The 144,179-nt window shown below is 44.4% G+C and overlaps 1 protein-coding gene and 1 pseudogene across 1 annotated transcript in view; one reads left to right on the top strand and one right to left on the bottom strand.

Moving 5' to 3' along the window:
- Positions 1 to 2,855, top strand: part of LOC147526238 (E3 ubiquitin-protein ligase KCMF1-like) — a 68,794-nt gene extending 65,939 nt beyond the window's left edge. Inside the window, exons 5-6 of the mRNA XM_086630111.1 lie at positions 196 to 475; positions 1,820 to 2,855. Of these exons, the coding sequence (XP_086486237.1) occupies positions 196 to 475; positions 1,820 to 2,072 (533 nt within the window). The 3' untranslated portion in view covers positions 2,073 to 2,855. The remainder of the gene's footprint in view (positions 1 to 195; positions 476 to 1,819) is intronic.
- A 24,900-nt stretch (positions 2,856 to 27,755) lies between these two features.
- LOC147526237 (protein Hook homolog 3-like) lies at positions 27,756 to 111,542 on the bottom strand (annotated as a pseudogene).
- Positions 111,543 to 144,179: the final 32,637 nt, after the last annotated feature.

The raw sequence follows: 144,179 nt of genomic DNA, 5'->3' as shown, positions 1-144,179 counted from the left end.
CTTTGAGATATGGCATGCTTGTAATGGATAACCCATGAAGCTTTTCAAATCAATATGATTTGTTCATTAATTTCATTGACGAAAGGTTTTGGAAAGCAAAGGAATTGATATACTGATATTCAGGACACATTTATGCTGTTGTGTGATATGTATTTAAGCAGATTTCACTGTAGAAACTTCTCTCTTTTCTGGCAGAGCTTTTATCTCAGTTATCAGGCGTGAGACGTTCTGCAGGGCAGCTCAATTCTTCTGGCCCTTCTGCTTCTCAGTTACAGCAGCTGCAGATGCAACTGCAGTTGGAGCGACAGCATGCACAGGCAGCAAGACAACAACTGGAGACTGCACGCAACGCAACTAGACGCACTAACGCAAGCAGCATCCCTACCACTCTTACACAATCTATAGCAGCAACTAATACATCTAACATAGAAAACAATCAGCAGACTATACAGAATTCCCAGTTTCTTCTTACAAGGTAACTTGTTCTGTGAGTTTACTCTTCTGCCGTTTCTGTTTTCCTTGGTCCTGTTATGGACATAGAGTTCAGTGAAAATACTGCCAGATCCCTAATGAAGTTTGGAGTTCATAGAATCATAGAATCATAGAATCGTTAGGGCTGGAAGGGACCTTCAAAGGTCATCTAGTCCAACCCCCCTGCAAGGAACAGGGATATCTCCAACTAGATCAGGTTGCTCAGGGCCTCGTCCAACCTGGCCTTGAGTTGAGATAGAAATGCAAACAAAAGCATAGTAACATCTCCTTTTCAACCCTGCTTTGTGTTTGTTCCTAGGCAATGAATAAATATTACTTGCTGTTTCTCAATTTGAAGAGAAACATAAGGGATATTACTTTGGTAAACTATATAAAAGTATTTTGGATTAAAAAAGCAAATAAGGAATGTGCTATTAATAAGCAGGATACATATCTGTTTCAGAAAGTATAGTTAAATCCTAGAGTTCTATAGAATAGAAATAATTCAGTTGGAAGGGACCTATAATGATCATTTAGTCCATTCTGCTATAGAAGAGTTGCCCACTTTCATTCCAGTTCTTTTAAGGAGGTTTAGAATATTGATTTTCTGGATTCAAGGGAGGTGTGTTTTTCAATTAGATGTTGAGAAAGAGCACAGGCATTTAAACGGTTTCTGTGTCTAGAAACCTGGGTTGGAACAAGTTATTGCTGTCATGCTGATTTTTGTCAAAACTTGTGATATCATCTCAATACAAGACTTTTTGAAAATAATAACTTTAATCAAAGTATCTGCAAACGTCAGTCACTGATCTTGTGAGCTAGGATAGAACTGGAGCAAGTGATTTCCTCGCTTCTATTAGGTGATGGTGCATGCACTGATAAGTGAAGCGAATGATGTACTGTGCTTTGGGAATCTCTGGGCATTATGTGTGTAGTAATGTATTTCGTGTCATGCTTGCGTTTGGAAGTTGTCCTGGGGACAAAATGAGCATTTAAGGGATGACTAGAGAATTTAAACACCCCTTAAAACAAAACCCCTCTGAAGGGAAAGAAACTTCAGAAATAGCTTTTTTTTTTCCTTCAGCCTTAGAATCTACTTCAATGAAGTTTTTTGAAGCATCTAGAAACAAGTTTGTTAAATGTCTGTATTCTTGCATCAGGAGTGCCAGGTGTTGTCAGATCTGTACATGTCAAAAGTAGTGCAGCAGTACTTAGGTTGTTTCTCAAATGAATGGCTTTCAGATGTTATTCAGCATGCGTCAGTCCAACTGTTTAGGCAATTAGTAAAAGCCCATTTTGTTGATGATACTACTAAGCCTGTCTTCTCTTTTTCTGTGATGCTATGCAGGTTGAATGATCCTAAGATGTCAGAAGCAGAGCGTCAGTCAAAGGAAAGCGAACGGGCAGACCGCAGCTTGTTTGTTCAAGAGCTTCTACTGTCCACTTTGATGCGGGAAGAAAGTTCCTCCTCAGATGAGGATGAACGGGGAGAGATTGCTGATTTTGGTGCTATGGGCTGTGTAGATATTATGCCTCTAGATGTTGCTTTAGAAAACCTAAATTTAAAAGAGAATAATAAAGGAAATGAGCCTCCTCTTTGATGGCATCCCACTTTGCAGACAGTGTCCTCTGTGCTGTATTTGCCAATGAAAGTGGACAACAACTATCTTGGGTTTGTTTTGGTGATTGTAATTTCAGGTCTGTCACTCTTGTTACATTGTGTACATTCAAAGGAAGAGAGAAAATATATATACAATAATCATTTTCACTTAACCAATTTTTACTTTTAGCAGGTAAATATAGGTTGCAGTGTGGAGAAAAAAGCTCTGCATCCTGTAGCTTGATGTGCAAAAAGCTCTCCTAATACTCCACACTCAAACTGAAGAGGAAAAAATGAAAAATCTCTAATGAAGCTGCTGTGTGTATTTATGAATATTAATGAATAAAAATTGCTTGGATGGTTTACCTTAACTACTGCATGATTTTTTTTGCAGCGTGCATGAGTTTTAGTGGCCTCGTCATTTAAAAAATGTAAGGACAAGGAGTAAAACTATAAAACCCCAAAGCTTTCTCATTATTCAAAGATAATGTAACAAAAAAAAAGATTAATGCTCACTAGCAGTTTGTGGCTGTGAAGTAGCCTTTGAGTAACACATGACCAATGACCTTTTTATGTGCTCTCTTTGCATATTAATGCAAACTCCACAGCGGGCTATATTTTTGCTTCCAGAGTGTGATGTTTTGCTATATCGTGACCACTATGTCACCCTGTTAGACATCATATCCATGTGGAATTGAACTTTGTATTCATCTGTAGGATACAAAAAACAAGGACCCCTACTGGAATCTACCACAAAGGGCTTCTGTGTGCCCTAAACCCAAATTTTGTTCACCTTTCTTTAAAGTTTTCCTTTTTGTGTTAAATATACTTTATTTAGGTGTAAATGATTCATATATTTACTGTTGGGGGGTGGACGGGGTGGGTGGAGGGAGTTAACCTGGATTATGTTGTCTTAGTTCTAAGCCTTCACAGTCCTTATCATTTTGAGTTATTTATGTATTTGCTTCATAGTTTGCAGAGACTCCTTAGTATCAGGAGAGCTTGAGGATTTGACTTCCCACATATCTCCATATGTTACAATTGAATTCTTAATGCTAACTTCCTATCAACCTTTATTTATTGGGGTTTTGGGTTATATTTCTGACATAAAAAAATAAAGCCTTTTGAGTCATGCTGCCTATTTGCCTATACTCTTAATCTTGTAAGGGTTTTTTGTATGGGTTATTATAATAGCCTCAAAGCAAGGGACAGCAAGCTTTAGTTATTTGGGATGTAAAGTTAGCTTATAAAGATAAAAATGCACACAACTTCTGAAAATCAGACTTGAAAACCTGATGATGTTCCTAAGAGAATTGTGATATGTATGTTAATCTAAGATAACAGCAACAAAAGGAGCTACCCCATAGGTTGACATTTGAGTTCCATTCTCATTTTCTCAATTCTTAAATTCTGATTGTTTCCATTTAGTAGTGTATTAGCATTGTTTTTCTTTTAGTCTCTGCAACAGAAAATGTTTTAAGGAAACTTTTTACACTAGTCTTCTAGTTATCTCAGGAGTTGCCCTCAATAAAGATTAATTTTTAATTGATTGTTGAGGATGTTAAAAAAAAAAATGAAATCAAACTGCAGTCTTCTGCACATTACAAAAAGACTCAGTTCAATAAAGCACTTTAAGGGCTGCTGTTCAGTTGATTCTTTGGTGATGATGTATTGTCCAGATAGCTGTAGAAGAAATTCTGGAATTAAATTGTCCTTCACAACTGTATGCAAAGGCATTTCATGGCAAAACCCTGGATGATTTACATAAACACTTTTTTAAAAGTGCATGTTCTGTGCAGTGCATGTAGCAGTGATTAAGCATGTAATCTTATAGCTTCATAGGTATGTGCATTGAATTTCTAGAAAAGACTTGTTTAAAAACAGTATCTTAATGAATATTAATATTTTTAAAATATATAGCTGGTCTATTGAGGATGTTTACATTGCAGGGTTTGCAAACTCCATTTTGCTTTTACATAAAGCACTTGGAAAACCTGTGAACTCTTACTGTCCGTGTTTATTATTAGAATCTGAGTATCTGCTGGCTTATATATAAAATGCAATTTATTTACTGCATTAACTCCTCTAAGAATCACAAGTCCGTTAGATTTTGTTAGCTTAGGAATAATGCCAAACAGTGACTGGGAAAGTGTTGTTTTAGCACTCTGCTGATGAGTATTTGCAGGGAAATGTTCTTCATTGAAAGAATGTTTCCCAGAATTATATTTTTGTTGCTCTGTATGTTGACTTATGGAGTACGGAAGTTGTGTTGAATTTTGCAGAGGAAAGTAGGGTGCCCATGTGCCCTTAGACTGTCTTGCAAGATGGCAAATGAGACTCTACCTGTGTGAGAATGTTGACCTTTGTGTGCATATGTTAGCCCTGGAGACCAGTGAGACTGTTAGGTCAGCTTGGTCTTTTACCTACATTTTGTGCTGACTGAAAGCACTGTAGCTGTCCCTAGTGTGATGCTGCATTGAGCTTACAAGCAATGCAAAAATGATCCCTTTTGGGGAGATAAAGGCATATTCATATATAGAATGGGAAGATATTTGGACTACTTTGAAGCTGTTGGGGAACAAGTCCTGCTTTAGGTGCCTGTGGGTATTTATGTTTAGTATGTATGGTGCAATTCAGACTATTTGCAACATTTCTAATCTGATTTAACCAGGTTTTTCATCTGTTTGGTACTGTGCCAGAACAAGACATTTGCATGAGGTGAGTGGAACAGAACGAAATTGCATTTTAACTTAAACATCTCTGGGGACTTGGAGGTAATCAGTCAAATGAGATGGCCAGGAGATGAAGTGGTTAACTACATCTTACTAGTATTATAACTGGTTCTGGAGACTGTCAGACTGTCTTGGTTTTAGCTGGGACAGAGTTAGCTCTTCTTTTTAGCAGCTAGAAGAGCTCCGTGTTTTGGTTTTACTCAGAGGCTCGCTCTGAGAAGAATGCTGATAGCAAGCTGATGTTTGTAGTTGCTGTCATGGTTTGATGTGGGAGTTCTGGTGGCAGGAGAGGGGCTTTGCTCCCTGTGACCTCCCTGGTTTTGGAACTGGGTCAGACCTGGTTCTGGCCACCAGATCGGACTGCCATCCCCCTCGGGGTTGAGCCAATCAGTGCCTCTGCGAATTGCCTTATTTAAGTCCGGACAAAGGAACAGAAAAGGTGCTTTGCCCAGGAGCGAGGAGAGAAGGGAGGAGGGCACTGCCCCCACTCCCTGGCTCCCGGCCGGGCAGCTGCCTGCGTCGGGCCGGCGCCGCCCACTGAGGATGGTGGTGGTGGAGCCGGCTGGGGAACTCGGGGAGCACCCCACTCCCGGGGTGCCCACTGGGCTGAGTTCACCCGGAGAGTGCTGAGATCTGAGAGAAACAGCCGCATCGACAACAGGTCAGTGAGGATGGAGCGGGAGGAGGTGTGCTGGAGCTGAGTTTCCCCTGCAGCTGGTGGTGAGATAGCAGGCGGCCCCCCTGCAACCAGGACGGCCTTGGTGGAGTAGAGACCCACTCGCAGCCCATGGAGGGAAGATGCCTGAGCCTGAGGACGGTCGTGTTGGGATGCACAACAAGGTAGAGAGGCATCTGGAGTGTGCGTGACGACCCACGCTGGAGCGAGTGGCTACAACTCCCAAAGAATCCGAGACTGTGGTAAAGCCCACACTGGGGCAATCCGTGGGGAAGGATTGCTTCCTGTGGGCTGGACTCAGGCTGGAGAAGTTTGTGGATTTTTCCTCGTGAGTAGGGGATCCACTGGACCAGGGGAAAAGGGTGTAAGGACTCCTCCTCCTTTAAGAAAGAAGCAGCAGTAACAGCACGGAATGAACTGACCTGCACTCCCCGGGTCCCTGCCCCCTGCGCCGCTGGGGGGAGAAGGTAGAGCCGGGAGGAAAAGGAAAGGGGGGGGGGGGGGGGCGGGGAGGAAGGTGTCGGTTTTAAGATCTGACTTTGTTTCTTTTTATCCTCTCAAGTAACCGGTTTTGTTTCCCTTTGTCCTTTTAAGTAACCGCCAATAAATTGTTTTGCTTTTAAGAAAGCCAAGTCTGTTTTGCCCAGGATCATGGTCGGTAGGTGCTCCCTCTGTTCTTGTCTCAAACCTCAGTCCCTTTATTATATTTTTCTCCTCTCCACTTTACTGGAGAAGGAGAGACTGTGTGAGTTCTAGTTGCTGGATCAGCCTAAAACCACGACAGTTGGCACTGAGGTCTCAAGGACTTTTCAGCTTGCCGTGTTCTTGCCAGTGTGCAGGAGCACAACAGGATAAGGGGGGAGCATGGCCGGGACAAGGGGTCCACGACTCTCCTTACGATTTGTACTTGGACTTAAGATTGAGGGCCAAACTGGCCAATTAGTATTCCATATCATGCAGCATCATGCCCAGTATAAAACTGAGGGAAAGCCAGGAAGAAGGGCTTTTTGCGCTTTGGCTCTTTCGCCACTTCTGCTCTTTTGCGCTTGCTGCGCTTTTGCTCTATTGCCTTTTTTTTCCCTCTCTCTCCCAGTACTCCCACTCTCAGACTACTATCTCTCTCTGCCCCTCTCTATTTCGGGGCCTCGCATTCGTCTGGGATTGCAGCTTTGGGACAAGACGGGCTGCGGATAAGAGGGGGTGGTGAGCATCTACACCGTGTATTAAATCATCTGTATTAAATTGTTCTTATCTCAACCCACGGGTTTCCCGTTTCTCCTTTAATTCTCTCCCTCATTCCTGGGGCTGGGGGAGGGTGAGTGACCGGCTGTGTGGGGTTCGGTTGCTGGAGCGGCCTAACCCACAACAGTTTTGATTGGCGCCCAACGTGGGGCCCGAAGGGGTTGAGATAAGGAAAGTAAATTGCTGTGATCAAACATTGTTTTTTTCCTGGATGTTACTAGCCGGAATGTTGTTTCTAATGCTTTCGTATATGTTACCAGAAATCTATAATTTACTGCCTTATCTGCCTTACATGATATTAGGTGGAATGTTTATGCGGTTTTCTGGCTCTGGTTGTTGGACCGGCATGAAAAGCATGTTATCGTTTATTTATATATATATTCAAAGTCAATTGGCCATTTTAGGGGTGCATACCAATTTATTTCTCAGGTTATTGTGCTTGCCATCTCGACTCCCATGAGAAGCACTATAAGCTACTCAGACTACAACAGTATCAGTTGCCCCCGTAAGGAAAAGAAAATGTATACAAAAGTTAGAAGACAAAGAAGAGCAACCAGGGCCATCAGAACAACCAGACAAAGAAGAGCAACCAGAGCCATCACAACGATTGGAGGAAGAGCAACCGAGGAAATGTGTACGAAAGTCAGAACGCAGAGGAGAGGATGATGATGATGAAGAGCAACCAGGGCCATCACGATAGATGAAGCGGGAACGTTCTGTTTCGCCCCAGAGAAAATCTCAATGGAGGAGAAGTGACATCATAGATGAGACAATAACCACCCGATCTCTAAAAATGAGCGAGCTGCGAGACATTAGAAAATATTATGGCTGTCTTAGAGGTGAGCCCATTGTCACTTGGTTGCTCAGATGCTGGGACATGGGAGCCAATAGTCTGGAGTTAGATGGTAACAAAGCCAGGCAGCTAGGAGCCCTTGCTATGGATGGAGTCATTGATAAAGCAATTGGAAAACAAACACAAGTTCGCAGCCTCTGGAGACGGCTCCTGGCAGCTATAAAGGAAAGGTATGCCTACAAGGATGAGGTGCCATGTAATGTAAGCAAGTGGACCAACATAGAAAAAGCTATTCAGTATCTGAGAGAACTGGCTGTGCGAGAGTTGATTTATCTTGACTCGAGAAGCGGACCAAGACTCGAAGATCCAGATGACGTCCGGTGCACACGACCAATGTGGCAAAAGATTCTACGGAGTGCGTCACCAGCATATTCCACCTCATTGGCAATAATGGACTTCGGAGACGATGACACACCACTATCCGTAGGTAATCTGGTCACCTACCTCTGACGATATGATGATAATACTTCTATACGAACCTGTGTTGCGGCTGTGGAAAAGCTGTCTGAGGAGGTCCGAGAATTAAGAGAAAAAGTAGATTTCTCACCACCTGAACGTTCTAGAATTTCAGCTGTCAGAACCAGGCGCTACCCTCCTTGAGAGAGACAAGAGAGACGGTACAGATCACGGGGTGAGCTGTGGTTCTACCTCCGTGATCACGGAGAAGACATGAGAAGGTGGGATGGAAAACTCACCTCCACTTTAGAGGCCAGGGTACGCCAGTTGGGAGGAAGAACCAACAGAAATAGAATTTTCTCCAATTCCTCCAGGACAGCTGTTGCCCCAGTCTACAGTGAGCAGTCCACTAGTCAAAATGGGAGGGCTGATCCTCCTAGCCACCCTGACTCTAATCCTGCTGATTCCTCTGATGAATATGATAACAGGCATTAGAGGGGCCCTGCCTCCAGCCAGGTGGAGGAAAGGGATAATCGAGTTTACTGGACTGTGTGGATTCAGTGGCCTGGCACATCATACCCCAAAAAGTATAAGGCTCTAGTGGACACTGGTGCCCAATGCACCTTGATACCGTCGAACTTGAGAGGGGCAGAATCCATCTGTATTTCTGGAGTGACAGGGGGGTCTCAACAACTGACTGTGTTAGAGGCTGAAGTGAGCCTAACTGGAGAGCAGTGGCAAAAACATCCTATTGTAACTGGCCCAGAAGCACCGTGCATCCTTGGCATAGATTATCTTAAGAGAGGGTATTACAAGGACCCAAAAGGGTATCGATGGGCTTTTGGCATAGCTGCAATAGAGACAGAAGAAGGCAGACAGCTGTCTACTTTGCCTGGTCTCTCAACAGACCCTTCTGCTGTGGGATTACTGAGGGTCGAAGAACAACAGGTGCCAATTGCTACTACAACAGTGCACCGACGGCAATATCGTACCAACCGAGACTCTCTAATTCCTATCCATAAGTTGATTCGTCAACTGGAGAGTCAAGGAGTCATCACAAAGACCCGCTCCCCTTTTAACAGCCCTATATGGCCTGTACGTAAGTCCAATGGCGAGTGGAGGCTGACGGTAGACTATCGTGGCTTGAATGAAGTTACACCACCATTGAGTGCTGCCGTGCCAGATATGCTGGAACTTCAGTATGAACTGGAGTCAAAGGCAGCCAGGTGGTACGCTACAATTGATATCGCTAATGCGTTTTTCTCAATTCCTTTGGCACCGGAATGCAGGCCACAGTTTGCTTTCACTTGGAGGGGCATCCAGTATACCTGGAATCGACTGCCCCAGGGGTGGAAACACAGCCCCACTATTTGCCATGGACTGATCCAGACCACACTGGAACAGGGTGAAGCCCCAGAACATTTGCAATACATTGATGACATGATTGTATGGGGCAACACAGCAGAAGAAGTTTTTGAGAAAGGTGAAAAGATAATCCAAATCCTTCTGAAAGCAGGCTTTGCCATAAAACAGAGTAAGGTCAAGGGACCTGCACAGGAGATTCAGTTTTTGGGAATAAAATGGCAAGACTGACGTTGTCAAATTCCGATGGATGTGATTAATAAAATAACAGCTATGTCCCCACCAACCAACAAAAAGGAAGCACAAGCTTTCTTAGGCATTGTGGGTTTCTGGAGAATGCATATTCCAGATTACAGCCAGATCGTAAAAACCCTCTATCAAGTAACCCGAAAGAAGAATAATTTTGAATGGGGCCCAGAGCAAAAACAAGCCTTTGAACAAATTAAACAAGAAATAGTCCATGCGGTAGCCCTGGGACCAGTCCAGACAGGACAAGATGTCAAAAACGTGCTCTACACTGCAGCCAGGGAGAATGGTCCTACCTGGAGTCTCTGGCAAAAAGCGCCAGGGGAGACGCGAGGTCGACCTCTTGGGTTTTGGAGTCGAGGATACAAAGGATCCGAAGCCCGCTATACTCCAACTGAAAAAGAGATACTGGCAGCATATGAAGGAGTCCGAGCTGCTTCTGAAGTGATTGGTACGGAAGCACAGTTGCTCCTGGCACCCCGATTGCCAGTGCTCGGCTGGATGTTCAAAGGGAGCGTCCCGTCTACACACCACGCAACTGATGCCACATGGAGCAAGTGGATCGCACTGATCACACAAAGAGCTCGGATAGGAAACCTCAATCGCCCAGGAATTTTGGAAGTGATCACTAACTGGACTGAAGGTAAAGACTTTGGAATGTCACCAGAGGAGGAGGAGGTGACACGTGCTGAGGAGGCTCCACCTTATAATGAACTATCAGACAATGAGAAGAAATACACTCTGTTTACTGACGGATCCTGTCGCCTTGTAGGAAAACATCAAAAATGGAAAGCTGCTGTATGGAGTCCTACTCGACGGGTCGCAGAACCTACTGAAGGAGAAGGCGAATCAAGTTAGTTTGCAGAGGTAAAAGCCATCCAACTGGCTTTAGACATCACTGAATGAGAAAAGTGGCCAATGCTCTATCTCTATACCGACTCTTGGATGGTAGCAAATGCCCTGTGGGGATGGCTACAGCAGTGGAAGCAGAGCAACTGGCAACGCAGAGGTAAACCCATCTGGGCTGCCCCATTGTGGAAAGACATTGCTGCTCGAGTAGAGAAGCTGGTTGTAAAAGTACGAAATGTAGATGCCCATGTACCCAGGAGTCGGGCCACGGAAGAACATCAAAACAATCAACAGGTGGATCAGGCCACTAAGATTAAAGTGGCTCAGGTGGATCTGGACTGGCAACATAAAGGTGAAAAATTTCTAGCTTGTTGGGCCCATGATGCCTCAGGCCATCAAGGAAGGGATGCAACATACAGATGGGCTCATGATCGAGGGGTGGACCTAACTATGGACACTATTGCAGAGGTTATCCATGAATGTGAAACATGTGCTGCAATCAAGCAAGCCAAGCAGTTGAAACCTCTTTGGTATGGAGGGCGTTGGTTGAAATATAAGTATGGAGAGGCTTGGCAAATTGATTATATCACTCTTCCACAAACTCGTAGTGGCAAGCGTTACGTGCTCACAATGGTGGAAGCGACCACTGGATGGCTGGAAACCTATGCTGTGCCCCATGCCACCGCCCGGAACACTATCTTGGGCCTTGGAAAGCAAGTCTTGTGGCGGCATGGCACCCCAGAAAGAATTGAGTCAGACAAAGGGACTCATTTCCGTAACAATCTTATAGACACCTGGGCCAAAGAGCATGGCATCAAGTGGGTATATCACATCCCCTATCATGCACCAGCTTCTGGGAAGATCGAACGATATAACGGACTGCTAAAAACCACACTGAAAGCAATGGGTGGTGGAACCTTCAAACATTGGGATACACATTTAGCAAAAGCCACCTGGTTAGTCAACACTAGAGGATCTGCCAATCGAGCTGGTCCTGCCCAATCAGGACTTTTACGTACTATAGAAGGAGATAAAGTCCCTGTAGTGCACATGAGGAATATACTCGGGAAGACAGTTTGGGTTATTCCTGCCTCGGGTAAAGGTAAACCCATTCGTGGGATTGCTTTTGCTCAGGGGCCTGGGTGCACTTGGTGGGTGATGCAGAAGGACGGGGAAGTCCGATGTGTACCTCAAGGGGATTTGATGTTGGGTGAAAATAGACGATAAAATGAATTTAATTGTGTGATATTAATTGCTGAATAACCTTCAAACCATAACACCCTGTCCCTGCATACCATCATTGCTATGGTTGTCACATTGTACTAATGCCATTATATTGAGAATCATCCAGGTTAATGAAAAATGAACTTCGACAGAACCAGAACTGATTCCAAACACCCAGCAACTTCTTCGAGATCAACATCTTCAACCTGCAGACGGCAGCCAGATACACCAACTACAAGCTCCAAACGTCACATGCAACAAAGACTACGTCATCTGTTCTACAGACTGAGCGAATTCCACATCATCTTTCCTGCCCTGAGAGACTGCAACAACAGATGAACACATGTTGCTCACCAGCCCAGGCTGCAGCTCCAAGGATGTCATTGCATCTCCCACAGCCAGGAGGAAATGGCCCGCCTTTTGTAGGCAGGATCTAAACCTTAATTAGGAAATTCAATCAATTCAACCCAGCTGGGCAATCTGGGCAATAGTCACAGTTGCAATAGCCATAATTCCCCCTTTTTGTTTTACTAGTTTTTGTTTTTAAAGAAAGGTGAAGGCTTTACAGTGAGCAGAGACCCAGTCCATTCATTCCAACTCCAGCACGCTTTCCTCCCATGAGAGTATCACGTCGGGGCTTGCGGCTTTACCTTCTTTACTGAAGGACTCTCGCTCCGGCCCTGGCTCCAGCTCGTGCTACTCTGGCTCCAGCTCGGGCTACTCTGGCTCCAGCTCGGGCTACTCTGGCTATGGCGAGGGAGTCGCGGTCTTCAGGGTCTCTCAGACGTATCACGTCGGGTTCACCAGTTGTTGCTCACCAGCCCAGGCTGCAGCTCCAAGGATGTTGTTGCATCTCCCACAGCCAGGAGGAAATGGCCCACCTTTTTTAGGCAGGGTCTAAACCTTAATTAGGAAATTCAATCAATTCAATCCAACTGGGCAATCTGGGCAATAGCCACAGTTGCAATAGCCATAAAGACAGATTTTGGAGGGATGACTCATGGATTAAGGGAATAGTATGTATGTAAGGTTTGAGCATGACATGCATGGTATGGAATAAGGGGTGGATACTGTCTTGGTTTTAGCTGGGACAGAGTTAGTTCTTCTTTTCAGCAGCTACAAGAGCTCCGTGCTTTGGTTTTACTCAGAGGCTCGCTCTGAGAAGAATGCTGATAGCAAGTTGATGTTTGTGGTTGAACGTGAGACTCCAAGGACTTTTCAGTGTGCCGGAGTGCAGAAGCACGGCGGGATAAGGGGGGAGCATAGCTGGGACAAGGGGGACACGATTCCCCTTGTGATTTGTGGTGGAACTTAAGATTGAGGGCCAAACTGGCCAATTAGTATTCCATATCATGCAGCGTCATGCCCAGTATAAAAGTGAGGGACAGCTGGAAAGAAGGACTTTTTGCGCTTTTGCTCTTTTGCCGCTTCTGCTCTTTTGCGCTTTCTGCGCTTTTGCTCTATTGCCTTTTTTTTCCCTCTCTCTCCCAGTACTCCCACTCTCGGAGTACTATCTCTCTTTCTCCCCCTCTCTATTTCGGGGCCTCGCGTTCGTCTGGGATTGCAGCTTTGGGACAAGACGGGCTTTGGATAAGAGGGGGTGGTGAGCATCTACACCGTGTATTAAATCATCTGTATTAAATTGTTCTTATCTCAACCCACGGGTTTCCCGTTTCTCCTTTAATTCTCTCCCTCATTCCTGGGGGTGGGGGAGGGTGAGTGACTGGCTGTGTGGGGTTCGGTTGCTGGAGCGGCCTAACTCACAACACAGACCTACTAAACCTCTCAGTAGAAAGCCTTTATGACTGTCACTACTTGCACTGGGTAGTTTCTTTTAGAAATGAGGCTTTGTTCTTCCCATAGGAGCTTCTTCGTTCTCTCTCTTCTATAATGTTTTTAGCCTTTGCTAGCTTCACGTACTGGAAGCTTTTCTGTTTTGTGGGAGTTAAGAGTATTGGCTCTGGTCGGTTCCTGTTTATTGAGAAGGACAAAGTTATTACTGTCGTAGCAGGGAAAGGACAGTCTGTCCCTTAGCAAATACTTTGTCTGGGAAATGAGTGGGGGAAGAAATGTGACATTTGGTCTGGATGAGATTTGGGTCTTGGATGGAAATGTGATGGGCTGCAAACTAAGCATGGGATGTGCTCAGCAGTCTGGGCTCAGCACACAAACGTAATGTTTTCATAGTGATTCTACACAGAAGGGACCAGCATGATTGCTCATCTGACATGCAGTGAGGCTGGAAGTGGAACTGAGCTTTGGCAGTAGCTCTAACTTGTATATCTCCCTTGATACCTGAAAAGGAAACTGAACTTTCCAAGACTCGTTTTGGAGTTTTAGAAAGCAGGTATTCTTTATTGCAGCGCTGGGTGCACGGGGATTTCTCCTCCTAGCGTGCACACCCGGCTTCTGAACAGAAAATTAGTTATACACTACAATCATGCATAATTCATAACATATTTACATATTCTGAAACAATTGGTTAATTTTCTCTCGCTTTACATGTAAATTACTTCGCATGCTCAGTTTTCCTCCTCCGCCTCTTTCTTTTGGGTCTGGGGTGTATTTAGGGTAGGTGGCCCGTGAGTCAGTGGTCGCAATCTCCCCCTGCCGGAATTACCTTTTCCACCAAGTCACTGCATGTTCACAGTTCAGAAAAACATGAGAACAAAGTTTATGCAGTTTCTGGGATGTTCCCTCCAAGGGCAGGCAGTTCTTGATAAAGAGTCTCTGTTTTAATCACTCCTGACAGCTTCAAGGATGCTCATCTTGTTAGTTTCTTTAGGTATGTGTAAATCACCTACTGCCGACTGAACCCTTCATGAAACTTTTACACCAAAACTTTAACCCCTTTATTGTTGGGTAACACCCTCTGTCTTTGAAAGAAATGAGAGCCTTTTTTTAACCTATCTTGGATGTGTTGTTTGGGTGTGTTATTTGGGTGTGGACTCTTACAGATTACTTAAAGACATTGTAGCTTGCCTCAAAAGCCAAGTGTCTACATGTGCATGCATTTCTGTCTTGGGGCCCCTGTCTGTTCATAGAGTCGTGGAATGGTTGAGGTTGTGATACCTGAAAAGGAAACTGAACTTTCCAGATCGCTCCATGAGCATGTACTACACCAAAGGCATACCTTGAATCTGTCCATATATTTACTCGCAGTCCTTCAGCAAGCTCCAGCGCTCTCACCAAGGCAATTATTTCTGCCCTCTGTGCAGACGTACCTTTTGGGAGAGATCTTGCTTCTATTACCTGATCAGTTGTTGTCACCGCATACCCGGCCATTCGGACTCCATTCTTCACAAAGCTGCTCCCGTCTGTGTACCAGGTATGATCGGCCTCTTCCAGTGGTTCTTCTTTCAGGTCCGGTCTGCTCGCACAGGCAGTTTCAATTGTCTCTATGCAGTGATGTACGATGGGTTCAGTTTCCTATTTATCACTCAGGAAAGAGGCAGGGTTAACTATTGTAGATGTAACGATTTCCACATCATCCTGCTCCATCAGGATTGCCTGATATTTTAAGAATCTTGACGGTGATAACCAATGTCCACCTTTCTGTTCTAAGACAGAAATTACTGTGTGGGAAATATAAACAATCATTTTCTGCCCTAGGGTAAACTTGTGAGCCTCTCGAATGATTACGACGACAGCTGCCACTGCCCGGAGGCATCCTGGCCATCCTTTGCTGACTGCATCCAATTGTTTGGAAAAATATGCTACTGCTCGCTTGTAGGGTCCCAGCTTTTGGGCTAAAATTCCCAGGGCCACTCCTCGTTTTTCATATGCAAACAGCCAAAAAAGTTTAGTCACATCTGGCAAGCCCAAAGCAGGGGCTCTCATCAGTTCTAATTTTAATTCTTTGAAGGCTCTTTTGGCCTCGTCAGTCCAGATTAATTGTTTCTGATTGTCTTTCAGTAGTTCATATAAGGATTTCACTAATAGTCCATAATTATGAATCCATAAACGACACCAACCTGTCATTCCCAGAAAAGTTCGAAGTTCCTTTACTGTAGGTGGTTCTGGAGTCTTGCAGATGGCCTCCTTTCTTTCATTTCCGAGTTGTCGTTGTCCCTTGGAAATCAGGTATCCCAAGTAGATCACCTCCCTCTGCAGGATTTGGGCTTTCTGTAATGACACTCGATAACCACTTAATCCAAGGAAGTTCAATAAATTCACAGTCCGTTCTTTACACTCTTCTCTCTTTTCTGTAGCTATCAAAATATCATCCACATATTGTAAAAGAATGCCATTGCCTGGAGGCCTTTCCCAAAGTTCCAATTCCCTTGCTAATTGGTTCCCAAAAATGTAGGGCTGTTTTTAAATCCTTGAGGTAACACTGTCCAAGCGAGTTGAGTTTTACGTCCCGAATTGGGGTTTTCCCATTCAAAAGCAAATAAATTACAGCTTTCAGGGGCCAAGGTGAGGCACAAGAACGCATCCTTTAAATCCAGAACTGTGAACCATTCATATGTTTCTTTCAGGCTGGTTAACAAGGTGTATGGGTTTGCTACTACTGGATACAGATCCTCCACAATTCTGTTTATTGCTCTTAAATCTTGTACTATTCTGTATTTCCCATCTGGTTTCTTTACTGGTAAAATTGAAGTATTATATTCTGATTCACATTCAACCAGTAACCCAAACTTTTCGAATTTTTCATTTTTTTCTTTTATGCCCTTTCGGTCTTCCAACCTTAAAGGATATTTTGTTCTAACCGTACCAGAACCAGGTTTTACTTCCACCTTTATCGGTACAGCGTTCTTTGCTTTACCTGGAATCTCAGAAGCCCATACCCCTGGATACACTTGATCTAGGATTTCTTCAATCTCTGAGGTACTTTCAGTTTGTTTTTCAATTTGGATCATAGCCAAACTTAAGACTTCGATTAATCGATCATCTTTTACTTTGAATTCTACCTTACCCTTTTCAAAAATTATTTGTGCCTCCAATTGCTATAATAGGTCCCGTCCAAGTAAAGGTTTTGGAGATTCTGGTAAATAAAGGAATTGGTGAATCCCTACTTGTTTTCCAATCTGAAATTTAATTGGCTGTAGAAATAAAGTCTTTTTCTTCTGGCCAGTGGCTCCTATTACAGTTACAAAATCATGATCTACAGATATTAGTTCTTGATTCAATACAGAATATGAAGCACCCGTATCTATTAAAAATTCTACTTCCTCATTCTGGTTCCCTAGCTTTAATGTAACCAGTGGATTTGCCAGGGTAGATTCCCCAGGTCCCCGTCATTTAGCTTGAGCAACCACCTCAGGCTTTAATTTAGGGCATTCCTTTCTCCAATGCCCTTGTTTTCCACAGTAGGCACACTGATCTGATCGTAATGTTTTTTGGAAACTCCCTCGAGATCCCCGGGGAGGCCCTCCTCTGCCTCTGCCTCCAGGGGGTCTTTGGGGTCCTGCACTTTGTTGTTGTAATGCTGAGATTGTCGCTGTGGCTAATGCTCTACTTAATTTTCTCCTTTCATTGCTTTCTCTGTTCCTGTACACCCTCCGTGCTTCTTCAATTAATTTTTCTAAATTCCGCACTTCAGGCTCTTTTAGTTTTTGGATTTTTCTTCTAATATCGTCTGATGACTGGCCCAAAAACGACACCAATTGTTGCTGCCCTACATCAGATGAGGGGTCTAAGGTGGTATATTTACGCATTGCCAATCGTAATCTGCCTAAGAATTCTGTGGGGGTTTCGGTTTGCCCTTGCTTTACAGCATAAAGTGCTGACCAATTTACAGCCTTTGGGATCGTGTTTTCTAATCCAAATTTTATCCAATTTTGATATTGCTTTAATGTATGATAGTCTGTATTATCATTCAGATCCCAATGTGGGTCAGTCAGGGGAACATACTGATCGACTCCCCCTGCCAGCGTTCTGGCTGTAATTTGAGTCTGCACTTGAGTTCGGGCTGTTTTTAGAATTAACTGTTTCTCAGTTTCAGTCATTGCATCTAACAGTATATCTATATCTTTCCAGTCTGGGTTTTGATTTTTAACTATGAATTCAAATCTTTTGGTAATTCCTAACGGATCATCTCTATAATTTTTAACCTCTTCCCTCCAGGTGTCCAAATCTCCCATATAAAAAGGGACTTTAATTGTCATCGGTCCTGCCGGCCCCATAGCTTCTCTAAGTGGTGCCTGGAGAATTGGTCCTGTTTTACTACGCGTTTGGGCAGTAATCGGGGTTGATTCCCCCACTTCTGCAGGAGGTGTTGGTGGTGGCGCTGATGCAGGGGGTGATGTTGGTGGTATTGATGCAGGGGGTGACGTTGGTGGTGATCCCCCCACTGCTCCCCCTCCTGAGTTACTGTTCCATTAGGAAACCCCATGGGTAATGCAGGAGGTGGTGATATATAATCTTCAATCCTTTCCTCACCTTCCCGATCTTTTGTTTTCAAACACTACAATACTACACGCTGAACAACATCATTTCAGCTTTCCTTGTTCCTTCTTTTTATCTTTCTCTAGTGCCAAAACAAAGGGGCCTTTAGGGGCTAAATTTATACCACATTCCTTTTGCCACTCAGGATGATCTCTTAAAGTGAAAAACATATCAGCATATAACACCTCATCCCATTTTTCATTTCTTCTGAGAAACAGCATCAATTGCAATAGAGTATTATAATTCAAAGTTCCATTATTTGGCCATTTTTCCCCCTCTTCCAATTTATATAACGGCCACCACTGATTACAGTATTTAACTAAAGTTTTCTTATTTACATTTCCTCCTGGGGGACCCCCAATATCTTTCCAATGTGCTAAGACACATCCTAACGGACTCTTTTTTAAAATTTCCCTGCTCTGTTGGTTACCCATTATTTGCTGGATTATTATTATCCCAATCCTGTTGTTACCAAACAAACAACTAGAATTAAAATTACGCCTCCTAGATATAAGCAATTATCATTAAAATAACACGTTCACTCTTCTTTTCTATCGCTTCGTCTATCTCCGGCTGTTTCCCTCGCGGGAGGACAGAACCGCGGATCATGACTCCGCACTCGCTTCGTACTAAAAGTATGTCTCAGTCACACACACACAGAGAACAAAAACAAGTTTTACAACTACAACCACAAAAAAAAAAAAAATCCAACCATACAAACAATTAATACAACTCTTAAAATCACACAAACAAACACATAGAATTCAATCATTAATATTTCAGCTTCCAGATGGTTTCCGGTGGGACTGGAACCCACAATCGTAGTCACTTAAGTGTTTTTAAGGCGCCTTTGGGGGGACTGGAACCCACAACTGTAACCAAAGCACACCTTTAAGGCACTGGCTGCCCGGTATACGCTGTCCTGCGCAAGTCTCTACGGCTTACGGAGAGCTACCCCGAGTGGGACTGGAACCCACAATTGTAATCGCTCCCATAACCAAAGTATACCTTTGAGGCGCTAGCTGCCCGGTATACGCTATCTTGCGTACGGCTTACAGAGAGCTACCTTAATGGACCGGTCCCCAAACCAAAAGAATCAAAAAGAATACCTTCTCTAAGACGGAAGATGGTCCTTGTCTGTTCCCGCAGTGATCCGACTGAGGCGAGGAGTCCCTCCAGGGAAATCCCTGGGGGCGCCCAAGGGAGTCCTGTTCTCAGCGGGTCCTGCAGCCGAACAGAGAGAGTCCCATCTGGGTCGCCAAATCTGATACCTGAAAAGGAAACTGAACTTTCCAAGACTTGTTTTAAAGTTTTAGAAAGCAGGTATTCTTTATTGCAGCGCTGGGTGCACGGGGGATTTCTCCTCCTAGCGTGCACCCAGCGCTGCAATAAAGAATACCTGCTTTCTAAAACTCTAAAACGAGTCTTGGAAAGTTCAGTTTCCTTTTCAGGTATCAGTTGGAAAGGGACTTCCGGAGGTCATCTGGTCCAACCCCACTGCTCAAGCAAGGCCACCTAGAGCTGGTTACTCAGGACCATTTCCAGACAGCTTTTCAGTATCTCCAAGGAGGGAGACTCTGCAACCTCTCTGGGCAACCTGCTCCAGTGCTCAGTCACCCTCACAGTGAAAAAGTGCTTACTGATTCTCAGATGGAACCTCCTGTGTTTCAGCTTGTGCCCATTGTCTCTTGTCCTATCACTGGGCACCACTGAAAAGAGCCTGGCTCCACTTTGTTTTCACCCTCCTTTCAGGTATTTATATACACTGATAATATCTTCCTCTGAGCCCTCTTCTCTAGGCTAAGCAGTCCCAGCTCTCTCCATCTTTCCTCATAGGAGAGATGCTCCAGTCCCTTAATCATCTTTGTGACCCTTCTTCGGACTCTTCATTATGTCCATGTCTCTCTTGGACTAAGGAGCCCAGAACTAGACACTGTATTCCAGGTGTGACCTCACCAGTGCTGAGTAGAGGGGAAGGATCACCTTCCTCAACCTGCTGGCAGTACTTTGCCTAATTCAGCTCAGGATACCATTAGCCTTCATTGCAGCAAGGGCACTTTGCTGACTCATGTTCAACCTGCTGTCCACCAGGAACCCCAGATCCTTTTCTGCCAAGCGGCTTTCCAGCTGGGTGGCCCCCAGCATGTACTGGTGCCTGGGGTTGTTCCTCCCCGGGTGCAGGACTTTGCCCTTCCTCTTGTTGAACTGCATGAGGTTCCTGTCAGCCCATTTCTCCAGCCTGTCCAGGTCCCTCTGGATGGCAGCATGACCCTCTGGCATATTAGCCACTCCTCCCAGTTTTGTGTCATCAGCAAACTTGCTGAGAGTCAACAGTCTGTATTCATTCATTCACTAATTTAATCAGTTGATACATTTTTAAAAGAACCTTTGTGTTTCATTTTTCAGTGAACCCATGAAAGTAAAGGAGGGGAGGAGAGGAGAGAAAAGAAAAAAAAGGGCAAAACCAGAGAAGTCCACAAGTTTTCAAAACACTGCAGTGAAGCTGGCGGCAAAGACAAGATCTCCAGGTGTGGGAAAACGACTAAAATCGATGGGGAATGGGAGAACATTGTTCCCTAGAATTCAGCTAATATTGGGGCAGCTCTGACATGAAACACAGCTGCTGCTTCCAGGAATGAACAAGGCCTCAATATCCTTGAGATGGGGAGGAGAGTGATACGAAGGTATCATGGCTCATCCCTGTTATCGGGGACAAGAAACAACGGACAAGGCCCACGCAATACCCTTGAAATGGGGAGTAGAGTGATACGAAGGTATCACGGCTCATCCCTGTTATCAGGGATGAGGCGCCTGGTAAAGATAACCATAAAAATACCATCGAGGAAGTGAACCACAACCGCTGTCTCAGCAGTGATGGCGAAATTGTGTCCTTCAGCTACTAAATCACACCCTCACTCGCCTCTGAGCTGCGACCACCCCTCAAACGAGCAATTTACACCAATCCCAATTAGTGAACACCCCTCACGAGAGGAATTTACACCAATCCTAATAAAAGTTATGTATGACTAGAGTCACTCGAGCTCCACCTAAAAGATACGAAAAAGGTATAAAATGGCAGCAAACAAAGGGGATGTTAGGGAGAAGCCCCCCCACCGGAACGTCTGGGATCAGTCGACGGGCTGAACCTCTCTTCTCCCCCCCATAGGGACGCCTATTGGGTAAGAACTCTGGGTTATGTGCACTTACTTAATTACTTACTAACATCTTGCTAGCTATTTAATATTATCACTGATCAGTAATCGTTTTATATTATCACTGCAGTATTTCAATTAAAGTTGTTTTTGTAGTCAGTCACTATCACCGGCTATCCTCGAACCTGTATTCTGTCACAAATAAAATATATATGCATGTTTCCGGAAACTTTTGAATTATTATAAGGAGCTGGCCCATAGTATTACTAGTGACGATCCCTTAATAAGTGGGCGAATCACCCTCCGACCTACTGGGCTGCCAAGAAAGGGCAGGGGGAGTCGGACCCAAGGGTCTCGCCTGACTTGGGAGCTGGTATACTGGCCAAATTACCTCCTGTTTGTCTATTAGTGAGGATCCCACAATAAGTCAGACGAATCACCCTCCGACCTGCTGAGCTGCCATAGAGAGGGCAGGGGGAGTCGGACCCAAGGGTCTTGCCTGACTTGGGAGCTGATAGACTGGTCGTTTTGACCTCAAAACGTGACAGTAAAATTGGCGTCACGGACAGGATAGCCATGGATAAACTGCTACAAAAACATAAATGTGCCCCTTCCCTAGCTGGGAAGGAGTGGGCTCAGAAACATTGGAGAGATGAGGAGAAAATAATAGAACGCATTGAACAATGCCAGGCTGAACAGCGATTTAAAATAGGTAAAGGAAAAAGTCAAAAGGGAGTCATCTGTGCTGTGCTTGGAGCCTGTTTGTCTTGCGCACAACAGGAAGCTAAAGATTCTTTGGCCCCCTCTAAACAGATTGCCAATGTAGAATACGATACCATGAAATCAGAAAACGAGGTACTAAAATCATCATTGGCTTTCGAGAGGGAGACGAAAGGAAAACTGGAAAAACAAATTGGTGAGCTTAAAACTGAATTGGACTATACCAAAACTCTGATGAGAGTAGAAAATGATCACTTTAGATCAGAAGTGGACCACCTTAAATCAGAAGTGGACCACTTTAGATCAGAAGTGGACCACCTTAAATCTCTGCTCGCTGAAGCACAGCACAGAGAGAGAGAGTTGCTGGATAAACAGTCCTCTGTTTCGGTCAGACACATCCGTAAATCAGCACAGTATACAGATGCTGAGAATTGGGACGGGGACATCTGGAGTGATAGCGAGGATGACGAATTCACAGAGACCCCCGATCCCAACTCTCAACCACTTCCTTTAAGACCAATAATTAAGACCGAAACCTACGCTGACGACAATGAAGTTCACACTAAAACACGAACAACACCTTGGTCCCCTGCTGAGTTAACAAAATTACAAGAGAAATATTCTAGACGCCCGGGTGAATCAGAAACTGAATATGTGTGTCGAGTCTCCCTTACCGGGGGAGATCGAATTTTATTAAGTGAGGGGGAGGCAGAAGGATACTGGGGCTCTGGCGTATTTCTAACCACCACACCTGGAGATCATGTCTACTCTTTAACTGCACGAGCGGCACATTGGGCAGGAGGTATAGATCCTCGAGAGAGAGGCGATCCGCTAACAATTACCACTAAAGGGTTCTCAGATTTGGCCTCATCGGTGCAAAAGGCAGCATGTATACAAGCAATATATAACAGAGATCTGGCAATGAAATCCCCAATGTCGGCTCCCATTGATCCAATACGATTGGGACCCCTAATTCGCGGTCTCCCTGATGGTCTAAAAGCATATGTAGTGGCCATACAGGACCGTTTACAAGCCAACATTGATAGAAATGCAAATGCACGGCGCAGACAACAGCCAACTCCTGTAATGACCTGGAATGAAATTGTGCAGGATGTAACTAATTATGGGCGCCGAATAGGCTGGGCCGATACGACCCCAGAGAAACCTGCAGATCGTGTGCGGCGAGTCCACCAACTTACTACCCCAAATCCTAAATTTGAGAAAAAATTCCAAAATAATAGAGACCGATTTCATTTGTGGAGCCAAGCTCGGAAGTTAGGAGTGCCTCACCATTTACTGCGAGGCATGAACATGGAGGATCTCCGCAAATTAGTTCAATCTCTAATTGCGGCAAGAAATAGTGATAGCAGCAAAAGACAACCGCACGATAAGCCTCCACCCCAAAATATACGCGCTCCTTCTGCACCGCAACAAGACCTAATTGATCTGTCAGAATCCCAGCCAAAAAACATGTATCCCCGGGGAGGACAGTGAGCCACCCTCTCCGGCAGATACTAGTTACACAATGGCTCAATAACAATCTCTCTGACCCAATCGTATCTATCCCAATTGGACCGAGAAAAATTTATGCAGATTTCCTCGTTGATACAGGCGCTAAAACATCAGTAATAACTGAAAAAACAGCCGAGGATTTAAACATAAAGCCCAGCCGCCGCAAAGTGAAAGTTGTAGGAATTGGAGGAGTTGTAAACGAGTGGCCGACAGCCAATGTAACTTTATGGCTGCCGGGGGAGGAGAAATTAACCCGTGCTGAGGTACTAGTCGGGGCTGCCAACATTAACATTTTAGGCTTTGATCTCTTATACGGAAGGACATGGAAATTACCTGATGGCTCGTTATGGAGTTTTGCAGGACGAAGTGACAAGAATCAGGCGCAGGTCGGTTCTGACTTTGTAAGCCTGAAACTGTTAGAAGTGTCTATTCCCCTGCCTCCATCCCGAGTCACAAACACAAAACAATATCCTTTGCCAGCTGCAGCGCAGGCAGGGATTGACGGGGTGGTAAAAGATTTAGAGGAGCGAGGTATAATTACACGCACTCACTCACCCTACAACTCTCCAGTTTGGCCAGTTAAAAAGCCAAACGGGCAGTGGAGACTCACTATTGATTACAGGCAGTTAAATGCTAACACCGCACCTCTAACAGCAGCTGTACCAAACATTGCAGAATTAGTAACCCAAATTCAAGGAGCAGCTCATGCCTGGATGGCAGCTTTAGATGTAAAGGACATGTTTTTCATGATCCCTCTGGAAGAAAGAGATAAAGCCCAGTTTGCTTTCACTTGGAAGGGAACACAGTATACTTTTAACAGACTGCCTCAAGGATATAAACATTCTCCTACTATTGCACACAATGCATTAGCAAAAGTTTTAACAAAGATTCCTATCCCTCCAAGTATCACTGTTTATCAGTATATTGATGATATACTGATTGGAGGTGAGGACCCAGAGGCGGTCAAGCGGACAATGGATGTCATAAGAGAAAAGTTAACAGCTTTGGGCCTGGAAACACCCCCATCTAAATGTCAGGGGCCAGCCCAAGAAGCCAAATTCCTGGGAGTCTGGTGGATCAAAGGAGCTGCCTCTGTTCCCTCAGACACCCTGGAAAAAATAGAGCATGGACAAAACCCTTCCAATAAAAAGGAGTTACAACAAGTCCTAGGAACTTTAAGTTACTGGTGCAAGCATATCCCTGGGTTTTCCATTGTTGCTCGTCCCCTGTATAACTTGCTTAAGAAAAACAAATCATGGGACTGGACCAAACAACACGAGGATGCATTAGATGTCCTGATAAAGGAACTGAGATTATTCCAACAACTCAGTCCTATCCACTCTACGGACCCCATCCATGTAGAGTGGGGGTTCAGTGAGCATGGTTCCCATTGTAATCTATGGCAAAAGGGACCAGATGGACCAGAAAGACCGCTGGAGTTCAGCTCTCACTCCTTTAACGACACTGAAACAAGATATTCAGATCTTGAAAAAGGTCTGTTGTCCCTAGTGCGAGCAGTAAAGCGGGTGGAACAGATAAGGAAGGAGCAAAGTGTGATCCTCCGTGGACCTTTTCGCCTTTTAGACATGGTCCACAAAGGCACAGCACCACCTGCCGGCATTGCCCAGAAACCCACTGTTCGCAAATGGTATGCTTACCTGGAAGGGATAAATGAAATTATGCCAATTAAAGAGGGCAACACTAAAGTATCCAAATTACAAAAGGACATTGACAGTAATTCACTATTTCAAACTCTGCCTAGTAAACCATCCCCAATACAGGAAGCACCTCCTCTTAAAGAGGACAGTGACCTAACAGGAGTGTGGTTTACAGATGCATCATCCCATCGACAAAATGATGAATGGCATTATAAAGCAGTGGCACTGGAAGTAGCCACGGGGAAAAGGCTAAGTGAAACAGGAAAAGGAAGTGCACAGGTAGGAGAACTTAGAGCAGTCCTGCTAGCTGCACAGGAAGGTGCTAGCCACATTTACACTGATTCATACGCAGTTTTCAAAGGAGCCACTGAATGGATAGGTCATTGGGCGACAAATGACTGGCAGGTCAACAGGACTCCAGTCTGGCAAACTGAAAGCTGGAAGCAATTACTAAAGATAGGAGAACAGAGAGTTTTGTATGTCGGTTGGGTAAAGGGACATGATCCATCAGCTTCTATTGCTGCTCAATTTAATCAACAAGTTGACAGCCTCACACGACTACATCAGATTGATGTTGTAACAGATAATCATGAATGGGAGCGATTACTTGAATGGTTGCATGTAAAACGAGGTCACACGGGGCGAGCCGATCTATACCGAGAAGGCATAGCCCGAGGATGGCCCATAACCACAAAATTATGTGAGCAAGTAATAACTGCATGCTCACAATGTCGATTTCGACTTAACAAAGACCATCCAAGTAAAGCACCTCCTTTGCACATCCGTGATCGAAAAACACTGTGGCACACCTGGCAAATTGATTACATAAGTCCACTACGACCCTCAGGGGGTAAAAAATACATCCTGGTGGGAGTAGAAGTTATTTCAGGAATCACCATGGCCACAGATGTTACAGCTGCTACTGGAGAAAATACAGTCCACAGTCTAAAGAAATGGTTTAGCACTCTCCCTCTTCCCGAAGAAATCCAGAGTGACAACGGGACGCATTTTACAGCTACGGTGGTGCAAGACTGGGCCAAAGAAGAAGGCATTCGCTGGGTATTCCACATGCCGTATTACCCCCAGGCTAACGGCATTGTTGAAAGAACAAATGGCCTAGTTAAAAAATTTGCCAAAACCCATGAATCAGGATGGCATCTGCGACTACCTAATGCCATCTACCAATTAAACAATAGATGGAGTGGAGACGGGTGTCCAAAAATGAAAGCTTTCTGCTCTTCTGCCAAAACTTTGGTACCAAAGGCAGATGTGCAACCAGGAGAATATCCTACCAGCTTTCATGCAGGGCAACCTGTGATGGTTAAAATGCCTCAAATTGGAACTGTGGCAATGGTATTAACCACTCCCAAAAATCCTTATGCCTGGGAAGCCAGGGACTGTTCAGGCAAAATACACCGATAATACTCGGTGGATAATACCCTCATTTTAACTAATATTGCCGGTTGCATTTTCAACCGAGCGTGTGTTTTTCTTTTCTTTTGTAGGAACTTCGAATGAATTGTACGTGGACAAGTGGACACGCCTACGCAGATCTCGACTGTATACAAGGCCTATTGACATTTATTCTAGCAGTAATACTGTTTCTGCTGGTCATGGTAATCTGGAAACCTAAATTCTAAAATGATTAATCAGCAAATTGGAATTGTGATACTGTTTTGCATTTTGTCCCTGATTCACAGTCAAAATAACCTGGAATGGCCATGGTCTCAAGCTTACATTCGATACTCAGACAGCATGGGGCGATACCCCAACGGCAATCCTTCGAGTCTGGCCACTGTAGTAATGCATGATTCTGAAATATACCACTCAAATGAGTGGAAATGGGATCAATTGACACAACTCAAAGTAATGTCTCCTTGGCTCTCAGCTGTATCCAAGCTCAATTATGGATGCAATCGATAACCGCCTCAATTATAAGGGAGGGTGAAGAAGGCACCTTACCCACTGAAATTAGAAAAGTGATTTGGGACAATGCAATTGACTTTGAAAGAAAATTCCAATCTTGGTGGTACTTAGTAAATTTCACTTATGACTCCACTACCAACATAGCCACAGCTTTCGTACTGACTATATACAATGCTTCAGTATTCACGGTACACCCCATCATTGCATTAGGATTGAATCACAACGGAACCATACTCTATCCTCTAGAGCATAGAGTATGGGCCCGGAAAAATGGAAACAAATGGCAAACAATTGATATTGACGCATGTATTGTGCGAGAACAACAAAGATTCATTTGTGAAGGTAATACCATCCAAGCCCAAGACACCTGTCTTGACACAGAACAAAATATCTGTCATTTTGAAATCCGTCCCAATGAAAGCACCGAGACAATGCTCATATATATCGGCAAGGGCTGTGTGTGCCTTAGAACTTTGTGTAATTCCGTATCAGTTGACAATGTTGTTGTAAATATGAAAAACTACTCAAATCTTTGTGTGTGTAATTTTGTTGAAATTGTAGGATGCGATTTTACCTACTCAGCACCAGTTATATCTTCTCGATTGCTACAAGCAAATCTCGCCCTAATTCGGGAACTGTCACCAGTGCCTATTGGAATGAATCTTACCTTGATGAGAAAGCTACTGCAACACCAGGATCTAAAGGAACTGCTGACACGAGTTCAGGACAATGGTAAAAGAACTCTAATTACCATACATCATGACATCGATGAAATACACCGTGTCCTGGAACGGGTTACAAGAGACGCAGAACACCAATGGTGGGACACCCTCTTTGGATGGTCACCCACTGCTACAGGAGTTCTCGACAGAATCCTTCACCCTGTTGTTGTTCTTTTAGTCCTAATTATGTTTTGTTTTGTTCTACTGGCAGTGGTGTACGTGAGAATTTGGACAATGATGAAGAGCTTAACCTATTTAGAATCCATATCTAGTGCGCATAACACAGTTGATGTCCCACACACTATGGACATCCCCAAACCTATTTAGGCATTGTGAAACTCGAGTGACTATAGTCACGGGGTGGATTATGTGGGAAAACGACTAAAATCGATGGGGAATGGGAGAACATTGTTCCCTAGAATTCAGCTAATATTAGGGCAGCTCTGACATGAAACACAGCTGCTGCTTCCAGGAATGAACAAGGCCTCAATATCCTTGAGATGGGGAGGAGAGTGATACGAAGGTATCATGGCTCATCCCTGTTATCGGGGACAAGAAACAACGGACAAGGCCCACGCAATACCCTTGAAATGGGGAGTAGAGTGATACGAAGGTATCACGGCTCATCCCTGTTATCAGGGATGAGGCGCCTGGTAAAGATAACCATAAAAATACCATCGAGGAAGTGAACCACAACCGCTGTCTCAGCAGTGATGGCGAAATTGTGTCCTTCAGCTACTAAATCACACCCTCACTCGCCTCTGAGCTGCGACCACCCCTCAAACGAGCAATTTACACCAATCCCAATTAGTGAACACCCCTCACGAGAGGAATTTACACCAATCCTAATAAAAGTTATGTATGACTAGAGTCACTCGAGCTCCACCTAAAAGATACGAAAAAGGTATAAAATGGCAGCAAACAAAGGGGATGTTAGGGAGAAGCCCCCCCACCAGAACGTCTGGGATCAGTCGACAGGCTGAACCTCTCTTCTCCCCCCCATAGGGACGCCTATTGGGTAAGAACTCTGGGTTATGTGCACTTACTTAATTACTTACTAACATCTTGCTAGCTATTTAATATTATCACTGATCAGTAATCGTTTTATATTATCACTGCAGTATTTCAATTAAAGTTGTTTTTGTAGTCAGTCACTATCACCGGCTATCCTCGAACCTGTATTCTGTCACAAATAAAGTATATATGCATGTTTCCGGAAACTTTTGAATTATTATAAGGAGCTGGCCCATAGTATTACTAGTGACGATCCCTTAATAAGTGGGCGAATCACCCTCCGACCTACTGGGCTGCCAAGAAAGGGCAGGGGGAGTCGGACCCAAGGGTCTCGCCTGACTTGGGAGCTGGTATACTGGCCAAATTACCTCCTGTTTGTCTATTAGTGAGGATCCCACAATAAGTCAGACGAATCACCCTCCGACCTGCTGAGCTGCCATAGAGAGGGCAGGGGGAGTCGGACCCAAGGGTCTTGCCTGACTTGGGAGCTGATAGACTGGTCGTTTTGACCTCAAAACGTGACACCAGGAATTCACTGTACTAGATGCAGGAAGTCTGAAGTTGATATGGCTGATAAAACAGCTTAAGTCTTATTCATATAGGTTGAAACCTCAAATAGTCAAATGCAACTCAAAGTTAACTAAAAAACGAACAAAAAAAAGAAACCCATTCCAAGAGCTCATGATTCTTTTTCAAACTACAGCAAAAAAGCAGCATGCATGTAGACATACTATTCGGATGTTTATACTCAACAAGCTTCCTGGAACAGGTTCTTTCATCTTCTGCCTCCTTTCCCTCCAAACTGAGGGAATATTACAACCATCACTTATTTTTGCTTATTGTGTGCAGAGGTCACTCACAAGCTCCTGCTGCTTTTATGGACTTCCAGAAAAGGAAGACGTCATAGGTGCAAGGCAACACAATCAAATATGCCAGTGTTTTCCCAAAATTGAGGTTCCTTCGCCCAGTGTGCAATAAGCCAATCCACACACCGAGTCGAGATATTGCTTTATTACAAAATTGTGCAAGTTTGGGTGCCTGTCCCAAGACAGCACACATCTTCCAACATTCAGTGAACATTTATACAGTATGTATTAGCATATGTACATATTCAGTGTTATTCTCTTAGACTATTATAGAATCATAGAATGGTTTGGGTTGGAAGGGACCTCAAAAATCATCTAGGGCACCCTCCACTACACCAGGTTGCTCAAAGCCTCATCCAACCTGGCCTTGAACACCTCCAGGGATGGGGCATCCACAACTTCTCTGGGCAACCTGTTCCAATGCCTCACCACCCTTAGAGGGAAGAATTTCTTCCTTAGGACTAATCTAAATCTCCCCTCTTTCAGTTTAAAGCCATTGTCCCTTGTCTTATCACTACACGCCCTTGTAAAAAGTCCCTCTCCAGCTTTCTTGTAGGGCCCCTTCAGGTACTGGAAGGCTGCTAGAAGGTCCCCCTGGAGCCTTCTCTTCTCCAGGCTGAACAGCCCCAACTCTCTCAGCCTGTCTTCATAGCAGAGGTGATCCAGCCCTCGGATCAACTTCGTGGCCCTCTTCTGCACCCGCTCCAATAGCTCCATGTCCTTCTGGTGTTGGGGACTCCAGAGCTGAACAGAGTACTCCAGGTGGGGTCTCACGAGAGCAGAGGGGCAGAATCACCTCCCTCGACTTACTGGCCGCGCTGCTTTGGGTGCAGCCCAGGATACGGTTGGCTTTCTGGGCTGCAAGTGTACATTGCTGGCTCATGTTGAGCTTCTCATCCACCAGCACTCCCAAGTCCTTTTCCTCAGGGCTGCTCTCAATCCATTCTCCACCCAGCCTGTATTGTGCTTGGGATTGCCTTGACCCACGTGCAGGACCTTGCACTTGGCCTTGTCGAACTTCATGAGGTTCTCACAGGCCCACCTCTCCAGCCTGTCAAGGTCCCTCTGGATGGCATCCCTTCCCTCCAGTGTGTCCCCCAACACCACACAGCTTGGTGTCATCAGCAAACTTGCTGAGGGTGCACTCGATCCCACTGTCCATTTCACCAACAATGATGTTAAACAGCACCGGCCCCAATACTGATTGATTAATTTTTCTCTCACCTAGCATGCTCAGTCCTTTGCCTCCACCCTTTTCTTTTGGGTCTGGGGTATGTTTAGGGTAGGTGGTCCATGAGTCGGTGGTCACGATCTCCCCCTACTGGAATTACCTTTCCCCATTTATCACTCTTTCTTGCTTACTTAATATTTGTGGTATTCTTCCAATCTCGTTAACCTTTTCTCATAACAAGATGTTTTCCCTATCAGTCTTTGAAGTCCTTTTTTTGGCTCCTTTTTCATGATTAACAGCCAGATGTTTTGGACTTACAAGGACGCGTGTCCTCTTGATGTATTTTTCTAAGACTCCTTCATTATCCCTCGTTATCTATAAAGAAACAAAATCTAGTACATTTTTGCATCAATATTTATGTTCCAGGATGTTCTTTTCTTAAGGACAACTTGATACTTCAAGGATGATTGTGCTTATTTCAAACATTATGTACATATTTGCTTTATATGAAATAAGCTCCTATATACGTACAAGCAGGCTGCTAATCTAAGTCTTAGCAAATTCAAGCAAATCTTCCCTTAAACCTTTAACTCTCTTATGGCTAGACAACACTAGAACGCTCTCAAATTCTTTGAGAGTGGCAACCAGATATTGTTGGTTCCTATATATAATCTGACATCTTTCTCTTCACCCTGCTCCCCCCCCAGATGACATGAATGTAGCTCATGGAGATGTTCTGAGTGCGAGGGAGATTTATCCCTTGCTATAAGAAGGGCTCCTACCTCCACCTTACAAGAACAAGCAAAATTTAACTTCTGCCTTCTCACAAAAGCCACAAAGTTGGAAAGCAATATCGTTTCTAGTCTAGAAGGGAGCTAGACTGCTCAGGTCTGGAAGGGAAAGTGTACCTTGGCTGTGTGCAATATGCCTGGCTCAAATACCCACTCAAATTCCTTGCTTACCTGATCATTTTGTTTACATTGTTTTAACTTTTCTTTTTAACAGAAAAAAATACCTATGTGTCACATTTCCAGCTTTAGCTAATACAATCATTCTAATGAATGGTTCCTGAAAAAGTTTCTTCTTAAGCACTTGATTTCCTGAGATCACACTTCAGTCAGAATTCTTCTTTCAGAATTTCTCTGCAGGTGACATCCCTGCAGTATGAATGCCTAAAACTTGCAGAAAAATATGTGGTTATATAACTATGTTGTAATGGAGGAACCTCTTTCCACTCTTTATTACACAGTAGAGGTGAGGGAAAAGCTTGCAGAATTACCTAAGTTTGGTTTGGAGGTGTCAAAGTTTGTCAATACAAAATTATTGCTACCTAAGACACACGCACAACTCTAGAAGTCAGAATTAAATATCTGACTGAGTGCAAAAAAAACCTTCCCTCTCAATCTGTGTGGAAGGGGGGAGGGGAGAGGAAAAAAAATCTCCGTAAGAGAAGTGAAATCCAGATATTGTTTGCTTTGTAGGAAAAAATTTGAAAGACACATTCAGGATGTTCTTCTTCAGAATGACTAACTAAAGGAAAATTAAGTGGTAAGGTAATATTTTCCAATTACCATATCTAGAAAAACATCAAGTTAATTAAACTCATCAAAAATATTCCAGGAAGTTACTAAGTGGACAGTATCATAGGCAAGAGGACTGAGAAAATGCTAAAGCTATTGGCGCACATCAAAATACCATGAAAACTGCCAAAAACCTCTTGAATTTTCTTGACAATGCTGTGGTATGTGCAAGCTAAGATGTTCATAAAACAGCAACAGAAAAAGTCAACATTAATTCTTTCATACTCTAATGAATATAAAATTGCCAGTATTCCTTACTTGAATAGAAAGCTTCAGACAACTTTCAGAACAAGTATTATTACCATCTCCAGGTGACAACAGAATTGCAAAGGATTCCCAATTGCTTAACTCCAAGGAGAGAAAAGTACCTGAGAGCTGATACGTACTTATTTAAATTTAAAATATTTATAGCTGTGTGCTTTGATATTTTCCTTTGCACTGTAAGTGGGATGCATATTACCTTTACATTAGTTCATTATAGCTTATAGAGCACATGGAAAACATATGGCATGATACAAGCGGTAAGTGTTCCTATCAGGAAAACAAGGATCATTAATATTCCTTTTAATGATGCCTAATTATATATGCAATAGTACCTCAACTCCTCATGGAAGTATACAAACTGAACTGCATACATTCTTGAAGATCAGAAACTAAGCTCCAGCTGCTGGAGAAAGATTCAGCCAGCCAGGTCCCAGGAACAGTACTTAGGAATGGCAGTATGTGCTCTTACGAACTATTCACCATTTCTCTGTAACATCTCCCTCCAGGGTCTCTCTCTCTCTTCCTTTCCCTCTTTCTCTTCTTTTTCAAAGTTTATCAGGACAGCATGTAATGTTGATTTAATAACTAATCATTACAGTTTTGATGTAATTAGTCTTTGGTGCCCCATAAGAAATCCTCTCAAAAATTTATAAGTAGTTATTGTATTGGGAAAATCTGCTTTTCAGCTTTTTTGGTTATATTTTTTTATTACTGAAGATACGAAAAAGAGAGAGTACTCACTGGTAGTTCATCCATACAGCTGCTTACTCCTTGAAGTCACACTCTGAACTCTGTTTCTAATACCAAAATTATTTCTAAAGCTACAAAACTAGCAAGATTCCTTAACGGAAAAGTAATGAAGTTGAGTCCTTCCAATAAAGAAATGTTACAGGGAAGGTTCACTGATGCTCACCACCTGCACTGAAGAGAACCATCCACACAGAGTAAATGATGTGTGCAACAAATATTAAGAATGAATGCTTAAGAACAAAGAACAAAATCCTATAGGTTACCATTAAAACATAGAATAAATGACCTCCTGGAATTAACCAGACTGTATTCAGAGAATTTTCTACAAGGTCCCAGCAGGTTTAAATGTAACACAAATTCTGGGGAATACAGAATTTCTACAAATTTGGAAGTTTTCAAAGAACAAAATATTTATTTGGTCTTACCTGACAATTATTATGAGCAGCAGTGAAGCATAGATTCAATATTACTCTTTTTTGCTCCTACGTATACAGTATCACAAAGCTGAATAGGAATTTTTTTTTGAGAGAACCCAGGAAAACACTATATTATCTAATCATGTGGGAAAAGGAGGAGAAAACTCAAAACAAGACAAAAGAACAGAGACCCAAGAGACAGAAAAGTAAAAGCCAGAAAGAAGGTTTCTAATGAATGTTTGTTCAGTGTATAACCTGTAAGAGCCTTTTGTGACTGAAGCCTTAGCAAAATGGTAACACAAATGATAAAATAATAAGAGCAAGTGGTTTTATTGTAGTGTGAAGACTGTATTAAGAGTTTCTTTTAGACACACATCAAATTAATGGCATCAGTATGCTGAATTAGTAGACAAATCAAGAAGATAAAACCTCTTATTAAAGTCTTGGTATCCCTTTCTTTCACAAATTGATTTTGGCAGTTTGGTAACTGTACTGGAGTACTGGACACTGTACTCCAGGTGTGGCCTCACCAGTGCTGAGTAGAGGAGAAGGAACGCCTCCATCGACCTGCTGGCAGCACTCTTCCTTGTGCAACCCAGGATACTGTTGGTGTTCTTTAGCACAAGGATGCATTGCTGGCTCATGTTCAACTTGGTATCCACCAGCACCAAAATATGCTCCCACCACTTCTATTAAGTGAGTATTTTCACAGAGGGTGAATATAATTGAGAAGTACTCTTCTAGCTTGACTTCTAGGAGGGAGGAGTGTGGCTTTCTGAAAGGTTTGTCATAGCACCATGTGTTCATGTGTGGAAATACACGTTCAAGATCTGTGTGCTGGGTTTGTGTGAAGGGTTTCTGGTGGCAGGAGAGGGGCTTTGCTCCCTGTGACCTCCCTGGTTTTGGAACCGGGTTAGACTTGGTTCTGGCCACCAGATCGGACTGCCATCCCCTTCGGGGTTGAGCCAATCAGCGCCTCTGCGAATTGCCCTATTTAAGTCGGGACAAAGGAACCGGAAAAGGTGCTTTGCCCAGGAGCGAGGAGAGAAGGGAGGAGGGCACTTCCCCCCCGCTCCCCGGCTCCCGGCCAGGGGCTGCCCGCGCCAGGCTGGTGCCACCTGCTGAGGATGGTGGCGGCGGAGCCGCCTGGGGAACTTGGGGAGCGCCTTGCTCCCGGGGTGCCCACTGGGCCGAGTTCACCCAGAGAGGACTGAGAGAAACAGCCACACTGACACCAGGTCAGTGAAGATGGAACGGGACGAGGTGTGCTGGAGTTGAGTTCCCCCTGCAAGCGGTGGCGAGACGGCAGGCGGCCCCCCTGCAGCCAGGACAGACTCGGTGGAGCAGAGACCCACTCGCAGCCCGTGGAGACGAGATGCCTGAGCCTGAGGACGGTCATGTTGGGACACACGACAAGGCAGAGAGGCATCTGGAGTCTGCGTGACGATCCACACTGGAGCGAGTGGCAACAACTCCCTAAGAACCTGAGACTGTGGTAAAGCCCACACTGGGGCAATCCGTGGGGAAGGATTGCTTCCTGTGGGCTGGACTCACGCTGGAGAAGTTTGTGGATTCTTCCTCGTGGTTAGGGGATCCACTGGAGCAGGAGAAAAGGGTGTAAGGACTCCTCCTCCTTTGAGAGAGAAGCAGCAGTAACAGCACGGAATGAACTGACCTGCACTCCCCCAGTCCCTGCCCCCTGTGCCACTGGGGGAGGAGGTAGAGCCGGGAGGAAAAGAAAAGGGGGGGGGAAGGTGTCAGTTTTAAGATTTGGCTTTGTTTCTTTTTATCCTCTTAAGTAACCGGTTTTGTTTCCCTTTGCCCTTTTAAGTAACCGCCAATAAATTGTTTTGTTTTGAGAAAGCCAAGTCTGTTTTGCCCAGGACCATGGTCGGTGGGTGCTCCCTCTGTTCTTGTCTCAAACCTCAGTCCCTTTATTATATTTTTCTCCTCTCCACTTTACTGGAGAAGGAGAGACTGTGTGAGTTTTAGTTGCTGGATCGGCCTAAAACCATGACAGATTGATATACAATTTCCTTATGCTTTGAATAGTGTGTGAGGCTTGACTCTGTGCTCACCCATTTTCATACGTAGTAAATAGAACGAAAGAACCAAATATGTATAGCTTGGTAAATGCCACAAGAGTAGTATCAAGTGTGCACAAAACTGCCTGCATTGTCACTCTAATGAAACAGACACAAGCAGAAGATTGGAGAGGAGGCAAAGAGGAGAACTGATTTGAGTATTAGAAGACAGCAAAACTAAAGAGCCGAAATTACAAAAAAGAATACTGAGGCTTCCTTTCTCCCCCACAAAGTGATGCTTCAGGTTTTGAAACTTGAAAATAACAATCACCTTGGTTTCTATATTCTGAACTGAGGCTTACTTTGCTGTTTTTCATTATGAACTCTGTCAAGCCTTTTACAAGTTTATTGTTTTCCACTAGGGGTTAACTGTTATATAAAGGTAACTAAAAGAGAATGCTTTCATCTGCATACATATTTGAAAATACTTTACACACAAAAATATTATAAATAAATGAAGACATTGATAAACACCACAGAAAAAAATAAGATTAACCTTTTCATTGTTTTTGAGTTTGGAAATTCTTACCATATTATACCAGGCACTAACAATAAACTTCTCTTCCATGTCTCTTTGACTCTTTGTTTTTTCATATTCTTTCTAAAACAAAACAAACTCCATATATTTAAAATTGTTTAACTGCAGAGAACAGTAAATAGAGAAGCACAGTCAACACCCAAAAATGAGAAAACACAAAAGATCTACTAGGAAATACGGAGATTATTACCTTTAATGAACGAAGCATTCTATCATGTTCCTGCAACTGATTTTTCAGTGCCTGAATCTCAGGAGCTGCACCCTGGTTTTGTTTTGGATCTAAGGTGCGGATAACCTATGAAAGGAAAACCACAGTTTGTTTTTAATTCAATGTTAGAAAAGGTGTGAAGGGGTTATAACCACATAAGGCAGATTAAGAGACACAGAAGTGACTTAAAACATGTCAATATAATAAAATAAAAAGACAATCTAAAACGTCAAACAAAGAATACTTAATTTTAAAAGGCTAACACTTAATACAAACACATCTCTCCCCTAATAAGACAGAGGCTCTAAATTGTCAACCAGGATGAAAAAGACCTGTAAAAAACAATCATAGTGTTGCACATCATCTGAAATGTGCTCTAACAGTTTAACAGAACGTCAAATAAGTCTGGTGAAGTTCTCACTGACTGGAAAAGGAGAAACATAGCCCCCATCTTTAAAAAGGGGAAAAAAGAAGACCCAGGGAACTACAGGCCAGTCAGTCTCACCTCTGTGCCTGGCAAGATCATGGAGCAGATCCTCCTGACGACTATGCTAAGGCACATGGGAAATAAGGAGGTGATTGGTGACAGCCAACATGGCTTCACTAAGGGCAAATCCTGCCTGACTAATTTGGTGGCCTTCTATGATGGGATTACAGCATTGGAGGATAGGGGAAGAGCAATTGACATCGTCTACCTGGACTTGTCCAAAGCATTTTACACTGTTCTGCACGACATCCTTGTCTCTAAATTGGAGAGACATGGATTTGAAGGATGGACCATTTGGTGGATAAGGAATTGGCTGGATGGTTGCCCTCAGAGGGTTGCAGCCAACAGCTCAATGTTTAAGTGGAGACCAGTGACGAGTGACGTTCATCATGGGTCGGTATTGGGACTGGTGCTGTTTAATATCTTTGTTGGTGAAACGGACAGTGGGATCGAGTGCACCCTCAGCAAGTTTGCTGATGACACCAAACTGTGCGGCGTGGTCGACACGCTGGAGGGAAGGGATGCCATCCAGAGGGACCTTGACAGGCTGGAGAGGTGGGCCTGTGCAAAGCTCATGAAGTTCTACAAGGCCAAGTGCAAGGTCCTGCACCTGGGTCAGGGCAATCCCAAGCACAAGTACAGGCTGGGTGGAGAATGGATTGAGAGCAGCCCTGAGGAGAAGGACTTGGGGGTGCTGGTTGATGAGAAGCTCAATAGGAGCCGGCAATGTGCGCTGGCATCTCAGAAAGCCAACCGTATCCTGGGCTGCATCAAAAGGAGCATGGCCAGTAGGTCGAGGGAGGTGATTCTGCCCCTCTACTCTGCTCTTGTGAGACCCCACCTGGAATACTGCGTTCAGCTCAGGAGTACCCATCATAAGAAGGACATGGAGCTACTGGAGCGAGTCCAGAGGAGGGCCACGAAGATGATCCAAGGGCTGGAGCACCTCTTCTATGAAGACAGGCTGAGAGAGTTGAGGTTGTTCAGCCGGGAGAAGAGAAGGCTCCGGGATGATCTTATAGCAGCCTTCCACTACCTGAAGGGGCCCTACAGGAAAGCTGGAGAGGGACTTTTTACAAGGGCATATAGTGATAAGACAAGGGGCAATGGATTGAAACTGAAAGAGGGGAAATTTAGATTAGATCTAAGGAAGAAATTCTTCCCTCTGAAGGTGATGAGGCACTGGAACAGGTTGCCCAGAGAAGATGTGGATGTCCCATCCCTGGAAGTGTTCAAGGTCAGGTTGGATGAGGCTTTGAACAACCTGATCTAGTGGAAAGTGTCCCCGCTCATGTCAGGAGGGGTTGGAACTAGATGATTTTTGAGGTCCCTTCCAACCTGAACCATTCTATGATGATGATGTTGATAGGAGGAAACAAGACCTCGGAGGTTCAATATCTTGGGCACAAGGAAGCATTTCCTACCCCGATTTTGCACTGCCACGAGGCCAGAGAATGTGAAACCTTTCCTTGATGCCTTTTTCTCTTCGTAGCTAAGGATTGCCTATCTGTTTCCCCTCAACTCACTCCTCACTGTGAACTCAGGGACTACTTCTATTTGGAAAGAGGCTGTGATTCAGGGATCTGGAGTACCTGTAATGCAAATTTTAGAAAGTTCTGCTACAGCAAAGAAGAATCCATGGCAGTGCCTGTGATGAAGTTTCTGCCACTAAGATGAGGGGAACAACAAACTACTTTCTTATGTGGCATCCATCAGAGGCAGTATTTGAGTGCTAACAAGTATTCAAGAACAATTGCAGTAAAGGCTGAAGTTTTTAAGTTTGTCCTAGAAAATAGCTGAAAAACTTTTTAAAAACATGTGAGCCCTAGCATGGTCATGACTTCAGCCAAACTGCATCACTCACTGATGAGCCTTGAAGAACTTTCACCAAGAAACAGGTTATCATAACATCAGCAAGGAGTTAACACCATCTCTATGTTATCCACTGATACTTGTGACTCTTAAGGAGCTTTGTCTGGGTAACTCCAATATAAATCTGTATCAGTGGTGTATATATGTCTACAGAAGTAGTACAAAGGGTTTTGGTTAGATAGTAGTCACGAGTATAGATATTTAATTTAGTTTTATTCCTACAGAGTGAAAATGTGGTACAGCCTGTTAGGGAAGAATTGTTAACTTGGAAGCCAGACACTTGCACTTTTGGCCTTTTCCAAATACTTTTTGTATCGTTCTTCCATTTGCTTCATTTCTTCATCTTTTTTCCGCAAAGCTTCTTGTAATTCTTCAATTTTGAGTGCTTTATGTCAGGATTAGAAGATAAAATTATTACATTAAATCTATTTACATGCATTTAAACAGATATTAAACTCAGCCAGTACTTTATTTCCGTTAAGAAAAGCTTGCATGAGGAATGAAAAGTGCTTATTGATGTAGTGGACACAATAAGTTCAATTCAAAACCTCAGAAACGTATATGAAAAATGCATATTAAAAAAGGTATATTGTAGGTCAAATCAACAGAAGTTCAACAGTCCTAAGTGACAAACAAGAATCTTGCTCATATCTGCCCAAAGGTAGTAATGAACAAAATTCTTCAAAATTGTGACATGAAAACACTCCAATTATGTTTTGTTCACATCATCCTCAAGAAGTGATGCAGACCAACAGGATAGTTTCACTGTACATGCAATTTCTTGTGTTGATTTAAAGAATGTGCCAGCCACTACTACTTGTGCAAGCTATACATCATACTTGCATCTCAGAGAAAGATCAAATTTGTCACCATTGATCAAATACTATATAACATTGGTGTCTAGTTCTCAATGATAAATATCTGACAACTCTTAATTTATCTGTTTTGTAACCTCATTTTTCAGTTTTCATTTATGTTTGTCTTATTTACAATTTTCTCTCTAAGCATAAGGAAAATACTAAGATGATGACTAAGATTTCTTCCACTGATCTGTTACAGAACCAATTGCAGATATTCATCAAGACTATAGAATCTGTTTTTCAAAATTTTGTATAATTCTGGCACAAACTTCTTGGCCATAATTCAGTCCAGTTCAAATAATCCTAAGAAACAATCCACACACCATTTGTCCTATTCATGGAAAGAAAGGAAGAAGTACAGTTACTTAAACTGTTTTTGTCATATCAAGATAGAAGCTCAGTCCAAGGTTTTTCACAAACAACTTGCAATTCAAGTAAGCCAATCAGAGAAGTCTGAATATACTCTAAATTTTAGAGGTTAGGGACACAGAAAACCAAGCCCCTTTCTGCCCTGCCCCCTACAACTGAAGCATGTTAAGTATGGAAGGATTACATACTCATCAACTACTCAACTTCTGAACTTCATCTCCAGTTGTCTTATCATTTTCTAAAATGTAGAATTTTGTAACATGTAATATTGTTATGTGGTTTTAACTGGAAACTAATGAAAATTTATTGGATCTAAAATTTACCTAATGTTTACCATAATCATTAGGTAACTGGAAAGCTGCCCACCTGAAAAGGACCTGGGAGTGTTGGTCAACAGCTGGCTGAATATGAGCTAGCAGTGTGCCCAGGTGGCCAAGAGCATCCTGACTTGTATCAGAAATAGTGTGGCCAGCAGGACTAGGAAAGTAATTGTCCCTTTGTACTCGGCCCTGGTAAGACCACACCTCAAATACTGTGTTCAGTTTTGGGTTCCTCACTACAAGATAGATATCCAAAGCATTTGATACTGTCCCACATGACATCCTTGTCTCTAAACTGGAAAGACATGGTTTTGATGGATGGACCACTCGGTGGATAAGGAATTAGCTGGATGGTCGCACTCAAAGAGTTGTGGTCAACGGTTCAATGCCCACGTGGAGGCCTGTGACGAGTGGTGTTCCTCAGGGGTCAGTACTGGGACCAGTGCTATTTAACATCTTTGTTGGAGACATGGACAGTGGGATCGAGTGCACCCTCAGCAAGTCTGCAGATGACACCAAGCTGTGTGGTGTGGTGGACACGCTGGAAGGAAGGGATGCCATCCAGAGGGACCTTGACAGGCTGGAGAGGTGGGCCTGTGTGAACCTCTTGAAGTTCAACAGGCCAAGTGCAAGGTCCTGCTCGTGGGTCGGGGCAATCCCCAGCACAAGTACAGGCTGGGCAGAGAATGGATCGAGAGCAGCCCTGAGGAAAAGGACTTGGGAGTGCTGGTGGATGAGAGGCTCAACATGAGCCGGCAATGTGCGCTGGCAGCCCAGAAAGCAAATCGTATCCTGGGCTGTATCAAAAGAAGTGTGGCCAGCAGGTCGAGGGAAGTGATTCTGCCCATCTACTCAGCTCTCGTGAGACCCCACCTAGAATACTGTGTTCAGCTCTGGAGTCCCCAACACCAGAAGGACATGGAGCTACTGGAATGAGTCCAGAGGCGGGCCACGAAGATGATTCGAGGGCTAGAGCCCCTCTCCTATGAAGACAGGCTGAGAGAGTTGGGGCTGTTCAGCCTGGAGAAGAGAAGGCTCCGGGGTGATCTTATAGCAGCTTTCCAGTACCTAAAGGGGGCCTACAGGAAAGCTGGAGAGGGACTTTGGACAAGGGCATGTAGTGATAGGACAAGGCACTATGGATTTAAACTGAAAGAGGGGAGATTTAGATTAGTCCTAAGGAAGAAATTTTTTACATTGAGGGTGGTGAGGCATTGGAACAGGTTGCCCAGAGAAGTTGTGGATGCCCCATCCCTGGAAGTGTTCAAGGCCAGGTTGAATGAGGCTTTGGGCAACCTGGTGTAGTGGAGGATTTCTCTGCCCATGGCAGGGGGGTTGGAACTCGATGATCTTTAAGGTCCCTTCCAATCCTAACCATTCTATGATTCTATGATTGAGGTGCTGGAGGGGATCCAAAGAGCAATAAAGCTGGTGAAGGGTCTAGAGAACAAGGATTATGAGGAGCAACTGAGGGAACTGGGGTTGTTTAGTCTGGAGAAAAGGAGGCTGAGGGGAGACCTTATTGCTCTTGGCAACTACCTGAAAGGAGGTTGCAACGAGGTGAGTGTCGGTCTCTTTTCCCACATACCAAGCGATAGGACAAGAGGAAACAATCTTAAGTTGCGCCAGGGGAAGTTTAGATTGGATATTAGGAAAAATGTCTTCACCAAAAGGATTGTCCGATGTCGTGGACCGCTGGTATCTCATCTTCGGGAATCACAACCCAGAAGGCCCTTGTGATTCCCCTCGTATATCAGAAGGTTTGTTTCACTCCAAAGGTCTATACCACAATCAAAGACTTCTAGCAGAGAGCTACAAAACACCGCTCTCCAGGGGCTGCTACCACTCCACACTCTAGGAAAGAAATGCCCCACTCCCTCTTGGGAGTGCCCCACCTTTAAACCTCCCATAGGTCACGTGGTCTCCAGCTGACCACCGTGACTCACAGCACCTGTCTCAACAAGGCACAGGTGCTTCCCATATAGCAGCCAGGAAACTTCCCCAACAATTCCCCCTTTCTTTTTTAAAAAAAAAAAAAATGCCTTGCAGCCTTTAGGGGTTTCCAACGTTTCGATTCCATTTTCCGTCGCCGTTTGTCAAACACCTTGGGACCAGGTCATGGGGAAGTTGTTCTCATATTTTTTTATCATACCACGTTGGCGGTGGATATATCCATTGTTCTGACAACGATGGATACATCCACCCTGGCTGCTCTGGCTGCTTTTCCGGCTGCTTTAACATTCCCTCTGCGGTCTTTTCTGGACTGGTCTGCGGCTGTTGCAGCATTCCCGCAAAGGGCTTGCCTGGACCATAAGACATCTGTGCACGCTTTCTCTTTCTGCTGTTTCCCGGCCGGCCGTTTGATTTGCAGTTTTTGGCGAGATGACCTATTCTCCCACAAATATAACATCTTTGTTTAGTTAGAGCAGTGGCCAATGTGGTCATCTCGCTTTCTACGGGCCCGACTTTGGCACATGCAATCACCATTTCTTCTAGAGAGGGGTCCCCCGGCAATACTTCAATAACTCTCCGACAATCGGGGTTGGCATTATCTTTTGCCAGCTGTTTTGTCAATAGTGCCCGTAGTTTACTGTCATATATTTGTTTTTCTATTGCCCCTTGCAATCTTTCTACAAATTGTAGAAAGGGCTCCTTGTTTGATCGTGGAGTACCTCGCCCTGGGCTCTGCCATTTCTGTTGTGCGCATAAGGGCTTGCATCCCTATTTGTTTGACCTGTTCCAGAATCTGGGGATGCCACTGCGCCTGGATTGTTGGATTACTAAAGACGTGACCTGTCCCCATTAATACGTCTGTGCCTACAGCGTAGCAGGGGTCACCCTGGGGCAATTGGATGTTCTCTAATGCCTGATGGTCGGCCAGCTGTCTCCAGACATTCATGAAAACGGAGCGCTGTATCGGCTGGAACATCACCTGGGCCAGATGCTGGAAGTCATAGGGCACTAGTATTTCTAAGTTCAGTAACCGTAATAACTGTGTTACTGCTGGAGAATTCGCTCTGTACCGTGCTACCGCTTTCTGCATATCTTGAATTACCTTCCAGGACCAGCCCAAGTGTCAATTGGGCTGGTTGGAGCCCGGGAGGGCTAGTTCTACGGGGAATACACCCGGCCCTCCTCCCATTTCTGTTGCAGTCAAATCTTTATTATCAACTGGTACCCCCAGGGCTTGGACCAAGTCCCAGTCTCCACCCTTTACTGCCTTTATCCGAACCTCGTCCCAGTAACGGACCGGGTCACGAGGCTGAACTGTTGCTTTAGGGGCTCCCAGGGGGTCTGGTTCAACTAAACAGGCAGGTTTTGGTGACTTTTTCCTTGGTCGAGAAACCGGCGGTAGCTCCCCAGCTGAGCTGTTACTCGCCTCAGAGGTTTCTTTTATAATTTCTTTTACTGTAGGGGGGGTCATGGCCCGTTGCAGCATCTCTACTACAGCTGCTAACTGTTGGGATATACCTTGCAGCACCGTCATGGCCTGGCGTACTAATAACGGCTGCATTGCTCGTACCTGCGCCATATATGTTGCCGGATATGAAATTGCCAGGGGTGGGGTCATTAAATCAAGCGGCGGAGCCGTAGGCTCGATACCTCCTGAGGAGGAAGGGGGGGGCTGCTGGGGCAAAGGGTGGGGGACGCTCCAGTATCTCCTGGAGGGTGGGGCAGATTTCCTGCCTAGTCCCCGCAACTTTGTTGATTTCCGCAAACAGCGAGGATATGTCTAATTCACTGTCCACACCATCTCCCTCAGACAGTTCGTTGCCCCCTTCATATCCTTCGCTCGCTGATACATAATCTGTTAATTCCTCTTCCTCCTCTTCTGCCACCCCCTTTTGAATTATATTATCCAGGGCTTCCCACGTACGCAGCAGGTCAATATCGGTTAAATCCTTTTTCCCAAGGACTACTTCACAAAGTAGCTTATCCCCCAGCCTTTTCCAAAGTTCTAGGTTAAAGGTGAAGGTGAGGTCAACTAGGTCTTCATGTCCCACTGCCCAGTTAAGTAAATAATATAAGTCTTCATTACTTATATTGGCCCCCACAGCCATTCCCACAGATTTAAGGAAAGTGAAGGCCTGATTCTCCTTGACAAAATTCTGGCCCATTTTAACTCCCAACAGCTCACCTTGTTCCAGGTGTCTGGGTCGGTCTGCAGCTTCTGCCACTTCTCAAGCTTCGCTGGGCTCTGTATCTTGTGTTTATCGCACTTCACCCTGCGGTCCAGGCAGTTCACATTTCGACAAATCACATCGGGGTCACCAGATGTCGTGGACCGCTGGTATCTCATCTTCAGGAATCACAACCCAGAAGGCTGTTGTGATTCCCCTCGTATATCAGAAGGTTTGTTTCACTTCAAAGGTCTATACCACAATCAAAGACTTCTAGCAGAGAGCTACAAAACACCACTCTCCAGGGGCTGCTACCACTCCACACTCTAGGAGGGAAATACCCCACTCCCTCTTGGGAGTGCCCCATCTTTAAACCTCCCATAGGTCACGTGGTCTCCAGCTGACCACCGTGACTCACAGCACCTGTCTCAACAAGGCACAGGTGCTTCCCATATAGCAGCCAGGAAACTTCCCCGACAGTCCAGCATTGGAACAGGCTGTCCAGGGAAGTGGTTGAGTCACCATTCCTGAAACCATTTAAAAGACGTGTAGACCTGATGCTTAGGGACACGGTTTAGTGGTGTACTTGGTAGTGTTAGGACTCAGTGATCTTAAGGGTCTTTTCCAACCTAAATGATTCCATGATTCTTCTAATGAATACCGAAATTATATTTCAGTCTTCCCAGACCATTTAATGAATAGAATTGCTTTGGTGCTTCCAAAAGAAGCTGACATTGCTACTTGGCAAAAGTAAGAGACAATGTATTATTTATCAAGACTACTCAGTATAAAAAGCAAATGCTGGTAGCCATCAGTGATGCACCTTTCAGTCATTTACAATTGAGTGCTGAGATCTTGCTATGGTATGATCAAAATGGCCCAAAAGCTACATTCTCATTCACCACTGTCCAAAAACTTTCTCAAGTTATAGCACAATTCCACTATGTAATCTGAAAACATATTGATGTAACATATATTGGGAGTTAAAATAACATGGAGATGGCAACAAGGACTTTTAAACATAATATATCAGAAGACATAATACTATTTTCAGAAAACAACAGTTCTGAACAACTGAGTTTAAATGACAGATGATCATTCTTTGCCACAATGGGCTCTAAAATGTGATCTGCTACATCTCAAGAATTAGTAGCATGTTTTTGGTCATTACAGCTTTCAGAGTAACTAACACCACACATACCACTAACACTTGAAATACACATTTTGTTTTTCTTACAGCTTTTATAGATATTAAATGAAATGTTAATTAAAGATCATTCCCTGCATGCAAAACATTTTGCTGTTAAAAGAAATGGAGCGCATATCAGAAAACTCACAACTGTTATTACATCTTTGTTCCAAATCCTCAATAATAGCTCATTTCTTCTGTAGCTCATTGTTAGCTTCATGGAGCTTCTCACTGTTACAAACCATAAACGCACATATTATTCTTCCAATACTCTTATCCTCTTGAATGAACATTAAGTGATAAAAAATCCCAAATCCTCAGAGTATGATATATTTCTGGGAGTATAGTTGACCTGGCTGTGAGGCATGAAAAGAAATGAGAAGTGGGTCAATGTATATTTTAAAGTTTATAAAATATACTAAAAAGCATTACCATATATGCAGAGTTATAAAACCAAACAGCTCCATTCTCAGCCTAGAATTCTATACTGTCCTGGTTTTGACTGGGACAAAGTTATGTTTTCTTTTTATCAGCTAGAAGAGCTCTGTGTTTTGGATTTCCAGACTACACTGGAATAGAGTGAAGCTCTGGAACACCCGCAATACACTGATGACATCATTTTATGGGACAATACAGCAGAAGTAGTTTTTGAGAAAGGGGAGAAAATAATCCAAATCCTTCTGAAAGCTGTTTTTTCCATAAAACAAAGTAAGGTCAAGGGACCTGCATGGGAGATTCAGTTTTTAGGAATAATGTGGGAAATTAACCCAAATTGGGAAAACGGAAAAATACTGTTTTGCAAAGTTCAACTCAAAAGTTGCAATATTAAAGGTAGTTTGAGGCAAGACGCGGCTGTTGCTCCCAGGAACACAATGCAGTTGACATGGCCAAGGCCTGCCCTAGCCGAACAGAACGTGCAATATCCTTGAAGTGGGGAGCAGAGTGGTACGGAGGTATCATGGCTCGTCCCTACATTCAGGGATCAAAGGATGGATGGCAGGGCGATCTGACAACTGTCAAGGAAGATGAATCGCAGCACTTGCCTCAACAATGGTGAACCTAGTCGAACATACACCTAGGCCATTTGGGCCTGTTAATATTTAACAAGTCACCAAATGGCTAGGCCTTGGGTGAACTTTGCTCATTATAATATCATTATAATACCAAAACACACCTCCATCCCAAAAGCTATATATGACTAGAGTCACTCAAGCTCCACCTAAAAGAAGTGAAATAGTATAAAATGGCAAAAGACAAAGGGGATGTTAGGGAAAAGATCCCCATCGGAACGTCTGGGATCAGTCGACGGGCTGATCCCCCCCATAGGGACGCCTATTGGGTAAGAGCTCTGTGTTATGCGCATTTACTTACTAACACCTTGCTAGCTATTTAGAATTATCACTGATCAGTTCTAACTTTATAAATCAAAGTTGTTTTTGTAGTCAGTCACTATCACCGGCTATTTATGAATCTACATTCTGTCACAAATAAATTATATACACGTTTTCCGATAACTTTTGAATTATTATAAGGAGTCTAGGCCATAGTACTACTGCTGTTGACCTATAGGTGGGCGAACACCCTCCAACTAACTGTGGCTGCCAAGGGAAGGCAAGGGGAGTCGGGCTCAAGGGTCTCGTGGCATTTGGGGAGACCAGTATACTAGCCAGAATTATCTCCTCGTCTATTGGTGTTGAGTCCCACGCTAGTTTGGGGCGCTGGTAGACCGGTCTTTGGATCTCTTAACGTGACAAATAAAAAGGCAAGAGAGACATCCTCAGATCCCAATGGATGTGATGAATAAAATAACAACTCTGTCTCCACCAACTAACAAAAAGGAAGCACAAGCTTTCTTAGGCATTGTGGGTTTCTGGCGAATGCATATTCCAGATTACAGCCAGATTGAGAGCCCTCGCTATCAAGTGACCCAGAAAAAGAACGATTTTATATGGGGCCCTGAGCAACAACAAGCATTTGAGCAAATTAAACAAGAAATAGTTCATGCAGTAGCCCTGGGACCAGTCCGGACAGGACAAGATGTTAAAAATGTGCTCTACACTGCAGCTAGGGAGAACAGTCCTACCTGGAGTCTCTGGCAAAAAGCACCAGGGGAGACTCGAGGTCGACCCCTCGGGTTTTGGAACCGGGGATATAGAGGATCCAAAGCCAACAATACTCCAACTGAAAAAGAGATCTTGGCAGCATATAAAGGAGTCCGAGCTGCTTCTGAAGTGATTGGTACTGAAGCACAGCTGCTCCTGGCACCTTGATTGCCGGTTCTGGGCTGGCTGCACCATAGAGATGGGCTCATGATCAAGGGGTCCACTTAAGTATGGACACTATTGCAGAGGTGATCCATGAATGTGAAACACGTGCTGCAATCAAGCAAGCCAAGCAGTTAAAACCTCTTTGGTATGGAGCACATTGGTTAAAATATAAATATGAGGAGGCTTGGCAAATTGATTATATCATGCTCCCACAAACCTGCCATGGCAGACGCTATGTGCTCACAATGGTGGAAGCAACCTCCAGGTGGCTGGAAACATATGCCGTACCACATGCCACCACTCAGAACACTATCCCGGGCCTTGAAAAGCAAGTCTTGTGGTGGCATGGCACCCCAGAAAGAATTGAGTCAGACAAGGAGACTTATTTCCAAAACAATCTTACAGATACTTGGGCCAAAGAACATGGCATCGAGTGGGTATATCACATCCCCTACCACACACCAGCTTTGGTAAAGATGGAACAATATAACGGATTGCTAAAAACAACACTGAAAGCAATGGGTGGTGGAACCTTCAAACATTGGGATACACATTTAGCAAAAGCCACCTGGTTAGTCAACACTAGAGGATCTGCCAATCGAGCTGGTCCTGCCCAATCAGGACTTTTACGTACTATAGAAGGAGATAAAGTCCCTGTAGTGCACATGAGGAATATACTCGGGAAGACAGTTTGGGTTATTCCTGCCTCGGGTAAAGGTAAACCCATTCGTGGGATTGCTTTTGCTCAAGGACCTGGGTGCACTTGGTGGGTGATGCAGGAGGAAGGGGATGTCCGATGTGTGCCTCAAGGGGATTTGATGTTGGGTGAAAATAGCCAGTGAATTGAATTGTGTGATATAAATTGCTGAATAATCCTGTCCCTGCATACCGTCATTGCTATGGTTGTCACATTGTACTAATGTCATTATATTAAGAATCATCCAGGTTAATGAAGAATGAACTTTGACGGAACCAGAACTGATTCCAACAACTGACACCCAGCAACTGCCTCAAGATCGACATCTTCAACCTGCAGACTGTGGACATGGACTGCGCTGGATACACCAGCTATGAGCTCCGGATGCTGCATGCAACAGAGACTACATGTCATTCGTTCTACCGACTGAGCGAACTCTGCATCATCCCTCCTGCCCTGAGAGACTGCCATGACAGATGGAGCCCAGAGCTATGGACTAAATGAACTCAACAGACATTTTGTAGGGATGACCCATAGACTAAGGGAATGGTATCTATGTACATATGTGAGACTTTGAGCATGATGTGCATGGTATGGAATAAGGGGTGGATACTATCTTGGTTTTGACTGGGACAGTTCTTTTTAGCAGCTGGAAGAGCTCTGTGTTTTGGTTTTAGTCTGAGACTTGCTCTGAGAAGAACGCTGACAGCGCACTGATGTTTATAGTTGGCACTGAGGCCTCAAGGACTTTTCAGCTGCCGCGTTCTTGCCAGTGTGCAGAAGCACAACAGGATGGGGGGAGCATGGCCAGGACAGAGGGTCCACGACTCCCCTTATGATTTGAATTTAGACTTAGGATTGAGGGCCAAATTGGCCAATGGAGTATTCCATATCATGCAACATCACGTCTAGTATATAGATGAGGTTGGCCAGGAAGAAACTCTGGCTCTTCTGGGAAATTTCTTCCGAGCTCTCTGTCTCTCAGACTCTCAATCTCTTAGAGCACTCTCTCTCTTTTCGGGCCTTTTGCTCTTCCAGGATTGTGGTGTCGGGACTTATCTGTTTCAGGATCATTTTGCCAGGACAGGACAGGTGTTGGTCACCAAGTGGTGAGCAATTATACTGTGCATCACTTGTTTGTATATATTATTATACATATATATTCATATATTATTATTGCTTTTAATTTTATATTATTATTAAATTGTTCTTATCTCAACCCATGAGTCTCCTTCCCTTTTCCCCTTTAATTCTCCTGCCCATTACCCGGGAGTGGGGGAGGGTGAGCGAGTGGCTGTGAGGCCTTTAGTTGCTTGCTGGGCTAAACCATGAAATGTACTTACTTTAGAATTTACAATAAATTGTACAAAGCACATTTGAAGTGTATAATATCAATAGCTATGGCAAGGTTTGGGAAGAATGCCTTATCTCCCCCCAAAGTTACAGAGAGACTATACTTTCTAGTAAGCCAGTTAACAAGTAAACAATTCTTTAAGTAAAACTTGCAGTTAAAAAAATGTAAAATTAAGAGCAGCACAGAAATAGTAGAATAGAAAGATCACACTCATTAAAATGTATCTTTCAGTCCATAATATATACTAAATTGTAAAAATGTATATATTGTTTATATATATATATGTATATATTGTTTTTAATGTTTTCCTCGGAACAAAATTAATGATTCCTCTTAACTGAAGCATTATACAATTTTAAATAAGTTTTCAAGCCACCAGAAAATGGTGGCTCTTTCATAACTCCTTTTAATTTGGGAAAGATTTTCCATAAGAAATTAAAATAATTCCTCAATAACAGATTCTCTACATATTCCTGAGCTATCTGCATTTCTCTTCTTTATATATCTTCCAAATGCACTACTACCTTCCCACTGCTGTTAATGGCTAAGCATCTGCTAAGCATATGGAAAGCAGATCATTTCATATGGCAAGCAAAATATGGAAAGTTTTATTACTTACAGATGCTCTTCAAGTTTCTTGTGCAGAAGCAGTGTTGTGGTTTTTCGACTGAGGGTTGAGACAAGAACAGAGAGGGAGCACCCACCAACCATGGTCCCGGGCAAAACATGACTCAGGCTTTCTTCTTAAAACAAAACAATTTATTAACAGTTACTTAACAAGAGACACAAGGGAATGAAACCGGCTACTTGAGAGGAGAAAGAGAAAACAAGGCCAGATCTTAAAACAACACCTCCCCACCCCCTATTTCCTTCCGTTCCTGGCTCTACCTCCCCCCCGGCGGCACAGGGGGACAGGGAATGGGGGAGTGCAGGTCAGTTCATCCATGTTGTTAACTGCCGCTCCTTTCTTAAAGGAGGAGGAGTCTTTACACCATTTTTCCCTTGCTTCGGTGGATCCCCTACTCACGAGGAAAAAAGTCCCCAAACTTTTCCAGTGTAAGTCCTGCCCGCAGGATTGCAATCCTTCCCCATGGATTGCACCAGTTCAGGCTTTACCAGTCTCGGCCTCTTAGGGAGCTGCTGCCACTCGCGTCGGCGTGGGCCGTCCCACGGACTCCAGATGCCTCCACGACCTCGTCGTGCATTCCATGCCCATTATTAACAGTACCTCGTTGTGCATCCCCTGCTCCACAACCTCTCCTGGGCTCAGGCATCTCTTTCCCGACGTGGGTTTCTCCACGGGCCACGAGTGGGTCGCTGCTCCGCCGAGTACACCCTGGCTGCAGGGGGGCCGCCTGCCATCTTCACACCGATTGCAAGGGAAACCTCAGCTCCAATACACCTCCTCCTGCTCCATCTTGCCTGACCTGGTCGTTGTGGTTGTTTTCTCTTAGATCTTAATCCTCTCTGGGGGAGCTCGGCCCGGTGGGCACCCCGGGAGCGAGGTGCTTCCCGAGTCCCCCATGCGGCTCCCCCGGCGCCATCTTGAGCACGTGGCGGCGGCCTGGGCCCGAGCGGCCGCCCGGCCGGGAGCCGGGAGCCGGGAGCGAGGGCAGCGCCCTCCTCCCCTCTCCTTGTTCCTGGGCAAAAGACCTTTTCCCGTCCCTTTGTCTCAACTTAAATAGGGCAATTCGCAGAGGCGCCAATTTGGCTCAACCCCCCGAGGGGGATGGGACTCAGATCTGGTGGCACAGGGAGCAAATCCCCTCCCCTGCCACCAGAACACTCCCCCCACATCAAACTATCACAGCAGCAACTAAAATAGGAAGTTAAATGTGTCAGTTATTTTAATACGTTATGGTGCTTAATATCGTTTCAGTTATATTAAAAATATAATGCCACAATTATAATCAGAACACAGACATTTAATTTCACTCGTTTTTAGATCATAATTGTATAGTAGTTTTCTGTAGTAGTTGTCCTTTCCTTGATCGCTGTGGACTTTCCCAAAATCAGAATGCCTTATAACTTCACAAGTATTTTCTTGGAATTCGATCAACATAGGAGAGATCCATTAATGACAAAGTTGTATTTCAGTTGTTTTCATTGCTTTGTGATTCTGTACTTTTGTAGATTAAACTCAACAAATTTATTTAAAATTAGATAGTGGAAAATTTGCTTGAAGAGCTGTCCAATGCATCAAAGCAAATTCACATAAAGACTCAATGTAAAATTCTGTCCCCCAAAAAATTAGATGGAGTACAGCGCCACTGACCAGAGCACAGCAGAAATTTTGTCCTTAGTTGTTCTACTTTTCTCTATTTTCATATATTTCTTTGCCTACAAATATGTAAATATAATACAACTTATGGTGTTCTGATTTCTGGCTAAGTCACATTTGAATAAGCTTTTGGCAGGTGGTGGTGGTGAGCTTCAACATAAATTTTAGTTTAATCATAAACTCACTTTATATAAAGTAAGCATCTTTTAAAATCAAAACCATAAATGTCTATAAAGTAAAAGTAGTGTTAAGTAAACAAAAAGCCATACTCACAATAGCCTTGAGCAGAAACCCATGCCAGGAAACAGAGATGATGTATTAGCATAAAGCAAAACCAGCATAAACTATTTAGTAACTCATGAACAGAAAAGCTTAAAGCTATGCATTTTTTCCAGACATGCACATTTTTCTTACTTCTCTTTTCTCATTAACAGTTTCATCCTGTCACATTTTCTGGAGAGTTTAGGAAAGCTAGTAAAAATTATCCATAGTGTGTTCAAGTATATGAATGCTTTTCCACTTTCACATATATGTAAACATCATACTTAAACCAGAATTTCAAAGGAAAGCAGTTGCTGTTATGAAAAGTAATTTTAACATTGAAGTCCCATTAGTAGCTGTATTGGTTTGGGCTGGGATAGAGTTAATTTTTTCCATAGTAGCTGGTATGGGGCTGTGGGAACTACGGCTGGTCCGCGGATCCCAGGACAGAAGATGAAGAAACTGGCCTTGAAGAAATTGCTGTGTACCCCTGCAGATCTGAAAACTCCCTGAACAGAAGTGGAAAACAACTTGCAGGTGCCTGGGAGAGCCAGGGAGCCGTAAGATAAAGAGGAACTGTATGATAAGAGACTGGACTGTGTTTTTGCACTAATTGTGTGATGTAATGAATTTGGCTTAAGTTATGTAGAGTGCGTGATCACCAATCATGTATTAGGCTAAGGCGCGTGAACAGCTGTAGTTAACCAACCACCTAATTGCTTATGTCGTGTGCACTGCTAGAATTAGTATAAAGGCGTGCTGGAACTTGCAAGGAGGGATGAATTAATTATATAATAAATCAACACTGCTTGAACCTGTGTATGTCGTGTCCGTCTCAACAGCGACATACAGCAACATGGGGCTATGTTTTGGATTTGTGCTGGAAACAGTGTTGATAACACGGGGATGTTTTAGCTACTGCTGAGCAGTGCTTACACAGAGTCAAGGCCTTCTCTGCTTCTCACAGCACCCCACCAATGAGTAGGCTGGGGATGCACAAGATGTTGGGAGGGGACACAGCTGGGACAGCTGACCCCAACTGACCAAAGGGATATTCATAGATTCATAGATTTCTAGGTTGGAAAAGACCTTAGAGATCATCGAGTCCAACCGTCCCTAATCCCCATTAAACCATATCCCTAAGTAGATCATCCACCCTATTCTTAAACACATCCAGGGATTCCAGACCATATGATGTCATGCTCAGCATATAAAGCTGGGGGAAGAAGAAGGAAAGGGGGGGGACGTTTGGAGTTATGACATCTGTCTTTCCAAGTAACCGTTACGTGTGATGGAGCCCTGCTTTCCTAGAGATGGCTGAACACCTGCCTGCTGGTGGGAAGTAGTGAATGAATCATAGAATCATAGAATCGTCTGGTTGGAAGAGACCTTCAAGATCATCGAGTCCAACCATTCACCCTGCACTGTCAGGGTCCCTAAACCATGTTGCTCAACACCAAATCTACACGGTTTTTAAACACCTCCAGGGATGGGGACTCCATCACCTCCCTGGGCAGCCTGTTCCAATACTTCACAACCCTCTCTGTAAAGAAATTCTTCCTGATATCTAACCTAAATTTCCCCTGGCGCAACTTGAGGCCATTCCCTCTCATCCTGTCATTCCTAACGTGGGAGAAAAGACCGACCCCCATCTCCCTACAACTTCCTTTCAGGTAATTGTAGAGAGCGATAAGGTCCCCCCTGAGCCTCCTCTTCTCCAGACTAAACAGTCCCAGCTCCCTCAGCCACTCCTCATAGGACAAGTTCTCTAAGCCCTTCACTAGTTTTGTTGCTCTTCTCTGAACCTGCTCCAGCACCTCAATGTCCTTCTTGAAGTGAGGGGCCCAAAACTGGACACAGTACTCCAGGTGTGGCCTCACCAGTGCTGAGTATAGGGGGACAATCACTTCCCTGCTCCTGCTTGTTTTGCTTTGCTTGAGTCTGCAGCTTTTGTCTTATCTATTAAACTGTCTTTATCTCAACCCACGAGTTTTCTCATTTTTACCCTTTCAATTCTCTACCCCATCCCACTGCAGGGAGAGTAAGCGAGCGGCTTTGTGGGGCTTAGCTGCCTACTCAGCCTAAACTATAACAGTAGCAAAGCAGCAGACAATAATGTAGTCTGTTTGGCTGCAATCAACATGTAGAGATACATGTATTTTGGTGGAGATATTCTGAATTGGTGTTATTTTCACATGATTTAAATACAAGACATTAAATATTGGATATTTAACTTGGAGACTGTCTTTTTGGTTTGCATTTGTCCAGTACCCATTATAGTGGAGTCCTAGTCTGTGGCTGATGCTCCAAAGTGCTATCACAATATAAAATAAAATCACCAAGAAAATTACTTCATTGCTCTTCCTTTTCATGTTCTTTCAAGAAAAGTTTAAACACAAAACCAATGCAGACAATTTGTATGCAATCTAAGAAAAAAATTTAGCTGGAGTTTAAACACTTCAAAATATCATTTTTAATCACATTCCTGAGTTGTGCTGTTTGATTAGTTCAAAGTTAGATTGTCTTTTATACTATGAATAAAGAGGGTAGGAGGTAAAATAACCCAAGTGACCAAGGAGGTAACATAACTCAGTGACTCCACTGAGTTCAAACAGACCTACTGAACTTTACAGTAGCTATGGATCTGCAGGTTTTGGCCCTTTGCTTTTTTTCCTTTTCCAGTTTTTCTAAGAAATATAATAATAAATTACACACTCAGAAGAAGGGACACCCTGTTGGCCTCTCCCAGGGCTGTCTCAGGAGAGCATCAGCCCCATGGTCCAGGTGTGGAATCCATCAAGATAAGTCAATGCTGGAGCACCTTTTGGACTGAGGGGGAGGTTGCTGCCTAGGAGTATAGGACACATCATGGGGAAAAACATTTTGGGATTGCACAGGACTTATTATGGGATGTTTAGGGGAGGAACCAAAGGCAGGAAAAGGAAGGGATTTAGGTGATTTGGGGAGGAACAAATGTGGGAAAATAGAGGGTACGGAGATAAAATGGGCCAGTCGCATGTAAGCAGTGGCTGGTCAGTACACTTGTCCGGCCATGTCCTATACCTGATCAATGCAGTCTGTGTTATCTTATTAAATTCCATTTCTAACTCTTTCCCTGGATGAGGAACTCTATTCTCTGTGTGTGTGTGCATGTGTGTGTATGGGGATCTGAGTGCCAGTGACTGGAGTCAGACCACAGGTCACAGGGGCTTGTGTGCCTGGGTGCCAGCAACTAGAGAGACCAGAGTGAGTGAAATCAAGTGCCAACCATTGGAGTGGGACGAGAGGCCAAAGCACCTGTGTGCCCATAGTGTCAGCAACAGGAACAAGTATGGTGGTTGTGTGAGTGAGTGTGCGATTGCTAGTGAATATCAAGCTGGACTAGCCAGCCTGTAGGTGAAGTGACCTGGGAGTCAGGAATGCATGTGCGTGTCTCTAAAGGTGAGACTGGCTATCAGGGGACCAGAGGAGTCCTGGCCACTGCACCAGCAACTGGAGTGGGCATGCAGCCTCAAGGGCTCTTATGTCTGGATGCCAGTAACTAGGACTGAGATCCAGGGGCCAGCTACTGATCAGACTGAGTGTCTGAGCCCTGCTGCTGAAGGCATCCACATTATACATATATACATATATTTGCACTAGTGGACCTCTATCCTGCTCAGCCAGAAAGGGGAGCAGGATGAGGCCATTGGTGCTGTCTGTGTTCATGTGAGTGCTCTGTGTGTCTGTCTGTGATCTGTGTGGCCAGCCATGTATATATGTGCATATGTGGTATACATGTGTGCTCTGTATGCATATGCTTACTGGGAATACATCTTCAGCCTTGCTATTGGTTGGACCTGGAGACATGGAGCTTGTGGCAGCCTCATCTCTCTCGGACTGATGGATCTGGCCTGATTTCCCCTAACAGATTTAACAGGTTGGCCCCTACTTTGAGTAGGAAGATGGACCAGACATCCAGATCCCTAAAGGTACCTTCCAATTTAAAGTATTTTGTGATTCTACATTTCTTTTTCTGCTTATTTAAGAGTACATGTAGGCAAATATTCAGAATCCAAGATAGGTCCATGGGGGTAGTGTCCATATATCACTGCTGGTGTGGTCAAATTTATACTGAAGCTAGGAATGCAGTTGGTGTATCATGAGCTTCAGCTCTGCCTGGTACCCACAGCAGGCTGTACAGTTTCATGTGAAAAGCTGTGCTGGCATGGTTTTGCTACTAGCAGAACCCAAACCAGCTCAGATTATACCTACATGCGCTGTAGTCAGTCTTTTAAGTGCACTGTAGACATATCTTAAATCACTGTCTAAACCAAAGCCTCAAACAGAGCCAGATTTAAAATTACAAGAAATAAAGGTATATTTAATCAGACTGAAATTATTTACAATACTCTCCACATCTAAGAATAGCTTTCATAAACACATTGCTCAAAAAGTAAATCACAAAACAAAGCTTTATATGTCAACTGCTGAAAACAAAAAAACTCATGAGAAAAAAAAATGGCCCATCATCAATAAATGCTTTCTCTGGGTTCCTAAACTGTAAAAGTGAAGTTTCATTTTCTGGTACATAAATATAATAGGCTAGGTGCATTTTAAGAAATATCATCAGAAGTTTTCAGGAGAATGTTAAATTTAGCAATATTACAATCAAACTTGTGAAATGGAACTGCTAACAACTCCTCTGTCTCTATTCACTAATCCTTAATTTCAAGCATATTTAAATGCATTCCTTGACAAAACAGGGTGAAATCCTGACTCCACTGAAGTAAACAGAGGTTTTCCTCTTGATTTTCAGTGGGACCATGATTTGCCTTCAGCTCCCACAACTCTTCTTGCCAGAGTGGAGCTGAGAGCAACAAAGATCCTTTTTCTGAGAGACTAACAGCGTGTCAGTAAAGTGTTATTCTTCATGTCAATGCCAAAATATCAATCCTCTGATCTCACTGGGCTAACAAGGAAGGAATGTTTATGAGAGCATGAGAAAGGTGGAGACTTAGCTGACTGAATTACTTAGGTTGTTGCACTGCTGAGGAAGCCCTAAGATTTCTCAGTCCTTTATACGTGCGTAACAGAATCAATATCAATTGAGTTGGGCTTTTTGAGACCTCCTATATTAAAATGATAGCGATAGCGTTAGTAATAAGAGTTCCACTCAACTGGACACTATTAAATGGTTGAGTCTGTTTGCCACAAAACATGCAAGGAGTATATCCAGATTTAATTCACCCTGAAAAATTTGGTTTTGACCTGTAACTAAGAAAGCAAAGAATATCATAGAATGACATAATAGTATAGACCCATTTTAAAATTAATTATAAGTTATTTCTTAAGAGCATTTTTCTAAATAGGAAATCACTGCAGAACAATTCTATAGCTTCTACTCTCAAATAAGGGAGGTGGCAAATAAAATTTTCAGTGGAAGATAAGAATTTGTGTTCCCACACTAACCCTGTGACAATGTCTTTATTTTAAATATTAAAATGTACAGTATCTAGGTATACAGAAATAGAAAATATTGCACTGTGTTAAAGGATTACCCATTTGACTTTTTTAGTTTTGACTTGCATGACATCTTGCATTAGAAATACACGTTTATATCAGCAGTTATTGGGTTTCCTCTGGCAAGAAAGGTATTTGCTACCATGAAGAACAGTTCAACAAAAATACCTTGGGATATTTTACTAAGAAATGAAAAATCAGTGTATCCTTAATTTCTTATAAATGTCTCTATTCTAATTACAGATTTTTAAATAATGCTGAATTTACTACTGGAATGGACACATTAAAGGGAAAACAATATTTAATTTCTTTTCTACATAATAAGTTTTTTTTTTATTCTGGACAAACATTTCATTTTACATTTCTCATTGAGAAAAATACAGTTTAAATGCAAGACCATAACAGCACATATGGAAAGCTACCAGAAATCTCCATCTACATCATTTCTGCATGATGTAACAAGCAGGAGATATTATGTAAAGCTGAAAGGTAGGATAATAACAATTACTTGAACACAAGTTTTACATACATTTCTACTTACATCTTCAGCTTTTGAACTTTGCTTCTGCAAAGACTTCTGTAGTTCTTCAACCTGAGACTGTACTTTTAGCAGTCTCTGATTTACCAGCCTAGGAAATAGATAAAACTTTACTTTTCAGAAATAATTAATTACAACATGGTGAAATCCAAGATGTTAAGTAGATGTTAAATGTCCAGCATTATCAGGACATCTATGCAAGAGATACACCACTATTTCTTTATTCAAAATTTCATTGGGTTTATGTGACAAAGTTTTGGTAGTGGGAGGAGGGGGGCTGCAGGGGTGGCATCTGTGAGAAGAAGCCAGGGGCTGTCCTGTGCCAGACACAGTCAGTTCCAGCTGGCTCTCCAATGCACCCATCACTGGCCGAAGCTGAGCAAATCAGAGAAGCTGGTGGCACCTCTGAGAAAATATATTTAAGAAAGGGAAAAACACTGCCTGGGAGTGAGGAGTGAGGAAAAAAGTGTGAGAAATAACCCTGCAGACACCAAGGTCGGAGATGAAGGAGGGAGAGGAGGTGCTCCAGGTGTCGGAGCAGATATTCTCCTGCAGCTAGTGGAAAGGACCACAGTGGGCCAGGTATTCCTTGCAGCCTGTGGAGAGGACCATGCCAGAGCAGATATCCACACTGCAGGCCAAGGAGGACCCCATGCCAGAGCAGGTAGATATTTCCTGAAGGACTCGTAGCACAGGAGACATGAGGAATGCAGGGATGCAGTCAGTCCATAACAGTTCTTCTCTACTCCTTCTTCCTCCTGACACTTTTTCCCTGCTCCAAGTGTGAGTCCCTCTACAGGCTGCAGTCCTTCAGGAAAAACCTGCTCCAGCATGGGTTCTCCACAGGCTGCAATTCCTTCAGGAAATATCCAATTGCTCCAGCATGAGGTCCTCCATGGGCCGCAGGGGAATCTCTGCTCTGATGCCTGGAGCACCTCCTCCTTCTCTGACCTTGGTGTTTGCACTGCTGTTTCTCACTCTTTTTTCTCTCTTCCTCTGCATGTCCAGCATTTTTGCCCTTTTTTAAATACGTTTTCTCAGAGGTACCACCAACTTCGCTGACTGGTTCAGCTTTGGCCTGCAGTGAGTCTGATGCAGAGCCAACTGGAACTGGCTGTGACTGGTCTAAGATTCTTTCTGCTGACTTTGTCCTCACTGATCACAGTATTCTGTGGATGAAGCAAGACAGCTAAAACCTACTGCATACTACAGTAAGAGAAAATTCAGTACATAAAATCATGGAAAAGTTTTTATCACCCTAAACTTCCATGAAACAGTTTTACAAAATCTAGATCATCTTGACAGCAGCTCTAACACCTGTGAACATACTTTTAAGAACAAAATAGGAAGCAAGGGAAGATGGAAAATGTACAGGTAATGAATGGGTAGTAGGGAACATAAGGGATTCTTTTTGTCACACTTGCTTTACAGAAGGAGAAGCTGAAGTAATACATGGTTCCTTTTTGTGAGCCTTTGCATCGTTCCAATTGCAATCTATTATAGAACTCTTCAGCCCACACTGCAGGCTCCAGATACTGGAACAGCATTGAATGACTGAGTAGACTCACAGACTGGTTGAGATACTTTTTGATAGGGCTAATCACATTTTTTTACATAAGGAACTTGGCCCTGACAACAGTCTACTAAGACAGAAGTGTACGGCATTGTTAGGAAAGTCACTGGAATAGAGAACAATACTTCCTTACCTGATCTCTGTCTCCAATTCATTCTTCCGTAAATTTGTACCATTGAGCAAGTTCTGCATCAAGGCAATCTTTTCATTGTCAGAACCTTCTTGGTTCAGCTTTAACATCTTGTTCTCATGCTGAAGGCGAATGAGTTTCTCCCTAAACAAATAAAATCTAGTATGAGAAGCTTGCCATTCTCTATAAAGAATAAAACAGTTTACCACATGATGTGTAAAGATAACATAAAGATCTTTACCAGTTTTAGAAACAGATGAAACTGCAATTGACTATAATCTTCAAATTCAAACCGGATAAAACAAGCTGCAATTATACAAAACACAGAAGAAGAACATTGCCTGAGGGCCCAGATTAGATATGAGAACAAGGTCAGACAGACTGATGGGTAGTAAGCAGAGCTGGGTATCAGGGTATCAAAGGATACAGATTGTAAACTTAGCTATCAATAAACTACTGCATGAACCTGGGCAAGTTACCTCCCTCCTCCTGGTCTTCCCCCTCCATAGCCCCCTGTCATGGGTTAGGCTACTCCGGCAACCAAACCCTACACAGTCGCTCACTCACCCTCCCCCAGCCCCAGGGATGAGGGAGAGAATTAAAGGAGAAACGGGAAACCCGTGGGTTGAGATAAAAACAATTTAATACAGATGATTTAATACACAGTGTAGATGCTCACCACCCCCTCTTATCCGCAGCCCGTCTCGTCCCAAAGCTGCAATCCCAGACGAACGCGAGGCCCCGAAATAGAGAGGGGCAGAAAGAGAGATAGTACTCTGAGAGTGGGAGTACTGGAAGAGAGAGGGAAAATAAAGGCAATAGAGCAAAAGCACAAAAGAGCAGAAGCGGCAAAAGAGCAAAAGCACTAAAAGCCCTTCTTTCCGGCTGTCCCTCACTTTTATACTGGGCATGACGCTGCATGATATGGAATACTAATTGGCCAGTTTGGCCCTCAATCTTAAGTTCCACCACAAATCACAAGGGGAATCATGGCCCCCTTGTCCCGGCTATGCTCCCCCCTTATCCCACCGTGCTTCTGCACTCCAGCCAGAACACGGCACACTGAAAAGTCCTTGGAGTTTCACTTCCAACCACAAACACCAGCTCGCTATCAACATTCTTCTCAGAGCGAGCCTCTGAGTAAAACCAAAACAGGGAGCTCTTCTAGCTGCTAAAAAGAAGAGCTAACTCTGTCCCAGCTAAAACCAGGACACCCCCATGAGTGTCACTGTATTATCTGGCTGGGATGGAGTTAAGTTTCTTCATACAGGTCCATAGGGTGCTGTGTTTTGGATTTGTGGCTAAAACGGTGTTGATAACTCGCTAATATTTTGGCCATTGCTGGACAGTGCTTGCATAGAGTCAAGGTGTCCTGATTTTGACTGGGACAGAGTTAGTTCTTTTTAGCAGCTGGAAGAGCTCCATGTTTTGGTTTTAGTCTGGAACTCGTTATGAGAAGAATGTTGATAGCACACTGATGTTTATAGTTGGCACTGAGGCCTCAAGGACTTTTCAGCTGCCGTGTTCTTGCCAGTGTGCAGGAGCACAACAGGATAGGGGGGAGCATGGCCGGGACAAAGGTCCCACAACTCCTGTTATAATTTGAATTTAGATTTAGGATTGAGGGCCAAACTGGGCAATGGAATATTCCATATCGCGCAATGTCATGCCCAGTATATAAATGAGGATTGACTGGAAAGAAACTCTCCTGTTCTTCCGAGAGGCTCTCTTGGTCTCTCTGGGAGTGCTCTCTCTCTCTCTCTCTTGGTCTCTTTTTGGGCCTCTCGCTCATTGAGGATTGCAATGTCGGGACTTATCGGTTTCGGGATCGTTTGCCAGGACAGGAGTTGGTCACCGAGTGGTGAACAATTACACTGTGCATCACTTCTTTGCATATATTATTATCAATATATAGATATATTAATTGTCGTGGTTTAGCCCAGCTGACAGCTAAGCCACCACGAGGTCACTCACTCACTCCTCCCCCTCAGTGGGGTGGAGAGGAGAAAAAGGTAACAAAGGCCTGAGGGGCGAGATAAGAACAGGGAGGGATTACCCACCAACTACAGGCCCCGGGCAAAACAGACTTGGCTTGGGGACAAATCAATTTAATTCATTAACAGTTCATTCAGAGAGGATAACAAGAAACAAAGCCAGATCTTAAAAACACCATCCCCTCACCCCTCCCTTTTTCCCCAGCAGCGCAGGGGGATGGGGAATGGGGGGTTGCAGGTCAGTTGGTCACAAATTGTTTCTGCTGCTCCTTTCTTAAAGGAGGAGGACTCCTTGCACTCTTTTTCCTCTGTTCCAGTGGATCCCCTCCTCACGGGACAGTCCACAGACTTCTCCAATGTGAGTCCTTCCTGCAGGATGCAATCCTTACCCATCACATGGCTCCGACACAGGCTTCTTCCCCACAGAGTCACGGCTTCTTAGAGAGCTGCCACCCGCTCTGGCATGGGGTTCTCCATGGGCTTCAGACACCTCTCTGCCTTGTCGTCAGCCTCCAGCAGCTCATGGAGACCATTCTCTACAACTCCCTTCAGACACAGGCATCTCTGCTCCAGTGTGGGGTTCTCCAAGAGCTGCGGGTGGGTCTCTGCTCCATTGTTAATCTCCACGGAATCTCAGCTCTGGCACACCTCCTCCCTCTCCATCTTCACTGACCTTTGTGGCAGCATGGCCATTTCTCTCAGGTCTTAGTCCTCTCTCTGCTGCAGTCATGCTGGGCCCAACGAATCTTGGTAGCGGTGTCCCAGTGCAGGCAGCTGCCTGCCCTGGAGGCCGGGGGGCCAGCCCCTACCTCCCCGCTCTCTTCAGTGTAGGTCCAGCCTCAGTTCGGGCTCCTTTGTCCCCATCTTAAATAGGGCATTCGCAGAGGCACTGATCGGCTCAGCCCTGGCCTGAGGGGATGGGGGGGCCTCACCTGGTCAGAGGCCAGTCTGACCGGTTTTGGAGCGGAGGGGGGAAGCTTTTCACAGCTACTTATAGGGGTCATTTTCACAGCTCCCTCCCAGCTCCCATCACTTAAACCCAGCACATCATGTATTATTATTTTATCATTATTACTTTTAATTTTAAATTGTTATTAAATTGTTCTTATCTCAACTGTCCTGGTTTAGCCCAGTCAGAGACTAAATGCCACAACTCAGCTTGCTCACCCTCCCCCACCCCTGGGGAATGAGGAAGAGAATTAAAGGGGAAAAAGGAAGGAGACCAGTGGGTTAAGATGAGAACAATTCAATAATAATAGTGGTATGAAATTAAAATTAATAACGATAATACATTAATACATTAATACATGCACAATGATAGTATTAATAATTATGTTATAATTATATCAATATATTGTATTATAATTATATTAATAATGTATTATTGATATGATATAATTTTTGGAGAGGATACAGCTGGGACAGTTGACCTGATTTGGACAAAGGGATATTCCATACCATATATCTTCATGATTAGCAATAAAAAATGGGGTAGAGGAAGAAGGGGATGGGGGTGGGTTTTTTTGGCTTCTAACGTGTCTGTTGTTTGGAGACTGGCTGGGCATCAGTCTGCTTGTGGGAGGTGGTGAGTGATTGCCTTTGCACCACTTGTTTGTTTTTTTTTCCCCCTCTTTCCTTCACCTATTAAAGTGTCTTTATCTTGATCCATGAGTTTTCTTGCTTTTACTCTTCCTATACTCTCCCCTGTCCCTTTGGGGCGGGGCAGAGGAGAGTGAGGGAGCAACTGTGTGGGTGCTTAGCTGCTGCCCAGGGTCTACTCACAACAGTCACTTAACTTGTTTATTTAGAACAAGTGCAATCAACAGCCCATAGACTGAATCTTGTGAAAGAAACGCTTGCACCCAGTCTGATTTTTCTCTATGGAATGAGAAAAGATGGTTGAACAGAAAATCTTGTCTGAATGGCCAGATACTCTTTTTGCTAGCTTACAGTGGAGAGACCCAAACTCTGTTGTCATGGAGAAGATAGGAGAGCAGCAGTAGCTGTTCCTATGGGTGGGAGGGGGCTCCCACTAGCGACAGAGGCCTCCTGCGACTTTCACATTTCATTGGAAGCAGTGGCAGCAGCCCAGCTCTGTAGATCAGGAAGAAGCAGTCTTCCCAGCTCAACCACTGCTACTGTCCATTTTTCTGAAATAAGCAAGGAGGCCAAGTTTAGCACCTCCAGACAGTCAGCATAGATGTCTGTTAGTCTGAAACTCAGCTTCTGGAGCTGTTGAAAGTAAAGAGGCAGTGAACTCTACATGGCTGTGCCTGGGTATTTACATCATTTAGGATCCTGTTCTCTCCTATGCAAATCATTTGAATGTTCATGCAATAACCCCCTACTTTTGTAATACTGCCTCAGAGCATTACTCTCCTCTGCTGATAGAGAACAAAACTGAAAGGAATTCCTCTTGTAGCAATGCACAGCAATGCAGCTGGAAGAGAAACAACTTATTTCTTACTTACCTAGCAAGATATCTTTTAACTACTCTAAAAAGTTTCTCAAACCCATATGCAGCTTTCCAAATGTTGAAATAGTTGTACCAACATTTGCAGAGGAAAAAATGAACTCCTAAAGAGCTTGCAGACTTCTGAGATGTGAGTGGCCCTTAATGACTTCAAGTTACAGTGATACTAGGCACTCTGGCAAGACTAAACACAAACTGCATTATCTTAAACCATAGTGATTTTCAGTCCTGCCCCTTCTCTTTCTCTCTAATAGTGCATGGCTGTTCTAATGCCATGATGCAAATGCATTTTAAAATGTATTTTCATTTTGAAAATTTTAATGTTTTTTCTCCATACAGTAACAATATGTCCCATTGTCACAAATATTTTCGTCTGTTAAAGCACATAAGAAGTTGCAATTGTATGAATTCTTTGCAGGAAGAGAAACCCAACTTGAGGATGAAGGGTTTCTTTGTTTCTCCTTTTGAAACAAGACAAACTTGAGAGAGGTCAAGTTAATCTTGTCTATAAGCATAAAAGGTGCTGTTGTATGAAAATCCAAAGGGAAGGAGAAGAACAAACACAAATCTTAGAATTTTTCAAACACTAAAAATCAGATGGGAATGGTCATTTATGTGCACATTCTAAGGCTTAGGCAGAACAAAAATATGAGTTAACTTACTTGATTTCAGGAGTAACAATTTCCACTGCTAGACTGTCTGAAGGTTCATGGCTTCCCAGGGGCATCAGTGCTGTATCAGGAAAAGAAAGGGATATAAAGTTTACCAGGAAGAATAGTAAATTTATTTTAAAAGACCAAGAATGAACTTTGTTCTACAAGTTGATAGATTTAGAGTAATGCTCTTGAGTAATGTCGTGGTTTTTTTTTTTTTTGGACTGAGGGTCGAGACAAGAACCGAGAGGGAGCACTCACCAACCATGGTCCCGGGCACAACATGACTCAGGCTTTCTTCTTAAAACAAAACAATTTATTAACAGTTACTGAACAAGAGACACAAGGAACGAAACCGGTTACTTGAGAGGAGAAAAGAGAAAACAAGGCCAGATCTTAAAACAACACCTCCCCACCCCGTTTCCTTTCGTTCCTGGCACAACCTCCCCCCCGGCGGCGCAGGGGGACAGGGAATGGGGAGTGCAGGTCAGTTCATCCATGTTGTTAACTACCGCTCCTTTCTTAAAGGAGGAGGAGTCTTTACACCATTTTTCCCTTGCTTCGGTGGATCCCCTACTCATGAAGAAAAAAGTCCCCAAACTTTTCCAACGTGAGTCCTGCCCGCAGGATTGCAATCCTTCCCCATGGATTGTACCAGTTCGGGCTTTACCAGTCTCGGCCTCTTAGGGAGCTGCTGCCACTCGCGTCGACGTGGGCCGTCCCCACGGATTCCAGATGCCTCCACGACCTCGTCGTGCATTTCCATGCCCCATTATTAACAGTACCTGGTCGCGCATCCCCTGCTCCACGACCTCTCCTGGGCTCAGGCATCTCCTTCCCGAAGTGGGTTTTTCCACGGGCCACGAGTGGGTCTCTGCTCTGCCGAGTACACCCTGGCTGCAGGGGGGCCGCCTGCCATCTCACACCGATTTGCAAGGGAAGCCTCAGCTCCAGCACACCTCCTCCTGCTCCATCCTTAACTGACCTGGTCGTTGTGGTTGTTTTCTCTTAGATCTTAATCTCCTCTAGAGGAGCTCGGCCCGGCGGGCACCCCGGGAGCGAGGCGCTTCCCAAGCCCCCCCCATGCGGCTCCCCCGGCGCCATCTTGAGCACATGGCGCTGGCCTGGGCCCAGGCAGTCGTCCGGCCGGGAGCTGGGAGCGAGGGCAGCGCCCTCCTGCTCTCTCCTCGCTCCTGAGCAAAAAGCCTTTTCCCGCCCCTTTGTCCCAACTTAAATAGGGCAATTCGCAGAGGCGCCAATTTGGCTCAACCCCCCCGGGGGGGGATGGGACTCAGATCTGGTGGCACAGGGAGCAAATCCCCTCCCCTGCCACCAGAACACCCCCCTCACATATCAAACTATCACAAGTAACTGGGAAATAATACAAATGTCAGGCCCCTAGCAAGAAGGAAAGACAAGCACAACACAATTTGGAGAACAATCACTGTTCCTATTTTCATCCATTCTGGAGAAGTGATTTTATGGTGGATAGTTTATTGATTGGTTTATATAAGAATAAAAAAGCTGTGCAACATAGAATCATAGAATGGTTTGGGTTGGAAGGGACCTTAAAGATCATCTAGTTCCAACCCCCCTGCCATGGGCAGGAACACCTTCCCCTAGATCAGGTCGCTCAAAGCCTCATCCAATCTGGCCTTGAACACCTGCAGGGATGGGGCATCCACAACTTCTCTGGGCAACCTGGTCCAGTGCCTCACCACCCTCATTAACAACATAACACATGGAAATAAATTGCAGCATATGAACAATCATGTAGGCATCACGAAATTGTTACATAAAATTCTTTGGAGATGAGAGAGATGTTGAGCATAACTATTCAGAAATCAAATTCCTGGGGTAGGGAGTGTGGATACAAAAAGGCTAGAAGCAGAAATTTTCCAGCTACTGCAGCGTCCTGTGAAAGTTCTTTTTCCCATGCAAGCTGGCTGAGAAACAGTTTGAGGTTTTTGTAAACTAAGACTTTATCTTGCACCTGTAGCTTGTTATGCAGTCTTGTTTATGGCACACTGGGAAAGTTGTTTTGAAAGGGGTGTTGTAGCATTTAGCCAATCACTCTGGGAGGTGGATGGTCAAGCGACCAATTGCCTTGGCCATCCTTGTGAACCATATTATATATATATACGGATTTGTAATTAATAAATGGCTGATGCTGCTGCTGCTGATACTGCTGCTGCTGCTCCTGCTGTTGGCGTTGGCATTTTCTCCTGCACCTGAATTCTGTGTCGTTCTTCTCTCCGTCCCCGAGATGGCAGCGACAAGGGAGAAACATTTTCTAAACCCACCATATTTGGGAAGAGACTAAACATGAAAAATTTCAGTCAAACTGAAAGTTTTGTGAGTTCATAAACATTTGAAAACAAAGTAATACCAAAGTGGTTTTTGAGCTTAGTTGAATTTTAGTTGTTTTTTTTTTTATTTTCAGTTTTTTTATTTCTTATCTTTTATTTTTTAGGGTTTGTTTTAGTTTAGGTTGGTTTTTTTTTAATTTTAGGGTGGTGAGGTACTGGAACAGGTTGCCCAGAGAATTTGTAGATGCCCCATCCCTGGAAGTGTTCAAGGCCAGGTTGGATGAGGCTTTGGGCAACCTGGTGTAGTGGAGGGTTTCCCTGCCCATGTGTTATGGTTTGAAGTGAGGGGGGAGGTCCGGGTGGCAGAAGCTGCCCATCACACCGGACTCCCATCCCCCTCAGGGCTTGAGCCAATCGGCGCCTCTGTGAATTGCCCTATTTACGTCGGGACAAAGGAACCGGAAAGGTGTGCCTTTGCCCAGGAGCAAGGAGACGGGAAGGGGGCGCGGCCCCTGCTCCCGGCGCCTGGCTGGGCTGGTGCCCGCCCCGTTGACGATGGCGGCGGCGGCGAAGACGCTTGGAGAACTCGGGGAGAGCTCCGCTCCCGGGGTGCCCACCGGGCTGAGTTCACCCAGAAAGGACTGAGATCGAAGAGAAACGGCCACACAGATCACACAGGTCAGTGAAGATGGAACGGAACAACGTGTGCCGCGGCTGAGTCCCCCTTGCGAGCAGCCCCCTTTGCAACCAGTCCTCGGTGGAGCAAGCAGAGACCCACTCACAGCCCATGGAGGATCCACGTCGAGAAGAGATGCCAGAGCCTGAGTACGGTACGCATCTAGAGTCTGTGGGATGACCCTCGCCGATGGGGAGGTGCTTTGTTAAAGGAGATGCCTGAGCCTGAGACTGTTGTGAATCATGGGCACAGGTCGAGGCGCATTTACGCATCTAAGTCTGTACAGAGACGCATTTAAGGTCGATATGACGACCCACGCCGGAGTGCATTTAAAGTCTGTATGATGACCCACGCCAGAGCGAGTGGCTACAGCTCCTTAAAAGCCCAGAACTGGTAAAGCCCGCACTTGGGGAAAATCTGATGGGGTAAGGATTTGCCTCCTAGCGGGTAGGATTCACACTTTCGCCGTGAGTAGGGGATCCACTGGATCAAGGGACAATGGTGTAAGGACTCCTTTTCCTTTAAGAGAAGCGGCAGTAACAACATGGGATGAACTGACCTGCACTCCCCCATTCCCTGCCCCCTGCGCCGCTGCGGGGAGAAGGTAGAGCCGGGAAGAAGAGGCAAAGGGGGGGAGTGGTGTTGTTTTTAAGATCTGGCCTTGTTTTCTTGTTATCCTGTCAAGTAACCGTTTTTGTTTGCTTTTATCTTTGTAGGTAGCTGTTAATAAATAGTTTTGCTTTAAGTAAACAGCCTCTTTTGCCCGGGACCGTGGTTGGTGGGTGCTTCTCCGTTCCTATCTCGACCCTCAGCTCTTTTATTACATTTTTCTCCTCTCCACTTTACTGGAGTGGGAGAGCTGCGTGGGGTTTAGTTGCCGGATCGGCCTAACCCACGACACCATGGCAGGGGGGTTGGAACTAGATGATCTTTGAGGTCCCTTCCAACCCTAACCATTCTATGATTCTACGATTCTATGATTTATTATCTGATAAATAAAGACATATCCAGTATTCTCCGAAAGACCCCCGTGCACTTTAGAAAAGATATATTTAATCTCCTTTTTTTGTCTCTTACCTGTAGTGGTGAGTTGACCCTCCTGTGCTTGTACACATCGGAGTTCTTCAATAGTTTCTTTTAATGAATCTCTTTCTGCTCTTAATCTCTGAATAATAGGAACAAGAATAATATTAGTCTTGCCACTACAGCTCCATCCTTAACACTAAGCATATTGCCACAAGGCATAGCATCAACACAAAAAAGAATTTCTATGCAACTCGAGACTATTTTAATGTCAAAGCATTTCAACTTATTTCAGAATAGAATAAAGGCCCACTACTTCCTGGAGACAGCAATTCTTTAATAAGGTTTCCTGCTGCATTTTACACTTGTTGGGCTAAAGATATTAGAATATAAGCTTACAAAATCACAGAATGGTTGAGGTTGGAAGGGACCTCTGGAGGTCATCTGGTCCAATGCCCCTGCTCAAGTAGGGCCACTTAGAGCCAGTTACCCAGGACCATGTCCAGACAGCTTTTGAACATCTCCAAGTATGGAGATTGCACAACTTCTCTAGGCAACCTGTTCCAGTGCTCAGTTACCCTCACAGTAAAAAGGTGTTTTCTGATGTTCAGACAGAACCTCCTTTGTTTCCTTTAGTGCCCATTGCCTCTTGTCTTGTCATTGAGCATCACTGAAAAGAGCCTAGCTCTATCTTCTTGGCACCCTCCAGTAGCTCCATATCTCTCTTGTACTGAGGAGCCTGGAAGTGGACATAGGGCTCCAGGCGTGGCCTCACCAGTGCTGAAAAAAGAGGAAGGATCACCTCCCTCAACCTGCTAGCAACACTCCTCCTAATGCAGCCCAGGATACCATTTATCCTTTTTGCTGACACCAGGTGCCCACCCAGGCACTCTATCACTCCCCTCCTCAGCGAGATAGGAGGGAGAAAATAAGATTAAAAATTCATGGGTGGAGATAAAGGCAATTTAATAAGAAAAGCAAAGGCTGTGCATGGAAGGAAAAGAAACAAACAAAATTATTCTCTACAGCAGGCAATGTCCAGCCACTTTCTGGGAAGTAGGGCCTCAGTACGTGTAGAGGTTGCTCTGAAAGACAAACACCTTAATAACGAATGCCCCCTCCTCGTCCTCCTTTCCCTTAGCTTTTATTGCTGAACACTACAGCATATGGTATGGAATATCTCTTTAGTCAGTTTGGGTCAGCTGTCCTGGCTGTGTCCCCTCCCAACATCTTGCCCACCCCCAACCTACTGGCCTTGTGAGGGGAGCTTGGAGAGACAGCCTTGATGCTGTGCCAGCACTGCTCAGCAGTAGCCACAACATTGGTGTGTTATCAACACTGTTCTAGCTACAAATACAAACCACAGCACTATGAGGGTTGCTATGGGGAAAGTTAACTCTATCCCAGCCAGACCCAATACAGGCACATTTCTGGCTCATGTTCAACCTGGTGTCCACTAGGAACCGCAGGTCCTTTTCTGCCAAGTGGCTTTCCAGCTGGGTGGCCCCCAGCATGTACTGGTCTCTCTCTCTCATTCAAAATTGTAATTTATCATCATTAGTAAATTTGCTGTAGTATACACTGCTTCTGCCCAGTCAGGGCACGACCCGAGGGTCGAGGAATGCATTCTCAACTTCTTCCTCTAGGAGTGTTTCTTTTAAAATGTCTTTCTTTTCCTTTATTTGAGGCAGCAGGGAACAGGCTCGCCTGCAATTTCTATCCTTATGCTTTTCTTCGTACAACACTTTGTTCTCCTCCCACACCATTATCACATGCAGAACATCACCTCTGTCTCTGTTTACAAGTCCCACTAGGCAGCTCTTCCCCACTGATTGATTCACTGACGGCTTCTTTTTGCCTTCACCCTCTTTCTCTTATCGTTTGCACATTACTAACATCATCATTGTTATCAGCGTCTCCCCATCTTTATCGGGGAGCAACCGTAAATTCTAAATTTTCTTTCTCACCACTACACTTCAAACACATCTTTTCAATGCTACTTGCTGAACAGCATCCTTTTAATTTTTCACTTTACTTAATTTATCCTTTTTCAAATGTCAAAACAAGGGGGTCCTGAGGGGCCAAATTCCTTCTGCCACTCAGGATGATTTCTTAAAGTAAAAACCACATCGGCATATACCACCTCATCCCATTTATCATTTCTTCTGAGAAACAGCATCAATTGCAATAAAGTATTATAATTCCATTATAAGTGTGAGTATTCGGCCATTTTTCCTCTTTTTCCAATTTATATAACAGCCACCACTGGTTACAATACTTTATTAAAATCTTCCTGTCCACACTCCCTCTGGGTGGTCCTCCTATATCCTTCTAATGAGCCAAAATACAGCCTAAAGTGCTCCATTTTACTATCTCACCGCTTTGCTTGGCTCCCATAGCAAACACAAAGATGCAAGGGCGTACTCACTCCACAGCGAGTGCACCTAAATTCAAGACAATCGTCAAGACAAAACTCCTGTCTCCCGTTAAATAAATAATGTACTTATGACACTCCAAACACTGAGCACAAACAAACCACACCGGCGACAAGGTGGGCAGGCACTTGTTTGTGTTACACACCAAATGATTTTAACACTACTTCACCCTATATTTCCTCCATATATATATATATACACACCAGTGGCACTCTTGTGCGATTCTTATCGATTCTTTACACCTTCTAAGTTCCCACAAAATACCTGCTTAAGCTAGCCTGACCGTTCAGTCTTAATTAGACCAGTTTTCCAGCCTTTCGCTACACCAACATTTTGCACTTACTCCATTTCTCCCTTTTAACTGCTCCTAAACATTCTGTCAAGAGCACAAAACCAAAATTGGGAGATCTGAGAGTACAATTTTCAATGTCAGAGCTGAAATGTTGTGCGCTTCGTTCGTCTCCAGCTGCTCTCTCCGCAGATCAGAACTTCACATTTGCTCCGCAGCTGAGCTGCATCTCACTCGCTCAAACACTCACTCAGTGATTTAGCAGCACAATCACACATTTCAGGGCTGGCCCAGCAAACTCATGCAAACATCAAAGGCCTTATTGGGTACTTACTAATATTATTAGATGGTAGAGACTTTACAGAATACACGGTACCAGATTTTTACAATGATTATGGTAATGCCGCATTACCTTATGGAGACTCAAACCCCAAACCCTTTCCCTTGGTGCACGGGTTAAAGCACCAACTTGCCAGCATTCTCCCTAACAGACTGCCTGGGGGAATGTCCGATGGCATCTCTTTGCTCCCTTTTTCCCCCGGAACTGGGCTTAGTTGCCCCTCGTCCCATTTCCCGGGACTGGGCTTACTTGCCCCTCGTCCCATTTCCCGGGGGAGTCACTCACTCCTTTTTTGTTCGCTTCGTCCCTTCGCTGGCCGATTCCCTCGCGGGAGATCGGAACCGCAGTTAGAAGGACTCCGCACTCGCTTCGCAGGCTCAGCCCGCGTCTCACTCACACACCTTTCAGTCCTCCCCCTATCCCAGTCACCCAGATAATACTTACAGTCCCTTTTTCTTATCCGGGTCTTGTGCACAAGGATTATTGGCTGCCACGGTAATTCCCAGGGAGCCCCTTCTTTGGTCCACGAGTCCCCTGCCGGGGTCGTTACCGTCAACCTCCGATGGTGCTGGAGGGAGCCGAAGAGACTGCTAAATTCAGCGGGGCGCGCCTTCCGTTCGGGACCCTCTTGCTCCACGGCGGTGAGGCTTCAATTATCCCGGACGAGCCTCCAATTGTGAGAAACGAGCCCATGTAAATAGTTTTCATGTAGTTTATTCAGGGACAAAGTCAGTGGAGCAAAGATCACAGCGCTGGGCACATGACCGTAGCCAGAGGCGCCGACACAATCGTCAGGGGGTGATTTATACTATAATTCGTTACGTACTCATAAATGTTTTTACATATTCATTATTATCTCGGGGGACAGGGAGGAGATATTACAATTAGTATTTACATAAGTCCGCCTTACTCCCCCCTCCCACCAGTCATGCGCAGTTTGTCCTGGTGGTCGTCCCAGGGGTCGGTGTGGATGAAGTCAGGAGTCTTCATCAGCATGAACTCCCCCCCTCCCCTCTGGTTCCAACTGGCTTCAGTCCGTCACTTTCTTATCTCGAGTAGGGAGTTTACCATGCAGTCCCTCAGTTTCTTACCTCTGGTAGGGAGTTTACTGCACTCGAAGATTTACAATGTACTTTCCACCGCTCTGGGGGATTATGTCTATTTTTATTTTTTTATTTTAACTGTAAGTGTCCTTGTTATGCAGTCTTAATTAACTCTAGGCGAAAGCAAAATTTTTTAACCACTTCCTTACTTCTCACAACTAGGAACCCCAGGTCCTTTTCTGCCAAGTGGCTTTCCAGCTGGGTGGCCCCCAGCATGTACTGGTGCCTGGGGTTGTTCCTCCCCAGGTGCAGGACTTTGTCCTTCCCCTTGTTGAACTGCATGAGATTCCTGTCAGCCCATTTCTCCAGCCTGTTGAAGCCCCTCTGGATGACAACGTGACCCTCTGGTGTATCAGCCACTCCTCCCAGTTTTGTGTCATCAGCAAATTTGCTGAGGGTACACTGTGGCCCATCATCCAGATCATTAATGAAGATGTTGAACAGGACTGGACCCAGTATTGACCTCTGGGGTACGCTGCTAGTCCCTGGTGTCCAACTAGACTTTGTGCTACTGACCACCACTCTCTGGGCCCAGCAATTCAGTCAGTTTTCAATCGACCTCAGTGTCTGCTCATCCAGCCCATACAGCTTCTCTAAGAGAAGAGGCCTCCTGGAGTTTTTGCCTGACTTTACATTCATTGGGATGGAGCTCTCTTGAGCTTGTAGGAAGTGATCCTTCAGTATCAATCTACTTTCTTGGCCCGTTTCCCTCCAGATCCTGGGATAATGTCATGGGACGCTACCAAGCAGATCCCTGAAGAGGCCAAAGTCTGCTCTTCTGAAATCCGGTCTTGTGATCTTGTTTTTTTACCCTCCTCTCAGTGTCCTAAACTCCACCATCTTGTGGTCGCTGCAGCTAGGGCTGCCTTTGACCTTCACATTCCTCATGAGTCCCTCCTTGTTTCTGAGTATGAGGTATAGCAGAGCACCTCTCCTGGTTGTTTCCTCCATCACTGGAGTCAGGAAGTTGTCATCAATGCACTCCAGGAACCTCCTGGATTGCTTATGCCCTGTTGTGTTGTCCCTCCAGCAGATATCGGGGTAAGTTGCAAGAGTCTTCATAAAAAATGTAGGTGAATAAGTGAAAGAAAAAGCTATGCTTACTGTATTTACACTAAATTTCTATCAAAGGCTGTCTCTCCCTAATACACCTCACTTCTGTTTCCTTTCTGGCAAAATGGCAGCTCAGTTTTCAAGACCATTGTCTCCCTCTTGTATTGTGTATCTCAGCTTTTAAGCTAATTTCTCCTTTCCAGTTTTCTCAGGGTTCTGAATTGTTTTAATGTCTCATCCTGAAACTACTTTTATTCTTCCCTTAAGCAGGAGAAAGTCTGGACATCCTCTTAATTATAATACAAGTGTTTTCCCTTCTGTAAGTACACAAATAACTTAATTTAAGCCACCTCTCTTCCACTTGACTGCTTAGTTAACATCTCTGAAGCTGTTAGTCAAATACTCTCTGACCAAGTTCTTTTAGATATTCCACATGAGGAGGGTTTAATGTTTAATATAAAATTTACTTAGTTTAAGATATTTGATGTTACATGGGATTTTGATTTAGCAGAGCGATACAGCAATATACTGAAAAATGGTGTGTTTGATGGCAGGAGAGAGGGTGTTAAGCCTGGAGACAAACTAATGATTTGTGTACATCCAATTAAAAGAGATATAGGAACAGCTGTTGTCTGCAGATTGTCATGTAGCATCTCTATTTCTTACCTTAGGTTGCCAGAGTGTTTGGTATGTCTTTTTAGATGTTTAGGTGAATGTTTCAGTATAACTTTAGGTTAAATGATTATGAAGACAATGATGAACATTTCCCAAGGATGTTTTATATATGCTTGTAGTTGATCAAGTTTTGACTCCTGCTTCTGTAAGGAGTGGGTTTTAGTAAGAATGAAATGGTCAGACCATCACCATTTTTAAGTTCAGGGCTCTCCTTTATCTTTTGGGGTGAATAGCCTGTTGCATTCTTGAACTTTTCTTTGGAGAGAAACTGAGTTTAGCTTTCGGCAGCTCTCATTTTGGCTATGCTGGAGTTCATAATTTGTCCTTGAATATCAGTATAGTGCTTCCTAATTTATTTTCTACTGTGTGTTCTCATATCTTTTTGGAAGATAGATAAAGAGGCTGTCCAATGTCAAAAGTTTATTATATATATTAATATCTCTTGTTTTAAAGAAAGCAAAAATGTGGGTGTTTTATTTCATTTCCCCTCCCTCCTCCCTCTGTTATAGTTTTGCATTTCATGTCACAACTTGTATGATGTTGTCAGTAGTATGCATCTTGTGAAGTGTAATCACCTGTGGTTTAAAACTTTGTCATAGGACAGTATGCTATTTAGGTCTGAGATAAGATGAACTGGGACATGATTACCCAGGAAAATTCAACTTTCTAACCGTTCTCCATTTATTTAAACTTCCTGTCAAATGAGATAACACATTGCTTTCATTGTTTAAATTCTTTGCTAAGTACTTTATGACACTAATAGGCTGAGAATCTGTAGAAGTTATTTTCAACCAGAAGATTTGTTTATCCTAAATATAACCTATGAGATCCATACAGCGTCTTCATAATTTTTAATACATGCTCTATTTGATACTTGTTCTAAATGAATTTTCAGTAGAAATTGAGCCGAAACCCTTCAGTACTAGAGAAATCTGGCATAAATACAAGCCTCCTGCTTATATGGAATTTAACTTTGGTGTTGGTTGTGCAAGTGTTGCAGTAGTTATCTTTGCATGGGATTGAAGACACTGCCAAGAAATGTGGAATTTTGTCTTGATTATTGTAAGGAACGCATTTAATTGTAAAGAAGTCATAGATCAGCAATGAAAAACTGTAGGAACCAGGAGAAATAATCAATGAGAACATGAAAAAATAAATTTCTGTAGCTTAGAGAGGAAGGAGTATGATTGGGCAGTGAAATATGAACTTATTAGGTGTGGAGAAATCTTCTGGCTGCTGCAGCATCCTGTGAAAGTTCTTTCCCTATGCAGGCTAACTAAGAAACACCTGTGGCTCGTTACACTGGGAAAGTTGCCTTGAAACAGGTGCTGTAGCATTCAGCCAATCACTCTGGGAGATGGATGGTCAAGTGACCAATAGCCTTGACCCATCTAGTAAACCACGTGACTTCAGACTAATTAAGGTGGGGCATTTCCTCCTGAGCTTTGGAGGAGTGTGGGCTTGCTTTAGAGTAGAGCCTGAAGCTTTCCTATTGCATTGGAACTATTGGTCTGCTTAGAGCTGCCTGAAGCCTTCCTGTTGCAACAATTAGAGGTTTTGGCTTGGAGGTGAATGTTTCTAGAGAGTAAGAAGAAAAGTAGAGAGGAGAAGAAAATTTTAATTTTTAAATATAAAAACATCTGAAGAGAAACAAGTACTATAGAGAAGACTTCTTTTAGAAAATCATAGTGTCTGATCTAAAACCTATCCAAAACAATGTGATGTGTCATTTTCAGGGGTGATGGTGGTCTTTTCATAGACTTAATTGAGTTCCATTGTTTCATGTGGACTTGTGATAACATCCAGAAATTTGATCACAAGAGACCACTGCATAACTTACTTTATGCTAATTTAAACACTTGAGACAGAAATTGTCTCAGGAACTTAAATAGATGTATATTACATGATTCTTGATGGTGGGATGTGGGAGGGTTTTTTGTGTGATTATCTACTCTTCAACTGTATGGTATTTGTGTAACTTATTGTCTATTTAGGTATTCTCTGCATTTTTAACATGTCTCCTTCCTCTTCCTGTCATAGGTAAGCAACTTGAAGAAAGCTTTAAAAGGGATACTGGATTATAACCATGAGGTAAGAGTAGTCTTAAGTAATCTACATTTACTTTTCTTTTGTTTTTCTCTTCAATGTACAATATAGTCTGCTGATTTATTAGGTCTGGACTTAGGACTTAGGTTGGGTGCTTGAGGAGTCTTGTAGCCTGTTTTCATGTGTTAGCCCTCTCAGAATTGATTGCCCACATTGCCATACAATCATGTATGTTGGAAGGTACCTCCAGAGGTCATGTAATTCAACCTTCTGCTCAAAGCAGGGCCAATAAGAGTTGGCTGCTTGTCCAGTTGAGGTTGAATACCTTCAAGGATGGAGATCCTACAGCCTCTCTGGGCTAGAGTTCCCTGGTGTCCAACTAGACTTTATGCTACTGACCACCACTCTCTGGGCCCAGTGATTCAGTCAGTTTTCAATCGACCTCAGTGTCTGCTCATACAGCCCATACAGCTTCTCTAAGAGAAGAGGCCTCCTGGAGTTTTTGCCTGACTTTACATTCATTGGGATGGAGCTCTCTTGAGCTTGTAGGAAGTGATCCTTCAGTATCAATCTACTTTCTTGGCCCCTGTTTCCCTTCAGATCCTGGGATAATGTCATGGGACGCTACCAAGCAGATCCCTGAAGAGGCCAAAGTCTGCTCTTCTGAAATCCGGTCTTGTGATCTTGTTTTTTTACCCTCCTCTCAGTGTCCTAAACTCCACCATCTTGTGGTCGCTGCAGCTAGGGCTGCCTTTGACCTTCACATTCCTCATGAGTCCCTCCTTGTTTCTGAGTATGAGGTATAGCAGAGCACCTCTCCTGGTTGTTTCCTCCATCACTGGAGTCAGGAAGTTGTCATCAATGCACTCCAGGAACCTCCTGGATTGCTTATGCCCTGTTGTGTTGTCCCTCCAGCAGATATCGGGGTAAGTTGCAAGAGTCTTCATAAAAAATGTAGGTGAATAAGTGAAAGAAAAAGCTATGCTTACTGTATTTACACTAAATTTCTATCAAAGGCTGTCTCTCCCTAATACACCTCACTTCTGTTTCCTTTCTGGCAAAATGGCAGCTCAGTTTCAAGACCATTGTCTCCCTCTTGTATTGTGTATCTCAGCTTTTAAGCTAATTTCTCCTTTCCAGTTTTCTCAGGGTTCTGAATTGTTTTAATGTCTCATCCTGAAACTACTTTTATTCTTCCCTTAAGCAGGAGAAAGTCTGGACATCCTCTTAATTATAATACAAGTGTTTTCCCTTCTGTAAGTACACAAATAACTTAATTTAAGCCACCTCTCTTCCACTTGACTGCTTAGTTAACATCTCTGAAGCTGTTAGTCAAATACTCTCTGACCAAGTTCTTTTAGATATTCCACATGAGGAGGGTTTAATGTTTAATATAAAATTTACTTAGTTTAAGATATTTGATGTTACATGGGATTTTGATTTAGCAGAGCGATACAGCAATATACTGAAAAATGGTGTGTTTGATGGCAGGAGAGAGGGTGTTAAGCCTGGAGACAAACTAATGATTTGTGTACATCCAATTAAAAGAGATATAGGAACAGCTGTTGTCTGCAGATTGTCATGTAGCATCTCTATTTCTTACCTTAGGTTGCCAGAGTGTTTGGTATGTCTTTTTAGATGTTTAGGTGAATGTTTCAGTATAACTTTAGGTTAAATGATTATGAAGACAATGATGAACATTTCCCAAGGATGTTTTATATATGCTTGTAGTTGATCAAGTTTTGACTCCTGCTTCTGTAAGGAGTGGGTTTTAGTAAGAATGAAATGGTCAGACCATCACCATTTTTAAGTTCAGGGCTCTCCTTTATCTTTTGGGGTGAATAGCCTGTTGCATTCTTGAACTTTCTTTGGAGAGAAACTGAGTTTAGCTTTCGGCAGCTCTCATTTTGGCTATGCTGGAGTTCATAATTTGTCCTTGAATATCAGTATAGTGCTTCCTAATTTATTTTCTACTGTGTGTTCTCATATCTTTTTGGAAGATAGATAAAGAGGCTGTCCAATGTCAAAAGTTTATTATATATATTAATATCTCTTGTTTTAAAGAAAGCAAAAATGTGGGTGTTTTATTTCATTTCCCCTCCCTCCTCCCTCTGTTATAGTTTTGCATTTCATGTCACAACTTGTATGATGTTGTCAGTAGTATGCATCTTGTGAAGTGTAATCACCTGTGGTTTAAAACTTTGTCATAGGACAGTATGCTATTTAGGTCTGAGATAAGATGAACTGGGACATGATTACCCAGGAAAATTCAACTTTCTAACCGTTCTCCATTTATTTAAACTTCCTGTCAAATGAGATAACACATTGCTTTCATTGTTTAAATTCTTTGCTAAGTACTTTATGACACTAATAGGCTGAGAATCTGTAGAAGTTATTTTCAACCAGAAGATTTGTTTATCCTAAATATAACCTATGAGATCCATACAGCGTCTTCATAATTTTTAATACATGCTCTATTTGATACTTGTTCTAAATGAATTTTCAGTAGAAATTGAGCCGAAACCCTTCAGTACTAGAGAAATCTGGCATAAATACAAGCCTCCTGCTTATATGGAATTTAACTTTGGTGTTGGTTGTGCAAGTGTTGCAGTAGTTATCTTTGCATGGGATTGAAGACACTGCCAAGAAATGTGGAATTTTGTCTTGATTATTGTAAGGAACGCATTTAATTGTAAAGAAGTCATAGATCAGCAATGAAAAACTGTAGGAACCAGGAGAAATAATCAATGAGAACATGAAAAAATAAATTTCTGTAGCTTAGAGAGGAAGGAGTATGATTGGGCAGTGAAATATGAACTTATTAGGTGTGGAGAAATCTTCTGGCTGCTGCAGCATCCTGTGAAAGTTCTTTCCCTATGCAGGCTAACTAAGAAACACCTGTGGCTCGTTACACTGGGAAAGTTGCCTTGAAACAGGTGCTGTAGCATTCAGCCAATCACTCTGGGAGATGGATGGTCAAGTGACCAATAGCCTTGACCCATCTAGTAAACCACGTGACTTCAGACTAATTAAGGTGGGGCATTTCCTCCTGAGCTTTGGAGGAGTGTGGGCTTGCTTTAGAGTAGAGCCTGAAGCTTTCCTATTGCATTGGAACTATTGGTCTGCTTAGAGCTGCCTGAAGCCTTCCTGTTGCAACAATTAGAGGTTTTGGCTTGGAGGTGAATGTTTCTAGAGAGTAAGAAGAAAAGTAGAGAGGAGAAGAAAATTTTAATTTTTAAATATAAAAACATCTGAAGAGAAACAAGTACTATAGAGAAGACTTCTTTTAGAAAATCATAGTGTCTGATCTAAAACCTATCCAAAACAATGTGATGTGTCATTTTCAGGGGTGATGGTGGTCTTTTCATAGACTTAATTGAGTTCCATTGTTTCATGTGGACTTGTGATAACATCCAGAAATTTGATCACAAGAGACCACTGCATAACTTACTTTATGCTAATTTAAACACTTGAGACAGAAATTGTCTCAGGAACTTAAATAGATGTATATTACATGATTCTTGATGGTGGGATGTGGGAGGGTTTTTTGTGTGATTATCTACTCTTCAACTGTATGGTATTTGTGTAACTTATTGTCTATTTAGGTATTCTCTGCATTTTTAACATGTCTCCTTCCTCTTCCTGTCATAGGTAAGCAACTTGAAGAAAGCTTTAAAAGGGATACTGGATTATAACCATGAGGTAAGAGTAGTCTTAAGTAATCTACATTTACTTTTCTTTTGTTTTTCTCTTCAATGTACAATATAGTCTGCTGATTTATTAGGTCTGGACTTAGGACTTAGGTTGGGTGCTTGAGGAGTCTTGTAGCCTGTTTTCATGTGTTAGCCCTCTCAGAATTGATTGCCCACATTGCCATACAATCATGTATGTTGGAAGGTACCTCCAGAGGTCATGTAATTCAACCTTCTGCTCAAAGCAGGGCCAATAAGAGTTGGCTGCTTGTCCAGTTGAGGTTTGAATACCTTCAAGGATGGAGATCCTACAGCCTCTCTGGGCTAGAGTTCCCTGGTGTCCAACTAGACTTTATGCTACTGACCACCACTCTCTGGGCCCAGTGATTCAGTCAGTTTTCAATCGACCTCAGTGTCTGCTCATACAGCCCATACAGCTTCTCTAAGAGAAGAGGCCTCCTGGAGTTTTTGCCTGACTTTACATTCATTGGGATGGAGCTCTCTTGAGCTTGTAGGAAGTGATCCTTCAGTATCAATCTACTTTCTTGGCCCCTGTTTCCCTTCAGATCCTGGGATAATGTCATGGGACGCTACCAAGCAGATCCCTGAAGAGGCCAAAGTCTGCTCTTCTGAAATCCGGTCTTGTGATCTTGTTTTTTTACCCTCCTCTCAGTGTCCTAAACTCCACCATCTTGTGGTCGCTGCAGCTAGGGCTGCCTTTGACCTTCACATTCCTCATGAGTCCCTCCTTGTTTCTGAGTATGAGGTATAGCAGAGCACCTCTCCTGGTTGTTTCCTCCATCACTGGAGTCAGGAAGTTGTCATCAATGCACTCCAGGAACCTCCTGGATTGCTTATGCCCTGTTGTGTTGTCCCTCCAGCAGATATCGGGGTAAGTTGCAAGAGTCTTCATAAAAAATGTAGGTGAATAAGTGAAAGAAAAAGCTATGCTTACTGTATTTACACTAAATTTCTATCAAAGGCTGTCTCTCCCTAATACACCTCACTTCTGTTTCCTTTCTGGCAAAATGGCAGCTCAGTTTTCAAGACCATTGTCTCCCTCTTGTATTGTGTATCTCAGCTTTTAAGCTAATTTCTCCTTTCCAGTTTTCTCAGGGTTCTGAATTGTTTTAATGTCTCATCCTGAAACTACTTTTATTCTTCCCTTAAGCAGGAGAAAGTCTGGACATCCTCTTAATTATAATACAAGTGTTTTCCCTTCTGTAAGTACACAAATAACTTAATTTAAGCCACCTCTCTTCCACTTGACTGCTTAGTTAACATCTCTGAAGCTGTTAGTCAAATACTCTCTGACCAAGTTCTTTTAGATATTCCACATGAGGAGGGTTTAATGTTTAATATAAAATTTACTTAGTTTAAGATATTTGATGTTACATGGGATTTTGATTTAGCAGAGCGATACAGCAATATACTGAAATCACAATACAAGCATAATTAGCAATTGCAACATACAGTTGAATCACGATACAAATGTGATTCCCATTACCGATCTCTCTACGCTCACTGTCACAACACTGGGTGTCCTCTGTTGCCCAGAAGGGATACGCATGTTGAAGTTAGCTCAAGCCCATTGCTCTCCTCAAAGTTAATTTTCTTAGTTGTCTAGTTTTTCTACTTTATGTTGGGCTGAGACACATATACACTCCCCTGTGCCCCCCCCCATGCTAGCCTGACTAGCTCAGGAAGCCATTACTCTCTACTAATTATCTCAGGGAAGGCTGTTTATACAACCTGATGACCCATGTGTACAGCCCTATAGCTAAAACAAAGGCTACTCTCCAGTCCTCCTTATGTTGAGATAGGTTCAGCTTTACAATAATTGACGGTCATTCCTTACATTCTTCCCTGAGCTCAGCATTCTTGCAGTGTTAGGTTTACAGATGGACTCCATGATCTTAAAGGTCTTTTGGAACCTAAATGATTCTATTCATGCTGGAGGGAAGGGATACCATCCAGAGGGACCTTGACAGGCTGGAGAGGTGGGCCCATGCAAACCTCAGGAAGTTCAACAAGGCCAAGTGCGAGGTCCTGCACATGGGTCGGGGAAATCCCCAGCACAAGTACAGGCTGGGTGGAGAATGCATTGAGAGCAGCCCTGAGGAGAAGGACTTGGGGGTGTTGATTGAGGAGAAGCTCAACATGAGCCGGCAATGTGCGCTGGCAGCCCAGAAAGCCAACCATATCCTGGGCTGCATCAAAAGAAGCGTGGCCAGCAGGTTGAGGGAGGTGATTCTGCCCCTCTGCTCTGCTCTTGTGAGACCCCTCCTGGAATACCGCATTCAGCTCTGGGGTACCCAACACAAGAAGGACATGGAGCTGCTGGAGCGGGTCCAGAGGAGGGCCACAGAGATGATCAGAGGGCTGGAGCACCTCTGCTATGAAGACAGGCTGAGAGAGTTGGGGCTGTTCAGCCTGGAGAAGAGAAGGCTCCGAGGTGATCTTCTAGCAGCCTTCCAGTACCTAAAGGGAGCCTACAAGAAAGCTGGAGAGGGACTTTTTACAAGAGCCTGTAGTGATAGGACAAGGGGCAATGGCTTTAAACTGAAAGAGGGGAGACTTAGAGTAGAGATAAGGAAGAAATTCTTCACTGTGAGGGTGGTGAGGCACTGGAATAGGTTGCCCAAAGAAGTTGTGGATGCCCCATCCCTGGAAGTGTTCAAGGCCAGGTTGGATGAGGCTTTGAGCAACCTGGTGTAGTGGAGGGTGTCCCTGCCCATGGCAGGGGGGGTTGGAACTTGATGATCTTTGAGGTCCCTTCCAACCCTAACCATTCTATGATTCTCTGATCCTTATTCCACTGGGGGGGGGGGGTGTTGGTCAGTCATAGAAATGCAAATTTCTTGTAAATTTCTCTCTCTTTGTTTTGGTAGCTGCCTGGCATTTATTAGCAAGGAATGTATCTTCCCCTGAACTTTACACATTCTGTCAGTCTAAATATTAAAAACATGAGATACAGACATCTAAACAGTCTAGTTATATGTAATTTGATTATTTACTGTCATGTCTCTTCTAAATTATATTTAGGTTACTGATTCCCTACATCTTCCTCTTAGACAAATCATAACAATGATATGCATGGCACTTGGGGGGGGGGAAGGTCGTGATACCTGGCTGGGATGCATATGATATTGGACAAGTCACAAACTCTGACTCAGTCTAAACATCAGAATTTGACATTCTAACCACTCAATCCTCTTACGGCATGCTTCCAATACAGGTCACACACATATATATATATAGAAAAGGAAAGAGTGCGGAGAAGGGATTTGGAGAAGTACTGAGACGACTCAATATGAGTTAGCTGCAGGAAGTCTCATTTATTGTGCAGTTCTTATTGCTTATATAGACAGTATTTGCCAATAATCCTGAGACCACACCTTTTCTACACCATTATTGGATGATACATACGCTTGTCATATTAAACAGCTTATTTCAAACAGACACCCGCCTAGCGAAGCTCTGCTCTAAGCAAACACTACTCCCTTATCATACTGCATAGTTTTCTTATCCTTAACTTCAAGGGCATTCTGCCCTTGAGGCCTAACTTTTGAGCTCCAGTCCTTATTTACACAAGGTTTTCTTTGTGCAGTTTCTTCAAGGATCTGCACTCTGACAAATCCCCCTTTCTTTTCTTGCACGAAGAAAACCCTGTGCACGAGACTGTCAACCCCAGTTACTAGCATGTTTTGGTACAGCCTTGCAAAAGCAGTTTCTAGCATACTACTTCCCTTTCTGAGGGCTTTACTATTTCCGCTATATCCAAGATTCCACTGAGCAGGAGGGTGTCAGTCAGCAGGGTCATCGCAGAGAAGAGAGGCAGGCACGGCACCTTCAGGGCGTCCCCTGTTTATCCACACAGTGTGCTCTGCAGCCTCCTTCCGCTCCGCTCTGAGCCATCCCTTTTACACCCTCAACAGAGTCTACGAAAAAGGTACTGACACGGCGTTGCTGCACGCGTGGCCAGTGCGTGCAACAAGGCTGCCAGGTATGTGCTCTGCTGGCCAACAGCGGATTTTTTAAGTTGTAACATATTTCTCCTAGCTTCCTTTTTGAAAGTTACGTGCTCACAACTAAGTCTAGTTTGTAATTCTTTGTCATTAATTCGGTACCAGTTAATGCTTCTCCTTCCAGTAGCTCACTTCTGATTGGAAAAAACACACAAAGCATATATACAAGCAATATATACAAACAACTTTCACACACGTAATATACTAAATCATAAGAAACATAAAGACAGTTTACATATCAATATACAATCCTCTACCACAATTCTCCCCGAATGCCCTCCAAGCCATTGCAACTGTTTGTGGATGGACTCACTATGGTCACTTAGATTAAAACAACACATGCCTTCAAATTCTTCACAGCCGTGCCCTTAAGCCAGAAGCAAAAATCAATAGCCGCATGATTTTGTAAAATAGCGTGCCTAAGACTATTTTGGTCTAGTAGTAGCCGTTCCAAAATTTGAGCGGTGACACCTGCTTGTCCTTTTGACCAGCAGGCCAAATCCTCAATTTGCTTCAATGCCTGGGCTGCCGCCACTCCAGGTGCAACCATAGATGCAAAGACTCGCACTGCCACAGACCACAGTCACACCCCATCGCCGCAGCCAGACGCAGGACCTGCCCCTGCTCGGCGCAATCGGCGCGGCACATTCAGCCATCGCCTACAACTAGGGCCAACACTGCCAGCCGGCCAAGACAGCAAGGCCCTCCACAAACACTCCCCGGGATATCCCGCTAAGTGCGATCACCGCAAATCAGAAAAACACTGGGGGTAACTCCTTGGCAGCATCGCCATTCCACAACAACAAAATTTGCTGGCCTCGATCAAATGACGACCGGGTACCATAAGCGCCGAGGCTAATTTTCTGATTAGACTGTAATCCAATTTTTCCCAGGCTTGATCCGCAATATCCGTCTACCCTAAACACAAAACTTTTGTATTGATCATTAGCTGGGGACACGTCTGTCCAGCTGCCATCTTTGAAGACGTTATAGGGAAAATGCCATCCCAAGTTTTGAGCAGCTTGGCTTTGGAGGCTTGCTATGCTGGCGTACTTGTCGCTAAAAACAACACATGTTTGTGTAACGTGATTGTTGCTGGCACCACCTACAAATTTTTATCCTAATAAATTTAACTCTTGTGGGGAAATATACGGAAGACTTTTTTTTTTTTTTTTTTTTTACCTGCATTTGTTTTAATGTTAAATGAATTCATTCAATAACTGCTTGTCCCATAGGTGAATGAGGGATACTGGTAATGTGAGTCACTCCCCAATCCTGTAAAAAGGCACCATACTGGATCACTGTCTGTCCCGATTTTCTTTGGTACTCCCATGGTTTTCTTCAGTGTGAGCAGTAGCAACAACAAAGGCAGAAAACATATCAACAGTTACGTGGACATATTTAGATCGATTAAACGATTGAATATAAGTAATATCAGATTGCCATAATTCATTGGCACATAAACCTGTTGGATTTACTCCTGCTGGAGTATTTGAAGGCACAATACGTTGACGGTCAGGGCAGGCACATACAATCTGCTGAGCTTGATCTGCTGTCTGACCTGACAGAGAGCATCATCCACCACCAATTGACAAACTGTAGGACTATTCATCATTCCTTGAGGCAGTACAATCCAATGATATTGTTGCGTGGGTCGTTCATTGTTAAGCACTGGAACTGAAAAGGCAAATCTAGGACAATCGTTAGAGTGTAAATAAATAAAAAAGGTAAAAAGGTGAAATAACCCAATCTTTTAAATCAATCACCATCAAATGCTAACATTCTGGAATCATAGTAGGATTTGGTACACCCGGTTGTAATGCACCCATTGGTGAAATGATTGCATAATAGCTCTTAAATCTTTTAACATAAATCTCCCTTTTCCTGATTTCTTTGGGATAACAAATATTGGAGTATTCTATGGGCTAGTGGAGGGAATTATATGTCCTAATTTGAGCTGTTCATTGACTAATTTTTGAGCTCACTCCAGCCGCTCGCCTTTTAATGGCCACTGATCGACCCAGACCGGCTTGCCAGTCAACCAGTCCAGCTTGAGTCGGGGCTGGACATCAGTGACATGTGCTAAAAATTTGAGGTTAGCCTCACATTCCACTGATTCAACAAATCCCGACCTCATAATGTACATGGGACATCAAGAACATATGGTTTCAAAATAGCTTGTTTGTTACCTGGGCCTACACAAGGTCTGTGCACTCTGCTGTGGGATCTGTGTTCCATCTACTCTGATCACAGCTGCCAGGGCTTGTATCAGAGGCCGAGAGGGCGGCCAGTCAGGATTTTTCACTATAGATACATCAGCCCCTGTGTCAACTAGGCCAGAAAAGCCTTCCCATTAATGATTACTGTTAAAGGAGGCTGTGCAGCTGTGACTGTCTGTGTCCAAAATTCTTTTGTGATAGCAGAGTGACCTTTATTGTTGTTATACAGGCAGCTTTTATAGATTATTACTCTGGCCACGATGTGTCCACGCGCCCCTTACCCAGCTGTGATTAGTTACAAACAATAGTGCACGCACCTATTTTAACTTTACTATTGGTTATGCCTAAAAAGGAGCTATTTTTTACTAGTTAAGCTAAACATCATTTTCTCACACACTCTATATCAACTTCCCAAACTCCCCATGTCAACTTCTCACACTCCCTGCACCAGCTGTTCACACTCCCTTTTCTTTCTCATCCTCTTTATCGGTGTTTCCCAACTTCAGAAAAGAGCACAGGCTTAAATCATCAAGGTCAAACCCCAACTGTAACTGTGTGTATGATGCCACAATTCCCCTTTTTTGTTTTTCTGTGACCATTACTTGATGAACCGTACTCTGTACCGTTCGCTGGGAGCATGACAATAGGCAGGGGGTGATTATTACTATGCATAAAAGAACTACTAGCAATATAATGTCTGCTTTACTAAAGATTTTAACCATCCTGTCAATTAAGAGCATTGATAAAGCAGAAGCTGTAGCATTAGTTTGTTTTGCAAGCCAACAACCCAACTTATTCAGTGTAGTTAACACCTGTGCCACTCCAACTCCTGGTGCAAATATTGAAGCTGCAATGATTTTAGCTGGTTCCCAAAATTCTGCTCTGGAATCGCACTAGCTATCATAAGCATGCGTGCTGCACCTATTCTGGGTGTGTCTATGACTTAGGTTCATGGTGGTGTTAGGGAAATACATTCTTAAAGTCCCTATAGTACATGGATCTCCCCTTATATGCGAAGGAATACCCTGCTAAGCTCTATTATAGCCCTGCAGAAGCAGTTACTAGCATTTTGGTGTTTTGAGTTTTTTTTTGTTTGTTTGGCTTTTTTTTTTTTTTTTTCCTCAGAATCAATTACCCTTGGGAGTACAAACAATCCTAATTTTGTGGTGGATGATCGCCCCAGCAATAGTGCACATAATCCTCGTGATATAAGACCAAAGACACAAGTAGGAATTAAATGCACCAACGTGTCAGTGATTACTGTTGACCAAAACATTTAGCTGCCAATATCTCTGCTTTATAGTGTTCCGAGTCCACATTGTGACACACCTTTACTAAATCTGCAATCGTTTTTGCCTGATTTCTGATAAGATCAAGAGCTTGTTGGCAGTCTGTGTTAGCATTTTCAATGGCTAACTGGAATACCAACACATCTGCAGTAGCCGGATTTTCTGTTTATCTCTGAACTGCCATTTGTAGCCGATCAAAGAAATGCTCATAAGGTTTGTCATGGTTTGATTGGGGGGGGGGGGGTGGTTCTGGTGGCAGGAGAGGGGTTTTGCTCCCTGCGACCTCCCCGGTTTTGGAACCAGGTTAGGCTTAGTTCTGGCCACCAGATCAGACTGCCATCCCCCTCGGGATTGAGCCAATAGAGCGCCTCTGCGAATTGCCCTATTTAAGTCAGGACAAGGGAACTGGAAAAGGTGCTTCGCCCAGGATCGAGCAGAGTAGGGAGGAGGGCACTGCCCCCGCTCCCTGGCTCCCGGCCGGGCAGCTGCCTGCGTCGGGCCGGCGCTGCCCACGGAGAATGGCGGCGGCGGAGCCAGCTGGGGAACTCGGGGGCACCCCACTCCCGGGGTGCCCACTGGGCTGAGTTCACCTGGAGAGGACTGAGATCTGAGAGAAACAGCCGCATCGACAGCAGGTCAGTGAGGATGGAGCGGGAGGAGGTGTGCCGGAGCCGAGTTTCCCCTGCGGCTGATGGTGAGATAGCAGGCAGCCCCCCTGCAACCAGGACGGCCTCGGTGGAGCAGAGACCCACTTGCAGCCCGTGGGGAGAAGATGCCTGAGCCTGAGGATGGTCGTGTTGGGGTGCACGACAAGGCAGAGAGGCATCTGGAGTCTTCGTGACGACCCACGCCGGAGCGAATGGCTACAGCTCCCTAAGTACCCGAGACTGTGGTAAAGCCCACACCGGAGCAATCTGTGGGGAGGATTGTTTCCAGTGGGCTGGACTCACGCTGGAGAAGTTTGTGGATTTTTCCTCGTGGGTAGGGGATCCATTGGAGCAGGGGAAAAGGGTGTAAGGACTCCTTCTCCTTTAAGAAAGAAGCAGCAGTAACAGCACGGCATGAACTGACCTGCACTCCCCCAGTCCCTGCCCCCTGTGCTGCTGGGGGGAGGAGGTAGAGCCGGGAGGAAAAGGAAGGGGGGGGGGAAGGTGTTGGTTTTAAGATCTGGTTTTGTTTCTTTCTGTCCTCTCAAGTAATCGGTTTTTGTTTCCCTTTGTCCTTCTAAGTAATCATTAATAAACTGTTTTGCTTTGAGAAAAGCTCTGCCTGTTTTGCCCAGGACCATGGTTGGTGGGTGCTCCCTCTGTTCTTGTCTCAACCCTCAGTCCCTTTGGGTTTTTTTTCTCTCCTCTCTACTTTACTGGAGAAGGAGAGACTGTGTGAGTTTTAGTTGCTGGATCAGCCTAAAACCACGACAGGTTCCTGTGCTCCCTGCCGAATGGAAGCAAAGGAAGCCTCCCCTGTCCCAAACATCAGGGACACGTCTTAATGCTCTCTTAGCCAATTCAGTCAGTTGTTGGAAAGCCACTTGCTGTAACCCTGCCTGTGCCTGATTTTGACATGTGTGACATTTTATTCATCCCAAAATATTTAGCTCTCAATTTAAGAGATTTAACACCTATAACACTTTAGCTATTGTTTCATTGGGAGATTTCCCCCTTCTTGTTTTAAAAGCATATTCTCCAAAGTACCATATGCGTATTCTATGATCAGTTGCCCAGTAGGATTGTACGAAATACCAGTAACATGCTCAATACCTTATGATGACAAAAATACATATGTCTGATAAGAAGTGTATGCCAAAGTTCCTGCGAGCGTAAACCACAAGGATTAACACCATTCACTGGTGGCACAATCGTATTTTGACAGGTACTACACAATTCATAGATTCATAGATTTCTAGGTTGGAAAAGACCTTAGAGATCATCGAGTCCAACCATCCCTAATCCCCATTAAACCATATCCTCAAGTAGATCATCCACCCTATTCTTAAACACATCCAGGGATGGGGACTCAACCACCTCCCTGGGCAGCCTATTCCAGTGGCTGACAACCCTTTCAGAGAAGAAATACTTCCTAACATCCAACCTGAATCTCCCCTGACTAAGCTTATGCCCATTTCCTCTTGTTCTATCACCCATCACTAATGTAAAGAGTCCTTCCCCCACCTCCCCACCATCTTTTCTCAAGTATTTATAGGCCGTAATCAGGTCTTCCCTCAGCCTCCTCTTCTCCAGGCTAAACAGCCCCAACTCCCTCAGCCGCTCCTCATAAGTTTTATTTTCCAGCCCCTTGACCAGTTTAGTCGCCCTTCTTTGGACTCGCTCCAGGAGCTCAATATCTCTCTTAAAGCGAGGGGCCCAAAACTGGACACAATATTCCAGGTGCAGCCTCACCAGTGCCGAGTACAGGGGCAGGATCACTTCCCTGCTCCTGCTGGTCACACTATTCTTGATACATGCCAGTATCCCATTGGCCTTTTTGGCCACCTGGGCACACTGCTGGCTCATATCAAGCCGGTAGTCAACCAAGACCCCCAGGTCCTTCTCCGCCAGGCAGCTCTCCAGCCACTCTTCCCCGAGCCTATAGCGATGCTTGGGGTTTTTATACCCCAAGTGAAGGACTCTGCACTTGGCCTTATTAAAGCTCATGCCATTGGCCTCAGCCCAACGATCCAGTCTGTTCAAATCCCTCTGAAGGGCCTCCCTACCCTCGAGCAGATCGACACAGCCTCCCAGCTTGGTGTCGTCCGCAAATTTACTGAGGGTACATTCAATTCCCTCATCCAGGTCATTGATAAAGATGTTAAACAGAACTGGACCCAGCACTGAGCCCTGGGGAACCCCACTGGTGACCGGCCTCCAGCCGGATTTAGCCCCATTTACCACCACTCTTTGGGCCCGGCCATCCAGCCAGTTTTTAACCCAAAGGAGGGTGTGCCTATCCAGGCCAGCAGTTATCAGTTTCTCAACCAGAACACTGTGAGAAACTGTATCAAAGGCTTTACTGAGGTCTAGGAAAACTACATCCACAGCCCTTTCCTCGTCAACCAGGCGGGTCACCCTGTCATAGAAGGTGATCAGGTTTGATTGGCAAGACCTGCCTTTCATAAACCCATGTTGACTGGGCCTGATCACCCGGTTAACCTGTATGTGCTCATTAATAGCACTCAAGATAACCTGTTCCATGACTTTGCCCGTCACCGAGGTCAAACTGACAGGCCTGTAGTTCCCCGGATCCTCCTTCCGCCCTTAATTGTACGATTGAGCGGGCTTGCTCTCTTGTTATACCAAATTGTCACCTAATGGCATTAGCATTCTGATGGTAGAAGTCATGCAAGATGTTTGCCTGCACGAGCGAGTTTGGTACCAGAGCTGCACTCGTGAGAGGCTCAGCTCGCCTGTTCCCTTCTGCTACAGGCCCTGGAAGCGTGGTGTGCGCTCGCAGATGTACAATGGAATACGCACGTTTACGGTTTTGCAACACTGATATTAACTGTTCAAATTGCTGGAACAGAAGAGGATTAGTTATTTCCCGCGATGCCGATCGAGACGATCCAAGTTACGATGCGCTGTCTCTCTTGGTAAAACCTGGGCCCCGGGCCTCAGCCGGGCGGGGGGGCGGGGCCAAGCGGCCGCTCTCCAGGCGCGGCCGACGGGTGGGGGGGCAGCGGCGGCGGAGGGTCAGCCCTCCCTCGCCTCAGCCGGGCGGGGGGGGGGCGGGGTGGCGACGACGACCCAGCAGCCCTGTGCCGGCCCCCCCCTTGTTGTTGTCGCTGTTGTTGTTGTTGCCGCAGCTCTGGCCGCTCGCGCTCCGTACACCGCCGCCGACCCCTCCCGCCGAGGGGACCATCAGCTGCGAACGAACCGGCGCAGCGGGGCCCGCAGCGCGTCTCCGTCCCGTCCAGCCGCGACTCGCTCCGCGCACGGGCGGCAGCGCCGAGGCAAACGCCGCGCCCGCGGCCCCGGCCGGCAGCAGCAGCGGCGTTCCCGGGGCGCCGCCGGGCGCGGTGGGCGGCGCGGCGCGGGGATGCCGGTGTACCGACTTCGCTGGAAGAGGGGGAAAGAAATAAGTCTGTCTTTCGTTCGAGGCCCTGGATCAAAACATTCGATGATGACTTTTCCAGGCCGGCAGCATCCCCACAGGTGGCTGCACGCCAAAGTTTAACGTCTATAGTGTCCCAAGTCCTTGTCATGTATATATTTGAAGAGTTTGCCTCCGGTACATGGGCTGATACCCAAACCAGGAGTACCGGGAGTTTTATCAAGTCAGAACTGTTAATAGTGCTGGTTTCTCTAGCACTTTTTCAACATTTTAACTACAGACTTATGTTCTGTTAAAGCCATGCTTCCCATTGTTCCCAGTCGCTTACCTCCTCCTGTTGAGGCAGGTGTCGCTTATTTTTTTTTTTTCTTCAGTCGCTTACTTCTTCTTTCCTTTGGTTCCTAATTCTTCGTGTTTCCCGATAATATCTTTTGCATACCCCACTGCAATCAGGGGGGCCAATATCTTTTTCCAAGTTTTAATCCACGCTCCTCTAAGAAGCTTCTCACCAATTGCGACAATGGATCCTGCAGATCGTCCGGCTTTCCCCTATAGGCCGCCTGAATGTAGATCCGCCCGGCTTTCCCTGATGGGCCACCTGAAGTCGCCGTCCCTTCTCCGCTAAAATAACACTCGTTCAAAACAAGTAATAGATGTCCCGAGCGAAACGATAGTGAGTCCAGCTCATTCTTCCTGTCCCTGTTCGGGCGCCATAATGCGGAGAAGGGATTTGGAGAAGTACTGAGACGACTCAATATGAGTTAGCTGCAGGAAGTCTCATTTATTGTGCAGTTCTTATTGCTTATATAGACAGTATTTGCCAATAATCCTGAGACCACACCTTTTCTACACCATTATTGGATGATACATACGCTTGTCATATTTAACAGCTTATTTCAAACAGACACCCGCCTAGCGAAGCTCTGCTCTAAGCAAACACTACTCCCTTATCATACTGCATAGTTTTCTTATCCTTAACTTCAAGGGCATTCTGCCCTTGAGGCCTAACTTTCGAGCTCCAGTCCTTATTTACACAAGGTTTTCTTTGTGCGGTTTCTTCAAGGATCTGCACTCCGACAAGGAAAGAGGAAATATAAGAGAAAACGTGGAGAGGATTTATTGTATTCTTAGTTCTGTGCTCTCTCAAGACCTCATTTTGAAATTCTGTGAAATGAGCGTTCTGTAGAAAGGCAGGACAAGGAGTCAAAGTCCTCATTCAGGAACAAAGGGAGAAAATCACTTGGAGAGTAGACAGTTCTTTTGGGAGGTAATGGTGAAGAAAGAAATGGCCATCATTGGAAAAAAAAAACAAAACCAAACATGTTGCAGTGTTCCAGTGAGCCTTGATTTATGTCCGAATAGACTTTTTTTTTCCTATAATGTGTTCTTGAGTTTGCTGGCCTGAAACTTGAAAGGTAATTACAAATTTCAGTCTCATCTTTAGCACTTGCTCAGCTTATAGGAAAGATATGACTACTGATCTCATGTTCTGCGTGACTTTATCAAGCTTAAATAGTAACTCACCTGAATGCTCTTATTTTCAGAGTACATACAGACCATAATGATGATGGAAGAATCAGTTCAACATGTTGTCATGACAGCCATTCAGGAGGTATGCTAGAGTATCCATAGTGTGTAAAAATTAAGCCTTTCAGTATTGAAAAAACCCATACTTTTTTCCACTGTGATGAAAAAGGTGTTACCAAAAATCCGGAGTAAGAAACTTATCAACACCAATGGGATGTAGATAAGCAGACACTTCTTTATTGCGGCGCCGGGTGCACGGGGGATATCTCCTCCTAGCGTGCGCACCTTGCACCAAAATTAAACTTCTTATATAGAGCTTACACATGCATAAACAAATTATTTCCCGAAAATCATTAGCATATTCTTCCCCTATTTCTGATTCTGCGCAATAAAAGTTAGAATCATCTGGAAATGAGTCTGGGGTATAATATGGGTAGGTGGTCTATGAGTCGGTGGTCGCGATCTCCCCCTGCCAGAATTACATTTTGCTTAAGTTCACAGTTTCCGGTAGTTACCTCATGGTTTCTTGGCAAGTACCCATAACTCGTTAAGGCTGGCCTTCTTTATTCTCATTAATCCAAACCTTGATAGCTACATGCATTCTTCTAGTTCTATGTAAGTATCATAAATCAATTGGTAGGTCAACTTGTACTTGTTATCTAATTTCTACATGATTCTAACTTATCCCTTTGGTATTGGTACAGGATTATACAAAGAATTTCATAGCAGCATCTGGTTACTGTACGAGCATACTTTTCATTGAAATAGTTCTTATAGCTTTATATTATTAAAATCAATTGCAACCTATATTAATTACAAACTATTGATTAAATTCTAATTCCTAAAATTCTAAGTATCAGTAACAAAGGGGCACAGAGTTTGCACTTCTAGAAGAAACATTTTCCTCTTTTGAGTTAGAAAAACAAATCAAACAAGCCTTCTCCATGTCAAAGAACTTTGCTTGCATGCCCCACTTCTCTAGAAGTTTAAATCTTCTCAACTGTGGTGGGTCGATCTTGGCTAGCCTCCAGGTGTCCACCAAGCCGCTCTATCACTCCTTCTCCTCAGTAGGACAGGGGAGAAAATGCAATGGAAAAGCTCATGGGTTGAGATAAGGACAGGGAGATCACTCAGCAATTACCATCATGGGCAAAACAGACTCGACTTGGGGAAATGAACTTAACTTATTGCCAATTAAAAAGAGAGCAGAGTAATGAGAAATAAGAAGAAATCTAAAAAGATCTTCCCCCCCACCCCTCCCTTCTTCCTAGGCTCAACTTCATTCCCGACTTCTCTACCTCCTCCCCTCTGAGCAGCGCGGGGGGGATGGGCAATAGGGAGTTGTAGTCAGATCATAACACTTCATCTCTGCTGCTCCTTCCTCTTCACGCTCTTCCGCTGCTCTAGTGTGGAGTCCCACCCACACAATACAGTCCTTCATGAACTTCTCCAACATGGGTCCTTCTCACAGGCTGCAGTTCTTCAAGAACTCCTCCAGCATGGGTCCGTTCCACAGGGTGCAGTCCTTCAGGAAAGGACTGCTCCAGCATGGGTCCCCCACGGGGCCACAGGTCCTGCCAGGAGCCTGCTCCAGGGTGGGCTCTCCACAGGGTCACAGCTTCCTTCAAGGCACATCCCTCTGCTCCGGTGTGGGGTCCTCCACAGGCTGCAGTGTGGATATCTGCTCCACTGTTAACCTCCATGGGCTGCAGGGAGACAACCTGTGTCACCATGGTTTTCACCACAGACTGCAGGGGAATCTCTCCTTTGGTGCCTGGAGCACCTCCTCTCTCTCCTTCTTCACTGACCTTGGTGACTGCACAGCTGTTTCTCTCTTCTCTCTTCCTCAGCTGCTGTTGTGCAGTGTTTTGTTACCCTTTCTTAAATGTGTTATCACAGAGGTGCTACCATCACCGCTGATTGGCTCAGCTTTGGCCAGCGGTGGATCTGTCTTGTAGGTGGCTGAAACCGGCTCTGTCCAGAATGGGAGCAGTTTCTGGTGTCTTCTCGCTGAAGCCACCCCTACAGTCCCCCTGCTACCAAAACCTTGCCACGTAAAGCAAATACATTGACTTAATGAATGTTTTGATAATGGACTCCCCTTCCTTTAACCTTTCCTGCTATCTATCTTCTCCTGAAGCGTATTATACTGCTTTTATCATAGAATCATTGAATATCTCAAGTTGGAAGGGACCCATAAGGATCATTGAGTCCAACTCCCTGCTACTCGCAGGACTACCTAACACTAAACCATATGACTAAGAGCATTGTCCAGATGCTCCTTGAACTCTGACAGGCTTGGTGCCATGACCACTTCCCTGGGGAGCCTGTTCCAGTGACCGACCACCCTCTCAGTGGAAAACCTTTTCCTAACGTCCAATCTGAACTTCCCCTGATGCAACTTCATTCCATTGCCTTGTGTCCTGTCGCTGGTCACCAGAGAGAGGAGATCAGCACCTCCACCTCCACTGCCCGCCTTGAGGAAGTTGTAGACTGCAATAAGGTCACCCCTCAGCCTTCTCTTCTCCAAGCTGAATAATCCAAGTGACCTCAGCCACTCCTCCTAAGTCTTGCCCTCGAGACCTCTCACCATCTTGGTCGCCCTCCTCTAATAGAGACACACTCTAATAGTTTGATGTCCTACTTACATTGAGGCACCCAAAACTGCACACAGTACTCAAGGTGGGGCCGCACCAGTGCAGTGTAGAGTGGGACAATCATCTCCCTCGGCTGGCTAGCTGTGCTGTGCTTGATGAACCCCAGGACACGGTTGGCCCTTTTGGCTGCCAGGTGTCGTGGGTTAAGTTGAAAACTTCCCCCCCACACAGCCGGTCACTCCCCCTCCCCCACCCCCAGGAATGAGGGAGAGAATTAAGGGATAAACGGGAAACCCATGGGTTGAGATAAGAATGATTTAATACAGATGATTTAATACACAGGATAGATGCTCACCACCCCCTCGTATGCGAAGCCCGTCTCGTCCCGAAGCTGCAATCCCGGACGAACGTGAGGCCCCAAAATAGAGAGGGGCAGAGAGAGAGAGAAGAAAGGAAAAACAGGAGAGCAACAGCGCAGCAAGCGCAAAAGAGCAAAAGTGCAAAAGAGCCAAAGCGCAAAAGCCCTTCTTCCTGGCTGACCCTCGCTTTTATACCGGGCATGACGCTGCATGATATGGAATACTAATTGGCCAGTTTGGCCCTCAGTCTTAAGTTCCACACAAATCACAAGGGGAATCGTGTCCCCCTTGTCCCAACTATGCTCCCCCCTTATCCTGCCGTGTTTCTGCACTCCGGCACACTGAAAAGTCCTTGGCAGCTTGCTATCAGCGTTCTTCTCAGAGTGAGCCTCTGAGTAAAACCAAAACACGGAGCTCTTCTGGCTGTTAAAAAAAAACTCTGTCCCAGCTAAAACCAGGACAGTATCCACCCCTTATTCCATACCATGCACGTCATGCTCAAACCTTACATATATACTATTCCCTTAGCCATGGGTCATCCCTCCAAAATGTGTCTTCATCTGTTACAGCAGTCTCTCAGGGCAGGAAAGATGACGTGGAATTCGCTCAGTCGGTAGAACGGATGACATGTAGTCTTTGTTGCGTGTGGCGCCTGGAGCTCGTAGTTGATGTATCCAGCCGCTGTCTGCAGGTTGAAGATGTTGATCTCGAAGAAGTTGCTGGGTGTTTGGAATCGGTTCTGATTCTGACGATGTTCATTATTCATTAACCTGGATGATTCTTAATATAATGACATTAGTACAATGTGACAACCATAGCAATGACGGCATGCAGGGACAGGGTTATTCAGCAATTAATATCACACAATTCAATTAATTTTATCATCTATTTTCACCCAACATCAAATCCCCTTGACGTACACATCGGACTTCCCCGTCCTTTTGCATCACCCACCAAGTGCGCCCAGGCCCCTGAGCAAAAGCAATCCCACGAATGGGTTTACCTTTACCCGAGGCAGGAATAACCCAAACTGTCTTCCCGAGTATATTCCTCATGTGCACTACAGGGACTTTATCTCCTTCTACAGTACGTAGAAGTTCTGATTGCGCAGGACCAGCTCAATTGGCAGATCCTCTAGTGATGACTAACCAGGCGGCTTTTGCTAAATGCGTATCCCAATGTTTGAAGGTTCCACCACCCATTGCTTTCAGTGTGGTTTTTAGCAATCCATTATATCGTTCAATCTTCCCAGAAGCTGGTGCATGATAGGGGATGTGATATACCCACTCGATGCCATGCTCTTTGGCCCACGTGTCTATAAGATTGTTACGGAAATGAGTCCCGTTGTCTGACTCGATTCTTTCTGGGGTGCCATGCCGCCACAAGATTTGCTTTTCAAGGCCCAAGATCGTGTTCCGGGCGGTGGCATGGGGCACAGCATAGGTTTCCAGCCATCCAGTGGTCGCTTCCACCATTGTAAGCACGTAACGCTTGCCACTGCGAGTTTGTGGAAGTGTGACATAGTCAATTTGCCAAGCCTCTCCATACTGATATTTCAACCAACGCCCTCCATACCAAAGAGGTTTTAACCGCTTGGCTTGCTTGATTGCAGCACACGTTTCACATTCATGGATCACCTCTGCAATAGTGTCCATAGTTAGGTCCACCCCTCGATCACGAGCCCATTTGTATGTGGCATCCCTTCCTTGATGGCCTGAGGCATCATGGGCCCAACGAGCTAGAAATTTTTCACCTTTATGTTGCCAGTCCAGATCCACCTGAGCCACTTTAATCTTGGCGGCCTGATCCACCTGTTGATTGTTTTCATGTTCTTCTGTGGCCCGACTCTTGGGTACATGGGCATCTACATGTCGTACTTTCACAATCAGCTTCTCTACTCGAGCAGCAATGTCTTTCCACAACGGGGCAGCCCAGATGGGTTTACCTCTGCGTTGCCAGCTGCTCTGCTTCCATTGCCGTAGCCATCCCCACAGGGCATTTGCTACCATCCAAGAGTCGGTATAGAGATAGAGCATTGGCCACTTTTCTCGTTCAGCGATGTCTAAAGCCAGTTGGATGGCTTTCACCTCTGCGAACTGGCTTGATTCGCCTTCTCCTTCGGTAGCTTCTGCGACCCGTCGAGTAGGACTCCATACAGCAGCTTTCCATTTTCGATGTTTTCCTACAAGATGACAGGATCCGTCAGTAAACAGAGCGTATTTCTTCTCATTGTCTGATAGTTCATTATAAGGTGGAGCCTCCTCAGCACGTGTCACCTCCTCCTCCTCTGGTGACATTCCAAAGTCTTTACCTTCAGCCCAGTTAGCGATCACTTCCAAAATTCCTGGGCGATTGAGGTTTCCTATCCGAGCTCTTTGTGTGATCAGTGCGATCCACTTGCTCCATGTGGCATCAGTTGCGTGGTGTGTAGACGGGACGCTCCCTTTGAACATCCAGCCGAGCACTGGCAATCGGGGTGCCAGGAGCAACTGTGCTTCCGTACCAATCACTTCAGAAGCAGCTCGGACTCCTTCATATGCTGCCAATATCTCTTTTTCAGTTGGAGTATAGTTGGTTTCGGATCCTTTGTATCCTCGACTCCAAAACCCAAGAGGTCGACCTCGCGTCTCCCCTGGCGCTTTTTGCCAGAGACTCCAGGTAGGACCATTCTCCCCGGTTGCAGTGTAGAGCACGTTTTTGACATCTTGTCCTGTCCGGACTGGTCCCAGGGCTACCGCATGGACTATTTCTTGTTTAATTTGTTCAAAGGCTTGTTTTTGCTCTGGGCCCCATTCAAAATTGTTCTTCTTTTGGGTTATTTGATAGAGGGGTTTTACAATCTGGCTGTAGTCAGGAATATGCATTCGCCAGAAACCCACAATGCCTAAGAAAGCTTGTGCTTCCTTTTTGTTGGTTGGCGGGGACATAGCTGTTATTAATCACGTCCATCGGAATCTGACGACGCCCATCTTGCCATTTTATTCCCAAAAACTGAATCTCCTGTGCAGGTCCCTTGACTTTACTCTGTTTTATGGCAAAGCCTGCTTTCAGAAGGATTTGGATTATCTTTTCACCTTTCTCAGAAACTTCTTCTGCTGTGTTGCCCCATACAATGATGTCATCAATGTATTGCAAATGTTCTGGGGCATCACCCTGTTCCAGTGTGGTCTGGATCAGTCCATGGCAAATAGTGGGACTGTGTTTCCACCCCTGGGGCAGTCGATTCCAGGTATACTGGATGCCCCTCCAAGTGAAAGCAAACTGTGGCCTGCATTCTGGTGCCAAAGGAATTGAGAAAAACGCATTAGCGATATCAATTGTAGCGTACCACCTGGCTGCCTTTGACTCCAGTTCATACTGAAGTTCCAGCATATCTGGCACGGCAGCACTCAATGGTGGTGTAACTTCATTCAAGCCACGATAGTCTACCGTCAGCCTCCACTCGCCATTGGACTTACGTACAGGCCATATAGAGCTGTTAAAAGGGGAGCGGGTCTTTGTGATGACTCCTTGACTCTCCAGTTGACGAATCAACTTATGGATAGGAATTAGAGAGTCTCGGTTGGTACGATATTGCCGTCGGTGCACTATTGTATTTGCAATTGGCACCTGTTGTTCTTCGACCCTCAGTAACCCCACAGCAGAAGGGTCTGTTGAGAGACCAGGCAAAGTAGACAGCTGCCTGCCTTCTTCTGTCTCTACTGCAGCTATGCCAAAAGCCCACCGATACCCTTTTGGGTCTTTGAAATACCCTCTCTTAAGATAATCTATGCCAAGGATGCAAGGTGCTTCTGGGCCAGTTACAATAGGGTGTTTTTGCCACTGCTCTCCAGTTTGGCCCTCAGTCTTAAGTTCCACACAAATCACAAGGGGAATCGTGTCCCCCTTGTCCCAACTATGCTCCCCCCTTATCCTGCCGTGTTTCTGCACTCCGGCACACTGAAAAGTCCTTGGCAGCTTGCTATCAGCGTTCTTCTCAGAGTGAGCCTCTGAGTAAAACCAAAACACGGAGCTCTTCTGGCTGTTAAAAAAAAACTCTCTCCCAGCTTAAAACCAGGACACCAGGGCATACTGTTGTCTCCTACTCAACTTGCCATCAACCCACACCCCCAGATGTCTTTCTGCAGGGCTACTCTCCAGCCTCTTGTCCTCCAATTTGTTGTCCTGTTTTTAGCTGGGACAGAGTCAGCTCTTCTTTTTAGCAGCTAGAAGAGCTCCGTGTTTTGGTTTTACTCAGAGGCTCGCTCTGAGAAGAATGTTGATAGCAAGCTGATGTTTGTAGTTGGCACTGAGGTCTCAAGGACTTTTCAGCTTGCCGTGTTCTTGCCAGTGTGCAGGAGCACAACCGGATAGGGGGGAGCATGGCCGGGACAGGGAGTCCACGACTCTCCTTACAATTTGTACTTGGACTTAGGATTGAGGCCAGACTGGCCAATTAGTATTCCATATCATGCAGCGTCATGCCCAGTATAAAAGTGAGGGTCAGCCGGAAAGAAGAGCTTTTTGCCCTTCCGGGACTCTCACTTTCGGACTCTCAGAGTGCTTTCTCTTTCTCTCGCTCTCTATTTCGGGCCTCCCGTTCATCCGGGATTGCGGTGTCGGGATTTATTTGTTTTGGGATTGCAGCTTTGGGAAGAGATGGGCCTCGGTCAAGGGGTGGTGAGCAATTACACCGTACATCACTCGTTTGTATATATTTATCCTTGTACATATCCGTACATATATATATTGGTAGCGGTAGTAGTAAATTGTTCTTATCTCAACCCACGGGTCTCTTTTCTTTTTCCTCTTTGATTCTCTCCCTCATCCCTGGGGGTGGGGGAGGGTGAGTGAGCGACTGTGTAGGGTTTGGTTGCCGGAGCGGCCTAACCCACGACATTGTACATATAAGCAGGATTACCCTGTCCCAGGTGGAGAATCCGGCACTTACTCTTGTTAAATTTCATATGGTTGATGATTGCCCAGCTCTCTAGTCTACCCAGATCTCTCTGTAAGGCCTCTCTACCCTCGAGGGAGTCCACAGCTCCTCCTAATTTAGTATCACTGGCAAACTTACTTAATGTACATTCGACTCCTGCAACCAGATCATTTATAAAAACATTAAAGAGCACTGGCCCTAAAATTGAGCTCTAGGGAACCCCACGGGTGACTGGCCACCAGCCTGATGTAACCTCATTTACTATAACTCTTTGAGCCTGACCCATCAGCCAATTGCTCACCAAATGTTCCAACCCAAACCATTCTATTCTATGATTATATGTTTCTCTATTTCTTTTCATTTGTCCAGTTACAAAATTTAGTTGTAGACCTCCAGCAGATAGCAGGGTGGCTGAAGTCCCCCATGAGGACTAGGGCCAGCAAACGTGGGACTACTTCAAGTAGTCTGTAGAAAGCCTCATCCACTTGTTCTTCCTGGTCCTATAGCAGACACCCACTACAGTGTCACCCTTACCCACCTTCTCTATAATCCTTACCCATAAGGTGGCTCCTCATCCATCCCCAGGCAGAGCTCCAAGCACTCCAGCTGCTCTCTCTTCCCAGTCCATCCTTCCTGAAGAGCCTGTATTCCTCCATTGCAACACTTCAGTCATGGGAGCCATCCCACCACGTCTCCATGATCCCAACAAGATCATAGCCATGCAACTACACACAGATCTCTAACTACTCATGTTTATTCCCCATGCTGCGTGCGTGAGTTTATAGGCATTTCAGAGTGGCATCCCAGCGTGTTGATGTCCTAGAAAGTGTTTGAGGGATTTCTCCATAATGGTGCCTTGTAGGCACTTCTTTGCTTACATATAAGTGCTGGAGGTGGCCCCACTTAAGCCCCATTTTGTTGATTTTGTGTTCCGTTCCTGTCACAAATCAAGATATTCATGACGCAAACTTCAGGTACCAGATAGCAAACAGCATCCATTGGGACCGCTCACCTGTCTTCCTTTTCCCCTCACACATAGTTGGCTCCAAGGGAAAAGAAAGTGAGCTAAAATACCATAGGCTACTTTTCCTTTACCAAGGAAAGCTGGATTCAGTAGACAAGAGGAGAGAAATGTAAGGTAGCTGGGGGATATACAGAGTCAATACAACCAATGAACTACGGTAACTTGACACTGTTGCTTTTCCAACAGTGGGAGGTTAGACAGCAGTTCCACTTCCTCCTCCTGATCTGTGTCACTGGCTTTGCCATCATCTGAGCATTTCAGACATGGAAGGAAACTGGTTGTTTCAGGCTCAGTCCAAAGACAACTGAGGAACAGTACTGGACCATCCTGGAGTGTAGATACGTTGACTCTTTTGAAGTGTCAGACCTGTATGCTCCCATTTGCCAGTAAGGCAAAGGAAAAGAAGCTACAGGTAGCACCAGGTTAGTAGTCCAAAAGGATCCCAAGACTCCGACATAAGAGAAGAGGATGACAATTTATGTAAAAAACAAAGCGGCACTCTGCTCTAGAACTAGGATATGTCCCATGTCATTATGAGTTCTAGGACAGCCCTTAGCTCTGTGTAGGTACAGAATTGTGTTGGCTGGTAGCTGCTCACACCAGACACAAGTCAATCCAAATGGATTCAGGACGTGTGATTCCTTTGGCAAATAGCACTTTGGTGAGGTGCATCAGGGGCTTGTGTTGTCTGAATCTTGCATGGTTAATTCTGGTTTAACTGTTGGTTCAACCTGAATATAGTGGGCATGCTGATTGTATGAACAGACATTGGTTTTACCATTGCAGTAAAAAGAGCCACTCAGCAGGGAACACTGAAGAGTTTGATACTGGCAGTCAGAAAATACCTTGAAGTTGATTACTGGAAAGCAAGAATATTTTAAACCTGAAAGATCACAAGAGAAATGGGCAGCTGAGAACTTGAAATGACAGGTAGCAGAAAGAGAAGAGTTACAGGTACAGGAAATAAGTACTCTGAGGAACAGTAGGGCTTAAATCAGTGGTAGAAGTGCTTGTGGCAGATACTGAAGAAAAAGTTAACTCATCAAATTGCATGGGTATATCAGCCAACACAACATATATAGAAAATTCCAAGACAGATTATTATTAAAGATATCAGTCACATACTATCATACTCTGACAAAACAGACACAAGGACAAAAAAGAGCTCAACAGCTAACTCTAAAGTATAATTGACAAGATACCACAATATAACTGGTTATCTGTGACGGGTAATTTTAGTCATAGAAGCATGGAATGGTTTGGGTTGGAAGGGACCTTTAAAGGTTATCTAGTCCAACCTGCCTGCCATGGGCAAGGACACCTTTCACTAGATCAGGTTGCTCAAATTCCCCTCCATCCTGACCTTGAACACCTCCAATGATGGGGCATCCACAACTTCTCTGGGAAACCTGTTCCAGTGTTTCATCACTCTCATAGTAAAAAAATTTCTTCCTTATATTCATTCTAAATCTACCATCTTACAGTTTAAAACCCTTGCCCTGTCACTACAGGTCTTGGTAAAAAGTCTCTCTCTGCCTTTCTTATAAGCCTCTTTTATATATTGAAAGGCCGCAATAAGGTCTCCCTGGAGCCACCTCTTCTCCAGGCTAAACAACCCCAACTCTCTCAGCCTTTCTTCATAGGAGAGGTGTTCCAGCCTTCTGATCGTTTTTGTGGCCCTCTGGACCCACTCCAACAGGTCCATGCCTGTCTTGTACTGGGGACTCCAGAGCTGAACGCAGCACTGCAGGTGGAGTCTCACGAGAGCAGAGCAGAGGGGCAGAATCACCTCCCTCGACCTGCTGGCTACACTTTTTTTTATGTAGCTCAGGATATGATTTATTTTCTTGGATGCAAGTGCACAATGCTGGCTCATGTCCAATTTTTCATCCACCAGTATCCTCAGTATCTTCTCTGCAGGGTTACTCTCAGTCCATTCATCCCCCAGTCTATATTGATGCTGGGGATTGCCCTGGCCTTGTTAAACTTCATGAAGTTCCCATGGACCCACTCCTCAAGCCTGTCAAGATCCCTCTGGATAATTTCTCTTCCTTCTAGTTAATCAACTGCACCACTCAGTTTGGTGTCATCTGCAAACCTTTTGAGGGTGCACTCAATCCCAGTATCTATGTCATTGATGCCACATTAAGATGTGACAATCAAGAAACAGAAAGAATAATGGGATTGAGAAAGAATAATAGGTTAAGAATCACTAATCGAAACAGAGAGACTACTTTAGGTGTGATATCGTTTTTACAGGCACCTATTCACTCAAAAGAATGCATCAAAAACAAGTAACCTCAAAACAACACTTCTTGCCAAATGGCAAAACAGAAAACCATATCTGCAATGACTTGAAATGCAGGTCCTTCATACAAGATGAAAGGGTTTCCACCAAGCAACAGGTAAGTCAAAAATACAAACTTCCCCTGAAATCTGGGATGGTGATGAGGGGGATGGAAGAAAATACAACATGACCAGGTAAAAAACAGGAAAGAAAAGCAAAGCAAGAAATGAACAAGACTACTGTGAGCCATTCCAATTCGAGAGTGAGGAGCAAAAGAAGGTGATGACAAGGATAGGTATCCATAGTATTGAGTAAATTTGGCAATGTACAGAAATCTAAGACCTATAAGCAGAATATAACTGAGAATTTGCAGCTCAAGTGCTACCTAAGTGCAAAGCCTGGAAATTTATTAAAAGCTTAGACGGGAAATAGGATATCTTCAGGAAAGTGTCTACAAAGATTCTGCTTGAAGGAAAGACAGACTTACACTTCAAATAAGTCTGAGCAATTGCTAACTGAAAGTGTTGGCCATGTTTCATGTGGTACTTTAAAGTGCCAATATACAGACTCCAAAAACATCCACAAACAGAAATCAACTGGCAAAGAAACTAGAGCATGCCAGAGAAACATGAAGGATCGTTCTTGGCAAGAGAGGGCAAGAGCAATCAACCTCTGTCTGTTGGTGGCTTAGAGAGAGAGATAAAAAACTGGTGCTTATACTGCATATCCATGATGACACCAGAAACTAAATCAATGATTAGTGATCACAAGAGAAAGGGGAAATCACAACAGAGGACACATCCTTCTACAAGATTCCTAAACCTCTTGCTACAGAGGCCTTGATTTCACAAAGAGAAACATGCAGATGCTACCTCAAGGAACTTTAGTTTGGAAAAAAAAACCAACTTCTGAGTTTAGTTCTAGGAAGATGCCACAAAAAAACCTACTTTAAATAGTTTTTCAGAATACATTACAATTATCTTTGGCATTTATTATCCTTCTCATGGTGAACGGTCAAGAAACAACTTCTGACACTATATGTGAGAGCTTTTCCTCTTGAAAATCTATTGCATATATTTTAATACAGTCACTTTATCCCATGTAATATAAACTCTAAGTTTAAAAATGTATTTGCACACAAATATTAGAAAATTTAAAGTGGAAAATTGTCCTGGTTTTATCTGGGACAGAGTCAGCTCTTCTTTTTAGCAGCTAGAAGAGCTCCGTGTTTTGGTTTTACTCGGAGGCTCGCTCTGAGAAGAATGTTGATAGCAAGATGATGTTTGTGGTTGGAAGTGAAACTCCAAGGACTTTTCAGTGTGCCGGAGTGCAGAAGCACGGCAGGATAAGGGGGGAGCATAGCCGGGACAAGGGGGCCACGATTCCCCTTGTGACTTGTGGTGGAACTTAAGACTGAGGGCCAAACTGGCCAATTAGTATTCCATATCATGCAGCGTCATGCCCAGTATAAAAGTGAGGGACAGCCGGAAAGAAGGGCTTTTGCTCTTTTGCCACTTCTGCTCTTTTGCGCTTTTGCTCTATTGCCTTTATTTTCCCTCTCTCTTCCAGTACTCCCACTCTCGGAGTACTATCTCTCTCTCTGCCCCTCTCTATTTCGGGGCCTCGCGTTCGTCCGGGATTGCAGCTTCGGGACGAGACGGGCTGCGGATAAGAGGGAGTGGTGAGCATCTACACTGTGTATTAAATCATCTGTATTAAATTGTTCTTATCTCAACCCACGGGTTTCCCGTTTCTCCTTTAATTCTCTCCCTCATCCCTGGGGCTGGGGGAGGGTGAGTGAGCGACTGTGTGGGTTTGGTTGCTGGAGCAGCCTAACCCACGACAGTCTTAATTGGTGAAAATAAAACATATGAATGAAAAAAGCACAACGTAACAGTTTTTTTGATAACCATAGCTCTGTGTAATAAAGTAAATTGGTTGCTTTCACTACTACTAGAAAAATAACATAATGAAACTTACATCTTTTTATTTTTGGAGGCTGTCTACTTTGTCTTTCAACTGTTTGCATTCATAATCTAGTTTATCAACTTTCTTGGATTCTTCAGATAATCTGTTTTGTAATTCCACTGCCTGTGAGAGCAAGAAGCAGTAATTTATCTGCTGAACGCAGTACTGCCAGTTTGGTCTCACGAGAGCAGAGTAGAGGGGCAGAATCACCTCCCTCGACCTGCTGGCCACGCTTCTTTTGATACAGCCCAGGACACGGTTGGCTTTCTGGGCTGCCAGCGCACATTGCCGGCTCATGTTGAGCTTCTCATCAACCAACACCCTCAAGTCCTTCTCTGCAGGGTTGCTCTCAGTCCATTCTCTGCCCAGCCTGTACTCGTGCTTAGGATTGCCCCGACCCATGTGCAGGACCTTGCACTTGGCCTTGTTGAACTTCCTGAGGTTTGCATGGGCCCACCTCTCAAGTCTGTCAAGGTCCCTCTGGATGGCATCCCTTCCCTCCAGCGTGTCCACCACACCACACAGCTTGGTGTCGTCAGGAAACTTGCTGAGAGTACACTCAATCCCACTGTCCATGTCACTTACAAAGATGTTAAACAGCACCGGCCCCAAAACCAACTCCTGAAGAACACTACTTGTCACCGACGTCCACTTGGACATTGAGCTGTTGACCACAACTCTTTGAGTGCGACCATCCAGCCAATTCCTTATCCACTGAGCAGTCCATCTATCAAATCCATTTCATCCAAAAAAAAGGATGTCATGCACGACAGTGTCAAATGCTTTGGACAAATCCAGGTAGATGACGTCGCTTGCTCTTCCCTTATCCACCAATGCTGTAACCCCATCATAGAAGGCCACCAAATTTGTCAGGCACAATTTGCCCTTATTGAAGCCATGTTGACTGTCACCAATCACCTCCTTATTTTCTATGTGCCTTTGCATTGTTTCCAGGAGCATCTGCTCCATGATCTTGCCGGGCACTGTAGAAGAGCGCAGTCCCTGCACAAAGTCCAAGTCACGTAAAACATGTCCATGCCTGCAGCAGGATGCCTGCGAGCTCTTTGTGGATAACAGGGCAAGGGAACAACTATCACTAGACCCATATCTGGTGTTAATGTCTGGGAGGAGTGTGAAACTGGGTGGAGGCCCGGTGGTCTCATTCCTCCATTTTTCCGCCCTGGACAAAACGAGCTGTTACCTCCACCCTTGCATGGTGGAAATTGATGGACTTTGTGCCATTAACAGGAGCAATAAGCTTGTCTACAGTCATCCCCACACACATGACGTAATGTAGATCTTGGGTACAAATATGCCCCCAATTTCGACCCCAAAAGGGGTATAGGAGAAGACTTGATGCCATACCGACGGACTGATTGAGGAATTTAGGCTGCCCAGGGAGGTGGTTGAGTCCCCATCCCTGGATGTGTTTAAGAATAGGGTGGATGATCTACTTGAGGATATGGTTTAATGGGGATTAGGGATGGTTGGACTCGATGATCTCTAAGGTCTTTTCCAACCTAGAAATTGGAAAAAAACATTTGTTTTTTGGAGAAGATATTTCGTCTATGTAACCACATTGTCCACCCCATGTAAGAGGTTTTCAGAAATGGTGAACAGGCTGGCTGGATACTGGAGATGTTACTTTGCATTGACAATTCAACTCGTCTAAGGGATCGTGACGGGTTAAACAATATCTGCTGTTGTCCTGTATTCTGAATTACGTAAGGTCCAATTTCAAAAAATAGAGTATTTGGCATAGGTGGCGTTGTGCTAGATGAACTTGTTATCATGTTAGGGCTGGGAGTGATTGTTGTCACTGGTTCAATAATGCCCATTTTGAATTTAAATGTGAGTGCCATGTCACCTTTCTGAGTATTCCAGAGGCAAATTATAAAGACAGGCTGGGTTAATGTAAAATTGCTCCAGCATTCTAGTTTTTCATTTTCGAGGGCACAAAGATTCTTTGTGAGCACAGAATTATTAGTTCCTTCTACAGTAATTTGAGTTGCTTTCTCATGGATGGTTCCATTGGTCATTCGGCAACCTATTTGGATCCCTTCTCCGATTGTTCCCATCAAGAGGGGAGCCTCACTGTCCTTGTCCCAGCCCCACTCATGTTCTGAGTATATTTGCATTCCATGCATAACCACAGTAGCTAAATTTAAGTTCAAAGATGGTCCCATACTTCCTGTGGACTTAAGGTAGGCGTGAGACCATGGCCAACTTGGAGTGGAAGTGTTTACCATTTCAATCATACTTATCAGAATGGTGACAATTAACATCGGGTCAGTCTTATTGTTGTTGGTCCTGTGGCTTCTGCTGTCCATTGTTCCTCAGGTGCTTTCTTCACCCAGGAGTAATGAATCCAAGCAGGTCGTTCTCTGATCTTGATCGCCGTGTAGGTTGTCAGCAATATCTGGAACGGTCCATTCCACTTCTCCTCAAGGGGGTGACCTGAAATAGTTTTAACATAAACCCAATCTCCAGGTTTGAATGTATGCACTGGAGAATCTAATCCCTGTGCCCTGGTGGACATTACTACTTTGTTTACTTCTTCCAATTGTTTTCCTAATGCTATCAGATATTGTTGTAAGCCCATTTCTCCAACTTGACTGAGATCTTGCCCTTGATACCTAGTTTGAAATGGTTTCCCATATAAGATTTCGAAGGGACTCAATTTTTCCTTAGTTCTTGGTTTAGTTCGAAGCCTTAATAAGGCAATTGGAAGGACCTGATCCCATCTCAAGTTGGTTTCTTGACAAATCTTGCTTAATTGTGTTTTTATTAAGTGATTCATTTTCTCCACCTGCCCGCTTGCTTGGGGTCGATAAGGTGTATGCAATTTCCAGTCAATTTCTAAAAATTTACTAACAGATTGCACTACTTGTGATACAAAATGCGGCCCCCTGTCTGAAGAAATTACTTCAGGGACTCCAAACCGAGGGATGATTTCCCTTAGCAAAACTTTAGTCACTTCTCGGGCTTTGTTAGTCCGACAGGGAAATGCTTCAGGCCACCCGGAATAGGTATCTGTTAATACTAACAGATATCTATACCCGCCTTTTCTAGGCAATTCCGAGAAGTCTATTTGCCAATTCTGACCTGGAACACATCCTTTGCCAATGTTTCCAAACTTTACCCGGTTGTCTGCCTTTGAGTTATTCTTTAAACAGGTTTCACATCTACTAACCACATTTTTTACAGTTTGAAATAAACTTCATGCTATTATTTGCTTAGAGAGAGAATTGTATAAAGCTTCTGTTCCCCAATGAGTTTTGCCATGCTCAGTTTTTATCAACATCCATAGTATTCTAAAGGGAACTATTATTCGATTGTCCTCTACTGTTGCCCATCCTGATGGATTAACCTTAGCTTTTAAATCTTTGATAAGCTTTTTATCTTTTTCATCATATTCTACCTTTTCAGGTAGTGATAAGGATTTTTCTGGGATCAAACTTAATACCTCACCTTGTTCCGCTGCTTGCCTCGCTTTATGATCAGCCAATTCGTTACCCACCTCCTTGTCAGTGTTACCTTTTTGATGACCTTTACAATGCATGATGGCCACAGCTGCTGGAAGCTGAACTGCTTCTAAAAGTCGCAGTATCATATCAGCATGTTTAATACCTTTTCCTTGAGTAGTTAAAAGTCCTCGTTCTTTCCAGATCGCTCCATGAGCATGTACTACACCAAAGGCATACCTTGAATCTGTCCATATATTTACTCGCAGCCCTTCAGCGAGCTCCAGCGCTCTCACCAAGGCAATTATTTCTGCCCTCTGTGCAGACGTACCTTTTGGGAGAGATCTTGCTTCTATTACCTGATCAGTTGTTGTCACCGCATACCCGGCCATTCGGACTCCATTCTTCACAAAGCTGCTCCCGTCTGTGTACCAGGTATGATCGGCCTCTTCCAGTGGTTCTTCTTTCAGGTCCGGTCTACTTGCATAGACAGTTTCAATTGTCTCTATGCAGTCATGTACGATGGGGTCAGTTTCCTGTTTATCACTCAGGAAAGAGGCAGGGTTAACGATTGTAGATGTAATGATTTCCACATCGTCCTGCTCCATGAGGATTGCCTGATATTTTAAGAATCTTGACGGTGATAACCAATGTCCACCTTTCTGTTCTAAGACAGAAATTACTGCGTGGGAAGTATAAATGATCATTTTCTGCCCCAGGGTAAACTTGCGAGCCTCTTGAATGATTACGACAACAGCCGCCACTGCCCGGAGGCATCCTGGCCATCCTTTGCTGACTTCGTCCAATTGGTTGGAAAAATATGCTACTGCTCGCTTGTAGGGTCCCAGCTTTTGGGCTAAAATTCCCAGGGCCACTCCTCGTTTTTCATATGCAAACAGCCAAAAAAGTTTAGTCACATCTGGTAAGCCCAAAGCAGGGGCTCTCATCAGTTCTAATTTTAATTCTTTGAAGGCTCTTTTGGCCTCATCAGTCCAAATTAATTGTTTCTGATTGTCTTTCAGTAGTTCATATAAAGGTTTAACTAACAGTCCATAATTATGAATCCATAAACAACACCAACCTGTCATTCCCAGAAAAGTTCAAAGTTCCTTTACTGTAGGTGGTTCTGGAGTCTTGCAGATGGCCTCCTTCCTTTCATTTCCGAGCTGTCGTTGTCCTTTGGAAATCAGGTATCCCAAATAGATCACTTCCCTCTGCAGGACTTGGGCTTTCTGTAATGACACTCGATAACTACTTAATCCAAGGAAGTTCAATAAATTCACAGTCCATTCTTTACACTCTTCTCTCTTTTCTGTAGCTATCAAAATGTCATCCACATATTGTAAAAGAATGCCATTGCCTGGAGGCCTTTCCCAAAGTTCCAATTCCCTTGCTAATTGGTTCCCAAAAATGTAGGGCTGTTTTTAAATCCTTGAGGTAACACTGTCCAAGCGAGTTGAGTTTTACGTCCCGAATCGGGATTTTCCCATTCGAAAGCAAATAAATTACGGCTTTCAGGGGCCAAGGTGAGGCAAAAGAATGCATCCTTTAAATCCAGAACTGTGAACCATTCATATGTTTCTTTCAGACTGGTTAACGAAGTGTATGGGTTTGCTACTACTGGATACAGATCCTCCACAATTCTGTTTATTGCTCTTAAATCTTGTACTATTCTGTATTTCCCATCTGGTTTCTTTACTGGTAAAATTGAAGTATTATATTCTGATTCACATTCAATCAGTAACTCAAACTTCTGGAATTTTTCAATTGTTTCTTTTATGCCCTTTTGGTCTTCCAACCTTAAAGGATATTGTTTTATTCTAACTGCACCAGAACCAGGTTTTACTTCCACCTTTATCGGTACAGCGTTCTTTGCTTTACCTGGAATCTCAGAAGCCCATACCCCTGGATACACTTGATCTAGGATTTCTTCAATCTCTGAGGTACTTTCAGTTTGTTTTTCAATTTGGATCATAGCCAAACTTAAAACTTCAATTAATCGATCATCTTTTACTTTGAATTCTACCTTACCCTTTTCAAAAATTATTTGTGCTTCCAATTGCTCTAATAGGTCCCGTCCAAGTAAAGGTTTCGGAGATTCTGGTAAATAAAGGAATTGGTGAATCCCTACTTGTTTTCCAATCTGAAATTTAATTGGCTGTAGAAAAAAGCCTTTTTCTGCTGGCCAGTGGCTCCTATTACAGTTACAAAATCATGATCTACAGGTATTAGTTCTTGATTCAATACAGAATATGAGGCACCCGTATCTATTAAAAATTCTACCTCCTCATTCTGGTTCCCTAGCTTTAATGTAACCAGTGGATCCGCCAGGGTAGATTCCCCAGGTCCCCGTCATTTAGCTTCAGCAACCACCTCAGGCTTTAATTTAGGGCATTCCTTTTTCCAATGCCCTTGTTTTCCACAGTAAGCACACTGATTTGATCGTAATGTTGTTTGGAAACTCCCTCGAGATCCCCGGCGAGGCCCTCCTCTGCCTCTGCCTCTGCCTCTACTTCCAGGGGATCCTTGGGGTCCTGCACTTTGTTGTTGTAATGCCGAGATTGTTGCTGTGGCTAATGCTCTACTTAATTTTCTCCTTTCATTGCTTTCTCTGTTCCTGTACACCCTCCGTGCTTCTTCAATTAATTTTTCTAAATTCCGCACTTCAGGCTCTTTTAGTTTTTGGAGTTTTCTTCTAATATCGTCTGATGACTGGCCCAAAAATAATGATACCCATTGTTGCTGCCCTATTTCAGATGAGGGGTCTAAAGTAGTATATTTACGCATTGCCAATCGTAATCTGTCTAAGAATTCCGTGGGGGTTTCGGTTTGCCCTTGCTTTACAGCATAAAGTGCTGACCAATTTACAGCCTTTGAGATCGCGTTTTCTAGTCCAAATTTTATCCAATTTTGATATTGCCTTAATGTGCGCTGGTCTGTATTATCATTCGGATCCCAGTGCGGGTCAATCAGGAGAACATACTGATCGACTCCCCCTGCCAGCGTTCCGGCTGTAATTTGAGCCTGCACTTGAGTTCGGGCTGTTTTTAGAATTAACTGTTTCTCAGTTTCAGTCATTGCATCTAACAGTATGTCTATATCTTTCCAGTCTGGGTTTTGATTTTTAACTATGAATTCAAATCTTTTGGTAATTCCTAACAGATCATCTCTGTAATTTTTAACCTCTTCCCTCCAGGTGTCCAAATCTCCCATATAAAAAGGGACCTTAATTGTCATCGGTCCTGCCGGCCCCATAGCTTCTCTAAGTGGTGCCTGGAGAATTGGTCCTGTTTTACTACGTGTTCGGGCAGTAATCGGGGTTGATTCCCCCACTGCTGCAGGGGGTGATGTTGGTGATGTTGATGCAGGGGGTGATGTTGGTGTTGATGCAGGGGGTGATGTTGGTGGTGATCCCCCCACTGCTCCCCCTCCTGAGTTACTGTTCCCATTGTTCCCATCAGGAAACCCCATGGGTAATGCAGGAGGTGGTGATATATAATCTTCAATCCTTTCCTCACTTTCCCGATCTTTTGCTTTCAAACACCTTTCTCCAATACTACATGCTGAACAACATCGTTTCAGCTTTCCTTGTTCCTTCTTTTTATCTTTCTCTAGTGCCAAAACAAAGGGGTCTTTAGGGACTAAATTTATACCACATTCCTTTTGCCACTCAGGATGATCTCTTAAAGTGAAAAACATATCAGCATATAACACCTCATCCCATTTTTCATTTCTTCTGAGAAACAGCATCAATTGCAATAGAGTATTATAATTCAAAGTTCCATTATTTGGCCATTTTTCCCCTTCTTCCAATTTATATAACAGCCACCACTGGTTACAGTATTTAACTAAAGTTTTCTTATTTACATTTCCTCCTGGGGGACCCCCAATATCTTTCCAATGTGCTAAGACGCATCCTAACGGACTCTTTTTTAAAATTTCCCCGCTCTGTTGGTTACCCATTATTTGTTGGATTATTATTATCCCAATCCTGTTGTTACCAAACAAACAACTGGAATTAAAATTAAAATAACACGTTCACTCTTATTTTCTATTGCTTCGTCTATCTCCGGCTGTTTCCCTTGCGGGAGAACAGAACCACGGATCAAGACTCCGCACACGCTTTGTACTAAAAGTACGTTTCAGTCACACACACAGAACAAAAACAAATCTTACAATTGCAACCACAAAAAAAATCCAACCGTACAATTAATACAACTCTCAGAATCACACAAACAAACACATAGAATTCAATACAGAATTAATATTTCAGCTTCCAGATGGTTTCCGGTGGGACTGGAACCCACAATTGTAGTCACTTAAGTGTGTTTTTTTGTTGTTCTTAAGGCACCTTTGGTGGGACTGGAACCCACAATCGTAACCAAAGTATACCTTTAAGGCACTGGCTGCCCGGTATACGCTGTCCTGCGCAAGTCTCAGCTTACGGCTTACGGAGAGCTACCCCGAGTGGGACTGGAACCCACAACTGTAATTGCTCCCACAACTATAACCAAAGTATACCTTTGAGGCGCTAGCTGCCCGGTATACGCTATCTTGCGTACGGCTTACAGAGAGCTACCTTAATGGACCGGTCCCCAAACCAAAAGAATCAAAAGAATACCTTAATACCTTCTCTAAGACGGAAGATGGTCCTTGTCTGTTCCTGCAGTGATCCGATTGAGGCGAGGAGTCCCTCCGGGGAAATCCCCGGGGGTGCCCAAGAGAGTCCTGTTCTCAGCGGGTCCTGCAGCCGAACAGAGAGAGTCCCATCTGGGTCGCCAAATCTGATACCTGAAAAGGAAACTGAACTTTCCAAAACTTGTTTTAAAGTTTTAGAAAGCAGGTATTCTTTATTGCAGCGCTGGGTGCACGGGGGATTTCTCCTCCTAGCGTGCACACCGGCTTCTGGACAGAAAATTAGTTATACACTATAATCATGCATAATTCATAACATATTTACATATTCTTAAACAATTGGTTAATTTTCTCTTGCTTTTCATGTAAATTACTTTGCATGCTCAGTTTTCCTCCTCCGCCCCTTTCTTTTGGGTCTGGGGTGTAATTAGGGTAGGTGGTCCGTGAGTCGGTGGTCGCGATCTCCCCCTGCCGGAATTACCTTTTCCCCCAAGTCACTGCATGTTCACAGTTTAGAAAAACATGATAACAAAGTTTATGCAGTTTCTGCAGTTTCTGGGATGTTCCCTCCAAGGGCAGACAGTTCTTGATAAAGAGTCTCTGTTTTAATCACTGCTGACAGCTTCAAGGATGGACGTCTTGTTAGTTTCTTTAGGTATGTGTAAATCACCTACTGCCGACTGAACCCTTCATGAAACTGCTACACAAAACTTTAACCCCTTTATTGTTGGGTAACATAACTATACACAATGCTTCGCTATACACAATATTTCCAATCATTGCATTAGGATTGAATCACAATGGAACTACACTATATCCCTTGGAACACAGAGTGTGGGCACAAAAGAGTGAGAATAAATGGCAAACTATTGACACTAGCACATGCGTTGTGCAAGGGCAACAAGGATTCATTTGTGAAAGCAATACCATCAGAGCTCAAGACATTTGTCTTGACACTGAACAGAACGTTTGTCATTTTGAAATACATCCTGACGAAAAACCTAAAACTGTACTTGTATATATATTTAGGTAATGGATGTGTTTGCATGAGAACTTCCTGTAATTCCATTTTAGTAGATAATGTTACTAGAAATATGAATGATCGCTCTAACCTTTGTATCTGTAACTTTGTAACTATCACAGGATGTGATTTTACTTATTTAGCTCCCATCACATCTTATCAACTACTAAAATCTAACTATACATTTGTCATGGTTTGATGTGGAGGGGGGGGTGGTTCTGGTGGCAGGAGAGGGGTTTTGCTCCCTGCAACCTCCCCGGTTTTGGAACCGGGTTAGGCTTAGTTCTGGCCACCAGATCAGACTGCCATCCCCCTCGGGGTTGAGCCAATAGGGCGCCTCTGCGAATTGCCCTATTTAAGTCAGGACAAAGGAACCGGAAAAGGTGCTTTGTCCAGGATCGAGCAGAGAAGGGAGGAGGGCACTGCCCCCGCTCCCTGGCTCCCGGACGGGCAGCTGCCTGCGTCGGGCCGGCGCCGCCCACGGAGAATGGCGGCGGCGGAGCCAGCTGGGGAACTCGGGGGCACTCCACTCCCAGGGTGCCCACTGGGCTGAGTTCACCTGGAGAGGACTGAGATCTGAGAGAAACAGCCGCATCGACAGCAGGTCAGTGAGGATGGAGCGGGAGGAGGTGTGCCGGAGCCGAGTTTCCCCTGCGGCTGATGGTGAGATAGCAGGCGGCCCCCCTGCAACCAGGACGGCCTCGGTGGAGCAGAGACCCACTCGCAGCCCGTGGGGAGAAGATGCCTGAGCCTGAGGATGGTCGTGTTGGAATGCACGACAAGGCGGAGAGGCATCTGGAGTCTGCGTGACGACCCACACCGGAGCGAGTGGCTACAGCTCCCTAAGTACCCAAGACTGTGGTAAAGCCCACACTGGAGCAATCTGTGGGGAAGGATTGTTTCCAGTGGGCTGGACTCACGCTGGAGAAGTTTGCGGATTTTTCCTCGTGGGTAGGGGATCCATTGGAGCAGGGGAAAAGGGTGTAAGGACTCCTTCTCCTTTAAGAAAGAAGCAGCAGTAACAGCACGGCATGAACTGACCTGCACTCCCCCAGTCCCTGCCCCCTGTGCTGCTGGGGGGAGGAGGTAGAGCCGGGAGGAAAAGGAAGGGGGGGGGGAAGGTGTTGGTTTTAAGATCTGGTTTTGTTTCTTTCTGTCCTCTCAAGTAATCGGTTTTTGTTTCCCTTTGTCCTTCTAAGTAATCATTAATAAACTGTTTTGCTTTGAGAAAAGCTCTGCCTGTTTTGCCCAGGACCATGGTTGGTGGGTGCTCCCTCTGTTCTTGTCTCAACCCTCAGTCCCTTTGGGTTTTTTTTCTCTCCTCTCTACTTTACTGGAGAAGGAGAGACTGTGTGAGTTTTAGTTGCTGGATCAGCCTAAAACCACGACAACATTGTATCATGACCTGCTGCCTACCCCTATTGGAATGAACTCAGTGTTGCTGAAAAGACTGGTGCAACGTGAAGACTTAAGACGATTGCTGAAGCAAGCCCGAGAAAATGGACAAAAAACTCTGATAACTCTCCATCACGATGCTGAAGAAATACACCACGTCCTGGAACAAGTGAAGAAAGATGGAGAACATCATTGGTGGGATATTTTTGTAGGATATTCACCATCAGCAACTAAAGTGTTGAACTTAATACATTCTTTGCTTGTAGTACTAGTAGCAGTAACAATACTAACAATTGTAAACTTTATGTTCAGGAACAAATTAACCAAATTGACTAGAAGAGTTTGGGTGCTACTCACGGTTCTTAAACATGAACAATATGAATTTTTGCAAAAGAATTCACAAGGATAAAGAAAAGGGGGGGAATTTTTACCCAACAATAAAGGGGTTAAAGTTTTTGTGCAAGAGTTGTGTGAAGGGTTTAGTAGGCAGTCGGTGATTTATGCATACCTAAAGAAACTAACAAGATGACCATCCATGAAGCTGTCAGGAGTGATTAAAACAGAGACTTTATCAAGAACTGTCTGCCCTTGGAGGGAACATCCCAGAAACTGCATAAACTTTGTTGTCATGTTTTTCTGAACTGCGAATATGCAGTGACTTGGGGGAAAAGGTAATTCCGGCAGGGGGAGATCGCGACCACCAACTCACGGACCACCTACCCTAAATACAGCCCAGACCCAAAAGAAAAGAGCGGAGGAAGAGAACTGAGCATGCGAAGTAATTTACATGTAAAGTGAGAGAAAATTAACCAATTGTTTAAGAATATGTAAATATGTTATGAATTATGCATGATTGTAGTGTATAACTACTTTTCTGTCCAGAAGCCGGGTGTGCATGCTAGGAGGAGAAATCCTCCATGCACCCAACGCTGCAATAAAGAATACCTGCTTTCTAAAACTCCAAAACGAGTCTTGGAAAGTTCAGTTTCCTTTTCAGGTATCAGATTTGGCACCCCAGATGGGACCCTCTCTGTTCGGCTGCAGGACCTGCTGAGAACAGGACTCCCTTGGGTACCCCCGGGGATTTCTCTGGAGGGACTCCTTGCCTCATTCAGATCACTGCGGGAACAGACAAGGACCGTCTTAGAAAAGGTATTCTTTCTGATTCTTTTTGGGTTGGGGACCGGTCCATTAGGGTAGCTCTCCATAAGCCGTAAGCTGAGACTTGCGCAGGACAGCGTATACTGGGCAGCCAGTGCCTTAAAGGTATACGTTGGTTATAATTGTGGGTTCCAGTCCCCCCAGAGTCAGTAAAAGTGACTATAATTGTAGGTTCCAGTCCCACTAGAGGCGCCTTAAAAGTACACTTTGGTTATTTAAGCAACTACAATTATGGGTTTCAGTCCCACTGGAAACCATCTGGAAGCTGAAATATTAATGATTGAATCCTATGTGATTGTTTGTGTGGTTCTAAGAGTTGTATTAATTGTTTGTATGGTTGGATATTTTTGTGGTTGTAAAACTTGTTTTTGTCCTGTTTGTGTGTGAGTGACTGAGACGTACTTATAGTACGAAGCAAGTGCGGAGTCGTGATCCGCGGTTCTGTCCTCCTGTGAGGGAAATAGCCGGAGATAGACGCGATTGAAAATAAGAGTGAACGAGTTATTTTAATGATAATTAGCTATATCTAGGAGGCGTAATTTTAATTCTAGTTGTTTGTTTGGTAACAACAGGATTGGGATAATAATAATCCAGCAAATAATGGGTAACCAACAGAGCGGGGAAATTTTAAAAAAGAGTCTGTTAGGATGTGTCTTAGCACATTGGAAAGATATTGGGGGTCCTCCGGGAGGAAATGTAAATAAGAAAACTTTAGTCAAATACTGTAATCGGTGGTGGCTGTTATATAAATTGGAAGATGAGAAAAAATGGCTGAATAATAATATTTATAATAGAATAATACTTATAGTACTTATATAATTATAATGCTTATAATACTTATAATGAAATTGTAATACTTTATTGCAATTGATGCTGTTTCTCAGAAGAAATGATAAATGGGATGAGGTGGTATATGCTGATATGTTTTTCACTTTAAGAAATCATCCTGAGTGGCAAAAGGAATGTGCTATAAATTTTTCCGGCCCCCCCTCCCCCCTTGTTTTGGAATTGGTTTGAATTAATACTTAAAAAACAAGACCCGGACTAGAAAGATACAGACATAATGTTAAATACAGTGACTGAAACTGAGAAACAGTTAATTCTAAGAACAGCCCGAACTCAAGTGCAGGCTCAAATTAGAGCTGGAACGCTGGCAGGGGGAGTTGATCAGTGTGTTCCCCTGATTGACCCACATTGGGATCCGAATGATAATACAGACTATCACATATTAAAGCAATATCAAAATTGGATAAAATTTGGATTAGAAAACACGATCCCAAAGGCTGTGAATTGGTCAGCACTCTATGCTGTAAAGCAAGAAAACCAAAACCCCCACAGAATTCTTAGACAGATTACGATTGGCAATGCGTAAATATACCACCTTAGACCCCTCATCTGAAATAGGGCAGCAACAATTGGTATTGTTGTTTTTGGGCCAGTCATCAGAAGATATTAGAAGAAAAATCCAAAAACTAAAAGAGCCTGAAGTGCGGAATTTAGAAAAATTAATTGAAGAAGCACGGAGGGTGTACAGGAACAGAGAAAGCAATGAAAGGAGAAAATTAAGTAGAGCATTAGCCACAGCAACAATCTCGGCATTACAACAACAAAGCGCAGGACCCCAAGGACCCCCTGGAGGCAGAGGCAGAGGACGGCCTCCTTGGGGATCTCGAGGGAGTTTCCAAACAACAGTCAGTGTGCCTACTGTGGAAAACGAGTGCATTGGAGAAAGGAATGCCCTAAATTAAAGCCTGAGGTGGTTGCTGAAGCTAAATGACGGGGACCTGGGGAATCTACCCTGGCAAATCCACTGGTTACATTAAAGCTAGGGAACCAGAATGAGGAGGTAGAATTTTTAATAGATACGGGTGCTTCATATTCTGTATTAAATCAAGAACTAATACCTGCAGGTCATAATTTCGTAACTGTAATAGGAGCCACTGGCCAGCAGAAAAAGGCTTTCTTTCTACAGCCAATTAAATTTCAGATTGGAAAACAAATAGGGATTCATCAATTTCTTTATTTACCAGAATCTCCCAAACCTTTACTTGGACGGGACCTATTAGAGCAATTGGAAGCACAAATAATTTTTGAAAAGGGTAAAGTAGAATTCAAAGTAAAAGATGATCGATTAATTGAAGTTTTAAGTTTGGCTATGATCCAAATTGAAAAACAAACTGAAAGTACCTCAGAGATTGAAGAAATCCTAGATCAAGTGTATCCAGGGGTATGGGCTTCTGAGATTCCAGGTAAAGCAAAGAACGCTGTACCGATAAAGGTGGAAGTAAATCCTGATTCTGGTACGGGTAGAATAAAACAATATCCTTTAAGGTTGGAAGACCGAAGGGGCATAAAAGAAACAATTGAAAAATTCCAAAAGTTTGGGTTACTGATTGAATGTGAATCAGAATATAATACCCCAATTTTACCAGTAAAGAAACCGGATGGGAAATACAGAATAGTACAAGATTTAAGGGCAGTAAACAGAATTGTGGAGGATCTGTATCCAGTAGTAGCAAACCCATACACCTTATTAACCAGCCTGAAAGAAACATATGAAGGGTTCACAGTTCTGGATTTAAAGGATGCATTCTTTTGCCTCACCTTGGCCCCTGAAAGCCGTAATCTATTTGCTTTTGAATGGGAAAACCCCACTTCGGGATGTAAAACTCAACTCGCTTGGACAGTCTTACCCCAAGGATTTAAAAACAGCCCTACAATTTTTGGGAACCAATTGGCAAGGGAATTGGAACTTTGGGAAAGGCCTCCAGGCAATGGCATTCTTTTACAATATGTGGATGACATTTTGATAGCTACAGAAAAGAGAGAAGAGTGTAAAGAATGGACTGTGAGTTTATTGAACTTCCTTGGATTAAGTGGTTATCGAGTGTCATTACAGAAAGCCCAAATCCTGCAGAGGGAGGTGATCTACTTGGGATACCTGATTTCCAAAGGACAACGACAACTTGGAAATGAAAGGAAGGAGGCCATCTGCAAGACTCCAGAACCACCTACAGTAAAGGAACTTCGAACTTTTCTGGGAATGACAGGTTGGTGTTGTTTATGGATTCATAATTATGGACTGTTAGTTAAACCTTTATATGAACTACTGAAAGACAATCAGAAACAATTAATTTGGACTGATGAGGCCAAAAGAGCCTTCAAAGAATTAAAATTAGAACTGATGAGAGCCCCTGCTTTGGGCTTGCCAGATGTGACTAAACTTTTTTGGCTGTTTGCATATGAAAAACGAGGAGTGGCCCTGGGAATTTTAGCCCAAAGGCTGGGATCCTACAAGCGAGCAGTAGCATATTTTTCCAAACAATTGGACAAAGACAGCAAAGGATGGCCATGATGCCTCCGGGCAGTGGTGGCTGTCGTCATAATCATTCAAGAGGCTCGCAAGTTTACCCTAGGGCAGAAAATGATCGTTTATACTTCCCACACAGTAATTTCTGTCTTAGAACAGAAAGGTGGACATTGGTTATCACGGTCAAGATTTTTAAAATATCAGGCAGTCCTCATGGAGCAGGACGATGTGGAAATCGTTACATCTACAATAGCTAAATCTGCCTCTTTCCTGAGTGATAAACAGGAAACTGACCCCATCGTACATGACTGCATAGAGACAATTGAAACTGTCTATGCGAGCTGACCAGACCTGAAAGAACCACCACTGGAAGAGGCCGATCATACGTGGTATACAGATGGGAGCAGAACTGTCTGCCCTTGGAGGGAACATCCCAGAAACTGCAGAAACTTTGTTGTCATGTTTTCCTGAACTGTGAACATGCAGTGACTTGGGGGAAAAGGTAATTCCGGCAGGGGGAGATTGTGACCACCGACTCACAGACCACCTACCCTAAATACACCCCAGACCCAAAAGAAAGGGGCAGAGGAAGAGAACTGAGCATGTGAAGTAATTTACATGTAAAGTGAGAGAAAATTAACCAATTGTTTAAGAATATGTACATATGTTATGAATTATGCATGAACGTAGAGTATAACTAATTTTCTGTCCAGAAGCCAGGTGTGCATGCTAGATGGAGAAATCCCCCGTGTACCCAGCGCTGCAATAAAGAATGCCGCTTTCTAAAACTCCAAAACGAGTCTTGGAAAGTTCAATTTCCTTTTCAGGTATCAATATATTCTTTGCAGATGCACAGTTTAAACATAAAGGGCAAAGTTTCCCCTTTCAAAATCTGCATCATATTGAAATAAGCATGATCAGATGCAAACATCAGGGATAACACAACTGTAATGGGTGCTCTGTTATTCAGAGGCATTATTCCTTTTATGAGCAAATGAGATATTAGTGTTGTGTGAAAGAGTGTCTCCTATGTTTCCTTTTCCCTTTGATTGTATGTTGCTTCAGCCTTTTTCTTATCCAAGTTGTGTTTTTTTTTCTGATGGAATCAATTGGACTATAATAACAATCAGGCCAGGGAGGCACAAGCTAATTGCCCTACTTATCAAGATGGCCAAAAGCAGGGAAACAACATTCAAGTTTGAGGGATGCACATCACTCCAGGGCTTGCAATGTTCTTGATGTTCTTGCTCTTCCATGTGGGTGGAGATGAAACTGAAACAAGGAGTCCATGGTCGATCAAGAGGGATTTCAGGACCCTGGGAAAGGTGGTAAGAGGATCTGGGGCACAGGTAATCTTTTCGTCCATCCTTCTAGTTGTGAGCAATGACACTGGAAGAAGCAAGTGCATTCAGTCGATTAATATGTGGCTCCGTGGCTGGTGTCATCGCCACAATTTTGGCTTCTTTGATAATGGGATGGGCCACATAGCACCAGGTCTACTGGCACCACACAGGACTTGTCTTTCTCAGAGGGGAACGAGGGTCTTAGCGCAACAGCTAGCAGGGCTCATTCACAGGGCTTTAAACTAGATTCGAAGTGGGAGAGGGGCAATATCAAGAATGATAAAGATATGCTGGAAGCACCTGAAGAACAGAAGAAGGGAATTCCAGCCGCTCCAGACAGGAAGTCAGATTCATCTGGGGCCCAACTTAAATGCCTTTATGTCAATGTGCACAGCATGGGGAATAAGCAAAAGGAGTTAGAAGTGTATGCATGCCTGTTGAAATATGATCTTATTGACATCACAGAGACGTGGTGGGATGACTCCTATGACTGGAGTGTCAGAATAGAAGGGTACAGGCTCTTTAGGAAGGATAGGCAGGGGAGAAGAGGAGGAGGAGTTACCCTCTATGTCAAAGACCCGTTGGAGTGCATGGAGCTGCACCTGGGGACGGATGAGGTCCCAACTAAGAGCTTATGGGTCAGGATTAAAGGGAGGGCAGGGACAGTTGACATTGTAGTGGGGGTCTGCTTCAGACCACCTGACCAGGAGGACTGGGTGGATGAGGCCCTCTACAGACAGATAGGAACAGCCTCACGTTCACGAGCCCTGGTCCTCATTGGGGACTTCAACCACCCTGATATCTGTTGGAGGGACAACACAGCAGGGCATAGGCTATCCAGGAGGTTCCTGGAATGCATAGATGATAACTTCCTTCTCCAAGTGGTAGAGGAACCAATGAGGAGAGGTGCTTTGCTGGACCTTGTTCTCACCAACAAAGAAGGGCTGGTGGGGAACGTGATGCTCAAGGACAGCCTTGGCTGCAGTGATCATGAAATGGTGGTATTCAAGATACTTAGAGAAGCAAGGAGGGTGCATAGCAGGCTCACTACCCTGGATTTCAGGAGAGCAGACTTCAGCCTCTTCAGGGACCTCCTCACTAGAGTACAATGGGATGAAGCCCTGGAGGGAAGAGGGGCACAAGAAAGCTGGTTAATATTCAAGGATCACCTCCTCCAAGCTCAGGAGCGGTGCATTCCAACAAAGAGAAAGTCAGGTAGGAACACCAGGAGGCCTGCATGGATGAACAAGGAGCTCCTGGACCAACTCGGGCACAAAAAGAAGGCCTACAGAAGGTGGAAGCAAGGACAGGTAGCCTGGGAAGAATACAGAGCGATTGTCCGAGCAACCAGAGATCAGGTTAGGGAAGCTAAAGCCCTGATAGAGTTAAATCTGGCCAGGGACATCAAGGGCAACAAGAAAAACTTCTATAGATATATCAGTGATGAAAAGAGATCTAGGGAAGATGTAGGCCCTCTCCGGAAGGAAATGGGGGACCTGGCTACCCGGGAAATGGAGAAGGCTGAGGTTCTCAATGACTTCTTTGCCTCAGTCTTCACTTGCAAGAGCTCCAGCTGCACAGCCCAAGTCACAGAAGGCAAAGGCAGGGACTGGGAGAATGAAGAACCGCCCACTGTAGGAGAAGATCAGGTCCGAGACCATCTTAAGAACCTGAAGGTGGACAAGTCCATGGGACCAGACGAGGTGCATCCGTGGGTCCTGAGGGAACTGGCAGATGAAGTTGCTAAGCCACTATCCATCATATTTCAGAAGTCGTGGCAATCTGGTGAAGCTCCCACTGACTGGAAAAGGGGAAACATAGCCCCCATCTTTAAAAAGGGGAAAAAAGACGACCCAGGGAACTACAGGCCAGTCAGTCTCACCTCTGTGCCTGGCAAGATCATGGAGCAGATCCTCCTGGCAACTATGCTAAGGCACATAGAAAATAAGGAGGTGATTGGTGACAGCCAACATGGCTTCGCTAAGGGCAAATCCTGCCTGATGAATTTGGTGGCCTTCTATGATGAGGTTACAGCATTGATGGATAGGGGAAGAGCAACTGACATCGTCTACCTGGACTTATCCAAAGCATTTGATACTGTCCCACACGACATTCTTGTCTCTAAACTGGAAAGACATGGTTTTGATGGATGGACCACTCGGTGGATAAGGAATTGGCTGAATGGTCGCACTCAAAGATTTGTGGTCAACGGTTCAATGTCCAAGTGGAGGCCAGTGACGAGTGGTGTTCCTCAGGGGTCAGTACTGGGGCTAGTGCTATTTAACATCTTTGTTGGAGGCATGGACAGTGGGATCGAGTGCACCCTCAGCAAGTTTGCTGATGACACCAAACTGTGTGGCGTGGTCGACACGCTGGAGGGAAGGGATGCCATCCAGAGGGACCTTGACAGGCTGGAGAGGTGGGCCTGTGAGAACCTCATGAAGTTCAACAAGGCCAAGTGCAAGGTCCTGCACATGGGTCGGGGCAATCCCAAGCACAAGTACAGGCTGGGCGGAGAATGGATCGAGAGCAGCCCTGAGGAAAAGGACTTGGGAGTGCTGGTGGATGAGAGGCTCAACATGAGCCAGCAATGTGTACTGGCAGCCCAGAAAGCAAATCGTATCCTGGGCTGTATCAAAAGAAGTGTGGCCAGCAGGTCGAGGGAGGTGATTCTGCCCCTCTACTCAGCTCTCGTGAGACCCCACCTAGAATACTGTGTTCAGCTCTGAAGTCCCCAACATAAGAAGGACATGGAGCTACTGGAATGAGTGCAAAGTAGGGCCACAAAGATGATTCCAGGGCTGGAGCACCTCTGCTATGAAGACAGGCTCAGAGAGTTGGAGCTGTTCAGCCTGCAGAAGAGAAGGCTCCGGGGTGATCTTATTGCAGCTTTCCAGCACTTAAAGGGGGCCTACAGGAAAGCTGGAGAGGGACTTTGGACAAGGGCGTGTAGTGATAGGACATGGGGTAATGGCTTTAAACTGAAAGAGGGGAGATTTAGATTGAATATAAGGAAGAAATTTTTTACATTGAGGGTGGTGAGGCATTGGAACAGGTTGCCCAGAGAAGTTGTGGATGCCCCATCCCTGGAAGTGTTCAAGGCCAGGTTGGATGAGGCTTTGGGCAACCTGGTGTAGTGGAGGATTTCTCTGCCCATGGCAGGGGGGTTGGAACTCGATGATCTTTAAGGTCCCTTCCAACCCTAACCATTCTATGATTCTATGATTCTATGATTCTATGATTCTATGATTCTCACCTTGAGGCCATTATTACCTTTCTTCATGATTGTCCTGGCTTTGACTGGGACAGAGTTAGATTTTCTTTTTAGCAGCTAGAAGAGCTCTGTGTTTTGGTTTTAGTCTGGGACTCACTATGAGAAGAATGTTGATAGTGCACTGATGTTTATAGTTGGCCCTGAGACAACAAGGACTTTTCAGCTTCTCATGTTTTGCCAGTGTGCAGGAGCACAACAGGCTGGGGGGAGCATAGCTGGGACAAAGGGTCCACAACTCCCCTTATGATTTGAACGTAGACTTAGGATTGGGGGTCAAACTGGCCAATGGAATATTCCATATCATGCAACATCATGCCCTGTATATAAAGGAGGGTTGGTCAGGAAGAAACGCTCTTGCTCTTCCGGGAACTCTTCTTTGGAGGGTTCTCTCAGAGTTCTATCTCTCTCTCTCAGACTCTCGGAGTGCTATCTCTCTCTGGCTCTCTTTTCAAGCCTCTCACTCATCCGGGAATGCAGTGTAGGGGCTTATCTGTTTCAGGATTGCTTGTTGGGACAGGGCAGGCATTGGTCACTGGGTGGTGAACAATTACACTATGCATCACTTGTTTATATATATTATTATCATTATACATTTATGTTAATTTAGTAGTAGTAGTAGTAGTAAATTGTTCTTATCTCAACCCATGAGTCTCCTTCCCTTTTCCCTTTTAATTCTCTCCCCCATTCCCCAGGGCTGGGGGAGGGTGAGCGAGCTGAGTTGTGGCATTTAGTTGCTGGCTGGGCAGCAACAATGATCATCATCCTCTCTAGAAACACCAGAAACAAAGCCTTCTGATGCACAGTGAAAAGGAAACAGCAGTTCAATGCACAACACCACACAGAATGGAGTTTTGCTCTCAAATGGCTCACTTATTCAAAAACATAGAAGCAGATCACTTTTCTGATGCTTCCAATTCAATTACAATGGTTCTATTTTGAAATATCACAAGGAAATGTGTATGTCAATTGTGCTGGAAAGAAAAAAATCTGAGATTTCTCTACGATAACATTGTAAGTTCTTGCAGAAGTTTTCACTTCCTCCCCCTTTGGGGCACAGAAAGTTTGAACATGAAAATTTTATCCTAGGGTTTATCTCAGGATTTTGTCCAGCTGTCCACCTCCCTTATATTATCATCAATGTTGGCAGCCAGACCTGATCTTCAGATGTTCTGAATGCTGTAGCTCTCACTTAATTTTTATTTTTAGATGCTACGCCTGTTCAGTGCCTCTGAAGAACCAAGTATTTTGACTAGCATGTGGAGAGCACAGAACAAAGTCTCTGCTATGACAAACTCTCTTCAATATACGTAAGAAAAGCTGCATGAAGTTGGCAGTGAGTGAAGGGAATAATCAAGAGAAACTTTAACAAAACATGGTAAATGAGTGGAGAAGACAACTTGGTAGCACAGAGTATGAAGTGCCATTGTGAATTTGATCCAAAATTAAAATAAAAAATTAATAAAGATACCCATAAAAGGGGATGCAGTCAAGAAAGAGGTATAGCAGCATTTAATTCAAGGAGTCCAATTAATTCAAGCAGTTAATTCAAGGAGAATGGAGGCAAGATGGTCAATGGGAGCCTTAAGCCAAAAATTAAAAAGGTTTCAATGATAGACTAGAACAGTCAAAGGATGCAGAAGGTTGAGAAAACAGCTGCTGCACCACACTGCATATCAACAAACCTGTACCTAATAGACCTGTTTGGTCTACTAGAGCTGGAAGAATAAAAGGATAGGCAAGTTGTCATTAGAAATCACATAGGGAGAATGCAGAGAAAGGAGATAAAGGAGCACTGAAAGACAGAGATCCAGTGGACACATGAGAAAGGTTTCTAAAAGTCTTCAAAACCTTGATGTAAAGAGCATAGAGGAAGGTGGAACAACCACTGTTACAGGCAGTGCAGAAATTAAAGCAGGGGGATGGGAGAGAGAAGAAGAGAGAGAGAAAATCTGTTTAGTATAAACAGGAAGTAACAATCAGATTGTGGTAGGAATTGTTCCAGATAATTAAGTGTGATAGTTCGATGTGGGGGAGGGGGTTCTGGTGGTAGGAGAGGGGATTTGCTCCCTGTGCCACCAGATCGGATTCCCATCCCCGTCGGGGTTGAGCCAATCATCGGCGCCTCTGCGAATTGCCCTATTTAAGTTGGGACAAGGAAAAGAAAAGTTGCTTTTTGCCCAGGAGAGAGGAGAAGGGAGGGGGGCGCTGCCCTCTCTCCCTGGCCCCGGCCGGGCAGCTGCCCGCACCGGGCTGGCACCACATGCTCAAGATGGCGGCGACGGAGCCGCTTGGGGAACTCAGGGAGCACCCCGTTCCCGGGGTGCCCGCTGGGCCGAGTTCACCCAGAGAGGACTGAAATCTGAGAGAAACGGCCACACAGACACCAGGTCAGTGAAGATGGAGCGGGAGGAGGTGTGCTGGAGCTGAGTTTTCCCTTGCAACTGGTGGTGAGATGGCAGGTGGCCACCCTGCAGCCAAGATGGGCTCGGCGGAGCAGAGACCCACTCGTGGCCTGTGGAGAAACCCACGTTGGGGAAGAGATGCCTGAGCCTTAGAGAGGTTGTGCAGCAGGGGATGCACAACGAGTAACTGTTAATAATGGAGCTTGGGATGCACGATGAGGTCGTGAGGCATCTAGACTCTGTGGGACGATCCACGCCGAAGCGAGTGGCCACAACTCCCTAAGAATCCGAGACTGTGGTAAAGCCCACACTGGAGCGATCCGATGGAGTAAGGATTGCGTCCTGCGGGTAGGACTCACGCCGGAGAAGTTTGTGGATTTTTCCCCATGAGTAGGGGATCCATTGGAGCAAGGGAAAATGGTGTAAGGACTCCTCCTCCTTTAAGAAAAGAGCGGTGGTAACAACATGGATGAACTGACCTGCACTCCCCCATTCCCTGTCCCACTGTGCCGCTGGGGGGAAGGTAGAGCCGGGAAAAAAAGGAAAAGGGGGGGTGGGGAGGAGGTGGGGTTTTTTTAAAATCTGGCCTTGTTTTCTCTTTATCCTCTCAGGTAACCAGTTTTGTTTCCCTTTGCCCTTTTTAAGTAACTGTTAATAAATTGTTTTTTTTTTTAAGAAAACTGAGTCTGTTTTGCCCGGGACCATGGTTGGTGGGTGCTCCCTCTCTGTTCTTGTCTCGACCCTCAGTTCTTTTATTATAAAACCACTACAAGGTTTAACCAATAGTGAAGCTGAGCATGTATCCCAGAGACACACACCAACACACAGAACATTGACACAGCTGGCTACACAGATTGCCACAGATAAGGCACTGCCTTCAACAGCACCTATATATAGGACTTTCATAAAACTTAACTATAGGCAGTCAAGTCTCCTTCCTCCTCTTTCGCTAGTAGAGATAGAAGGTCACTAGTGAAGGCACACACATGGCACTCTAGATTCACAAGCACATGCACATTAGTGGACCTTCCACCCACCTGATACTCCTGCCAAGATCCAGGGTCTCCTATTCACCAGCTAGTCCACCTTGAAGTTTTCTAGTGAATACACACACATACTCACACACACACTAGGTTTGGGGAAGATACAGACATTCAGCCCCTCCCCAGAAGACAGCACATGGGCTATGACCTGCAGTCCCATTCCAGCTGCCGGCATCAAACCCCTCCCTTGCCTCACTCACACCGGTCCTTCCCAGTAGTTGTTTTTTGGGAAACACACTGTTCCAGCCCCAGTGGCTGGTGGCCGAGATCCCCACCTGCTCCAGTAGCTGGCACTGAGACTCCCACTTGCTCTAGTTGCTGACACCATTGACTGGGGGTGCCTACACCCTCAGTCTGATTCAAGTATCTGGCACCAAATCCACATGTGCTGGTTCTCCCAGTAGCTCACACTCCAAGCACAAAGTCTGTAGAACTCTCCCTAGATCCAGAGAGCTATGGTCCCTCCAACCACTGACTCTAGGACCCTCACTCCTTCCAGTAGCTGACACCACAGGCCGTGGGGTGCCTACAGCCCCAGTTTGACTCCAGTTGCTGGCCTCAAATCTGCTCACACCAGTCTCATCAAAAGCTGGCAGTTAGTCCTTGCAGCACACATACACACAGGATAGAGAGTGAGATTACACAGAGAGATAGTTAAGAAAAGATTTACTAAGAATCGTAGAATCCTAGAATGGTTTGGGTTGGAAGGGACCTCAAAGATCATCTAGTTCCAACCCCCCTGCCATGGACAAGGACACCTTTCACTACACCAGGTTGCCCAAAGCCTCATCCAACCTGGCCTTGAACACCTCCAGGGATGGGGCATCCACATCAATTTGTATAGTTCTATCAATTCCTTCACCCCTCCCAGTCCAGTGTCCAGAATCTCCCTTGGTTTAGAGTCTTATCAATTGCAAAATCTTGGTTGGTCTTCCTGGAAGTGGCACCTGAAGTTTCTTGATAGTCCATCAATTAGTATGACTGGCATGCTTTGCTTCTCGTTGTTGTCTCCATATTTGTTTTGTCAGGTCTGTGTTGCTGTATGTTTGGTTTTTTGTCTTCTCCTTTTCTTATCATTCCAATTTAGTAGTTCCTCGATCAGATAACTTTCCTGGAATAAGCATTCTCACTCTTGCATATGATTATTGTTTGATGTGACTGACTAGGTTTGGTTCTCATCGCTGCCTCCCTTATCATTCTTCTGTTAAGTTTATATCCCTGTATGTTCTTGTTTATGGTTTCCTCCTTTTCTTATTATCCCTTTTTTTCAGTGAAAAGGTCCTTGACCAGATAACCTTAAAGGAGTAGACACTCTCCTTCCACGTATCCTTACATTAAGGACTGTTTTCATCTTTCAGATAGCAAATAATTTCTTTTCAAACTTATTAAAGGAAATACTTTGCTATTAAAAATACTGTCTGTAGTACACTCCATATCAAAGTTTCAGCTAGGAATTGCTACAACTTCCAGGGGAGGGGAAGGGGACTGGATACAGCATTTCAGTATTGTTTTTTAAATCCACATTTTTCAAAGTCTGAGCTTATAAACAGGTAGATCATAACAGAAACTTCACTACTGTCATGGTTTGATGTGGAGGGGGGGGTGGTTCTGGTGGCAGGAGAGGGGTTTTGGTCCCTGTGACCTCCCCGGTTTTGGAACCGGGTTAGGCTTAGTTCTGGCCACCAGATCAGACTGCCATCCCCCTCGGGGTTGAGCCAATAGGGCGCCTCTGCGAATTGCCCTATTTAAGTCAGGACAAAGGAACCGGAAAAGGTGCTTTGTCCAGGATCGAGCAGAGAAGGGAGGAGGGCACTGCCCCCGCTCCCTGGCTCCCGGCCGGGCAGCTGCCTGCGTCGGGCCGGCACCGCCCGCAGAGAATGGTGGCGGCGGAGCCAGCTGGGGAACTCGGGGGCACCCCACTCCCGGGGTGCCCACTGGGCTGAGTTCACCTGGAGAGGACTGAGATCTGAGAGAAACAGCCGCATCGACAGCAGGTCAGTGAGGATGGAGCGGGAGGAGGTGTGCCGGAGCCGAGTTTCCCCTGCGGCTGATGGTGAGATAGCAGGCGGCCCCCCTGCAACCAGGACGGCCTCGGTGGAGCAGAGACCCACTCGCAGCCCGTGGGGAGAAGATGCCTGAGCCTGAGGATGGTCGTGTTGGAATGCACGACAAGGCGGAGAGGCATCTGGAGTCTGCGTGACGACCCACGCTGGAGCGAGTGGCTACAGCTCCCTAAGTATCCGAGACTGTGGTAAAGCCCACACTGGAGCAATCTGTGGGGAAGGATTGTTTCCAGTGGGCTGGACTCACGCTGGAGAAGTTTGTGGATTTTTTCCTCGTGGGTAGGGGATCCATTGGAGCAGGGGAAAAGGGTGTAAGGACTCCTTCTCCTTTAAGAAAGAAGCAGCAGTAACAGCACGGCATGAACTGACCTGCACTCCCCCAGTCCCTGCCCCCTGTGCTGCTGGGGGGAGGAGGTAGAGCCGGGAGGAAAAGGAAAGGGGTGGGGAAGGTGTCGGTTTTAAGATCTGGTTTTGTTTCTTTCTGTCCTCTCGAGTAATCGTTTTTTTGTTTCCCTTTGTCCTTCTAAGTAATCATTAATAAACTCTTTTGCTTTGAGAAAGCCCTGTCTGGTTTGCCCGGGACCATGGTTGGTGGGTGCTCCCTCTGTTCTTGTCTCAACCCTCAGTCCCTTTGGTTTTTTTTTTCTCTCCTCTCTACTTTACTGGAGAAGGAGAGACTGTGTGAGTTTTAGTTGCTGGATCAGCCTAAAACCACGACAACTACTATGGCTATTATGCCACCCATTATAATAATTTAGGATAAATGCCAGTAGAACCAAAAGCATACAAGTCATACTGGCTGCCAACTACAGTTTATCCACTTGTGGCTTTTTTACCTGAATGTTTCCTCTTGAAGGTGCTCTAATTGGGTCTGCAGCTGCAGGTGCCTATGACCTGCAGGGCTATAGGGATCTTCTATAGAATCAGACTGATTCAAACATTCCATCAGAATCTTGTTCTCAGCAAGTAAAATGCTCTTCTCCTCTTGAAGTGCTGCAACCTGTTGTAATAAAAGAACAGACTAGATTAATGGAGCTGTCAGTTATAAAGAGCAATTTTTTGGTGCACACAGCAAAACATTAACACAACTCATAACTGAAAACGTCAAAGTCCACAAAACTGTATTTCACGGGAACACATTGTAACTTTAATACTTTTTCATTTGATATGTGATGTAATCAATGTACTACAGCATTAGGAACAGGATTTACCATAAAGAAAACAGTGTTCTTACCTTTATTTCTCAGAAATATCTAAAGAAAAATATCTTGGCTATCAAAGATGATTATGTCACTGTATTAAAGTCTGCCAACTTTTCAAGCACTACCATCCCACACACACAACCTAGCACCCCATAGTAAGGTTTTTAACATGTTTTCCAAAGGAAATAATTTTTATACAATCACACAGAATATTCAAGTCTCTCTTGGCCATGGCACTCCAAGAAATTTTTTAATCCAATGGCCAATTGCAAACAGACTTGGAACAGGAACAGAGGTTCCAAAGATGATTAAATTTCTTTCAGCTTTGTGAAAACAGGCAGTGGGGCAGAGAAGCCAAAGTGGTGTGACTCAAAGAACATCTGAAGCATAAGCTCATATTATTGGACACTATACAATTAAAATGCTAGTAGTAGGATATGCTGTTTTTTGCTGGGATAGAGTTAAATTTCTTCACAGTAGCTGGTATGGGTGTCGTGGGTTAGGTTGAAAACTTCCTCCCCCACACAGCCGGTCACTCCCCCTCCCCCACCCCCAGGAATGAGGGAGAGAATTAAGGGATAAACGGGAAACCCGTGGGTTGAGATAAGAATGATTTTAATACAGATGATTTAATACACAAGATAGGTGCTCACCACCCCCTCGTATGCGAAGCCCGTCTCGTCCCGAAGCTGCAATCCTGGACGAACGCGAGGCCCCGAAAGAGAGAGGGGCAGAGAGAGAGAGAGAGAGAGAAAAGAAAGAAAAAAAACAGCAGAGCAACAGCGCAGCAAGCGCAAAAGAGCAAAAGTGCAAAAGAGCAAAAGCGCAAAAGCCCTTCTTCCCGGCTGACCCTCGCTTTTATACTGGGCATGACGCTGCATGATATGGAATACTAATTGGCCAGTTTGGCCCTCAGTCTTAAGTTCCACACAAATCACAAGGGGAATCGTGTCCCCCTTGTCCCAGCTATGCTCCCCCCTTATCCCGCCGTGCTTCTGCACTCCAGCACACTGAAAAGTCCTTGGCAGCTTGTTATCAGTGTTCTTCTCAGAGTGAGCCTCTGAGTAAAACCAAAACACAGAGCTCTTCTAGCTGTTAAAAAAAACCTCTGTCCCAGCTAAAACTGAGACAATGGGACTATGTTTTGGATTTGTGGTGGAAACAGCATTGATAACACAGGGATGTTTTAGTTACTGCTGAGCAGTGCTTACACAGAGTCAAGGCCTTCTCTGCTTCTCTCCCCACCCCACCAGCGAGTAGGCCGGGGGTGCACAAGACGCTGGGAAGGGACACAGCTGGGACAACTGACCCCAACTGACCAAAGGGATATTCCAGACCAAATGACGTCATGCTCAGCATATAAAGCTGGGGGAAGAAGAAGGAAGTGGGGGATGTTCGGAGTGATGGCATTTGTCTTCCCAAGTAACTGTTACGTGTGATGGAGCCCTGCTTTCCTGGAGATGGCTGAACACCTGCCTGCTGGTCGGAAGTAGTGAAGGAATTCCTTGTTTTGCTTTGCTCGTGTGTGCGGCTTTTGTTTTACCTATTGAACTGTCTTTATCTCAACCCACTAGTTTTCTTACTTTTACTCTTCTGATTCTCTCCCCCATCCCACCGAGGGGGGAGTGAGGAAGTGACTGTGTGGTGCTTAGTTCTCAGCTGGAGTTAAACCATGACAGAGAGGAAAAGAATGAATATAAATATCTCAAGAGAAAGGAAAGTTTTGATCAGAACTTGTATCCAACACGACAAAATCAACCAACCATCAAACACAAATCAGTAAGGCACAAGGCTTCATTAATTCCGGTCATTACTGCTTGGCTACAAGCCAAATTATTATATGTCAAAATAGGAACTGATTGAAATGGCTCTTCTGGTTTCCAGGTTTTGTCTGTTGATGCCTTCCAGATCAGATATGCTCAGTTTACAGTAAGACTTATTTTATGCATAGGTGATAGCCTAGAGTAACATTGATTTGGTTGTAACTTTTTACTGAAATCGTTATACTGGCAGAACTCCTCCTAGGATTTCTGTAACTCATGAGTTGAGCAATGCAGCTCATTTTTTGCTTGAATGCAAAAAAGCTTTGCCAGTACCAATCACCTTAATGCTGACATCATTGAATCAATACAAGTGGGCATGCATCTTTTGCTCTACTAACATGGGTAAAGAAATAAAGCAATTGAGGATTTTTTTAAAAAAATATAAAAGGTAGATTTCTACAATAATTTTCTCGATTTGAAGATGACCTACCTGCATATCTAACTCATGACATCTCTGGGCAATTTCTTCTTTTGTTGCTAGGGCTTCATTTAATTCTTCTGTAGTTTCCTTCAGCTATCATAAACAACAATCATTTTTAGTTTCATAGTCATATGTCTCTATAAATGATATAGCAAAATTATGAATTATATGATTGCAAAGTCTTTTTTTACATTTATGTAATATTGAAGTTTGGGGGAAAAAAGAAAAGCAATTCTGCTTCTACAATGAAACAAAGTAGCAACTGTAATCATTGTTTAATTTGTCTAACAAAGGTAAATATAGAAAGTGATATTTGATCTTGAAACAAAACATTGAAGTTATCACATTTATTCTGTAAACTGAGGGCCCCCTCAAACTAAACAGCTTAGCTCTGAAGAATCTATTGCCTCTGTACACTGAAAAAAAAGCATCAGTATCACTTTTCTTTATGGATGCAAAGAATACATGATTTCAGTTTTTAATCTACTTGTCAAATACACAAAAGATTGGGAGGTAGAATACAAGGAATAAACAGTTAAGGTAAAACTTGTCTAGTCATTAGGAACTACTCTTACTGTACAACAAGGGAAATAATCAACATTGTGATGGAGAAACCTACCATCTTGAAAAAAGACACTGAATCTTATAAGCAGTGTGGAAACATTCAGTTACATCTCTTTAAGGGACTATATAACAATTAAAAGACATATCTTCCAAGTTCCTGTATGAATGTAGTCAGGGAAATAAATACCTACAAGAAAATTGGTCTGATAAAATATGCACATAGTTAATGCATATGTATATATATTTATTATGCATAATAAATTTTAGATGGGCCTTCTACTTTTCACAGACAGGATCATAATCTTTCATTTTTTAAGTTTACAAGGGACAGCTGACATAAAAATTAATTCCATCTACCAGAATTTATGTACTTCTACACAGATAACTGTAAAAAAGTCAACTTTCATTTTTAAATATTTTCTTTTTATTATATTATTCAAATTTTCCACCAAACTCTCCCACAATAGAAAAGGTAGACTGCCTAACAATGAACCATAATGATTAGGCACTGATTTCTTGTGATTAAAGGAAAAGAAACATCTCATCTTAGATGATGTTCAAGGTCAATGCAAGCATAGTTTCCAAAAGAGACTGGAGACTCTTTACTCATCAACTGCAATTAGATTACATTGGATTAGAAAAGCAAAAAAAAGATTTATTTGCATATTAAAGGTAAGTTTCAATGAAAAATTAGGTTCATCTTAACCTTTATGAAAGCTCTTTTTTTCTGACAACAGTAACATTTTTTACCTCATTTTTATATGAGATATATTAAAAAAGAATTACAGAAAGACATATTTAGGACTTATAATATATAAAGTATGAAAAACATTACCTTACATAGTCATTCTCTCTTCTAAAAAAGCACATTCATTATCTATCATGAAAGCTACACTATCCTTTGCAAAGCACAGTATTGAAGCAGCATTAGACTGGTGGCAGCTATTATGTGGCAGGCAAGATAGATACCAAATTGTTCTCTGGCAGTTGTTTTCATCTTTTCCTGTTTTGAGAGTCCACGTTCTTATTTTTGGTTTTGAAACATCTATATCTCAACTAATTGAAATATAGATGAAAGTGTGTCGTGGGTTAGGCTGACCCTCCCACACAGCCAGTCACTCCCCCTCCCCCACCCCCAGGAATGAGGGAGAGAATTAAAGGAGAAATGGGAAACCCGTGGGTTGAGATAAGAACAATTTAATACAGATGATTGAATACACGGTGTAGATGCTCACCACCCCCTCGTATGCGAAGCCCATCTCGTCCCGAAGCTACAATCCCGGACGAACGCAAGGCCCCGAAATAGAGAGGGGCAGAGAGAGAGAGAGATAGTACTCCGAGAGTGGGAGTACTGGAAGAGAGAGGAAAGAAAAAAAAGGCAATAGAGCAAAAGCGCAGCAAGCGCAAAAGAGCAAAAGCGGCGAAAGAGCCAAAGCGCAAAAGCCCTTCTTTCCGGCTGACCCTCACTTTTATACTGGGCATGACGCTGCATGATATGGAATACTAATTGGACAGTTTGGCCCTCAATCTTAAGTTCCACCACAAATCACAAGGGGAATCGTGTCCCCCTTCTCCCAGCTATGCTTCCCCCTTATCCCGCTGTGCTTCTGCACTCCGGCACACTGAAAAGTCCTTGGCAGCTTGTTATCAGTGTTCTTCTCAGAGCGAGCCTCTGAGTAAAACCAAAACACGGAGCTCTTCTAGCTGTTAAAAAGAAGAGCTAACTCTGTCCCAGCTAAAACTAGGACAAAGTGGACCAAGCTTACTTCTCCCAATTTGTCTGGAATTTGCAGATTAAAAATTTATGCTCTAGAATGAGTATTTTTGAAACAAGCATTGCAATTCTTTGAAATCTGAGTAATCTATCTAACTAGAAGAATGGTTTGTAATGGTTTTAGTAAGGAAAAAATGATTGTCAAGTCATTACTTTCTTAGAAAGCCCCAAACTGACTGACATGCTTATTGGAGGAAAAAAGTTTTCTTTCAGGAACTTCACCCACTGATCAACTACAACAGATAAATAGCTAAAAATAAATTTAAATATTACAAATATTTTAAGACCAAAGAACCCCCTACCCCCAGCAAACAGTCAGGGCAGGCTCAAAACAAGAGACAAAGACATAAGATTTGAAGGTTCTAGCAAGCAATAGCTCAAACAGGCTGAGCTCTGACTGCTAGCCAGTATTATTAACTCCCCTGATAACACAGCAAGGGCAGCTGTAGACTCAATATTTACAAAACATAGAAGGATAGCCAACTAGCTTTGACACCAGTTAAAGTGAAGTTATGGTTGAAAGCAGTACCATAAGAAATTTTTAATACATATATACTGCAGAAATGTTGCAAATAACTCAAAAAGAAATGTTTTTGCTCCCTGAAAAAAAAGGCACCACAAAACAAAAGTAAAATAGTAAAATATTCAAAAACTTAGGCAGGAAATCTGGCACCTGCCTGTTCCTGACAGCACTGACTTAGAGAAATAGAAAAAAGAAGCTGATTTAGCAGGAACTTGGGGGATTTTTTTTTTTTTTAAAATCTTGATTTTAAGAACTCTCTATCTGCAATTTTAGTCCTTGAAATGATTCCATAGTCATCCAATAAGATTCAAGAATGTTAGAATGCAGCATGAGTTAAAGAGATAACAGGTAGCAGAGCCCTCAGGCGCAAGTAACGTCTCTTTAGTGACATCTTTTAAAGATATAAGAGAAATCATAGAATCACAGAATCATAGAATGGTTAGGGTTGGAAGGGACCTCAAAGATCATCTAGTTCCAACCCCCCCTGCCATGAGCAGGGAAACCCTCCACTACACCAGGTTGCCCAAAGTCCCATCCAACCTGGCCTTGAACACTTCCAGGGATGGGGCATCCACAACTTCTCTGGGCAACCTGTTCCACTGCCTCACCACCCTCAGAGTGAAAAATTTCTTCCTTATATTCAATCTAAATCTGCCCTCTTGTCAGTTTAAATCCATTGCCCCTTGTCCTATCACTACACGCCCTTGTAAAAAGTCCCTCTCCAGCTTTCCTGTAGGCCCCCTTTAAGTACTGGAAGGCTGCAATAAGATCACCCCGGAGCCTTCTCTTCTGCAGGCTGAACAGCCCCAACTCTCTGAGCCTGTCTTCATAGCAGAGGTGCTCCAGCCCTCGGATCATCTTCGTGGCCTTCCTTTGGACCCGCTCCAGCAGCTCCATGTCCTTCTTATGTTGGGGACTCCAGAGCTGAATGCAGTATTCCAGGTGGGGTCTCACGAGAGCTGAGTAGAGGGGCAGAATCACCTCCCTTGACCTGCTGCCCACACTTCTTTTGATGCAGCCCAGGATACGGTTGGCTTTCTGGGCCGTCAGCGCACATTGCCGGCTCATGTTGAGCTTAATAATGAAATTACTCTAGTGTTCAACATGGAATTGATCACAGGAAAAAGGAAACTATTCCTTTTAACTGTCCCCCTGCAGTAAACCTCCATCATGAAGCCTGACTGAGAACATGAAAAGTTACTCACGGTAACAGTGGTCACTAACATTTTTCTCTAGTTTTCTTCTTTTATGCTTCCATTGACATTGTTAGTGTAATTTATTCGTTAAAGAAGATTAAGAAATACTTTACTGCATAAAGCAAATTTCCAGGCTGACAACTGCAAAGCACAGCAGAAGAATGGTCTTTCCCATCACCACAGCCTTAAAAATAAATCAGGTTTTCTAGTACTGTCCTTAAAACATCAGTTTTACAAAATACATTGCAGTGCATTTATTAACATGATGTGGCTGATGGTCCACCTACACCAGAGGTGTTGCCAGGGTCAGAAAGGCCTACCCTTCGTATCACGACCACCTCCACGAGGAAGAAATGACGGGTTGTAGTTGTAGGCAACTCCCATCTGAGAGGAACAGAGGGTCCAATATGCCAGGCTGACCCTCCTCTTAGGGAAGTCTGCTGCCTCCCTGGAGCCCGAGTTAAGGACATCACTAGGAAACTTCCTGGCCTGGTACAGCCCTTGGACTACTACCCATTATTGCTCTTCCATGTGGGTGGTGATGAAGCTGCAACATGAAGTCCAAGGGCAATCAAGAGAGATTTCAGGGCCCTGGGACAGCTGGTAAGGGGATCTGGGGCACAGGTTATCTTTTCCTCTCTCCTTCCAGTTGCGGGCAATGACATTGGAAGAAACAGACGTATCCAGTCTATTAATACATGTCTCCGTGACTGGTGTCACTGTCACAATTTGGTTTTTTTTGATAATGGGATGGTCTACACGACACTAGACTTGCTGGCGCCAGAAGGGATTCACCTTTCTCAAAGAGGGAAGAGAGTCTTTGCTCATGAGCCATCAGGGCTCATTGACAGGGCTTTAAACTAGATTTGAAGGGGAAGGGGGATAATATCAAGCTTGATCAAGACAAGCTGAGAGCACCTGAAGAACAGCAGAAAGGAATTCCAGTCAGTCCAGCCAGGAAGTCAGATTCATCTGGGACTCAAATTAAATGCAAACACACGTAGCATGGGGAATAAACAAGAGGAGTTAGAGGTGTGTGTGCTCCTGCAGGGCTATGATCTTATAGGCATCACAGAGACGTGGTGGGATGAATTCTATGACTGGAGTGTCAGAATGGAAGGATACACACTCTTTAGGAAGGACAGGCAGGGGAGAAGAGGAGGAGGTGTCGCCCTCTATGTCAAAGACCATCTGGAGTGCATGGAGCTGCACCTAGGGATGGATGAGGAGCCAACTGAGAGCTTATGGGTTAGGATTAAAGGGAGGGCAGGGACAGTTGACATTGTAGTGGGGGTCTGCTACAGGCCACTGACCAGGAAGACCAAGCAGATGAGGCTCTCTATAGACAGATAGGAGTAGCCTCATGTTCACGAGCCCCGGTCCTCCTAGGGGACTTCAACCACCTCTATATCTGCTGGAGGGACAACACAGCAGGGCATAAGCAAATCCAGGAGGTTCCTGGAATGCATGGATGATAACGTCCTTCTCCAAGGGATAGAGCAACCAACGAGGAGAGGTGCTATGCTAGATCTTGTTCTCATCAACAAGGAGGGGCTGGTGAGGAATGTGAAGCTCAAGGGCAACCTTGGCTGCAGTGACCATGAAATGGTGGAGTTCAAGATCCTTAGGGCGGCAAGGAGGGTGCACAGCAAGCTTACTACCCTGGAATTCAGGAGAGCAGAATTTGACCTCTTCAGGGATCTGCTTGATAGAGTACCATGGGACAAAGCACTGGAGGGAGGAGGGACCCAAAAAAGCTGGTTAATATTCAAGGATCACCTCATCCAAGCTCAGGAGAGATGCATCCCAACAAAGAGGAAGTCAGGCAGAAATACCAGGAGATGAAGTTGCTAAGCAACTATCCATCATATTTGAGAAGTCATGGCAGTCTGGTGAAGTTCCCACCAACTGGAAAAGGGGAAACATAGCCCCTATTTTTAAAAAGGGAAAAGAGGAAGACCCAGGGAACTACAGGCCAGTCAGTCTCACCTCTGTGCCTGTTGCGAATAGAGGGGAAATGAAACCAGTCCTAGGGCTGACTCCGAATATGCAAGACAAGCAAAATCGGGAGGGGGGCACGAACAAGGACGGTTTATTTACATGAGCAACATTTACAGGTTCTTTTTTGATATTGCCTTTGATAAATGAACTGCAGACCTACGGCTCACAGCCGGTCTGTTGCAGCCCAGTTATATGGCAGAATAAGCCCGTTAATGCACAAACTGCATTAGCAAGCAAAACACACCTGGGACAAAATGCCAAATACACCGGGGACGAAACCAACAAAATACACCCGGGACAAAATACCAAATACACTGGGGACAAAACCAGCAGAATACACCCGGGACAGAAAATATCACTCAGCATAGACTGAGGCAGAGAATCTTACCCACGAGGCGTCCTAATGTGGAGGGGGGTGGAGAGGGGAGCGAATTCATAGATTCATAGATTTCTAGGTTGGAAAAGACCTTAGAGATCATCGAGTCCAACCATCCCTAATCCCCATTAAACCATATCCTCAAGTAGATCATCCACCCTATTCTTAAACACATCCAGGGATGGGGACTCAACCACCTCCCTGGGCAGCCTAAATTCCTCAATCAGTCCGTCGGTATGGCATCAAGTCTTCTCCTATACCCCTTTTGGGGTCGAAATTGGGGGCATATTTGTACCCAAGATCTACATTACGTCATGTGTGTGGGGATGACTGTAGACAAGCTTATTGCTCCTGTTAATGGCACAAAGTCCATCAATTTCCACCATGCAAGGGTGGAGGTAACAGCTCGTTTTGTCCAGGGCGGAAAAATGGAGGAATGAGACCACCGGGCCTCCACCCAGTTTCACACTCCTCCCAGACATTAACACCAGATATGGGTCTAGTGATAGTTGTTCCCTTGCCCTGTTATCCACAAAGAGCTCGCAGGCATCCTGCTGCAGGCATGGACATGTTTTACGTGACTTGGACTTTGTGCAGGGACTGCGCTCTTCTACAGTGCCCGGCAAGATCATGGAGCAGATGCTCCTGGAAACAATGCAAAGGCACATAGAAAATAAGGAGGTGATTGGTGACAGTCAACATGGCTTCAATAAGGGCAAATTGTGCCTGACAAATTTGGTGGCCTTCTATGATGGGGTTACAGCATTGGTGGATAAGGGAAGAGCAAGCGACGTCATCTACCTGGATTTGTCCAAAGCATTTGACACTGTCGTGCATGACATCCTTTTTTTTTGGATGAAATGGATTTGATAGATGGACTGCTCAGTGGATAAGGAATTGGCTGGATGGTCGCACTCAAAGAGTTGTGGTCAACAGCTCAATGTCCAAGTGGACGTCGGTGACAAGTAGTGTTCTTCAGGAGTTGGTTTTGGGGCCGGTGCTGTTTAACATCTTTGTAAGTGACATGGACAGTGGGATTGAGTGTACTCTCAGCAAGTTTCCTGACGACACCAAGCTGTGTGGTGTGGTGGACACGCTGGAGGGAAGGGATGCCATCCAGAGGGACCTTGACAGACTTGAGAGGTGGGCCCATGCAAACCTCAGGAAGTTCAACAAGGCCAAGTGCAAGGTCCTGCACATGGGTCGGGGCAATCCTAAGCACGAGTACAGGCTGGGCAGAGAATGGACTGAGAGCAACCCTGCAGAGAAGGACTTGAGGGTGTTGGTTGATGAGAAGCTCAACATGAGCCGGCAATGTGCGCTGGCAGCCCAGAAAGCCAACCGTGTCCTGGGCTGTATCAAAAGAAGCGTGGCCAGCAGGTCGAGGGAGGTGATTCTGCCCCTCTACTCTGCTCTCGTGAGACCAAACTGGCAGTACTGCGTTCAGCAGATAAATTACTGCTTCTTGCTCTCACAGGCAGTGGAATTACAAAACAGATTATCTGAAGAATCCAAGAAAGTTGATAAACTAGATTATGAATGCAAACAGTTGAAAGACAAAGTAGACAGCCTCCAAAAATAAAAAGATGTAAGTTTCATTATGTTATTTTTCTAGTAGTAGTGAAAGCAACCAATTTACTTTATTACACAGAGCTATGGTTATCAAAAAAACTGTTACGTTGTGCTTTTTTCATTCATATGTTTTATTTTCACCAATT

This window comes from Tauraco erythrolophus, chromosome W (assembly GCF_009769465.1).
Source record: "Tauraco erythrolophus isolate bTauEry1 chromosome W, bTauEry1.pri, whole genome shotgun sequence".
NCBI classification, from domain to species: Eukaryota; Metazoa; Chordata; class Aves; order Musophagiformes; family Musophagidae; genus Tauraco; species Tauraco erythrolophus.
This window is presented reverse-complemented; position numbering and strand designations above follow the sequence as displayed.